The 144,179-nt window shown below is 43.9% G+C and overlaps 1 protein-coding gene across 1 annotated transcript; it reads right to left on the bottom strand.

Moving 5' to 3' along the window:
• Nucleotides 1–51,279: 51,279 nt before the first annotated feature.
• Nucleotides 51,280–119,146, bottom strand: MSN (moesin). Its single transcript, XM_082680734.1, has 13 exons — nt 118,970–119,146; nt 76,470–76,553; nt 67,316–67,411; nt 65,897–66,171; nt 64,470–64,553; nt 63,643–63,789; nt 62,241–62,337; nt 60,338–60,501; nt 57,745–57,875; nt 57,324–57,484; nt 55,996–56,088; nt 54,264–54,488; nt 51,280–53,440 (listed from the first exon to the last, which is right to left on the bottom strand). Exons 1-13 carry the CDS (start codon nt 118,979–118,981, stop codon nt 53,276–53,278), a joined length of 1,734 nt encoding a protein of 577 aa, XP_082536860.1. The 5' UTR covers nt 118,982–119,146; the 3' UTR covers nt 51,280–53,275.
• Between the last annotated feature and the right edge of the window lie 25,033 nt (nt 119,147–144,179).

The raw sequence follows: 144,179 nt of genomic DNA, 5'->3' as shown, positions 1-144,179 counted from the left end.
CTTCCTAGTGTGTGGAAACCTTTCCTCCTTCACAGCTCCCTCCCACTGGTGCAGGTCCCGTCCCTATCATTTTGTCTTTGTTTATTCTTTTTTCTTTTGCCCTACTGAGGTACGTGGGGATTTTCTTGCCTTTTGGGAGGTCTGAGGTCTTCTGCCTGCATTCAGTAGGTGTTCTGTAGGAGTTGTTCCACGTGTAGATGCATTTCTGGTGTACCTGTCGCGAGGAAGGTGATCTCCGTGTCTTACTCTTCCACCACCTTCTCCTCGTCCCCCGAGCAAGATCCTTTTTGACCCACCTCCTAAAGAAATGAAAAAAACCAAAAAGAAAAATAAACAAATGGGACCTAATGAAACTCAAAAGCTTTTCCACAGCAAAGGAAACCATAAACAAGACGAACAGACAACACTCAGAATGGGAGAAAATATTTGCAAATGAAGCAACTGACAAAGGATCAATCACCAAAATTTACAAGCAGCTCATGCAACTCGATATCAAAAAAAAAAATAAAATCCAAAAATCGGCAGAAGACCTAAATAGACATTTCTCTAAAGAAGGTACACAGGTTGCGAACAAACACATGAAAGGATGCTCAGCATCCCTAATCATTAGAGAAATGAAAATCAAAACTACAATGAGGTATCAGCTCACACCAGTCAGAATGGCCGTCATCCAAAAATCTACAAACAATAAATGCTGAAGTGAGTGTGGAGAAGTGGAACCCTCTTGCACTGTTGGTGGGAATGTAAATTGATACAGCCACTATGGAGAACAGTATGGAGGTTCCTTAAAAAACTAAAAATAGAACTACCATACGACCCAGCAAACCGACTACTGGCATATACCCTGAGAAAACCGTAATTCAAAAATAGTCATGTACCAAAATGTTCATTGCAGCTCTATGTGCAATACCCAGGACATGGAAGCAACCTAAGTGTTCATCGACAAATGAATGGATAAAGAAGATGTGGCACATATATACCATGGAATATTACTCAGCCATAAAGGGTAACGAAATTGAGTTATTTGTAGTGAGGTGGATGGACCTAGAGTCTGTCATATGGAGTGAAGTAAGTCAGAAAGAGAAAAACAAATACCGTATGCTAGCACATATATATGGAATCTAAAAAAAAAAAAAAAGTCTTGAAGAACTTAGGGGCAATTGGTTCAAGACGGCGTTGTAGAAGAACATGTTCTCACTCCCTGTTGTGAGAACACTGGAATCACAACTAACTGCTGAACAATCATCGACAGGAAGACATTGGAACTCAACAGAAAAGATACCCCACATCCAATGACAAAGGAGAAGCCACAATGAGATGGTAGGAGGGTCACAATCATGATAAAATCAAACCCCATAACTGTTGGGTGGGAAACCCACAAACTGGAGAATATTTATACCACGGTAGTCCACCCACTGCAGTGAAGGTTCTGAGCCCCACGTCAGGCTTCCAAACCTAGGGGTCCAGCAATGGGAGTAGGAATTCCTAGAGAATCAGACTTTGAAGAGTAGTGGGATTTGATTGCAGGACTTTGACAGGACTGGGGGAAACGGAGACTCCACTCTTGGAGGGCACACAAAAGCTAGTGTGGGCATCGGGACACAGGGAAAGAGCAGAGACCCCATAGAGACTGAACCAGACCTACATCCTAGTGTTGGGGGTCTCCTTCAGAGGTGGGGGGTGGCTCTGTCTTACGGTGAGGACAAGGACAGTGGCAGCAGAAGTTCTGGGAAGTACTCCTTGGCATGAGCCCTCCCAGAGTCCACCATTAGCCCCACCAAAGAGCCTGGGTAGGCTCCAGTGCTGGGTGACCTCAGGCCAAACAACCAACAGGGAAGGGACCTAGCACCACCCATCAGCAGGCAAGCAGATAAAAGTTTTACTGAGCTCTGCCCACCAGAGCAACAGCCAACTCTACCCACCACCAGTCCCTCCCATCAGTAAACTTGCACAAGCCTCTTAGATAGCCTCATACACCAGAGGGCAGACAGCAGAAGCAAGAGGAACTACAATCCTGCAACCTGTGGAACAGAAACCACATTCATAGAAACATAGGCAAGATGAAAAGGCAGAGGGCTGTGTATCAGATGAAGGAACAAGATAAAACCCCAGAAAAGCAACTAAATGAAGTGGATATAGGCAACCTTCCAGAAAAAAAGAATTCAGAATAATGATAGTGAAGATGATCCAGGACCTCTTAAAAAGAATGGAGGCAAAGGTGGAGAAGATGCAAGGAATGTTTAACAAAGATCTAGGAGCATTAAAGAACAAACAAACAAAGATGAACAACACAATAATTGAAATGAAAATTACACTAGAAGTAATCAATAGCAGAATAACAGAGGCAGAAGAATGGATAAGTGACCTGGAAGACAGAATGGTGGAATTCACTGTTGCAGAACAGAATAAAGAAAAAAGAATGAAAAGAAATGCAGACAGCCTAAGAGACCTCTGGGACAACATTAAACACAACATTTGCATTATAGGGGTCCCAGAAGGTGAAGAGAGAGAGAAAGGACTCGAGAAAATATTTCAAGAGATTATAGTTGAAAACTTCCCTAACATGGGAAAGGAAATAGCAACCCAAGTCCAGGAAGCGCAGAAAGTCCCATACAGGATAAACCCAAGGAGAAACAGGCCGAGACACATAGTAATCAAATTGGCAAATATTAAAGGCCAAGAAAAATTATTGAAAGCAGCAAGGGGAACACGACAAATAATGTACAAGGGAACTCCCATAAGGTTAACAGCTGATTTCTCAGCAGAAACTCTACAAGCCAGAAGGGATCGGCATGATATGCTTGAAGTGATGAAGGAGAAAAACCAACAACCAAAATTACTCTTCTCAGCAAGGATCTCATTCAGATTTGATGGAGAAATCAAAAGCTTTACAGACAAGCAAAAGCTAAGAGAATTCAGCACCACCAAACCAGCTCTACAAAAAATGCTAAAGGAACTTCTCTAAGTGGGAAACACAAGAGAAGAAAATGACCTACAAAAACAAACCCAAAACAATTAAGAAAATGGTCATAGGAACATACATATCGATAATTACCTTAAATGTGGATGGATTAAATGTTCCAACCAAAAGGCACAGGCTTGTTGAATGGATACAAAAACAAGAACCATATATGTGCTGTCTACAAGAGACCCACTTCAGACCTAGGGACACATACAGACTGAACGTGTGGGGATGGAAAAAGATATTCCATGCAAACGGAAATCGAAAGAAAGCTGGAGTAGCAATACTCATATCAGATAAAATAGACTTTAAAATAAAGAATGCTAAAAGAAACAAGGAAGGACTCTACATAATGATCAAGGGATCAATCCAAGAAGAAGATAAAACAACTATATATATACATATATATATATATATATAAAACAACTATATATATATATGGACCCAACGTAGGAGCACCTCAATACATAAGAAAACTGCTAACAGCTCTAAAAGAGGAAATCGACAGTAACACAATAATAGTGGGGGACTTTAGCACCTCACCTACACCAAGGGACAGATCATCCAAAATGAAAATAAATAAGGAAACAGAAGCTTTAAATGACACAATAGACCAGATAGATTTAATTGATATTTATAGGATATTCCATCCAAAACCACAGTTTACACTTTCTTCTCAAGTGCGCATGGAACATTCTCCAGGATAGATCACATCTTGGGTCACAAATCAAGCCTCAGTAAATTTAAAAATTGAAATAATATCAAGCATCTTTTCTGACCACAATGCTATGAGATTAGAAATGAATTACAGGGAAAAAAACGTAAAAAACAAAAACACATGGAGACTAAACAATACGTTACTAAATAACCAAGAGATCGCCAAAGAAATCAAAGAGGAAATCAAAAAATATGTAGAGATAGATGGCAATGAAAACACGACAACCCAAAACCTATGGGATGCAGCAAAAGCAGTTCTAAGAGGGAAGTTTACAGCTATGGAAGCCTACCTCAAGAAAAAAGAAAAATCTCAAATAAACAATGTAACTTTACACCTAAAGGAACTAGAGAAAGAAGAGCAAACAAAACACAAAGTTAGCAGAAGGAAAGAAATTATAATGATCAGAGCAGAAATAAATGAAATAGAAACAAGGAAAACAATAACAAAGATCAATAAAACTAAAAGCTGGATCTTTAAGAAGATAAACAAAATTGATAAAACATTAGCCAGACTCATCAAGAAAAAGAGGGAGAGGACTGAAATCAATAAAATTACAAATGAAAAAAGGAGAAGTTACAACAGACACCAAAGAAATACAAAGCATCCTAAGAGACTACTACAATGAACTCTATGCCAATAAAATGGAGAACCTGGAAGAAATGGACAAATTCTTAGAAAGGTATAACCTCCCAAGGCTAAACCAGGAAGAAATAGAAAATATGAACAGACAAATCACAAGGAATGAAATTGAAACTGTGATTTAAAATCTTCCAACAAACAAAATCCAGGACCAGATGGCTTCATAGGTGAATTCTACCCAAAATTTAGAGAAGAGCTAACACCCATCCTTCGCAAACTCTTCCAAAAAATTGCAGGGGAAGGAACACTCTCAAACTCATTCTATGAGGCCACCATCACCCTGATACCAAAGCCAGAGAAAGATACTACAAAAAAAGAAAATTACAGAACAATATCACTGATGAATATAGATGCAAAAATCCTCAACAGAATACTAGCAAACAGAATCCAACAACACATTAAAAGGATCATACACAATAATCAAGTAGGATTTATCACAAAGATGCAAGGATTCTTCAATATATGCAAATCAATCAATGTGATACACCATATTAACAAATTGAAGAGGAAAAACCATATGATCAGAGGGATTGAGGAAGATGGCAGAAGAGTAAGACGCAGAGATCACCTTCCTCCCAACAGATACATCAGAAATACATCTACATGTGGAACTGCTCCTATAGAACACCCACTGAATTCTGGCGGAAGACCTCAGACATCCCAAAAGGAAGAAACGCCCCCACGTACCTGGGTAGGGCAAAAGAAAAAAGAATAAACAGAGACAAAAAATAGGGACAGGACCTGCACCAGTGGGAGGGAGCTGTGAAGGAGGAAAGGTTTCCACACACTAGGAAGCCCCTTCGCAGGCAGAGACTGTGGGTGGCAGAGGAGGGAAGCTTTGGAGCCGCGGAGGAGAACACAGCAACAGGGGTGCGGAGGGCAAAGCGGAGAGATTCCCGCATGGAAGATCCGTGACATCAGCACTCACCAGCCCGAGAGGCTTGTCTGCTCACCCGCCGGGGAGGGCAGGGGCTGGGAGATGAGGCTCGGGCTTCGGGTCAGATCGCAGGGAGAGAATTGGGCTTGGCAGTGTGAACAAAGCCTGAAGGGGTTAGTGCACCACGGCTAGCCGGGAGAGAGTCCAGGAAAATGTCTGGACCTGCCGAAGAGGCAAAAGACTTCTTCTTCCCTCTTTGTTTCCTGGTGTGTGAGGAGAGAGGATTAAGAGCGCTGCTGAAACGAGCTCCAGAGACAGACGCAAGCCACGGCTGTTAGCACGGACCCCAGAGAAGGGCATGAGACGCTAAAGCTGCTGCTGCCTCCACCAAGAAGCCTGTGTGCAAGCACAGGTCACTATCCACACCTACCCTCCTGGGAGCCTGTGCAGCCCGCCACTGCCAGGATCCCGTGAGCCAGGGACAACATCCCGGGGAAAACGCACGGCACACCTCAGGCTGCTGCAACAACGTCACGCCAGCCTCTGCCACCCCAGGCTCGCCCCACATCCGTACCTCTCCCTCCCCCCAGCCTGAGTGAGCCAGAGCCCCCAATCAGCTGCTCCTTTAACCCTGGCCTGTCTGAGCAAAGAACAGATGCCCTCAGTCGACCTACACGCAGAGGTGGGGCCAAATCAAAAGCTGAACCCCGGGAGCTGTGCGAACAAAGAAGAGAAAGGGAAATCCCTCCCAGCAGCCTCAGGATCAGCAGATTAAATCTCCACAATCAACTTGATGTACCCGGCATCTGTGGAATACCTAAATAGACAACGAATCATCCCAAACTGAGGAGGTGGACTTTGGGAGCAAGATATATTATATTTTACACTTTTCCTCTTTTTGTGACTGTGTATGTGTATGCTTCTGTGTGAGATTTTGTCTGTATAGTTTTCCTTTCACATTTGTCCTGGGGTTCTGTCCGTCCGTTTTTTGTGTGTTGTTTTTGTTGTATTTTGTATTTTTGTGGGGTTTTTTACTGTAAATTTTTTTTCTTTAATAACTCTATTTTTTTAATCTCACTTTCTCTTATTTTATTTTACCTTCTTTCTTTCTTTCTTTCCTTCTTTCTTTCTTTCTTTCTTTCTTTCTTTCTTTCTTTCTTTCTTTCTTTCTTTCTTTCTTTCTTTCTATTTTTTCTCCCATTTATTGTGAGTGGTGTGGAGGAAAGGCTCTTCGTGCTCCAGCCAGGAGTCAGTGTTGTGCCTCTGAGGTTGGAGAGCCAACTTCAGGACACTGGTCCACAAGAGCCCTCCCAGCTCAACATAATATCAAATGGTGAAAATCTCACAGAGATCTCCATCTGAACACCAAGACCCAGCTTCACTGAACGACCAGCAAGCTACAGTACTGGACATCCTATGCCAAACAACTAGCAAGACAGGAACACACCCCCACCCATTAGCAGAGAGGCTGCCTAAAATCATAATAAGGCCACAGACACCCCAAAACACACCACCAGACGTGGACCTGCCAACCAGAAAGGCAAGATCCAGTCTCATCCACCAGAACGCAGGCACTAGTCCCTTCAATCAGGAAGCCCACACAAGCCACTGAGCCAAACTTAGCCACAGGAGACAGACACCAAAAACAGTGGGAACTACAAACCTGCAGCCTACAAAAAGGACACCGCAAACACAGTAAGATAAGCAAACTGAAAAGACAGAAAAACACACAGCAGATGAAGGAGCAAGGTAAAAACACAACAGACCTAACAAATGAAGAGGAAATAGGCAGTCTACCTGAAAAAGAATTCAGAATAATGAAAGTAAGGATAATCCAAAATCTTGGAAATAGAATACAGAGAATGCAAGAAACATTTAACAAGGACCTAGAAGAACTAAACAGGAAACAAGCAATGATGAACAACACAATAAATGAAATTAAAACTACTCTAGAAAGGATCAAGAGAAGAATAACTGAGGCAGAAGAATGAATAAATGACCTGGAAGATAAAATAGTGGAAATAACTACTGCAGAGCAGAATAAGGAAAAAACAATGAAAAGAACTGAGGACAGTCTCAGAGACCTCTGGGACAACATGAAACTCACCAACATTCGAATTATAGAGGTCCCAGAAGAAGAAGAAAAAGAGAAAGGGACTGAGAAAACATTTGAAGAGATTATAGTTGAAAACTTCCATAATTTGTGAAAGGAAATTATTAATCAAGTCCAGGAAGCACAGAGAGTCCCATACAGGATAAATCCAAGGAGAAACACGCCAAGACACATATTAATCAAACTATCAAAAATTAAATACAAAGAAAACACATTAAAAGCAACAAGGGAAAAACAACAAATAACACAAAAGGGAATCCCCATAAGGTTAACAGCTGATCTTTCAGCAGAAACTGCAAGCCAGAAGGGACTGGCAGGACATATTTAAAGTGATGAAGGAGAAAAAACCACAATCAAGATTACACTACCCAGCAAGGATCTCATTCAGACTTGATGGAGAAATTAAAACCTTTACAGACAAGCAAAAGCTGAGAGAGTTCAGCACCACCAAACCAGCTTTACAACAAATGCTACAGGAACTTCCTGAGGCAAGACACAGAAGAGAGGGAAAAGACATACAATAACAAACCCAAAGCAATTAAAAAATGAGAATAGGAACATACATGTCTATAATTACCTCAAATGAAAATGGATTAAATGCTCCCACCAAAAGACACAGACTGGTTGAATGGATACAAAAACCAGACCCATATATATGCTGTCCACAAGAGACCCACTTCAGACCTAGGGAAACATACAGAATGAAAGTGAGGGGATGGAAAAAGATATTCCATGCAAATGGAAATCAAAAGCAAGCTGGAGTAGCAATTCTCATATCAGACAGAATAGACTTTAAAATAAAGACTATTAGAAGAGACAAAGAAGGACACTACATAATGATCAAGGGATCGATCCAAAAAGAAGATATAACAACTGTAAATATTTATGCACCCAACGTAGGAGCATCTCAGTACATAAGGCAAATGCTAACAGCCATATAAGGGGAAATCGACAGTAACACTATCATACTGGGGACTTTAACACCCCACTTTCACCAATGGACAGACCATCCAAAATGAAAATAAATAAGGAAACACAAGCTTTAAATGATACATTAAACAAGATGGACTTAAGTGATATTTATAGGACATTCCATCCAGAAACAACAGAATGCACATTTTTCTGAAGTGCTCATGGAACATTCTCCAGGATAGATCATATCTTGGGTCACAAATCAAGCCTTTATAAATTAAAGAAAATTGAAATCGTATCAAGTATCTTTTCCGACCACAACGCTATGAGACTAGATATCAATTACAGGAAAAGATGTGTAAAAAATACAAACCCTTGGAGGCTGAACAATACACTACTTAATAACGAAGTGATCACTGAAGAAATCAAAGAGGAAATCAAAAAATACCTAGAAACAAATGAAAATGGAGACACGATGACCCAAAACCTATGGGATGCAGCAAAATCAGTACTAAGAGGGAAGTTTATAGCAATACAATTCTACCTTAAGAAACAGGAATCATCTCAAATAAACAACTTAACCTTGCACCTGAAGCAATTAGAGAAAGAAGAACAAAAAAAAACACAAATTTAGCAGAAGGAAAGAAATCATAAAGATCAGATCAGAAATAAATGAAAAAGAAATGAAGGAAACAATAGCAAAGATCAATAAAACTAAAAGCTGGTTCTTTGAGAAGATAAACAAAATTGACAAACCATTGGCCAGACTCATCAAGAAAAAAAGGGAGAAGAGTCAAATCAATAGAAATAGAAATGAAAAAAGAGAAGTAACAACTGACACTGCAGAAATACAAAGGATCATGAGAGATTACTACAAGCAACTCTATGCCAATAAAATGGACAACCTGGATGAAATAGACAAATTCTTAGAAATGCACAACCTGCCAAGACTGAATCAGGAAGAAATAGAAAATATGAACAGACCAATCACAAGCACTGAAATTGAAACCGTGATTTAAAATCTTCCAACAAACAAAAGCCCAGGACCAGATGGATTCACAGGCAAATTCTACCAAACATTTAAAGGAGATCTAACACCTATCCTTCTCAAACTCTTCCAAAATATAGCAGAGGGAGGAACACTCCCAAACTCATTCTATGGGACCACCATCAACCTGATACAAAAACCAGAAAAAGATGTCACAAAGAAAGAAAACTACAGGCCAATATCACTGATGAACAAAGATGCAAAAATCCTCAACAAAGTACCAGCAAACAGAATCGAACAGCACATTAAAAGGATCACACACCATAATCAAGTGGGGTTTATTCCAGGAAAGCACGGATTGTTCAATATACGCAAATCAATCAACGTGATACACCATATTAAAAAACTGAAGGAGAAAAACCATATGATCATCTCATTAGATGCAGAGAAAGTTTTCGACAAAATTCAACACCACTTATGATAAAAACCCTCCAGAAAGTAGGCATAGAGGAAACTTTCCTCAACATACTAAAGTCCATATATGACAAACCCACAGCCAACATCGTCTTCAATGGTGAAAAAATGAAACCGTTTCCACAAAGATCAGGAAAAAGACAAGGTTGCCCACTCTTACCAATATTATTCAACATAGCTTTGGAAGTTTTAGCCACAGCAATCAGAGAAGAAAAGGAAATAAAAGGAATCCAAATAGGAAAAGAAGAAGTAAAGCTGTCACTATTTGCAGCTGACATGATACTATACATAGAGAATCCTAAAGATGCTACCAGAAATCTACTAGAGCTAATCAATGAATTTGGTAAAGTAGCAGGCTACAAAATCAATGCACAGAAATCTCTGGCATTCCTATACACTAATGTTGAAAAAATCAGAAAATGAAATCAAGAAAACACCCCCATTTACCACTGAAAAGAAAAGAAAAAAAACATCTAGGAATAAACCTACCTAAGGAGACAAAAGACCTGCATGCAGAAAATTATGACACTGATGAAAGAAGTTAAAGATGATACAGATAGATAGAGAGATATACCATGTTCTTGTATTGGAAGAATAAACATTGTGAAATTGACTCTACTACCGAAAGCAATCTACAGATTCAATGCAATCCCTATCAAACTACCACTGGCATTTTTCACAGAACTAGAACAAAAAAATTCACAATTTGTATGGAAACACGAAAGACCCCGAATAGTCAAAGCAATCTTCAGAAGGAAAAATGGAGCCAGAGATATCATGTGCCCTGACTTCAGACTACACAACAAAGCTACAGTAATCAAGATAGTATGGTACTGGCTCAAAAACAGAAGTTTAGATCAATGGAACTGGATAGAAATCCCAGAGATAAACCCAACACATATGGTCACTTTATCTTTGATAAAGGAAGCAGAAATATACAATGGAGTAAAAGACAGCCTCTTCAATAAGTAGTGCTGGGAAAACTGGACAGGTACATGTAAAAGTATGAAATTAGAACACTCCCTAACACCATACACAAAAATAAACTCAAAATGGATTAAAGACCTAAATGTAAGGTCAGACACTATCAGACTCTTAGAGGAAAACATAGGCAGAACACTCTATGACATAAATCACAGCAATATCCGTTTTGACCCACCTCCTAGAGTAATGGAAATAAAAACAAAAATAAATAAATGGGACCTAATGAAACTTAAAAGCTTTTTCACAGCAAAGGATACCATAAACAAGACCAAAAGACAACCCTTAGAATGGGAGAAAATATTTGCAAATGAAGCAACTGACAAAGGATTAATCTCCAAAATTTACAAGCAGCTCATGCAGCTCAATAACAAAAAAACAAACAACCCAATCCAAAAATGGGCAGAAGACCTAAATAGACATTACTCCAAAGAAGATATACAGACTGCCAACAAACACATGAAAGAATGCTCAACATCATTAATCATTAGAGAAATGCAAATCAAAACTACAATGAGATATCACCTCACACCAGTCAGAACGGCTGTCATCAAAAAATCTACAAACAATAAATGCTGCATTGTATATATGTGCCACATCTTCTTTATCCATTCATCCGATGACGGGCACTTAGGTTGTTTCCATCTCCGGGCTATTGTAAATAGAGCTGCAATGAACATTTTGGTACATGACTCTTTTTGAATTTTGGTTTTCTCAGGGTATATGCCCAGTAGTGGGATTGCTGGGTCATATGGTAGTTCTATTTGTAGTTTTTTAAGGAACCTCCATACTGTTCTCCATAGTGGCTGAACCAATTCACATTCCCACCAGCAGTGCAAGAGTGTTCCCTTTTCTCCACACCCTCTCCAGCATTTATTGTTTCTAGATTTTTTGATGATGGCCATTCTGACTGGTGTGAGATGATATCTCATTGTAGTTTTGATTTGCATTTCTCTAATATTACTCAGCCATAAAAAGAAACGAAATTGAGCTATTTGTAATGAGGTGGATAGACCTAGAGTCTGTCATACAGAGTGAAGTAAGTCAGAAAGAAAAAGACAAATACCGTATGCTAACACATATATATGGAATTTAAGAAAAAAATGTCATGAAGAACCTAGGGGTAAAGCAGGAATAAAGACGCAGACCTCTTAGAGAACGGACTTGAGGTTATGGGGAGGGGGAAGGGTGAGCTGTGACAGGGCGAGAGAGAGTCATGGGCATATACACACTAACAAACGCAGTAAGGTAGATAGCTAGTGGGAAGCAGCCGCATGGCACAGGGATATTGGCTCGGTGCTTTGTGACAGCCTGGAGGGGTGGGATGGGGAGGGTGGGAGGGAGGGAGACGCAACAGGGAAGACATATGGGAACATATGTTTATGTATGACTGATTCACTTTGTTATAAAGCAGAAACTAACACACCATTGTAAAGCAATTATACCCCAATAAAGATGTTAAAAATAAATAAATAAATGCTGCAGAGAGTGTGGAGAAAAGGGAACCCTCTTGCACTGTTGGTGGGAATGTAAATTCATACAGTCACTATGGAGAACAGTATGGAGGTTCCTTAAAAATCTAAAAATAGAACTATCATACGACCCAGCAATCCCACTACTGGGCATATACCCTGAGAAAACCATAATTCAAAAAGAGTCATGTACCAAAATGTTCATTGCAGCTCTATTTACAATAGCCAGGAGATAGAAGCAAACCTAAGTTTCCATCAAAAGATGAATGGATAAAGAAGATGTGGTGCATATATACAATGGAATATTACTCAGCCATAAAAAGAAACGAAATTGAACTATTTGTAGTGAGGTGGATGGACCTAGAGTCTGTCATACAGAGTGAAGTATGTCAGAAAGAGAAAAACAAATACCGTATGCTAACACATATATATGGAATCTAAGAAAAAAAAAGGTCATGAGGAATCTAGGGGTAAGCTGGGACTAAAGACACAGACCTGCTAGAGCATGGACTTGAGAATATGGGAAGGGGGAAGGGTAAGCTGTGACAAAGTGAGAGATTGGCATGGACATATATACCTTGCCAAACATAAAATAGATAGCTAGTGGGAAGCAGCCGCATAGCACAGGGAGATCAGCTTGGTGGTTTGTTACCACCTAGAGGCGTGGGATAGGGAGAATTGGAGGAATGGAGACGCCAGAGTGAAGAGATATGGGAACATATGTATATGTATAACTGATTCACTTTGTTATAAAGCAGAAACTAACACACCATTGTAGAGCAATTATACTCCAATAAAGATGTTAAATAAAAGCAAAGATATTACAAATAAATGGAGAGATATACCATGTTCTTGTTTTGGAAGAATCAATATTGTGAAAATGACTATACTACCCAAAGCAATCCAGAGATTCAATGCAATCTCTATCAAATTACCAGTGACATTTTTTACGGAACTAGAACAAAAAATATTAAAATTTGTATGAAGACACAAAAGACCCCGAATAGGCAAATAGTCTTGAGGGAACAGAACGGAGCTGGAGGAATCAGACTCCCTGACTTCAGTCTACACTACAAAGCTACAGTAATCAAGATAATATAGTACTGGCACAAAAACAAAAACATAGATCAATGGAACAAGATAGAAAGCCCAGAGATAAACCCATGCACCTATGGTCAACTAATCTATGACAATGGTGGCAAGGATATACAATGGAGAAAAGACAGTCTCTTCAATAAGTGGTGCTGGTAAAACTGGACATCTACATGTAAAAGAATGAAATTAGAACACTCCCTACCACCATACACAAAAATAAACTCAAAATGGATTAGAGACCTAAATGTAAAACCAGACACTATATAACTCTTAGAGGAAAACATAGGAAGAACCCTCTTCAACATAAATCACGCAAGATCTTTTTTGATCCACCTCCTAGAGTAATGGAAAGAAAAACAAAAATAAACAAATGGGACATAATGAAACTTCAAAGCTTTTGCACAGCAAAGGAAGCCCTAAACAAGACAAAAAGACAGCCCTCAAAATGGGAGAAAGTATTTTCAAATGAATCAATGGGCAAAGGATTAATCTCCAATATATATAAACAGCTCATACAGCTCAATATTAAATAAATAACCCAATCCAAAAATGGGCAGAAGACCTAAATAGACATTTCTCCAAAGAAGGCATACAGATGGCTAAGAAGCACAAGAAAAGCTGCTCAACATCACTAATTATTAGAGAAATGCAAATCAAAACTACAATGAGGTATCTCCTCACACCAGTTAGAATGGGCATCATCAAAAAATCTACAAACAACAAATGCTGGAGAGGGTGTGGAGAAAAGGGAACCCTGTTTCACTGTTGGTGGGAATGTAAATTGATACAGCCACTATGGAGAACATTATGGAGGTTCCTTAAAAAACTAAAAATAGAACTACCATATGACCCAGCCATCCCACTGCTGGGCATATACCCAGAGAAAACTATAATTCAAAAAGACACATGCACCTCAATGTTCATTGCAGCACTATTTACGATAGGCAGGTCATGGAAGCAACCTAAATGCCCATTGACAGATAAATGGATAAAGAAGGTGTGGTACATATATACAATGGAATATTACTCAGCCATATAAAGGAATGAAATTGGGTCGTTTGTCACACAGTGCCAGTGTCAGAGCTGCCATAATTTCTATTTCAGTGCTCTTTTTACCATACTATTCTCTTTCAGATCCTGCAGAAGATGAATAATGGCTAAAATTTATGGAGCAGTTATTCTTTACCAATCTCTGAGCCAAGCAATTTATGTTTATTAGTTGAATTGAGAAGATGGTTGGTGGTATACACAGAATGAATTGAAGAAAGATTGAGGGTGGAGGGCATCAGATGGAAGGCTATTGAAATTGATTAGTTGGAATAAAATTCATACTAGGAAACTGGTGGTGAGAATGGAAAGGAAAGGGGAAGTGGGAGATACTTCCATTGGATTAGCTGGAAACAGAAGGATCCCTAGGACACTGGACACATGAGTTTTGATGTAGGAAAAGATAAACAAATGTGTGCTCTAAAGAAAGGTGCTATCCAGATTGCTATCCAGCATCTGTGAAGCTAGCTAGTTTCTAGAAGAATCCCAGCCTATATATATATCCCATATTCCTGTCTACTCCTCCCTCAATATGGAACTTCTCTCAAATGTGGGTATTCATTGGTAGCGTAGCTCCAAATGTATCCATGTGCTTGCCATAAATCCTGCTCCACAGCCCCTCAAAATTCCATTAGCTTTCATTTCTGCAATGGGTACATCTGGGCAAAAGAGGAATTGGCAGGATCTCCTGCAGAATTTTGGTTCTGCATAATCTAAGTGAGGATGCTCCCTAGCATGTCCAGCTCCATCCTATCTTCTAAATACACACTTATACCCACATCTCAAATTTAGCATGTTTAAAACCTGCCCTTGATTCAACCTCCTTGATTTTCTAGGTTCTATAGACAGCCTCTCCATTCTCCCATCCTTGCAAGTTAAGTCCTGGAATATCCCAGACTTCTTCCTCTCTCTGACCTCCCACATCAAATCAATCACAGAGCCCTATCAATTCACCCACTGCAGCAGAGCTGACATCAGTGTGGGCCTTTTCTTCTGCACTGCCCAAATTAAAGCTCTCATTACCACTGATACAGGTTATTGTAATATGTGTTATTCCTGCCTCCTCTTTCTTACTCCTGTGATATATACTGCACCAAACACCCACCTATTTACTGAGGCCTTATGATGGCCTCTACACTGAACTAGTTGTGGAGATACAGATAATAACAACATTGCCCTTAAGAACCTCACCATCTGGTTAAGGAATACAGGTGAAAAATCAATACAAAAATATTTTTGCAAGTATTACATTGGAAGCGTGAATGAAAATGCTATAGAAACTTTGTGCTGATTGGGCGAAATTATTTGAAAGGACAGCTTCACAGAGGGGGTGACACTTGAGTATGATCTTAAAGGTTAACTAGTTGACCTGGTGGAAAAGCAGGAGAAAAGCACTGTAAGCAGAGGAAGAACATGCATGATGATATAAGGTGGTTACACCAGGACTGTTGAACAGTCTGAATGGTTAATACACAGAAGAAAACCAGTAAGGCAGGGGATAGGGCTCAGCCAAACCAGGCAGAAACCCATGCCCCTTTTGTAGGAAGTGGGGGTGGGGAGAGGACTGTACAGCCGTCTCAGACAGGATTCAGACTGGTCAGTGGAGCTGTCCAAATGCGGGCTTGTTTCTTGGCAACAGTATGATAGCCCAATAACTGTGTCCAGGGGACTGTCAGAGCAAGACTGTCATTCAGGAGCCACCTCCTTCTGGCCCCACTTGAGCAGTCAGCCTAGCTCATGCGCCTTGCACTTTTCCCTAGGGCTACAGTCAGGGTTGTCTCCAGTCCTCGTCCCACCGAGCTCTACCATCAGCTAGTTCTGCCTACCTCCCCATCAGCATCTCCAGAACCTCCTCATCTCCACCTTGTGCTTCCCTGAAATTGCTTGTGCTTTTCCCAAGGAAACATCTGGTCTACACATTCTTTTCCAGGCCGCATCAACATTTGGCACCGTACATATCCAGAGCACCCCCAAATTCTTTGCTTTTACTCTCTCATCCCCAAATACTCTCTCTTGCATGAAGCCCCTCAGTCTTGCTGGCTCATACTCTGTGTGTGTGTGTGTGTGTGTGTGTATGGTGTGCTACTTCCACTAGCTCCCTCATAACAAGGGAGGGAAGCACTCACCACAAGGTCTTGAAGATTGGAAAGATCCAATGAGAGCAGGATTGAGCTCTAAACCCAAATCATTTCTTCTTGCCCTTTCCTATGTCCTTGGGGTATAATTTCTGTCACTACAAATTAGCCAGACATTCTTCCAAACATTCTCCTATGCCTTCATCCCTCAGTGCCCCCCTCCTTTCATTCCCCACTCCCTTCAGAATCACTCAGCTAGAGGTCTTTTCTTGCCTTGTACTTTCCTCTCTGCTCAGGATCCCCAACCCCTGTCTTCCCTGGGGCACCCTAGCCCCAGCATCTCTCTACAGTGGCCCCAATCCTGCCCTCTCTTTCCTGGCCTCCCGAAGCATAAGGGAGACATGGTCCGCTATACCCCCAGCCCCTTACTCTGAAGCCCTATTCTTATGGAGTCTTCTGCAGCCCCCGCCCCAAACACTGCGCTGTCAGATCTGCACCAGATTCCCTCCCCTCCCCTTCGCAGCTCTCCAGTAGCCCCTCCCCAGGGCGGTCTTAAGGTCAGAGGCTCTTTCCAGCTCAATTCCGTCCAATCCGTCCCAGTCCAATCCAAACCGCCCTCAGCCCCCGCCAGATGACTCACGTACGTATTTAACACGCGAGGGGGGTGATCGGCGGCTGGCAGGCTACAGGGAGGTTCTGAAACCCTCCAGTGGGAACCAGGAATTTCTGGTCAAAGACTGTTCCGCGCTTTCAGGGTCAGTTCTCGCTGCATCCCTGTTCACCTTCTTCTCTATCGGTCTCCAGGCACTTAGGGCAGCCTCACTCGCTAGCCCGCTGGGCGCCGCCACGGGCCTGGGGCCCCAGGGCGGGGACAGGGAGAATACAGCCGATTGTTGAAGAGAGCTTTATTCCTGCGGCAACCCGCCACCATCCCGGCTACTGCTGCTGGCCCATGACAGCGCTGAGGGCTTCTGACAGGCTACCACTGCGACCTCGCGGACCATGTCTCCCCTATCCTTTGGGCGAAACGCTGGACAAGCCCCGCCGATCGCTCTCCACTAGCCAGATCTGGCCAACTTTAGTGCCTGGGCCCCCGTAAAGAAGATCAGAGCAAGGTATGTAGTTGGGGCAGCGGGGATGGAACAGGAGGCAGTTGAGCTCTACAACGTGGCCAGGCTCCGCACGAGAAGGTGCACGTGGGAATAGCAGCGAGGGGAATCAGGGCTGAGGGAGGGTGCTCCAACACCGACTCCACCTCCCATAGCTTCAAAGCCCTGTCAACACCCTGATCTCCCACCCCAAACTTGAAAGTATATATATGACCTCACTTCCGAGGTGCGAAAATCACTTCCTTCTTCCCTGACATTCCTGGAGTGCGAGCTGGAGAGTCAAATCCTAGAGTGCCAGGGACTCTGCAGGGCTGGGTTCTTCCCAGTCAGAGAAATGTAGTACAGGCAGAGGCAAGCCCCCTCCCCAGACTGGGCATGATGATTCCCCACTCCCACTCAGCATTCAGAGGGGGTGGGGGTTCCACTTTGCTCCATACAGCCCCAGAAGCTTTTCTCCACTAAGCCACAGTTTATTCATCTGTTAAATGAGGCTACCAAAGTCCACTCAGAGGGCTGCTGTGAAGATTACTGGAGGTAATGTATGTGCATAGCTCTTGACACACAGGGGTCACTCAGGTTTTTTTTTTTTTCCCATACGCGGGCCCCTCACTGCTGTGGCCTCTCCCGCTGCAGAGCACAGGCTCCAGACATGCAGGCTCAGTGGCCATGGCTCACGGGCCCAGCCGCTCCGCGGCATGTGGTGTCCTCCCGGACCAGGGCACGAACCCGCGTCCCTCGCATTGGCAGGCAGACTCTCAACCACTGCGCCACCAGGGAAGCCCAGGTCACTCACCTTTACTTTTCTTTGCTCTTGCCCCTACAACGTTTGAATGATAGAAACCTGGCACATTTCCTATGGGGTGATATTCTTGACCTCGCAGGCACAGATCATGCTGAATTAGCTACCTCAGGGACAGAGGCTCAAGAGACAAGTAGGAGTGGGCAGGAAAAGTCCAGAAGAAACGAGGAACTTGCTAATGAAAGGAGAAACTTTGGTGACTAAAGAATCCCAAGGAGAGGAAGAGCCCTGCAAAGTAGGAGGAGATGCCAGCAGGGAAGTAGAATCTGAGAAAGAGGTAGAGTCCAAGGGATTTGAACAGGGTAGCCCCAGGAGAAAAATTAAACCCCCAAAATAAAAAAGATTGAAGCCTCAGATTTAGAAAGGATACTGAAGAAGAAAAGGTGGTGCCACAGAGACATGGGGGACAATGAATCCCATGAGACCTAGAAACCCAGGCGAAGAAGAAGATTGCAGAAAAGTGGTGGAATCCCAAGGATGCCCAAAGGAAATAACTGGATAGAGATGAGACTGCAGAAAATGAGTGGGGTCCCAGTGGTACAAGGAAGAGTCTCTAAAAAACAGTACTCCGGAAAAGGGGTGGAATCAGGAGGAGGGAGAGAAGGTTTCCTGAGAGAGATAAAAACTGCCCTGCCGGGCTTCCCTGGTGGCACAGTGGTTGGGAGTCCACCTGCCAATGCAGGGGACATGGGTTCGAGCCCCGGTTGGGGAGGGTTCCACGTGCCGCGGAGCAACTAGGCCCATGCGCTACGGCCGCTGAGCCTGCGGGCCACAACTGCTGAGCCTGAGTGCCACAACTACTGAGCCCGCGTGCCACAACTACTGAAGCCCACGCTCCTAGAGCCGGTGCTCTGCAATGGGAGAGGCTGCCACGGTGAGAAGTCCGCACACCGCAGCAAAGAGTGGCCCCCACTCACCACAACTAGAGAAGGCCCGGGCAAGGCAGTGGGGACCCAAGGCAGCCAAAAATAAAAATAAATTAAAAAAAAAACCTCCCTGTAGTGCCAGGGATTTAGGGAGAAGAAAACATAAAAAAAGATAAGATATGCAAGCATAGGGGTTCCCCAGGAAAGGTAAGATTCCAGAAAAAAAGGTGAAGCCCCAGGGAAAGATGGAATGGGGGCCTAAATAAAATTTGGACCCAAAGAGGGGTAGGACTCTATATCTAAAGGGAGGGTATTTTAGAAATGAAATAGAACCTTTCAAAAGACTGGCCTGTATATTGGAGGGACATCAGAAAAGGGAAATAGGTCCAGGGATTTGGGGTAGTGATACCAGAAGAAAGAATGAAGAAAAAGGGTAGAATTGCAGAGATACAGGAAGGGCACACCAGAAAAGTGGTATAGCCCTAAGATGTGGGGAGACCCTGAGAAATAAAAGGCCCCTAAAGGGTGTACAGCTTCAGAGATGTAAGGATGAGTCCCCAGGAGAGACATAAGACACCCCCTCATAAAAGGCAAGGCCCAGAGACATAGAGAGTAAACCAAAGGAGAAAGTTAGGACTCTATTAAAAAGAAAGATGACTGCTAACAAATATGGGGTTTATTTTGGGGATGATGAGAATGTTCTCCAACTAATTATTATGGTGATGGTTACACAATCCTGTGACTGTAATAAAAAGTATTGGAGTGTACACTTTAAATGGTTGAATTATATGGTACCTGAATATCTATCTAAATATATCTAGATAGATAGATAGATAGAGGGAGAGAGAGAGAGAGAAGGAAGGAAGGAGGAAAGGAAAGAAAGTACAGGGAGGGAAGGAGAAAGGAAAGCTGACTTGCCGATATAGGAAGGAGAGCCCCAAAGAGAATTTGGACTCCCAAATGGATTGCCCTAGATATAGAGTGAGGAGACACCAGGAGCAATAGAGGACCCCAGAAAAAAAGTGCCCTGCAAAATTGGTGGCATGCAAAAAAGGGGTAACTCCAGTAATTTGGGGCAAGTAAGTTGAAGAAGAGACTTCAGAAAAGGGGTAAAGTCACAAAGATGTAAGGAGGGGCTTCTAGGCACGAAATAAAACTGCCTAAGGTGGGGAAGTCCCAGGGCTGCAAGGAGGGGACCCTAAGAGAGAGGGAATTGGCAATCAAAGTTGAAACCCCAGTGATTTGGGAATGGAACTCCAGGGGAGAGGCTGAACCCCAGAGGCTTGAAGACCATGATTCTAAGATAGTTATAGAACTTCAGAAAATGGCCACAGCATTAGAGATTGGTTAAATGTATTGTTAAAAAGGTGGGGGTGGTAAGACAAATAAAAGAGACTCAGGACAAGAAGGAGTACCTCATAAAATTTTAGACTATCAGGGATTTCAGGGAGTTGGGGAAGAAAAATTTCAAGAAAGAGATCGATACCCAGAAAAAAGGAGAATCCCTGGGAGAGAAGAGCAATTCAGCAAGCCAGGTAAACACCCAGAATTTAAGGATGAAGACCCCAGGAGAACAGTGTGATCAATGAAGAAGGGGCTTTGGGGAAAGAGTTTTATCCCAGGAGAGGGCTGAAATCCCAGCCCGGCCACTATCTTTTACTTTTTTGTCCCCCCAGCCAGCTGGGCTGAGATGACTAGTTTAAAACTGTGTATCATAGGTTAAGAAGATCCTCAAGGAGGGGATTGGGCTAGGCCACAACCCCCAGCTTCAGGGTCTTAATTAAAACATTCCCTACCCCTTTCTTTCTTCTTTCTTTCTTCTTCCCTCCTTTCTTTCCTTACCTCTGGCACCCACCCTGGCCTTAATCTTAAAGGGCTTATTGACCATTATATTTTAAGTGATATTTGAACAGAGGGGCCTTCTTGTCTTTTTCAGATTTCAGCTGCTTACTTATTTGCCTGAGGTTTCACCCTCCCTTCTCATTTAATGCTAATTTTATTTCTGTTTTAGTTATTTCATTAATATATCATTATTATTATCATTACAATCACTGTTGTCAGAATAAAGCTAAAATATAAGCCTACTAAGGAGAAGTGACATCATGTAATAAGACAAAGTCAAAAACACTGTATTACCTAGTTCTGTATTGAACTTGGGAGTGCTGAGCCAATTTTCCCAGCTGAGCCTCAGTTTCTTCATCTGAAATTCTCTATGTGATTCTGTGATTCTATAAACCAATTTCTGGATGACACATTTACTCATCAACTTCAGGGTAATCAGTTAAGGGAGTTGAGGTAATGGCTGGCTCTCAGGGCAGCCTATTCCCCCTAGTAGAGTCTCAAGAGCTCTCCAGGTAGTCTCACTGCCAAATTATTCTAGTGGTCCTGGCTGGGCTACCAGGGGATCCTGGGAATCCAATTTTTGGTGCAGGTGCAGGTGCAGGAAGATTCTGCTTCCATATCCGGCTTGGTGGTCTGACAATCACTGATGCTTCTACCCTGTCAGTGAGTGAGACAAGAGACTGATTGCTTATGCCTGCTGATCACCACTCAGAAGAAAGATTATTAGACTCTAAGGGGGCTTGGGCACCCTGTTATCTCCAATCCTGAGCTCATACCCAAGTGCCTTTAGGTGAGGCACCAGGAGAATCCCAAATGTCTTCAATCAACATACCAATAAAAGATATCTGAAGGATTATACTGCTCCCACAGAGTGCAATGCCCTCTCAGTTGCTCCGATCCCACAGGAATCCTAATTTATTAAATCGGTCAGCTCAGTCTGAATTGTTTCCAGAGAATGCTGGTTAAGTTCCTTTTCTCCTTGTTCTCTCTCTGCCCTACCCAGAACCTCTGCATTTGTTGGTAGCTGCCAAAGAGTAAGAACCTCTGTGGGGTACTGCATTGCTGCTGCTGCCACAAACCCAAGGAGAAAGACCCAGAAAGACCAAGGTTTGTTGATGGATTTTATTGGGGACCTAAAAGTCTAGGAATTATGTGGGTAATATTTTAAAACTAGCACTACTATTTAGCTTATGATAAGTACCCTGTGTCAATTATGAATATACCGAGCTTGACTGGTCCCTGGTCATACTCTTTAGCCACTAAAAACCAAGTACGCACACCCTGTCCCATGAACATATCCTCTATGTCTTCTCAGCTCTAACCAGGGTCAAACACAAACGCCCTGGGTCCCAGGTATCTTTCTCCTTCCCATCCCCTCAGCTGAAATGAAGGGTGCCTGCTCTACCCAAAGATCCATGGGAGGGGAAAAAGTAAACCATTCCTCTGCCCACCTTTCCCTCCCAAGGAAAACACTCCTAGGATAGAGCATACCCAGCCTTCCTGACAGGAAAGAATAATTAATATTTAGTCTTAAATCTCCCCTTACCTAATCCCCCTACCCACCCTACATTTAGCTAAAGTGAGTCCAAATACAACACTTTCATGTCTGTCAAAACTGGAAGGGAACCAGACTGTCCTCTTCACTTTACAGGTGGTAAACTGAGACCCAGAAAGAAAAGATTTTCTCAGTAACACTGTTAGTGGCAGAATAGGATATAAAACCTGCATTACCATTTCCCTCTCAGCACCACCCCTCCCACCCACTCTCACACACAACTCTGAGGCTTCTTCAGGACTGGACCTATTCATTTACAATGAAATGCTAGCCATCTATTGTATTTCCCTTCCCAGGTGGATTACCCCTGAAAAGAGGACCTCAGGGCAGATTTACCCTTAACCAAATGAATGTCCTACCAGATACCTTCTAAAGTATCTGGTATCTGGTATCAATAATAAACTGGGAGAGATTGGAGTGGAACAGGCTATGAAGGGACCCAAGGAGAAGGAATGTAGACAATGTCTTCATTTTGACTTAGATTTATAAAGCCCACTCAGCTCATGCATGACCCTTCTCCATCACAGGCAGTTAACTCTGCACCCCGTACCCCACTCCCTTGCTAAACTGTCCTCCTGAAGCCAGCCCTAAGACAGGTATCTCAGACAGGAGTGAAAAGATAAAAGGCCAAGGTAAACACTCATACTGTTTTATTCCTTACCTACCACTCAGTGGTCCTAGACCAACCTTGGTTATCTGAAGTTTTGTTATGGAAAGTGGAGTTTTCAAGAAGCCCCCATATTATTACTTACCTTGGGCTCTGGACTGCATTTTTTATCGCTGAAAACCAATTCCTTTGCCTCTGGTATTATGATACCATGGGCTGCCCACATAGACTTCTTCACCAGATAAGGCTTAGTAGCTAGACAAAGAAATGAGCAATGAAGCTTTGAAATTTCTGGGTTTTTTTTTTAAGGGAAGAGAGGTGGTATGTGTGGAGGGGATCTATTTATAGATATTGGTTTTTCAAAGACTCCTCTAGGCCCAGAATTCTGGTCCATTTTACACATCATCTTGGCAATCATCTACCCTGAGAACAGGAATAAGGGGGTGAATACTTACTTTTCTTACTATAGTGTGACTTCTATGTAAATTATGTAAGTGAGTGGTGTTGTGTGTGTTCATGATTATATTTGTGAGTATGGTCGGTTGCACAGGTCAGTTTTACAAGTTTGTGTGTTCATATTTCAGCTAAAATTAATGCAGTTAATATTGCTGGTTAACTTTGGCATGAATGAAAACAAACTTCCAAGCACTAAAATTATATGGAACAAAATCCATATATTCTAATTTCCCTAAATACTACAGAAGAGGCCTGTGTGCACATCAGTCTTGGCCATCCCCTGTCCAGCTTCTTCCCTGGATGGGGGTCAACTCCTTGGCTTCAGGGAAGCACTTCTCAAAGTGATCAGGGTGAATGGTAGGTAAGTAGACTGCTTAGTAAAATCATTTTGAGCCCAGAAAGCCCTATCTCCACCAAGTTTAGAGCAGGAAGTACTGGCATCAGCCCATTTGCGCTTGGACCTCTGCCCAAGCGCAATGGAGTGGTGTTATTCCTTTCTGCTTGCTTCCTTATGGTGGTGAGGGCCCTTCTTCAGGACTATCCCTCCAGAACTTCTATTCCCTCCACCTTCTTCCAACCCTACCCATTCACCTGCTCACAGATTTTTTTCTTTTTTTTTGGAGGCGTTGCAGCATCATGTGAGATCTTAGTTCCCCGACCAGGGATCAAACCCACGCCCCCTGCATTGGACGTGCGGAGTCTTAACCACTGGACCACCAGGGAAGTCCCTCATAGATTTTTTTAAGTCACTTCACTGGATCTACAAAAGGGCCAATAGTAAACCCTCCATGGGAGTGAAGTTGTCACTGCCTCTTTTCAATTTCAGGGTTGCCAAGTAAGGTACTGTGATCTCAAAAATTATCCTCCTGGATACTGTTGCTATCTTAATCTTATGAGTCCTAGACACTTCAGTGGAAATGACCTTGCTATGGGAGAAAAGAGCATGGCTATGCCCTTAGGCAGATTGCTTCTCCTCTCCCTTACTTTATTCATCTGCAAAATGGGGCTGATCAGTCCCACCTTGATCGTCTTACAAGGTCTTACAAGGATCCAACAAGACAAAGCATGGTCTTTGTGAACCAAAAAACACAGGCCAAATAATGTGGATACCAAAAAATACCAACCAACCAACCAAACAAACACCAGGCCAAATATCCATCAAATATTTATTCTCAAGTCTAAGAAATAAAAATAAATTAATACAAATGAGAGGCAGGGTTACGGACAAGGGCATAATTCAAATATAAATTTAGCCCAAGTACCATTTCTGTTGCCACTAAGAATAGCAAGAGGAGAGATGGAACAGAGGGATGGAAGTATGGATAGCAGTAGAAGATGTCTAACTTTCTCCCCTTAGTTTGATCACCACCTGAAATTCAGCCACCTGACCTGTTCTGCATATTTTGAATTTTCATTTTTGGTTTTCTTTTCTTTTCAGGTGATTTCTGCATGGGAGATATGGGGACTAAGACAGTAGGGTAAGAGGTAAGGGTAGCTAGGGCAAGGCCCTAACAGATAGTGGGCAGTTCCTTTTTTTCAGCCCCAGTGTAAGGGCTGGCCCCCTTACATTTCTGGAGGAGACTTCTCTTGTGGTACAAGTGGTTTGAGGGCCTGCAACGTTGCTAGCCCGGAATCATTCTGGCCTCTGACTCTGTGCCCATGGACAAGAGACTCAAAAATCACCCTCTTTGTCCAGGCCACAAAGCTGGAAGCTGGCCACACAGGCTGCTTGGCTGCTGTCTGTTTTGGCAAAAGCCATCCTACCTCCAGCAAGAAAGAACTAGATCCAGGTGACTCCTCAGGGGCCATGAGGCATTTGAGGGTGGTGAGGTAAGGGTACAGGTTGGAGAGATCCAGCATTCTTTCTAGAGACATAGAACAGCTGGGGCTGGTTGTGAACCAGTTTGCCTCTAAGCCTGTCTAAACTTTTCCCCATTCCTTTTAGGAGAAGCACTGTCTCCTCCTTAGGGATAGATCTGAGAGCCAGCCAATGAGACTGAAATGATCCATGAGATGCAAGTCCAATCCTCTCTGAGATGCTGCTCACAAGCCAAGTGACCAGGGCCCAGAGTCCACAGCTGGGTCCTGGGCCCCTTCAAACTACCTCACAGGGTTGTTGTGAGGATGTCATGAGATCATGACAGTAAAGAGCTCAATAAATGTCTCTTGAACAGATCCATACATGTGATGGTGCTTTGCAAACTATAAAGCTCCATACCAAATGGTAGAGAGAGTCAGGACACTGTTTTGCAGTCACATAAAGGAAGTGATTTTTGCCACTCATTCTCACCCCTCACTTAAGACTGGGGCATGGGAAGGAAACGGAGAGGAGAAGAGAAGTTTGAAATAGGAAATAAAGGAATAAGAGAACAACAAATAAAAGAAGAATCTAAGGTAGATGATTCTCCAGTGACCAACTTGTATTTGAGAGTGGCAATGAAGATACAGACAGGAGGGACTTAGAGCTCTTTCTAGGGACAGAAGAACAGAGGTCAAATGGATCTTAGATATTTACTTCAAGACTCCGGCTCCTGTTTGAAACACCTCCAATGATGGGTAACTGTTTTCTCCCTGAGGCAGCTTGTTCTAATTATAACCAGTTCTAATGGTTAGAAAGTATTTTCTTGTATTAAGCTGTTTCCTGCAGCTTTAAATTCTATCCCTTGGTGCCATATAGAAAAAAGCTAATGCCTTGACATCATGTGAGCATTCAATAAGTGTCTGTTGACTGACACATGGGCAGGTACTAGGGAGGAGTAGACTATCTCCTTTTGTGTCTTCAGGAGCCAGTCAGCACAGCCTTATATTTTACTGAAGGTTCAATAAATATGTGTTGAATAAATGAATGAATGAACATCCCAGGGTAGGCATGACTGCTACAATCTCTTGAGTTGAAATGGTCCATTAAAAGTCATCCAAATCTATCAACCTACCTCTCAAAGAACTCTAAGCCATCCCATAAGATTCTGAGTCTTCAAAATAAACACCTGGCTGTTCAGTGACTTTGGGCCAAACTGCAGTCTTACAGTGAGAAAACTAATCTCTTATTGATTTACCCTCATCCTCTTCCACATCCCAAGGCTGATGGAAGGCAACATCTTAAGTGGAAAATGACTCTCAAATCCAATGTGTGACAAATGCTCAAATAGAGGGTGCTATGGGAGCACAGGTGCAGGAGTACTTGAGTCTACCTGGCTAGGAGGGGCTGTATGAGGACATTCTAGAGCTGAGTCCTGAAAGATAAAGAAGCTGCATGTATAAATGAGGTGGGAGGAGGGGGCAGGTAGCTCAGATAGAGGGAACTTCATGGAGTCCTGATCATGCATTCATGGGAAATAGCAGGAGTTTGCAAAATGGCTAAGGCTTCCTAAATGGGGTCCTGAAATTTGGATGGGGGGCGTGGTGAGAGAGCAAATAAACACTTCTAATTCAATTTGATTCTGGAGGTGGCCCAGAGTTTGGCAAAAAGCTGGGCCATGATTAAGTAATCACCATAGCTACTATGATCAGCACTGTTCATCTTCACTGCTCTCATCTCATGTGTCACCACTGGCATCATCACCATTGTCAGGACTGTCATCGCTGCTACCCAAAGTGTCAACATAATTGCTACCATTCCAGCCCACTAGCATTCCAACTATTACTTCACCCATGCTTTTCACCACTGACATCCACCATCACTCTTGTCATGGCCCTCTGAGCCAGTGTTTCTCATATACTCCAGGAAGTTGGGGGGAATATTCTATCTTTCTGGGGTGTGCTAGGGATGCAACCCAAAACAGCTAACTACAAGCCAAATTTTCTTTGAAATGTTATGTATCAAATATTTATGCAAGTTTTGTTTTCTTTGATATAGCCATGTTTGTTTTAAGATAAAAGCAACACTATTTAAATTGTTTACTCCCCCCAGGCCAAATCTGTAAGTAAAACTGATGTTGCATGAAGGTGTTTTGTGTTTACCCTGCCACTTCCTGTATCCTTCTGTGCCTGAACTATTTCCTTGCTTCCATCCCATCATTTTCTGTCCCTGATTTTCAGAGGCAACAGAGCATAACAGTTAAGAGTATGCATCCTGATGTCAAATAGCCTGGATTTGAATCATATTATACTGTGGTATGTCCTTGGAAAAATTACTTAGCCTCTGTCATTCTGTTTTCACATCTCTAAAGCAGAACTAATAATAGTACTTACCCGTAGGAATATTGTGTTTTCGCAATGAGTTAGTGCATGTAAAGTGCTTAACACAGTGCCTGGCACATAATCTGTGTCCAATAAATTTATTAAACCATGGTTGAATCAATTCAGTCTTTACAGAGCACATACTCTATGGCAGACATAGTGATAGGCTATGCTGTTGGGGGAGAAAGAGTGGAGTCAGATATGGGACTAATCTTTAAGTTGCTCACACTTGGTGGGGTAGGACATGAAGTGAGGAAGGCTCATTACAGAGTATGAAATAAAATGTATTTAATCAATACCATAAGAAAGAAAAAATCAAGTTGTGCCATGGAAAATTTAGCATTTAATAAGGATTTTGAAAGATAGGTAGAATAAAGACACACAGAAATGTAACAGATTGAAGGAATCCCACGGGTGAAAGGGTAGAAATGGGAAAATAGAAGACACAGTGAAGAAATGAGTGTTGCAGTTTGATTGGAGCATGGGATTTTTTGAATAGGGAAATATAAGATTGACCTGTGAAACAAAGACCTATATGTAGAAAAGAAATTACTGGAAAGAGAATCCAGCAATGTATTTACCGCGATTGTGTTTGAGAGCTGGTATACTAAGTAATTTTCTTCTTTTTTGTATTTTTCAAAATAAGCATGCATCATTTTTATACCAAAGAAACAAAAAAGGTATATTTTATTTTTTCTTGAGGGAAGATGAATTGTGTCAGGTTATCGAGGTGGACTTGAAAGGACCTATAAGTTAGTATAGTGGAGGCCTGGGGTCTCCTAACCACCAACCCGCCAATTCTGCCACTGTGTGACTTTGGATAAATCTGTTTCAGTTGCCGTATCTGTAAATTCATTAATTGATTTTAAAAATGCTTACTGAGCACCTACTATGAGCCAAGTTCTAGGTGCTGGGGATATAGCAGCAAACAAAACAGAGAAAAATTCCTGCTCTGTTTATTCTAAGCTTTAAAATAAAAGTCTTCTTATTTTCATCATGTGAAATCTTCAAAAGTATCCCCTACTTCCTCAGACTACATAAGGCCTGTTGGCACGCTTTATTCTCCATAGGCCCTATTGAGGAACTTACGTGTTGGTTCCTATGCCTGTCTGAAGACACCTAAACATTCCTATTAACATTTCCTCAGCTGCTCACCCCTTCAATGATACCACCTGTTTGTTCAGTGACCTTGGACCACATCTTCAATGATTCTTTCTTCCCTCTAAGGTCACTTTCTAAACCAACCAACTAATATACCTTCATTTCCACAACTCCCAAGGGATCAGGCCATGGGAAAGAGGGTCCGAGATCTACCTTCATCTACCATGGGCAAATGCCCCATTGCCCTTGGTGCCCTGTTCCAAATTCAGCTTGGTACTATTCAGCAGACTTAGGTGAACACCTGTGCCAGGCATGGTGCTGGACTGCCTGGTAAAATCTTTGCAAAGAGATAGAGTTTTAGATGGGTAGCTCTGCATTCTCTAGAGATCTCCAAGTTTCAGAGAAACAGGCTAATAAAAAAGTATGTCTCTCTGTTCTTAAGGAGCCTCTGAAAGAAAGGCCTTGGTCCTAGTGTTAATTCTGTCACTGTTTCCTTACTTCAGAATGGGAAGTGCTGATGAGGGGCAGTATCTCATTTAAGGATAGGTTTCCTGGAAATATTCCAGGGTGCAAAGACTGAAGGTGGCCACTTAGAGAGAACTCTAAGTCTACAGGGAGCATTCCTAGACTGGTATCCCCAAACCTAGAGCAGAGCTCAGTAGCCTTAAAACCCTATGATAATCTCAGATTCACTGTTATAGGGATGGTGGATGATAGGGAGGGGTGTGGTCAGAGAAAGAACTATAGATGTAGCCCAATGTAAGGTTCTCCCTGCTATCAATGAACACAATGCCCTAAGCCTAAGTGGCTTGCTGAGAGCAAGGAACTAATCATATCAACATTCAGCCAAGGTTTGCTTCCTTTTTCCCACATCTTGCCCTTTCTTAGCCCTTTCTATAAGAATCTAAGACCAAGGCCAGTCCTACTGCCCTACACTCCACTCCAGCTACTTGACCTTTCTGTGACTCAGTGTCCTTAGCTGTAAAATGGAAATAATAATGATACGACTTCACAGGGCTGAGGAGAGGGTGACATGAGTTAATCTAAGTAAGTGCCTAGTGCATTTACTAGTGCATTATTACCATCATCAATATTATAACAAGTGGTATTTAATGAGTCCAAGGTAAGTTTTGAGACTCAAGGCGTATCTGAGGATGGAATGTTACTTTAAGGAAGGTATACCCCTCAACCCAGGAGAAAGAGAAATTTTTCCAAGCCTTAGGAGTGACAAAATATCATCCCACAAGAAAAAATTCAATAGCCTCTTTTTGGAGCATCTACCACCTTTCCTCAGGAGCAAATGACCCATACCTGCCTAGAGAGGGAAGGAGAGCAAAACGAAAATATCAAAACAAAACACAAAACAAAACAAACAAAAAACGCCAGACTTGACCCTGATGCCACACCAGATAAGGTGGGACCCTAATCTCTTTGGGCTTCAGTTTCCTCAGCTACCATATAGAATAATGGTATTAACTTTATTGGGTTGTGGAGACTATCATGGATATAACAGAGGTGAAAACAGTTTTCAACTATAATACATGCTCCAAACATAAGGTCTTAATGGGGACAGAAACTAACTGCTCCTGCCACAAGAAGAATTTAAACTGTACTTAAGGAAGAACTTCCTGGTAACTCAGGGTTTTCTATTATTGCAATGGGTTAGGGAGAGGGAAGAAGAAAGAGACAGTGACATCCTTGATAATCAGAAGCCATGTACTCTGCCTGGCTTGGCGCTAGTATAATCTTTTCTCCCAACAGGAGAAAGGTCTAATTTCTGATGATCCCTTCCTCACTGAAGAGCCCAGCTTTCTTTGGTTGCTGGACAGCCTAACACTGTGAGTATCATACCCAGCTTCTGTTTGCATTCAGTTTCCCCCTTTCCTTCCTTCCTATCTTCCATCTTCCTTCTTTCTTTCCTTCCTTCCATCTTCCTTCCTTTCTCCTTCCCTCTCTCCCTTCCTTTCTTTGTAAAAATTATTCCCTGACATACATCAACTACTGCAGTCCCGTGTGGGGAACTGTAATTGCCAATCACCTGTTCTCTTCCTTAGCCCCTCCTTCTTGCCCTGTCCCAACACTCCTTCCACATCCCTTCATCCCATTATCTAGATCCCTGTCTTGGGAAGATGAATTAAACTGTGGTGGTAGTATCAGATTTGAAGTTTTACTGAATCTACTCAGGGGATAGGCGAACATCACTCTCAGCCCTCTAGCTCCGAACAGCTTGCTTGGACTTCAGTAAGGCTGAAATTCTCAAATTTCAAAGGGCAAAAGGAGGAAAGTTGGGAATTTGAGTGTGAGAGGGACTAGGAAGGTGTGAGCCTTTAATGGCCATCACCATTAATGGTCTTTAATGGACATTCACCATCCTGTGTGTTTTAGGGAAGGGAAAGGGGACCAAAAAGAGTAATAATAATGCTTCTAAAGCACCTACTATATACTGGGTAGTTCGTGTGGTTAGGATTATTATTGGTCCTCCATCTTACGGAGGAAGAAATGGAGGATCTGAGAGATGAAATAACCTCTCCAAGAGTACACAGTTAGTACGTACAAGTGCTGGAACTGACACCTAGAACTGCCTGATTTTTCCAGCCCAAACAGGCAATGGTCAATTAGAAACTGGCATAAAAAGTGGACACTCTGACCACTAGATGCAAGTATTTTTTTTGAAGTATAGTTGATTTACAATGCTGTGTTAGTTTCTGGTGTAATTAAAGTGATTTAGTTACATATATATGTATACATATATATCTGTATACATATGTGTATATATAATATTCTTTTTCATATTCATTTCCATTATAGTTTATTACAAGATATTTAATATAGTTCCCTGTGCTATACAGTAGGACCTTGTTGTTTATCTATTTTATATATAGTAGTTTTTATCTGCTAATCTCAAACTCCCAATTTATCCCTCCCCCACACTCTTTCCCCCTTGGTAACCAGAAATTTGTTTTCTGTGTCTGTGAGTCTGTTTCTATTTTGCAAATAAGTTCATTTGTATCACATTTTAGATTCCACATATAAGTGATATCACATGGTATTTGTCTTTCTCTGTCTGACTTACTTCACCAGCATGATGATCTCTAGGTCCTTTCATGTTGCAGCAAATGGCATTATTTAATTTTTGTTTATGGCTGAGTAGTATTCCATTGTGTGTGTGTGTGTGTGTGTGTGTGTATTTTATATATATATATATATATATATATATATATATATATATATATATATATATATATATATATAGCATCTTCTTTATCCATTCATCTGTTGATGGACATTTATGTTGCTTCCATGTCTTGGTTTTTGTAAATTGTGCTGCTATGAATATTGGGGTACATGTATCTTTTTGAATTAGAGTTTTCTCTGAATATATGCCCAGGAGTGGGATTGCTGGATCAAGGCAACTTTTCAGTTTTTTAAGGAACCTCCATACTGTTTTCCATAGTGGATGCACCAATTTACATTCCCACCAACAGTGTAGGAGGGCTCCCTTTTCTCCACACCCTCTCCAGCATTTATTATTTGTAGACATTTTAATGGTGGCCATTCTGACTGGTGTGAGGTGATACCTCATTGTAGTTTTGATTTTCATTTCTCTAATAATTAGCGATGTTGAGTAGAAGCAAGTAATTTAGGATGTGACTTTGGTCAAATCACTTCTCCTCTCAGCTTCCTCTTCCTCATCTGTATAATGGGGTTTGAGTTGGGTTGGTTTGGGGAAAGTGGAAGCAAAGGTGTTGGGCCACATGATATTAAAGATCTTGTAGACCACTGACATTTTCTATGTCTCAGGTGTTATGAATATGTTCCTCATGGTCATGCTCCTTTGGGATGCTTGGTATTGAATGAGATGGGTAATAAAAAAGGTCATTTGCCAGGAAGACAGATGATTTCTTTCCCTCCAGACATACAGGTTGAGAGCAGGGCATCAGTCAGACCAGAGAGTGGATACGGGGCTCTGGGCTAGGTGCTGACTGGGGAACTGCACAATTAGGGACGTAGATCATGGGGCAGACAACTTGTGTACATTTTCCCTCTCAAAATATCTTCTTTTAGGCATAAATTCCAAAACTTATCTAATATTTGCAATCACTTGGAGTGGGAGTTCTTTCACTTACAGATTGCCAGACATTTCCCTTGAATATTCTGAACCAACATATTTGGGGTGGGATTGATTCCTCCAAAGTTGGATGGTCCCTCACACGTGGCACAGACCTTGTTCCAAAGGGTCCTCAGCTGAGACTAACATCCATCAAAAGTGATAGTAACAAATCCTAAAGAATAGAAAGGAAATAAGTACAGAAATCATGAATAGGAAAAGAACAGCCAAGTTTCTTAAGTATAGTATACATTGATTGATTTGCCCATATTAAAGAATCCTTGCATCCCTCAGATAATTCCCAGCTGATCATGGTGTATAATCCTTTTAATATGTTGTTGGATTTGGTTTACTAGGATTTTTGCATCAATGTTCATCAGTGATATTGGCATGTAATTTTCTTTTTTTGTGATATCTTTGTCTGGTTTTGGTATCAGGGTGATGGTGGCCTTGTATAATGAGCTTGGAAGTGTTCCTTACTCTGAAATTTTTTAGAAGACTTTCAGAAGGTTACGGGTTAACCCTACTCTAAATGTTTGGTAGAATTCAACTGTGAAGCCATCTGGTCCTGGACTTTTGTTTGTTGGAAGAATTTTAATCACAGTTTCAATTTCAGTATACATGATTGGTGTGTTCATATATTCAATTTCTTCCTAGTTCAGCCTTGGAAGGTAGGACCTTTCTAAGAATTTGTCCTTTCTTCTATGTTGTCCATTTTATTATCATACAGTTTCTTGTAGTAGTCTCTCACGATCCTTTGTATTTCTGTGGTGACAGTTGTAACTTATTTTTCATTTCTAATTTTATTCATTTGAGTCCTCTCTCTTTTTTTCTTCATGAGTCTAGCTAAGGCTTATCAATTTTATTTATCATCACAAAAAAAACACCTTTTAGTCATTTATCTTTGCTACTGTTTTCTTCATCTCTGTTTTGTTTATTTCTGCTCTGATCTTGATGATGTTTTTCTTCTACTAACTTTAGGTTTTGCTTGTTCTTCTTTCTCCAGTTGCTCTAGGTGTAAGGTTAACTTGTTTATTTGAGATTTTACTTATTTCCTCAGGTAAGACTGTACTGCTATAAACTTCCCTCTTAGAACTGCTTTTGCAGTTTCCCATACATTTTCGTTCGTTGTGTTTTGGTTGTCACTTGTCTCTTGGTATTGTTTTTATTTCCTCTTTGATTTCTTCAGTGACCCAGTAGTTGTTCAGTAACATATTATTTAGCCTCCATGTGTTTGTGTTCTTTACAATGTTTTTCCCTGTAATTGATTTCTAATCTCATAATATTGTGGTCAGAAAAGATGCTTGATATGATTTCAATATTTTTTAATTTACCGAGGCTTGATTTGTTACCCAATATGTGATCTATCCTGAAGAATGTTCTGTGTGCGCTTGAGATGAAAGTATATTCTGTGCTTTTGATGGAATGTGCTATAAATATCAATTAAGTCTATCTGGTCTAATATGTCATTTAAGGCTTGTGTTTCCTCTTTAATTTTCAGTCTGGATGATCTGTCCATTTGTTTCAGTGGGGTGTTAAACTCCCCCACTATTATTGTGTTACTTTTGATTTCCCCTTTTATGGCTGTTAGCATTTGCCTTATATATTGAGGTGTTCCCATGTTGTGTACATATATATTTACAATTGTTATATCTTCTTCTTGGATTGACCCCTTGATCATTATGTAGTGTCCTTCCTTGTCTCTTGTATCAGTCTTTATTTTAAAGTTTATTTTGTCTAATGTGAGTATTGCTACTCCAGCTTTCTTTTGACTTCTATTTGCATGGAATATCTTTTTCCATCTACTCACTTTCAGTCTGGATGTGTCCCTAGGTCTGATGCGGTCTCTTGTAGACAGCATATATATGGGTCTTGTTTTTGTATCCATTCAACTAGTCTGTGTCTTTTGTTTGAAGCATTTAATCCATTTACATTTAAGGTAACTATCAATATGTAAGTTCCTATTTCCATTTTCTAATTGTTTTGGCTTTAGTTTTGTAGGTCTTTTTTCTTCCCTTCCTCTTTTGTTCTCTTCTCTTGTGGTTTGAGGATCATCTTTTTGTATTTGGGTTGCTTTTATTTTTGTGTGTGTATTTATTGTAGTTTTTGGGTTGCTTTTCCTATGAAGTTTTGATATAGCAGTCTATACATGTACAAGGTTGTTTTAAGTTGCTGGTCTCTTAATTTCAAATGCAATTCCCATATTCTGCCTTTGTACTCTCCACTTCTCATGCTTGCTCGTTTTGATATCATATTTGTGTATGGATGGTTTCCTGCATTTCCTGTATGTTTGCTTTTACCAGTGAGCTTTCCCACTTGTGGTTTTCTAGTTTACTGTTGTGGCCTCTTTTTTTCCCCTTGCTAGAGAGGTTCCTTTAGCATTTGTTGTAAAGCTGGACTGGATGTGCAGAATTCTCTTAGCTTTTTTTTTGTCTGTAAAGCTTTTGACTTCTCCATCGAATCTGAATGAGAGCCTTGCTGGGTAGAGTACTCTTGGTTGTACATTTTTCTCTTTCATCACTTTTTTTTTTTTACATCTTTATCAGAGTATAATTGCTTTACAATGGTGTGTTAGTTTCTGCTTTATAACAAAGTGAATCAGTTATACATATGCATATGTTCCCATATCTCCTCCCTCTTGCAACTCCCTCCCTCCCACCCTCCCTATCCAACCTATCCAGGTGGTCAAAAGGCACCGAGCTGATCTCCCTGTGCTATGCGGCTGCTTCCCATTGGCTATCTATTTTACGTTTCATAGTGTATATATGCCCATGTCACTCTCTCACTTTGTCACAGCTTACCCTTCTCCCTCCCCATATCCTCAAGTCTATTCTCTAGTAGGTCTGTGTCTTTATTCCTGTCTTACCCCTAGGTTCTTCATGACATTTTTTTTCTTAAATTCCATATATATGTGTTAGCATACGGTATTTGTCTCTCTCTTTCTGACTTACTTCACTCTGTATGACAGACTCTAGGTCTATCCACCTCATTACAAATAGCTCAATTTCGTTTCTTTTTATGGCTGAGTAATATTCCATTGTATATAAGTGCCACATCTTCTTTATCCATTCATCCGATGATGGACACTTAGGTTGTTTCCATCTCCTGGCTATTGTAAATACAGCTGCAATGAATATTTTGGTACATGACTCTTTTGGGATTATGGTTTTCTCAGGGTGTATACCCAGTAGTGGGATTGCTGGGTCACATGGTAGTTCTAATTGTAGTTTTTTAAGGAACATCCATACTGTTCTCCATAGCGGCTGTACCAATTCACATTGCCACCAGCAGTGCAAGAGTGTTCCCTTTTCTCCACACCCTCTCTAGCATTTATTGTTTCTAGATATTTTGATCATGGCCATTCTGACTGGTGTGAGATGATATCTCATTGTAGTTTTCATTTGCATTTGTCTAATGATTAATGATGTTGAGCATTCTTTCATGTGTTTGTTGGCAGTCTGTATTATCTTCTTTGGAGAAATGTCTATTTAGGTCTTCTGCTCATTTTTGGACTGGGTTGTTTATTTTTTTATTATTGAGCTGCAATGAGCTGCTTATAAATTTTGGAGATTACTCCTTTTTCAGTTGCTTCATTTGTAAATATTTTCTCCCATTCTGAGGGTTGTCTTTTTTTTTTTTTTTTTTTTTTTTTTGCGGTACGCGGGCCTCTCACTGTTGTGGCCTCTCCCGTTGCGGAGCACAGGCTCCGGACACGCAGGCTCAGCGGCCATGGCTCACGGGCCCAGCCGCTCCGCAGCATGTGGGATCTTCCCGGACTGGGGCACAAACCCGTGTCCCCTGCATCGGCAGGCGGACTCTCAACCACTGCGCCACCAGGGAAGCCCCTGAGGGTTGTCTTTTAATCTTGTTTATGGTTTCCTTTGCTGGCCAAAAGCTTTGAAGTTTCATTAGGTCCCATTTGTTTATTTTTAGTTTTATTTCCATTTCTCTAGGAGGTGGGTCAAAAATGATCTTGCTGTGACTTATGTCATAGAGTGTGCTGCCTATATTTTCTTCCAAGAGTTTGATAGTTTCTGGCCTAACATTTAGGTCTTTAATCCATTTTCAGCTTATTTTTGTGTATGGTGTTAGGGAGCATTCTAATCTCATACTTTTACATGTATCTGTCCAGTTTTCCCAGCACCACTTATTGAAGAGGCTGTCCTTTCTCCACTGTACATTCCTGCCTCCTTTATCAAAGATAAGGTGACCATATGTGCGGGGCTTTATCTCTGGGCTTTCTATCCTTTTCCATTGATCTATCTTTCTGTTTTTGTGCCAGGACCATACTGTCTTGATTACTGTGAATTTGCAGTATAGTCTGAAGTCAGGGAGCCTGATTCCTCCAGCACTGTTTTTCGTTCTCAAGGTTGCCTTGGCTATTCAGGGTCACTTGTGTTTCCATAGAAACTGTGAAATTTTTTGTTCTACTTCTGTGAAAAATGCCAGTGGTAGTCTGATAGGGATTGCATTGAATCTGTAGATTGCTTTGGGTAGTAGAGTCATTTTCACAATGTTGATTCTTCCAATCCAAGAACGTGGTATATCTCTCCATCTATTTGTATCATCTTTAATTTCTTTCATCAGTGTCTTATAATTTTCTGCTACAGGTCTTTTGTCTCCTTAGGTAGGTTTATTCCTAGATATTTTATTCTTTTTGTTGCATTGGTAAATGGGGGTGTTTTCTTGATTTCACTTTCCAATTTTTTCATCATTACTGTATAGGAATGCCAGAGATTTCTGTGCATTAATTTTGTAGCCTGCTATTTTACCAAATGCACTAATTAGCTCTAGTAGTTTTCTGGTAGCATCTTTAGGATTCTCTATGTATAGTATCATGTCATCTGCAAACAATGACAGCCTTGCATCTTCTTTTCCAATATGGATTCCTTTATTTCCTTTTCTTCTCTTGTTGCTGTGGCTAAAACTTCCAAAACTATGTTGAATACAAGTGGTGAGAGTGGAAAACCTTGTCTTGGTCCTTATCTTAGTGGAAATGTTTTCAGTTGTTCATCGTTGAGGACGATGTTGGCTGTGGGTTTGTCATATATGGCCTTTAGTATGTTGAGGAAAGTTCCCTCTATGCCTACTTCTGCAGGGCTTTTATCATAAATTGGTGTTGAATTTTGTTGAAAGCTTTCTCTGCATCTGTTGAGAGGATCATATGGTCTTTCTCCTTTAATTTGTTAATATGGTGTTAATATGGTTGATTGATTTGCATATATTGAAGAATCCTTGCATTCCTGGAATAAACCCCATTTGATCATGGTGTATGATCCTTTCAATGTGCTGTTGGATTCTGTTTGCAACTATTTTTTTTTAAGATTTTTGCATCTATGTTCATCAGTGATATTGGCCTGTAGTTTTCGCTCTTTGTGACATCCTTGCTTTGTTTTGGTATCAGGGTGATGGTGGCCTCATAGAATGAGTTTGGGAGTGTTCCTCCCTCTGCTATATTTTGGAAGAGTTTGGGAAGGATAGGTGTTAGCTCTTCTCTAAATGTTTGATAGATTTCTCCTGTGAATCTCTATGATCCTGGGCTTTTGTTTGTTGGAAGATTTCTAATCACATTCTCAAGTTCAGTGCTTGTGATTGGTCTGTTCATATTTTCTATTTCTTCATGATTCAGTCCTGGCAGTTTGTGCATTTCTAAAAATTTGTTCATTTCTTCCAGGTTGTCCATTTTATTGGCATAGAGTTGCTTGTAGTAATCTCTCATGATCTTTTGTATTTCTGCAGTGTCAGTTCTTACTGCTCCTTTTTCATTTCTAATTCTATTGATTTGAGTCTTCTCCCTTTTTCTCTTGGTGATTCTGGCTAATGGTTTATCAATTTTGTTTATTTTCTCAAAGAACCAGCTTTTAGTTTTATTGATCTTTGCTATTGTTTCCTTCAATTCTTTTTCATTTATTTCTTATCTTTATGATTTCTTTCCTTTTGCTAAGTTTGGGGCGTTTTTTTCTTCTTTCTCTAATTGCTTGAGGTGCAAGATTATGTTGTTTATTCGAGATACCTGTTTCTTAAGGTACGATTGTATTGCTATAAACTCCCCTCTTAAAACTGCTTTTCCTGCATCCCATAGGTTTTGGGTCGTCGTGTCTCCATTGTCATTTGTTTCTAGGTATTTTTTTATTTCCTCTTTGATTTCTTCAGTGATCACTTCGTTATTAAGTAGTGTATGGTTTAGCCTCCATGTGTTTGTATTTTTACAGATCCTTTCCTCTAATTGATATCTAGTCTCAGAGCGTTGTGGTCAGAAAAGATACTTCATACAATTTCAATTTTCTTATATTTACCAAGGCTTGATTTATGACCCAAGATATGATCTATCCTGGAGAATGTTCCATGAGCACTTGAGAAAAATGTGTATTCTGTTGTTTTTGGGTGGAATGTCCTATAAATATCAATTAAGTCCATCTCATTTAATGTATATTTAAAGCTTGTGTTTCCTTATTTATTTTCATTTTGGATGATCTGTCAATTGGTGAAAGTGAGGTGTTAAAGTCCCCTACTATGAATGTGTTACTGTTGATTTCCCCTTTTATGGCTGTTAGTATTTGCCTGATGTATTATGGTGCTCCTATGTTTGGTGCATAAATATTTACAACTTTTATGTCTTCTTCTTGGATCGATCCCTTTATCATTATGTAGTGTCCTTCTTTGTCTCTTCTAATAGTCTTTATTTTAAAGTCTATTTTGTCTGATATGAGAATTGCTATTCCAGCTTTCTTGTGGTTTCCATTTGCATGGAATATCTTTTTCCATCCCCTTACTTTCAGTCTGTATGTGTCTCTAAGTCTTAAGTTGGTCTCTTGTAGACAGCATATATATGAATCTTCTTTTTGTATCCATTCAGCCAGTCTGTGTCTTTTGGTGGGAGCATTTAAGCCATTTACAGTTAAGGTAATTATCGATATGTATGTTCCTATTTCCATTTTCCTAATTGTTTTGGATTTGTTATTGAAGGTCTTTTCCTTCTCTTGTGTTTCTTGCCTAGAGAAGTTCCTTTAGCATTTGTTGTAAAGCTGGTTGGGTGGTGCTGAACTCTCTCAGCTTTTGCTTGTCTGTAAAGGTTTTAATTTCTCCATCAAATCTGAATGAGATTCTTGCTGAGTAGAGTAATCTTGGTTGTAGTTTTCTCTCCTTCATCACTTTAAATATGTCCTGCCAGTCCCTTCTGGTTGGCAGAGTTTCTGCTGAAAGATCAGTTGTTAACCTTATGGGGATTCCTTTGTGTGTTATTTGTTGTTTTTCCCTTGCTGCTTTTAATATGTTTTCTTTGTATTTAATTTTTGACAGTTTGATTAGTATGTGTCTTGGCATGTTTCTCCTTTGATTTATCCTGTATGGAACTCTCTGTGCTTCCTGGACTTAGTTAACTATTTCCTTTCCCATATTAGGGAAATTTTCAACTATAATCTCTTCAAATATTTTCTCAGTCCCTTTATTTTTCTCTTCTTCTTCTGGAACCCTTATAATTCGAATGTTGGTGCGTTTAATGTTGTCCCAGATGTCTCTGAGACTGTCCTCGGTTCTTTTCATTCTTTTTTCTTTATTCTGCTCTGCAGTAGTTATTTCCACTATTTTATCTTCCAGGTCACTTAACCGTTTTTCTGCCTCAGTTATTCTACTATTGATCCCATCTAGAGTATTTTTCATTTCATTTATTGTGCTGTTCATCATTGCTTGTTTCATCTTTAGTTCTTCTAGGTGCTTGTAAAATGTTTCTTGCATTTTGTCTATTCTATTTCCAAGATTTTGGATCATCTTTACTATCATTTTTCTGAATTCTTTTTCAGGTAGACTGCCTATTTCCTCTTCATTTGTTAGGTTTTGTGGGTTTTTATCTTGCTCCTTCATCTGCTGTGTGTTTTTCTGTCTTCTCATGTTGCTTATCGTACTGTGTTTGAGGTCTCCTTTCTGCAGGCTGCAGGTTCGTAGTTCCCGTTGTTTTTGGTGTCTGTCCCCAGTGGCTCAGGTTGGTTCAGTGGGTTGTGTAGGCTTCCTGGTGGAGGGGACTACTGCCTGTGTTCTGATGGATGAGACTGGATCTTGTCTTTCTGGTGGGCAGATCCACGTCTGGTGGTATGTTTAGGGGTATCTGTGGACTTATTATGATTTTAGGCAGCCTCTCTGCTAATGGGTGGGGTTGTGTTCCTGTCTTTCTAGTTGTTTGGCATAGGGTGTCCAGCACTGTAGCTTGCTGGTCGTTGAGTGAAGCTGTGTGCTGGTTTTGTGATGGAGATCTCTGGGAGATTTTCACTGTTTGATATTATGTGGAGCTGGGAGGTCTCTTGTGGACCAGTGTCCTGAAGTTGGCTCTCGACCTCAGAGGCACAGCACTGACTCCTGGCTGGAGCACCAAGAGACTTTCATCCACACCACTCACAATAAAAGGGAGAAAAATGAGAAAGAAAGAAAGAAAGAAAGAAAGAAAGAAAGAAAGAACGAAAGAACGAAAGAAAGAGGATAAAATAAAGTTATTAAAATAAAAAATAATTATTAAGAAAAAAATTTTTTAAAAGAAAAATAAAAACCACAAAAATGGATGGATAGAACCCTAGGACAAATGGTGAAAGCAAAGCTATACAGACAAAATCTCACACAGAAGCATACACGTACACTCTCACAGAAAGAGGAAAAGGGGAAAAGATCATAAATCTTGCTCTCAAAGTCCACCTACTCAATTTGGTATGATTCGTTGTCTATTCAGGTATTCCACAGATGCAGGGTACATCAAGTTGATTGTGGAGATTTAATCTGCTGCTCCTGAGGCTACTGGGAGGGATTTCTCTTTCTCTTCTTTGTTCAGACAGTTCCCAGAGCTCACCTTTGGATTTGACCCCGCTTCTGCGTGTAGGTCGTCAGAGGGCGTCTGTTCTTCGCTCAGACAGGAAGGGGTTAAAGAAGCAGCTGATTCGGGGGCTCTGGCTCACTCAGTCTGGGGGGAGGGAGGGGTGCAGATGCAGGTTGAGCCTGCGGCGGCAGAGGCCGGTGGGATGTTGCACCAGCCTGAGACGAGCCGTGCGTTCTCCCAAGGAAGTTGTCCCTGGATACCGGGACCCTGGCAGTGGCGGGCTGCACAGGCTCCGCAGAAGAGGGGTGTGGAGAGTGACCTGTGCTCGCACAGAGGCTTCTTGGTGGCGGCAGCAGCAGCCTTAGCGTCTCATGGTCGTCTCTGTGGTCCGTGCTGTTAGCCACGACTCACACCCGTCTCTGGAGCTCCTTTAAGCAGCGCTCTTAATCCCCTGTCCTCACCCACCAGGAAACAAAGAGGGAAGAAAAAGTCTCTTGCCTCTTCGGCAGGTCCAGACTTTTCCCGAACTCCCTCCCGGCTAGCCGTGGTGCACTAACCCCTTCAGGTTATGTTCACGCTGCCAACCCCAGTCCTCTCCCTGCACTCTGACCAAAGCCCGAGCCTCAGCTCCCAGCCCCAGCCTGTTCCGGTGGGTGAGCAGACAAGCCTCTCGGGCTGGTAGTGCTGGTCCACTGATCCTCTGTGCGGGAATCTCTCCACTTTGCCCTCCACATCCTGGTGGCTGCACTCTCCTCCACGGCTCCGTAGCTTCCCCCCTCTGCCACCCGCAGTCTCCGCCCATGAAGGGGCTTCCTAGTGTGTGGAAACCTTTCCTCCTTCACGGCTCCCTCCCACTGGTGCAGGTCCCATCCCTATTCTTTTGTCTGTGTTTATTCTTTGTTCTTTTGTCCTACCCAGGTACGTGGGGGCTTTCTTGCCTTTTGGGAGTTCTGAGGACTTCTGTCAGCGTTCAGTCGGTGTTCTGTAGGAGTTGTTCCACTTGTAGATGTATTTCTGATGTATCTGAGTAGCGTTGGAGGGCAAGAGGACCGGGGAGCCCTCAGGAAGAGAAGGAGGCGGCAGAGAATGGGCTTCCCAGGCCTCCGTCTGCCACAGCTCCAACCCCTCCGGAAGGAAACCCTTGTGTGAGGAGACTCTTTCGTCACTTTAAACATATCATGCCACTCCCTTCTGGTCTTCAGGGTTTCTGCTGAAAAATCAGCTGATAGCCTTATGGAGATTCCCTTATATTGTGTCTGTTGCTTTTCCCTTATTGCTTTTAATATTTTTTCTTTGTATTTAATTTTTGTTCGTTTGATTATGTGTCTCAGCATGTTCCTCCTTGGGTTTATCCTGTATGGGACACTCTGGGTTTCCTGGATCTCGGTGACTATTTCCATATTAGGGAAGTTTTAGACTACAGTCTGTTCAAATATTTTCTGAGACACTTTCTCTTTCTCTTCTTCTGGGATCTCTATAATTCGAATGTTGGTGCATTAAAAGTTGTCTCAGAGGTCTCTGAGACTGTGCTCATTTCTTTTCATTCTTTTTTTTTTAATTCTCTTCTGTGGCAGTGATTTCCACCATTCCATCTTCCAGCTCACGTATCCGTTCTGCCTCAGTTATTCTGCTATTGATTCCTTCTAGTTTATTTTTCATTTTAGTTATTTTATTGTTCATCTCTGTTTGTTTGTTCTTCTAGGTCTTTGTTAAACATTTCTTGTATTATCTTCTCAATCTGTGCCTCCATTCTTTTTCTGAGATCTTGGATCATCTTTACTATCATTACTCTGAATTATTTTTCAGGTAGTTTGCCTATCTCCTCTTCATTTAGTTGTTCTTATAGGTTTTTATCTTGCTTGTTCATCTGCAACATATTTCTCTGTCTTCTCATTTTGTCTAGCTTACTGTGTTTGTGGTCTCCTTTCCACAGGCTGCAGAATCGTAGATCCTCTTTCCTCTGTTGTCTGCCCCCGGTGGGTGAGATTTGTCTAGGGGCTTGTGCAGGCTTCCTGGTGGGAGGGTCTGGTGCCTCCCCTCCTGTGAGTGGAGCTAGGTCTTGTCCCTGTGGTTGGCAGGGCAATGTCAAGGGTTGTGTTTTGGGGTGTCTGTGAGCTTAATACAACTTTAGGCAGCCTGTCTGCTGATGGGTGGGGCTGTGTTCCTGTCTTGCTGGTTGTTTGGCCTGAGATGTTCCAGCACTGGAGCCTGCTGTCTGTTGGGTGGGGCCAGCTCTTGGTGTAGAGGTGGGTACCTCTGGGAGAGCTCACAGTGATTAATATTCCCTGGGGCCTCCACTACCTATCCCCTTGCCGCCACAGTGAGCTACATACAGCTAGCCCTGCCTCTCTAGGAGATGCTCCAAGACCCCTAGGTAGGTCTAGACCTGTGTTCCTATGGAAGTACTGCTTTTTGCTGGGTTCCACTGTACATGAGGCCTTGTGTGTGCTCTCCAAGAGGAAATGTCCCTGTGTAGCCTGCATCTGCATGGGGTTAATTTTTTTTTTTTTTTTTTTTGGTCAAGGGCTCTTTTTAGTATGGATGACTGCCACCTCTTTCCTCAGTGTGTGCTGGTCATTTTTCCCTTGATAGGGTGTTTGATTGGTGTCTTGGTGACCAGAGCCTACCCTGGATATTGAGTGGGGCCTCCCCTTTGCTGTGTGGTTGTCACTGCCCTGTCAGGGACAGTGTCTTCTCCTTAGTTTTTGGAGTAGTGCCCCCAGTTCTGTTTCTTTACTGTGTTTCTGATCTGCGTTGCAAGGTAGGTGGGATTGGAGCACTCCCACTGGGAGAGAAGGCACTGAGAATTCTTCCTCTGGAGCTGTTCAACTGTGTGTGTGCTCTGTTGTGTCTCCTTTCACCCATTGTGCTGGCTCACAAAGTACACTGTTGTTGGGACTGGTCTCAGTCCTTTCACCATGGGTATGCTGGCAATTGGCTCTGGTGTCTCTCAGGCACTCTTTCACCAGGCCACCAGTGCAGAATCACTGTGGTCAGGTCCCAGGACTGCAGTAATCATGTACCTGGACCTGCTATGGGAGCTATTGAAGTAGCTCAAATTCTGGCCTGACCCAACCCCCATGTGTACATGCCCACAAATCCCACATCTGCTAAAGCCAGACCCATCTCAGCTGCAGGAGCACTTGTCTGTTCGGATGTTGTGCAGGTGCTGAATTTAGGAAGCCTTTAGCAGAGTTATAACTCTACCATTCACACTGGTGGGAGGAGAGATTTCAGCTCTCCTTCCTTAGTCACACCACCTCTGGGACTCAGCTGTGGTTTCAGTCTCACCTCTGCATGTGGGCCACCCACTGGCATCTGCTCCAAAGTCTACCAGAGCACACAAGCTTGTCAAGTGGGAGGGAGCTGCAAAGGCGATGGGGCAAGCGGGCTGCCCAGGAAGGAGGGAGCAGAGGCAGAAATCGGAGCTAGCATGTTGCCCAGGTGGGGAGGGGCAGAGGAGGCGTCGGTCGTGTAAGCCTACTCCTGCGGGGCCCCTCCCTAGTGCCCATGGAGGCAGGGGTCAGCACCTGAGGGCAGAAGCTGCAATGGTGGCCCCACCCTTTGCACCTCACACAACAATGGTGCTTTGCTTCTCTGGTGGTCCGGGCTTCTTCCATGAGCACTCCTGTTTGCAGATTTCCTTACTCCCGTCCCCTCAGGCTGTCTCTTCACAGCCAACAGCAGTCCCCTCCCCATGTCTGCTCTCCAAACCCCACGTTCCAGCACCCATTCCCCTTGTGCACTGGCAGACACCCATCTCAGCCTAGGGTGTGCAGAGCTAGATGGCACAGACCATCTGTGTAGGTCTTACTCTGTCTTGCCTGCCACATACCGGTTGCTGTGCTCTCCTCCAAGCCCCCGAAGCTCCCCTTCTGTCCCAGCTGATCTCCTCACCAGTGAGGGGCCTTCCCCAGATGCAGAAACTTCTCCTCTTCTTTAGTTCTCCCCCAACCAGGGGTGCAGGTCCCATCCCACTTCCTTTCCTCTTCCTTTTCCCTTCTTTCTTTTGGCCTACCTGGTTATGTGGGGATATTTCTTGACCTTTTAGGTGTCTGAGGTCCTCTGCTAGTGTTCAGCATGTGCTCTGTGAGAATAGTTCCATATGTAGATGTATTCTCGCTGCATTTGTGGGGAGAGATGAACTCCATATCCTCCTACTCCTCCACCATCTTGACCTCCCTCTTTGCCATTTTAATGTGTCTTGGTGGTGTCCTCTTTGGGTTGAGCCTGTTTGGGACTCTGTGCTTTCTAGACCTGGGTGCCTGTTTCCTTTCCCAAGTTAAGTAAGTTTTCAGCTATGATGTCTCCAATATGTTCCCTGTACATTCGTCTCTCTCTCTCTCTCTCTCTCTCTCTCTCTCTCTCTCTCTCCCCTCCTTCTGTGACCCCTATAATGCAAAAATTAGTATGCTTTATTTTGTCCCTGAGGTGTCTTAAACTATCCTAATTTTTTAAAATTCACTTTTCTTTTTTCTGTTCAACTTCGGTAATTTCAACTACTTTGCCTTCCAGCTTGCTGATTCATTCTTCTGTATCCTATAATCTACTGTTCATTCATTCTAGTGTATTTTTATTTCAATTATTGTATTCTTCAGCTATGTTTGGTTCTTTCTCTATCTATATTTTCTATTTGTTAAAATTCTCTGTCTGTTCATTCATTCTTCTCCCAAGTTCATTAAGCATTTATGATTGTTATCTTGAACTCCTTTTTGGGTAGGTTACTTATCTCCATTTATTTTCTTTTTCTGAGGTTATATCTTGTTTTTTTTTTTGTGGTACACGGGCCTCTCACTGTTGTGGCCTCTCCCGTTGTGGAGCACAGGCTCTGGACGCACAGGCTCAGCAGCTACGGCTCACGGGCCCAGCTGCTCCGCGGCGTGTGGGATCCTCCCGGACCGGGGCACGAACCCATGTCCCCTGCATCGGCAGGCGGACTCTCAACCACTGCGCCACCAGGGAAGCCCTCTTGTTCTTTCATTTGGAAGATAGTACTCTGTCTCTTCATTTTGCCTCATTTTCTCTGTTTATTTCTATGTATTATGTAGGTCTGTTACATTTTCTGACTTGGAGAAGTGGCCTTATGTAGGAGACATCCTATGAGGCCCAGAAGCATACTCTTCTCTGGTGACCAGAGCTATATTCTCTAGTGGTAACTTCCATGTTGGTTGCATGGGCCCTACTCTGTGGCAAGGCCTACTACTGTGGTTGTGCTGGTAGGTGAAGATGGCCACCAGCCCAGTTGACTGCCAGGCCCTGCCTTATGTGATGGTCACTGGCCCACTGCCTCACTGGCAGGCAGGGCTGGTCCTGGTGCAGCTGGCTGCAGGGCCCAGGGGACTCAGGGTTAGTGCTGGCCCACTGGTGGTGAGTAAGCCTCCGGCATTTGTTAAATTAAAGGGAGAACTCCAAAATAGTGCTTGCCAGCATGAGTGTCCTCACAGTAAAATGAGTTCCCCAAAATGGCTACTGCCAGCATCTCCATCCCCAGGGAGATTCTCAATTGCTCTCTCTCTCTCTCTCTCTCTCTCTCTGGGAGGCTCTCTAAGATCATCAGTGTGTCTGACTCAGGCTCCTTTCAAATTACTGCCTCTGCACTGGGACTTGGAGCATGTAAAATTGTTAATAGCAGAGTCTCTGTTTCCTCTGGCTCTCCGATATGCAAGCCCTGCTGGTGTCAAAGCCAGATGTTCTGAAGGTTTGCTTTCCTGGGGCAAGACTCCTGGGCTGGGAAGCCTGATGTGGGGTTCAGACCCCTTGCTCCTTGGGGAGAACCTATGCAATTGTCATTATCTTCCCATTTGTGGGTTGCACACCTGGAGGTGTGGGCCTTGACTATACCATGTCCCTGCCCCTCCCAATCATCTTGTTTTGGTTCCTTTTAAAAATCTTTAGTTGTAGAAAATATTTTCTGCTAGTCTTCAGATAATTCTCTTAGATAGTTGCTCTGTAAATAGTTTTGATTTTGGTGTGTCCATTGGAGGAGGTGAGCTCAGGGTCTTTCTACTCCACCATCTTGGCCACACCTTCTATAGCTGTTTAATTTCTCTGTGCCTTAGTTTCCTTCCTCATCTATAATGAGGTAATAAAAGTATTTACCTCATGGATGCATAATGAGTATGATTTAATATATATAAAGAGCTTAGAACAGTATCTGTCATATAAGAAGTCATATGTTTTATTTATTGTAGGTGTGTATGTGTTGGGAGTTGGGGACTAATTTAGATAGGGTAGGAAAGGAAGGACTCCATGAATTGGGACCTGAACAATTAGGAGCCAGCCATTGGAAGAGCATTGCAGATAGCGGGACAGTTAAAGGCCTTGATACTGGAATGAGCTTAGAATATTAAAGGAACAAAAATAAGGACCAGGACCAACCTGGTAGGAGAATCTGAGCAAAGAAGATGAGAAGGGTATAGGGGTTTCTAGCAGGTGGCTGGCAGCAGAGGGTAGAAAGGTATACAGGAGATCTAGTGAGGAAGCCATGGCAATCATCCCAGCACCAGAGGAGGAGTAAGGAGATGTGGCATTAAAAAGTTATTTAGGGAACAGTATTAAAGGCAGGAGGACTGGGAACAGGGACATGGTAAGACGAGAGGGAATTGTCAAGGAAAATATCCAGGTTCTTATTTTGGAAAAATGAGTAGATAGTGGTGCCACCAAGTGAGAGGGGAACAGATGAGGATAAGCAGAGTAGGGTGACAATATAGAGAATATATTTGCTTATTAGACATTCTGAATTTGAGGCTCCAAGAAATATTTAAATCTTGTCTCTGTCACTCCATGCTGTGTGACCTTTGACAATTTATCCTCTCTGTGCCTTAGTTTCCTCATCTGTAATAACTGGCCTTGACTCAGAGATGTGAAAATAACATGAAGAACTATGAAGCACATTGAAGAGTGTCCAACATACAGTAAGCACTTAGTAAACATTAATTATAATTACAATTATTATTACAAAGCCATGAGCAAATCTGAGATGTTGAGGGGCTGGGAAGGATCTATGTCTAGAATGTAAAGTGCTGGGGGGAGACAGACGATGATGAATAGTGGAAGAAAAGACAAGTCAAATTCTGAAGAGTCATGAATGCTCCCTAAGCTAAGCAAGGTAATGGATGTTCTCAAAGAGCAACAGGCTTGGAGCCCTCCATTTCAGCTCTAGAAAAATGATCTAGAAGTAGTGTGGCCTATTTCCTTAAGATCTTGACTAAAGGCTTCAAGAAACATCACCTATGCACAGATATGTAAATGTGGGATGGGGGGATATCTTTAGGAAGAAGATTGGAAACAAAGCAGCTAAGGCAGTAAGGGTGCCCCATGGTAGACTGTGTACAGGTCTGGGGCAGATACAGGAGATAGTTCAAGGCTAAGTCCTGCCATTGTGACTGTGGACAAGTACCTTGGATCCTTGAGCTTCAGTTTCCCACTGTACAGAATGGGGAGAAAGGATTAGATCCAGAAATCTCTCTGGTCCCTTCCTGATCAGATATTATAATTAAGGGATATAGTAAAGCAAGCAATGGAGCACTACTCCTGGATGGCAGAGAAGGCCTGACCTAGGCCTTGAAGGCCTACCGAAGAGTCAGGAAGCAAGTTCTAGGCCCCTATCTGCCTGACTGCTTGTGTGACCTTAGACAAGTCTCTTATCTCTCCTCAGGAAAGTATTTGTCTAGTCTGGACTCCAGTGGCTCTCAAAGTGTGGCCCCTGGAACAGCAGCATCAATGCAAATTCTCAGGTTCCACTTTAGACCCACTGAATCAGAGACTCTGGAGGTGGAGTCTAGTAATCTGTTTTAAGCAGCCCACAGAGATTCCAATAGACAGTAAAATTTGAGAACCATTATTCTAGATATTTTCAAACTTTTGCAGTGAGGGAGCCCCCCCTTTATCTTTTCTTTTTTATGGATTTGTAATTTATATACATCTTGATGAATTTTTACATGTTTGTACCCTGTAACCACCACCCAAACCAATTGTATTTCCATGACCTCAGGTTTCCTTGTGCCACTTTCCAGTCAATCCCTCGCATCCCAGCTCCAGACAACCACGCCTGCTCTAGAACTTGACATAAATGGAATTATATGTTCTCTTTTGTGTCTACTTTTTTTTTCTGTACAAGATATTACCTGTGAGATTCATTCATACTGTAGTGTCAGTAGTTGTTTTTTCTTTAATTTCTACTGCTGAGCAATATACCATTATATGAATATACTATTGTTTTGTCCATTCTCTAGTTGATGAATATTTGTGTTGTTTTCAGATTTGGAGCTATTGCAAATAGTACTGCTACGTCTTTTGGTGGACAGAAGCACTCATTACTCTTGGATATGTACCCAGGAGTACCACCACCCCTTTTAAAAATTAAATCTTTTTCTTTTGAGATCACTGTAGATTCACATGCAGTTATAAGACAAATAATACAAAGAGATCTCATGTATACTTTATTCACTTTCCACCAATGGTAATACCTTGTAAACTATGGTATAATATCACAACCAAGATATTAATATTGACACAGTCAAGACAGAGTATCACTGCAAGGATCTCTCATGTTGCTCTCTTATATATCCAGATCTACTTCTCAGATGGCTTCCCCCCACTTCCTTAACTGCTGGAAACCTACACTTTGGAATCATTAAATACATTGATACCTGTGTCCCACTACTAGAGATTGTAATTTGATCTGAGTATGTGGTCTAGGCTTTGGAATCTTTAAGATTCTAATATGCAGACAAGTTTGAGAGCCACTGCCTCAAAGGGTTGTCGTAAGGATTTAAAGCTCACAGAATACATACTTACTTTTCCTTGCAAGTATTGGCTCACCAAGAAGGGAGGTGGTAAGTGAGAGTATGCCAGGTCCAAAATGGCCCGGAAGGCTGATCTGGGTCTCAGTTTCCTCGCCTGTAAAACTGGGATAACCACATCTAGGCTACAAAATTGCCATGTTTTATAAACCATAAAGTACAACATCTTTTGTACATACATATACTACTCTCCATTCTTACTTCATACTCCACTCCCTATTACCTTTTGCAACAGTGCTCAAGGTAATTTCTCTGACCTTCACTGGCACTGCAATAAGTGAGGACAGTAGGTGAGCAAGCCTGGAGGCCTTCCTGAAAAGAGGCAGGATAGGGCCTGACCACCCCAGGGGGAGTCCGGAGATATAAACCACCCCCCACAAGCAGCCCCAAAGCTCCAATGCCAAACAAGCCCAGGAGCATCATATGGTCAATGCAGGGCCCATCTACACCAGAAAAAATTGGCCTAGGGCTACGGAAAGGACACAGGCTATTAAGTCATACAGTCCTGTGCCCTTGGGCAGTTATTCTACTTTTTCAAATCCATTCCCTCCTCTATAAAACGAGGATAGTCATATCCACTCTCCATAGGACTGAAGTGAGAATGAAATGAGACCAGGGATAGGAAAGTGGTCCACAGAGTGCAAATTACAGTGAAGTATCTTACAGCCACCCACTCATGCCACAAAGAAAGATCAAGTCACAGTGAAGTCTTCCTAGATTTTATTGGCACTGAAATAGAACATTGGTTAAGCATAAACCCCTCCAAAAACAAATTTTAAAAACCCCAAAAATACACACACAAAAAAACTGAATATAAAATCTAACCTTTTTCCCCAGCTTCCCTGGGGTGGGGGGGTACTACCTTTAAGGCAGCTAGATTGCCCCACAATTCCAGGTTTGAATTTAGCCAATATAGGGCGTATCACCAAGAGAGTGTCAATATAATTCACAGCAATGCACATAAGACTCCGCAAGGTCAAGCAGGAGGCAAGGGGAGGGAGGGATCAAAGCCATGGGCTCTGGGCTAGGGGCACTGCATGGAAGGACAGTAGGGCCCCTTGGGGAATGAACTCTGAGGAGAAGGCAAAAAAAGGAACAATAAAACCAAATACCAAGAACCTTAAAAAAGGATTGTATGACCTATAGTGACAGGTGATATCACTAATACTGAAAGCTTCCTACATTAATTTTTCTGGCAAAATATTCTTTTACAATATAGTATATGCTTCCTAGGTGTAGGGGGTGGTAAGGGAATGAGGCCAAAATGATCCTGTCCCAACACTAATATCTTCTAAGGGTGCATTAGCAAGAAACACAGAAATCAATATTTAGTTAGATGCCACTAAAATATATAATACTGGTGGAAAGAAAAAGAACACACATGAGACAGAGAGGAGGAGGAGGCTGCTCCTGGGTTGAAAGAAAGAGGTGGGAGTGTGAAAAGGACCAGGCCAGAGCCCCTAACAGCTCTCTGGTTTACAGCTCCAAGGGATAGCACAGTTGGTGGCAAGACCTGGGTTAGAGATTTATTAAACAGAGGCAGGACCAAATCACCACCTTGGAGAGGTGTAAACTGTAGGATCTAGGCCACAAGCTTCTCTCACCATACTCAGCTTCTTCCACCAATTGAGCCAACTGACATCAAGATCTAGGGCTCACCAAACCAAGGCCTTAATGGCCCTGAAGCAGGAGCTGTGGTCCAACTCTGAAGGGAGAAGTAGTCTGGGACCCCTGGCAGGTAAAATACTGAAGCCACGTGTGAATATTTCCTCCCTTTAGCAAAAGTCCTGGATGGGGCTGGCTGGGTTTGGGGGTAACCATCCCTACTGTTCTACTTGGAGGGGGTTTGGGGATTGGAGTGGGGAGGGGCAGATCCCAAGAGGGGAAGAGGAACACAGAATAATAAGGGATATCTCTGCCCATAGAGCTCACTTGAAACAAGTCTAGGCTCCCATAAGGCATAGGGGCAGATCCTCTACCCAATCTTGTCTGAACAGAATGGCCAACGGCCTTCCAGGATGTTGGTGAAGCCTCTTGCAGGCACTGTCTCCCCCATATCACCCTGAAGAGAAACTAAGTCCCTGAACTCAGGGACAAGGTTTACTGGGACCAAGTTTGTAACAGGTCCAATCTGGGAGGTAGAGAGAAGAATGAGTGAACATCTTTTTAGCCTCCAATCATTACAAAGCCTAAATAACTCTAGAAGGGATGGACACTGGGAGGCCTAATCCTAGGGCAGTTGACATCCTAGAGCATATAGCCAGGGCTCCGCCTCCTTCTCTAAACCCTATGTTGTTCCAATTCTGCAAATCACAGGACCATGAAGAGGAAGGCAGTGGTGGGGGCTAGTTTTCAACCTACTACACTTGACTCCTGCAAAGCAACAGTAAATGTGGGGGTATTTCCCAAATCAAGTGGGAAGTGCCTCTGAGCTGAGAAAGTGATCTCTTCTAGAAAGCTAGATCACCTGGGATAGAAGAAAAAGAGGGTCCCATCATCACCATAGTGGGCCATCTCTCTGCCTAGGGAAGTGAGTGAGGGCTGAGGGGCTAGGTTTGGTCCCATGGCTGTACTGAATGCTTGGCATGACTCCTGGGCTGCTCTAGTTAGTGGCTCCAGCACAGTGTGAGTTAGGCAAGAGTGTAGGAGTGTGAGGGCAAGGAAGAAGGGAGGAGGGGTCCCTAGAGGCTGGGTGCCCATTACATGGACTCAAACTCATCAATGCGCTGCTTAGTATTGCCCTGCCGGATTTGGCGCAGGGTCTTGTACTTGTCTCGACCCAGTCGCATGTTCTCAGCATGGATCATGTCATTAGCAGTCTTCTTGGACTCATCACGGGCATTGGCCAGCTCTGAAGTGAGGGCCTATGAGGGTGCAAGGGGATAAGGGGTTAATGGCTTCCTCTCATTTTACCTCCCCTCGTTAACCAGATGTACTTCCTGATTTATTTCCTTCTTACCTTCCTCCCACCCTCTCCACCACCTTTCTCTCTCACTCCCCCACCCCTGCCCCCTCTTTATACACACAAACACAGACACACACATTTTTTGAGAGCCATTTCCAGCTCTGTTAGAACTGCAGTGGGGCAAGAATAATAAAAAAAAAAACAAAACCAGAACACCAACTTAGCAGATCAACTGATGACAGAATCCTGAGAGTAGAACAATACACCAAAGAGATTCAAGTAGGAATTGTGACAACTAAGTATTTTCTGAATATGAGGTAAATGGAATATGGGTGGAGGATGGAGCAAAAAAACAAAAAAAAAGGAAGAGGCGGTCCAGGCTCTGATTAATAAGTGAGAGCTGGGACTTCCCTGGTGGCGCAGTGGTTAAGAATCCACCTGACAATGCAGGGGACACGGGTTCAAGCCCTGGTCCGGGAAGATCCCACATGCCGCAGAGCAACTAAGCCCGCGTGCCACAGCTAGAGAAAGCCCACGTGCAGCAATGAAGACCCGACACAGCCAAAGATAAAATAAATAAATTTATAAAAATAAAAATTAAAAATTAAAAAAATAAGTGAGAGGTGCTCTCCCTTAAAGCTCTCATTGAGAAATGCTTAAGCTCCCACAGAGCACTGAGACAGGCTCCTCTACTGCTCCCGTGCCCCGATGATCTAGGGAAGGCCATGGGCTACTAAGTCAATACACATGGTCTCCATGACCCTTTGGGTCAGCCTTGATACCTTCAGGTGCTTCTGCACACGCTCATTCTTCTCTGCCTCAGTGGTACGTTCCTCCTCGCTGCGATCCTTGGCCATGGCATCAGCCCGCAGTTCAGCGCTGGCCTCTGCACCGTTCTCATCCTGCTCATCCTGCTCATTCTCGGCAGGCTCTGCCACATGAGGCGTGCTCATGGCAGTCTTCAGCTCTGCACGGGTCTTCTCCAAGTCTTCTTGTACCATCTGAGCCTGCCCAGTAACAGAGGAAGAGAAGGGCTGGCAGTCAGACCAGGCTAACTTGCGGCATCCCTATGTGTGCCTAGAATGGCCCAGCAGAAAGCAGGCACCAGGTAGGCCAAGTCACTTTGCCTGACTGATCCTGAGTTCCTTCAGCTGTATAATAGGAGTAATTCCTATTACTAGTACCAAATTCCCTGGGGGTACTGGAGAATTCTGGGAAGTATCTGAGAAAGGCTTGAGCTCCTTCTCCCATGATACCCACTGTCAAGGAAGGATAGAAGCGTGAAGAAACCCAAATCCTCACATCGGTCAGAATGGCCATCATCAAAAAATCTGCAAACAATAAATGTTGAAGAGGGTGTGGAGAAAAGGGAACCCCCTTGCACTGTTGGTGGGAATGTAAGTTGATACAGCCACTATGGAGAACAGTATGGAAGTTCCTTAAAAAACTAAATAGAACTACCATATGACCCAGCAATCCCACCACTGGGCAAACCATATACCCTGAGAAAACCATAATTCAAAGAGAGTCATGTACCACAATGTTCACTGCAGCACTATTTACAATAGCCTGGACATGGAAGCAACCTAAGTGTCCATCGACCAATGAATGGATAAAGAAGATGCGACACATATATACAATGGAATATTACTCAGCCATAAAAGGAAATGAAATTGAGTTATTTGCAGTGAGGTGGATGGACCTAGAGTCTGTCATACAGAGTGAAGTAAGTCAGAAAGAGAAAAACAAATACTGTATGATAACACATATATATGGAATAAAAAGAAATGGTTCTGAAGAACCTAGGGGCAGAATAGGAATAAAGACACAGACGTAGAGAATGGACTTGAGGACACGGGGAGAGGGAACGGTAAGCTGAGAAGAAGTGAGAGAGTGGCGTGAACATATGTACACTACCAAATGTAAAATAGATAGCTAGTGGGAAGCAGCCGCATAGCACAGGGAGATCAGCTCGGTGCTTTGTGACCACCTAGAGGGGTGGGATAGGGATGGTGGGAGGGAGATGCAATAGGAGGAGATATGGGGATATATGTATATATACAGCTGATTCACTTTGTTGTACAGCAGAAACTAACACACCATTGTAAAGCAATTATACGCCAATGAAGATGTTAAAAAAAATAAAATAATTTTTTAAATAAAATATAAAATAATGGGGCTTCCCTGGTGGCACAGTGGTTGAGAGTCTGCCTGCCGATGCAGGGGACATGGGTTCGTGCCCCGGTCTGGGAAGATCCCACATGCCACGGAGCAGCTGGGCCCGTGAGCCATGGCCGCTGAGCCTGCACATCCGGAGCCTGTGTTCCACAACGGGAGAGGCCACAACAGTGAGAGGCCCACGTACCGGAAAAAATAAATAAAAAAAAAAAAATAAAAGATACTTCCAGGTATTATCTTTAAAAATAAATAAATAAATAAAAGAATCTAAGGAACTGGAGCCTATGCATATGATACCCCATCCCACACTGCTTTGTCCTGGGCACGGTATCTTACCTTCTGCTGCCATTCCACAGCCTCACTCTCCTTTTTCTGTCGGGCCATCTCCAGCTGGGAGATCCGAGATGTCAGCTCTGCCATTTCCAAGGCCTGTGGATCAATTGGAAGCTTATGAGAGGTGGGCCTTCTGGTCCTCAGGCCCCAGGTGTCTTCAACCCCAGATCCCCTGAGAATTAACAGGGAACTTGCTGCTCCACTTGCTTGCTGCTCTTGGAGGCTCTTTTTACCACACTTCCTCCAGGAAGCCCAGAGGAACACTCATTCTCAGATCTACTATAGCACCCTATTAACTCCAAACTATTTCCTTATAAGTCAGAGCTCCCTGCCTAGACTATAGACCTGAGGACAAACAACGTGTCATCTCTGGCTCTTCCTCATCTCTCTCTCCCTCTCTCCCTCTTGGTATTGCCAATTGCACAGTTAGGGCCTCAGTAAAGCTTTGGAGATCACTGTGTCACTGCCTGAAGTGGCAGACCCTTTCCTGTTATCCTACAATGCTCAGGGCTCCACTAAGACTCTTCCCAGGACAAGTATAGGAATGACACTCAAGTGTCACAAAGTGATCTGAAGAAGGGAATAAGCTTATGCACGCCCTCACACTTCGGGCAAATCTCCCAGAGGACATTTCCCCCTGAGAATTAGGTTTTAGGTTCTTGCACTCTCACTCCAAACAGTACAGGGGAAGAGCATACGTCAAGGAATTTGGGACACAGGTTCTTAATTTCTGAGTCACAGAACCCTTGGAAATTGTGATGAAAGAATAGATGCTCACCCTTCTCCCCTAAAAAATGTATAGACACACAGTTTTACGTGTGCTTTTAGGGAGCAAACCTTTAAAAGAGAGGCAGAAATGACTTCTCATTCTTACTCAGTCACAACAGTGTGACCTCTGATGAGTCTCTTCAACCTCTCTGAGTCCTAATTTCCTTTTCTGGGCATATTATCCCACAAGGATTAATCTCATAGGGTTATTAGGAAGAGGAAATAAGGAAGTAAGGAAAAGGGAAAAGTTGCTAGTATAGCTTGTAACACACGTAGCTAGTCAATCAAGTGTGAATCCCTTTACTACTTTCCTCCCTCTCTCCTTTGTCAGGTCATCAGCTCAAATCCCCAATTGCTAAGAAAGAGAATAAAAGTAAGGGTTAGGGAAGAGTATTTGCAAAATGACTTCTCAGCTTGCTTCTGAAGGAGCTATCTGCTGGAAGCCTGCTGAGAGTTACCCTGCTGGAAAGAACCAGTCCTGCAAGCAGAGGTAGCTGTGAATAGGTAGGCAGACAGAAGAGAAAACTAAGGTCCCATAATCCCAGCCCATTTTGTAGCTTTACCAGTTGTTCCTGGGTCTTCTTCTGGTCCCGGGAGGCCTGCAACAGGGCCTCCTTGGCCTCTTCAGCTTCTTGACGCTCTTTGGCCAGTTTCTCAGCCTCGCTCTGGGCACGCTTCCGCTCCTGTTCAAGTTCCAGAGCCCTGCGGGTCTGTTCTTCCAGTTCTGGGAAGAGAAGGTAGGGGAAAGGTGGTGAAAAGTGCAGAGATCAAGAAGGGACACCTAACTTCCTTCCTGGAAATGCTTCACCCCAGGACACAGCTGGCAGAAAGTTCTAGGCACTCTTCCTCTTGCTCCATCACTCCTCTATTCTTTAGTCATATCTGGAATATATGGCCTGAGTCTGCAGCTCAGACAGAAGGGTTTCCAGTTCATAGAGTCAGACTGTGGGAAAACCCAGTCTCCAAGGTGACTCCAAGCCTCACCTTGTTGAGCCTTCTTAGTCTGTTCCTCGATCTGCTTCAGCCTCTCCATCAGTTCCTCCTTTTCCCGTTCAATCTTCTCCTTCTCCTTTTCTGCCATCTCACGTTTCTTCTTCTCATTTTCCAGCAGAGCACTAGGAAAGGAGAAAGAAGGGAGGGAACAGGATAGCAAGGCCACATGGAAGCCTTGGAATTCCCAAGGCTCCCTGGCCCTGGCCCCTCAGTCCCCACCCATCCAACACACTCAGGGCTTGTGAGACAAGACCACTCTCCCTTCTCTCTACATTCTTGTCCTTACATCACAGCCCTACGTGGGCCGGTATGCTCAGGGCCCTGTCAGTTTGTCCCAGAATCAGGAGATCCAACCTGGACTCTCAGCTTGTCCACTACCCAGTGGGTAATCAGTAGGTGACCTTAGCTACATCATTTCTTTGCTCTTGCTCTCAGTAACCTTATCTGTAAAATGGCCAAATAAGTCCTGCCCTATCTACCTTATAAAGTTACAGGGAGAAAAGTTTTGGATCTGTGCTGATATACTGTGCTTCAAGTCTGGTGATCCCTATGGCTGGGGCATCAGTCCTCTGCCTGCCCTCTGAAGCTCAGCTCTAGGCTCCTTTTCTCCAGAATTTGTTGTAAATCTAAAATAAGTATTTGCTTTTTCTTGCCCCAGTGCCTCTTCCAGGAGGCCTTCTTTTCTCCCTTGGCTAGATGTCTTTTCTCTTTCTGACCCCTCAGAATACTTGGCCTACCCTTCTCCATATCCCTCCTCCCTGTTATTTTTCTCCATAGTACTTCTTATCATGTCACATACCATATAATATGTTTATTTGATCTGTCTGTCTCTTCCCACTAGAATGACAGCTTCATGGGAGCAGAGCAGAGATTTTTGTCTCTTTATTTTTCACTGCTCAATAAATATATATTGAGTGAATGAATGACACAGCATTTGTGCCTTGAACCGTTATATATATACTATTTTTTCCCTTTCTTCTACTATACTGTGAGGTCCTTGAGGGCAGGTTCCTGCCAGATCCAGTTCTGTAAACTGCCCCTAATTTCATTTTTCCAGAATAAATGTGAACTTTGGTGTCTAACCTCCCATACACGGAGTCATTTTCCAGCCTACTAGATTAGAAGCCTCCTGAGGTTCCAAACTCTTTATGACAGAGTATCTACTAAAACAGTGCTCTCAAACATTAACATGCACAGGAATCACCAGGGATCTTATTTTTCAAATAACTTACTGAGGTGAAATTCACATAATATAAAATTAACCATTTTAAAGTGAATAATTCAGTGGCATTTAATACATTCACAATGTTGTATGACCACTACCTCTATTAGTTCCAAGACATTTCATCACTCCAAAGGAAAACCTCATACCTGGTATTAAGCAGTTTCTCCACATCTCCCCTCTCTCCAGCCCCTGACAACCACCAATCTGCCTTCTGTTTATCTATTCTGGATATTTCATATAAATGGAATAATACAATATGTGACCTTTTGTGTCTGGTTTCTTTCACTTAGCATAATGCTTTAGAGATTCATCTACATTGTAGTATGCATCAATACTTTGTTCTAAAATTTTTAATGGCTGAATAATATTTCATTGGATGGCTGTACAATTTGTTTATCCATTCATTCACTGATGGACATTTGGGCTGTTTCCAATTTTTGGTTATTGTGAATTGCACAGCTATGAACAGGTATGTGCATGTACCTGTTTGAACACCTGTTTTCAATTTTTTTCAGTATATACCTAGGAGTGGAATTGTGGAATTGTATGGTAATTCTACATTTAATTTTTTGAGGAACCATCAAATTGTTTTCTACAGCAGCTGAACCATTTTACATTCCCACTAGCAATGAGCATGAGTTCCAATTTCTCCATACCCTTGCCAACAACTGTTATTTTCTGTTTTCATTTATTATATCCATATTAGTGAGTATGAGGTGGTACCTCACTGTGGTTTTGACTTGCATTTCCCTAATGACTAAGGGTGTTTTCATGTGCCTGCTGGCCATTTGCATATCTTCTTTGAAGAAATGTTCAACTAGGATCTTAAGTTGCAGATTTTGAATCAGCAGCTTTGAGGTAGGTCTCAGAATACTGCCTTTCTAAAAAGTTCCAAAGTTGATGCTGATGCTGCTGAGCTTTGATGCACTTTGAGTAGCAAGGGTCCTCAGTGCAAAAGGGCTTGGTAGGGAAAATTCTGGTGGCTCTGCCCAATTCCACTCAAAAAACCCTAGAGTCCAGGTTTAAATGTGCATGAAGCCTTCTGCTACTGCTGCTATACTGGTCAGATAGCCCAGAGCAACCCAGAGTCCACCTAGAAAAGCAATGGCATGAGGGTCATAGATAATGGGGAACTATGAAATGTCCCTCCCTCCTATCAGCCTCTGAAATCCTAGGGTTCTAAATGCCTGCCTCCTGGGGATGGGGATGCCTGAGACTTAATGGAAGGGGTGTATCCCTGTACATCTCTCTCTCCCCCAGTACCAGGATGGCTTCATGCCTTGCCTTTAGCAGGCTTGGCACCTCTGAGAAGCTTCCTTGCCACAGCCCTGGCCCCCACTTCAGTTCCACGTCACCTACCGCTCCATCTGTTTCTGGTGCTTCTCCTCCCGGGCCTGTGCCTTCATCTGCTGCACCTCGATTGTGTCGGGCTTGCGGCGGCGCATGTATAGCTCATGGTTCCCCATACACAGAGCCAAGATCCGCTTGTTAATCCGCAGCCGAGGAGCATAGAAGACGAAGTCCTGGTGGAAAACCAGCAGTCAGAAAGAGTTTAGAGGGACAGATGAAGGTGGGCTTCTGCCTTCTGAAAAGCTAAGTCCAAAAGCACTGGAAAGATCATGTTACAGATGGGAAGACCAATTATCAGAGTGGTGAAGTGACTTGCCCAGGGTCAGATGGCAGGTTAGTGGCAGACCCAGGACTGGAACCCAGGCTTCTTGACTCCGAAACCAGTGCTCTTTCCACCGAGCCACAATTTCTTTCAACCTTTGCTTATGAAAAGCATCCTAAAATACCCTCAATGCAGTTGAAAGATAGAAACTGACTTTATCTGCTAATTAGATATCCTGCTGGGTCTCAGGGGCCTCTCTTAGAGGCCAAATAATCCCTGCATAATACCGTGGTGAGTGTAGTATGGGTGGGCTGGACTGGTTCTATAATCTCCTAAAAGCATATCCTAGACCCAGTCCCTTCAATCCTGTTTGGAATAAGGCAGTTTGTAAATACATACATGAATATATAAATCTGAACATCGATTATCCTGGTTGTTGTTTTTTAAATATGCCTTTGATCTCAGCTGACTTTGTTACTTACCTTTTTCTGATGAAAGTTGAGCACAGCAGCAGTATTAAAAAAACAAAACAAAACAAAGAAAAACAAAAAAAACAAAAAAAACACACACACACAAGAAAATCCAGTGAGTTTGAGTTTGTTACTACAAATACCACTGGACCAAGGTCACCAGCTGATGGACTAACCACCAGCTCCTCTGCCACTGAACCCAAACTGCTACCATCTCGCATTGCTTGGGGTGCAGTAGAAGAAGCACAAGAACCAGAGGTCAAACAACCTAGGTGTAAATCCCAGCTCTATCATTTTTAGCTATGTGATCTTGGGCAAATCACTCCATCCCTCTGAAACTCAGTTTCATCACTTATAAAACAGGTATGCTACTACCTACCTGACAATGTCGTTGAGGGTTTAAAGAGACAACATATATAAAGTTCCTAGCAGGGCAAGTTCAGAGACCTCAGAGCTGGAGAGGAATGGTTGAGGCCTCATGAGAAAGGTCTGGTTCAGCATGGCCATTGGCCCTTGTTGGACATGAGGTACATCAAAAGAGGAGAGTCTCCTCTCAGTTTTCTATCCTATTCCCAAGCACCAGCTTTCCAGTCTTGTCAGCCACAGGCAACTGAGTAGGTGACAGGAATGGCAAGCATGTTAGAGGAATGACTGGACTGAAAGCACTTTCTTGGTTTTGGATTGCTCTGGAAAGAAGTCTTGAGAGGACAGCAGCAAAGTTATAACAGAAAGAACACCTGGAGAATCATCTTTGGATCTGGACTTCTCCTGGCTCTGTCCTTTCTCCAGAATTAAAGATAAATCGAGTACATGAACAGTTTCCACTTTCTAGGGCCTAGAGGCTTTAAAAGATAAGATGTACTCTCTGTTTCCACCCCAGAGCCTCAGGGAAGTAAAAGACAGTGGCTAAGAGGCAGTAATTAGACTGCCTGTGGCTCTCCATAATCCATGCTTCTCCTGAGACACAGGTAGCAGTGTGGTACCAGTTATAGGATGCCTCCTGACCATTTCTTGGCATCAGCATCCCCTTTCATTGCCAATCGCCTTTTGTGCCTCCTATTCCCACCCACATACACAAAAAAGCCAAAAAAGGGAGAGAAATATAGAATGACACAATTGCTTTTAGCATTATCCAGGCCTTGGCAAGTACCTGTGTTGGCCAGTGGGAGGAGTCACTTACCGGGGCTTTTTTGTCAATGGGCTTGATGACAAATTTCTTGTCATTAAAAGAGATGTTCCTGATTTCACTCCAGGGGAAGCCTATCTTAGGAGTCAGTCTGTAAAAATGGATGCCAAGAACATTAGGATAAAGGCAAGACAAGAAGGACTTAGAGGGTTGGTGCCTTGCCCTCCCCACCACCAACTTCTCCCTTAAGGAGGTAGATTCATTGCCAGCTCAGCCAGTGTCATCACATGCCACCAGGTCAGTTGCCAGCATTGAGGGTGCACAAAGGACCTCCTGATACCACAATCAACATATCCCTTGTCCCAATATCTGAGGTTTGTTTTATTTTATTTTTTGTTGAGGCATGGACCTTGTAACAATCTCTCACAAGAATCCCCAGCCCTACTTAACTGGAACTCTTCTATTCTACCAAGGTTGTAAAAGTTGGGGAGAAGGTAAATAATAAGTTCCAAGACTCAGAAGTTACACAAAACAATAATATACTGATCTCCATCCTCATCAAGAGCAAGCCAAGAAGGGACTTCCCTGGTGGTCCAGTTGAGAACCCACCTTCCAATGCAGGGGACATAGGTTCGATCCCTGGTGGGGGAACTAAGATCCCACATGCTGCGGGGCAACTGAGCCCACATGCCGCAACTACTGAGCCCACGTGCTCTGGAGCCCACGCGCCACAACTAGAGAGAAGCCCATGCACCGCAACGAAGAGCCCATGTGCTGCAACTAAGTGCCAACATGGCAATAAATAAATAAATATTTTTTTTTAAAAAAAAGAGCAATCCAAGGAAAAAAAATAAGCTAGTGCGATAAGACTGTAGCAAGAGGGATTATAGGCCAAAAGGCACTTAATCATCATATGCAAAGGAGATTAATTACAAATCGTGACAAGGTAGGTTTTAGACCAGTGTTGTCCAACAGAAATATAATGAGAACCACACATGTAATTTTAAATTTTCTAGCAGCCACATGAAAATAAATAAAAAGAAATAGGTGGAATTAACTGTAACAGCAGTTCATTTAACCCAGTATATGTAAAATACTATCATTTGTACATGTAAATCAATATTTTTAAAAATATTAGTGAGATATTTTGTATTCTGTTATTCACACCAAGTCTTCAAAGTCCAGTATGGAGTTTACACTTATAGCACATCTCAATTCAGAGCAGCCACATTTCAAGTGCTCAACAGCTATATGTGGCCAAAAGCTACCATAGCAGACAGTGCAAGTCTAGTCAATGCAAGATTTAGAGACCTGAGGGAGGTTGTACAATCATCTGGACTGGTCTAAACTAGGTAGAAGAAGAATGATATAGGTGGGACCCAGGAAGTATAATCCTACTCTGTCAAATCCTAGGTGTCAAAGTGGCCCAAAAAACTAAGTAAGCTCTGAACTATACCTGTCATTCTGCTCATAGATGTTGAGACCCAGGGCATCTACTCCCAGCCACAGCTCTGAGCCTTTCTTGTTCTTGATGCTGAAGTAGTTCACACCATACATCTCCAGATCCTGGGCAATCTTCAGATACTCCAGGACAGCATCCTCCCTAAACAAGAGAGCAGGGTGGGGCGGGGGCGGGGAATATAGGGGACCCTGTGAATCAGACCCGGGGAGACAGAAAGCCTACTTGTTCTGCAATTCTGACAAGAATCTTGCTATAAGGGGTGGGAAAGAGGATGGAAGGTGAACAGATGATGGCGAACAGAGCACAACATGACTTTTGCCAAAACATGCTCACAGGAGCCTCAGGTCTGAGGTTCCCAAAGGGGAATAAAGGCGGGATGACCCTTGCTGGCCTCTGGCATGTTTGCTATCACAGAAGCCTCGTACGCAGGCACATTATTAGCAGAGCCCAGATGAGGTGGTGATGGCAAAATGGTAAAATTTGTTCTTCAACTAGACAATTCCCAAATGGTATGCCACGTTTATAGAGCTCCTTCTTCATTTCATTCTTGGGGAGGAGACCCTGGTGGCGCAGAAGCTCCCTAGGGATCCTGAGATCCCCTCCATTTCTTTATGGTCAAAATTGTCTGGGCTATCAGTTGCCATCATTCACAAAAAGTACAGCTTTATGATGGCCCTGATTTGCCTTCCATTTCTAATTTCCTGTTTCTCTCTCTCCAATGTCCTCCAGTGTTCCTTGCCCTCTGCCTCTTCTCTCTCCAGAATCAACTCTCATTCTCCCTGCAGGGGCAATAGAGCCCACAGTTGCTAGGGCCGGCTTACCTGAGCATGCCCCGGTGCTCCTCATGCCACACCTGGATACGTTCCTCCCACTGGTCCTTGTTAAGTTTGTGCTGTTCCAGGACCCTGGAAAGACAATGCATGGTGAGTAGTTTAAAGCACAAAGTCCAAAAGCAGGGGTAAAGGGAAGTCTACTTAGCTCCCCAAGGGGTTGATGCAAAAAGTATGTGGGGTCATTACACCAGAAGCAGACTGAAATTACAGCAGGAGGTATTAATTAGACATAGGGAACTGCCTGAGGAGTATGAGAGATACAGAATGGGTGACCAAGAAAGACAATAGGAACACCTTCCTTTGTACCTTTAACCAGAAAATCCAATAATGTGCTGTGATCTCTAAGCAGAGCAATAACATATCAACAGTCTGTGCTGGCTTGTGGGGCTAAGAGTAGGAACGGGCCTCATGGAGGCATGCACGCGCTCTCCTAGATCTTTGTGGTACCAACAGTTTGCATTTGTGAGACTATTGCTCAGGGATAAGATTACAGCCTGTGGCTACAGAACAAAGAACTGAGCCCAAATGGCTCTGGGAGAAACTATTGATAATGGGCTCAACCTCCCAGATCTACTAGATCATAAACAAGGCTTGCTTTAAATATGCTATCTCAGACATTATGGCAGTGACTTAGGTAGAGTCCCAGGGCACAACCACTATCCCTAATACCTTCAGGTGAGTTGTACATTTGCCACAGCTCCACTGGGACTGAGGCTACCAGAATGAAACAGAACTTTCCTTCCAATCCAAAAGCCTATGAAAATAGCAAATGGATGCAGTGGGGTTAAAAAAATCAAGAGACTAGGGTTCTAGGTCACCTTAAATGAGCTGTGGGAGATTGAGCAGGTCAGAGTGAGCACCTCTGCACATCTATTTCCTGAGCTAATAAGGATTGTGCTGCCTTATTCATTTTCTATGTTGTTGTGATGCTAAAACAAGAATGAGTGTTTGAGAATGTTCAATTTTGAAGTTTAAAAAAGCAGAAATCTCTGTACACTGGTTATCAATATTAAAAGACTGTTTGAGCTCCCCACATCCCTGGCTTAAGTATTTCTCACTCCTATGAACCTCTGATATAAGAGGTCTAAATCAGTGAAAAGGATTGAGAAAATGGAACTGGGGCAAGGAGAATTAATCCATCTCTGGTTCTCTATATAAGCACCTGTTTCCAGGGGAATGAAGTCCTGTAATTAGGCAAACAGAGGAGGAAAAATAGCTTTTTATTTTGAGAACCAGAGAAATAACAACAGGGTATAGTGCCATATGCAAATATGTCTGTCTGAGCAGCATAACACGGTCTTCAGACAGACCCTAGTGGAGAGGGACAGATCTGGCAACCTCTGTATAATAGGGATCAGTCAGCTTTGGGCTGCAGCCCACTCTGAACAGGGCAGATGGCCAGTACATCACCTCACCTCTGTGGCAGCAACTTGTCCCCGGCCAAGTAGCCAGACTTGTGGACTTCCTTATTGAAGTCACCATACTTGGACTGGACAGCATAGGAGGCCAGCAACACAGCAGTCTCAGGTGGGCAGTAAATATCATCATTGAGAATGCCCTCCTTCACTTGCAGGAAGAATAGTCGCTGTGTGATGTCCTGGATCAATTCCTCGGATACATCCTCAGGGTAGAACTTAGCCCGGAACTTGAAAAGCAGGGGGCTTTCCTTCCGCACATCCTGGGCAGTCACCTGGGAGCAGCAAGGGGTTATGGGCTCTCAAAAAATAGACTTTAGGGATGGGGGAGTGGCTGTAGGGTGGGGAGAAGACACTGAAAAGTCATCAATTTGGATAATCCCAAAGAGTTGGGTGGCAATTCTCCTGATAATTCAGAAAAGAGACACATTACTTTCATTGGGGACCCAATCCCATATCCATAATTGCTTCCTGTAGGGAATTTCTTCCTGAAAAAACCTAACACCCACTGATAGTCATAAGCCCTTAAGCCATCATCATCTGACAATATATCCAGCTGCCCCCACGTTCTGAAAGTAGGCTTAAGAAACTTCTCTCTTAAGGCCCCCCCAACTCCATAAATCAGCAAAATAAAGACTAGGATGTATGACTGAGGTCTGGGAATTGACTATAGGCAAAAGCACAAATCACATTGTCTTTTAAAGCCTGAAATTGGCTATTAGCGGCTCCACATTTTTCCAGCAGAAGTCTCCACTCTTTGTGAAAAGAAGACTCTGCCAGCAGAAGGTGGGGCACCCATCCCCTAGACACTGTCAGGAAAATAAGCCATAGGACAGTAATGGAGACCTCCAAGGACAAAGTCAGCCAGTTTGAGGATAATGAGATGGAGAACTGCCATGTTCCTGCAGAGATGCTGCTTGGAGGTGGAGAGTTTGAATGGACATATACTTAAACCATCGCACTTGGAGTTCAACTAAGAGAGAAAATCAAGAAAGGACACATCTGTATGGGGCTCAGGCAACAGTTGACAGGCAAGAAAAGGGACAAGATAAAGATTATGAGACTTTCAAGATTCTTTCCAGTTTAATAGTCTATGACTCTCTGTTTAACAAATTTCCTAAAGCCCTTCAGTTTGGAAAGGAAAAAAGGATACCAATTCCGTCCTGAAGAACTACTAATGGCTATGGTCCATAAGTGGGTCCCATCCTCCTTGGACACTGGCCATTCTCGCTGTTAGGAGTCCAAGTGGAGACAGCAAGAGGTCTGCCCTTATTCTGATCTAGTGGTCGATCAGAATTTTTCACTCATGAAAAACTGAGCCCTAGATGCCCTGCATTTGCCAGCGAACACATTTTACACCCCTGAGAAAGATCTGGCAGAGGAGTGAATTCCAAACCTGACGATGGGATAAGCAATTACCTTCTTATTGAGTTTTAGCCAAGTAGAGAAACCCTTAGTGTCCTGGTACTGCAGACCAAAAAACCAAACTTCCCTCAGGCCGATAGTTTTCACCACCTGAAAGAAAAAACACAAAACAACCACTAGTTGAATGCCTACCTTGTGCCAGGCACAGAGGACAGAAATGTGGAGCTCACATGGTCCCAGGGTCTGGCAAGAAAATATACTTGGGCAGGAGCTAAGAAACGATGTCAACATCTCTCTGAACAAAGTACTTTCGCTGAGGTAGGGACTGGATCGATTACTTATGAGCACGACCACACACCAATAACTTGATATCCATTATTTCCTTGAATGTTCACAATAGCCCTATGATATAATTACAATTGGGCCAATTTTATAGATAATAAAAGTAAGGTTCAGAAGTGAAGGTTCAGTTAGTAAGTAGCAGAGTCAGGTCTGTTTGACTCCAAACCCATTCAAATCCAGTGCTTTCTGCCACCACCACCAGCCCCCTCAATTATGCCATGCAGCTTCACACACCCAGGATGGATTAAAAGCTGAAGGTAAAAACTGTTGGTTTAAATCCTGAATCTTGTTCTCCTGGATTACTTCTTTATGTTTAGCAACTAGGAATAATGCCCACACCCTTCAGACTGAGTCCTATTTACAATGTCCAAATAAAGAATGTTTGAGGAGACAGAGCAGGGACTGTGGTATCTATACACCCCAAAGCTGTGCTGTGCCTAGGGGCTGAGATGCTTCTTTCCAATCCTGATTAGAGTTCAGTCATGATTCCCCTTTACCACTCACACAGGTTGAGAGTGGGAATGAGGGTGGAAACAGGGTGAGCACCTCCATGTGGTAGCTGAGGGGCCCCATGGTGTTCTGGGCATCTTGGCTGAGCAGTGGGCAGGAAAGGGAGGCCAGCCAGGAGAAGACAGATGGGGTCTGTTTTCCAGTCCCCGACATTAGCATGTAAATAGTTCTGGCCGGTGGCTCAAACCCAGCATGCCCACCACTGAGGATAGAGGCAATAAAGCTGAGCCACATCCTAATGAGGTCACACTGGCATCAGAGTCTTCTTTATATTTTCTTCTATTGTGGGGGGGTGCCGGGGGGGGGGTTGAGGTGAAGAAATTTACCTGGACTTAGAAACAGGTAACAAGGACCCAGTGTTGCTTATGTCCTCCCTGTGAATAAATCAGTATCTCCCCTCAAAACGCACACACGCACGCTCATTCACACACACACACACACACACACACACACACACACACACACACACACACACACACACTGCACTGTATCCAAAGTCTGCACTACACATCCAAGGCCAGGCCCCATAGTCACTCCCAGAGCTTACGATCTAGAGCTTCAGAGGTCCCAGGGAAAAAGTAGATCATGTTTATTAAAGTACCTGTTATGTGCCAGGTATCAAACACTGAACAACCATGAGATAGTTATTATCTCCATTTTATAAATGAGGAAAATAAGGCTTAGAGAGGCAACCTGTCTAAAACTGTAGAGCCTAGACTAGAATCCTAACTGTATGACTCCAAAACCTATACCCTTTTCTCTTGCATGCTATCTCCTAATGCCAAGGGCTCAAAGGATCTTAGAAGCCCTGGGGTTCCCAAGTGACTAACTCCCTTGTCTCTCTTTTGGCCCAGATATCCCAGCCAGACAATGAACTTTGACTACCTCTGCATCTAGATATAGTTCCTGGCTTTCCCACTAGACTCAGTCAACAACAGCTTTGGAGAGAAGCCATATCCCGAGGTCATTAACCTTCGTGAGCTCACCAGGGTATGCATGGTGATCACCCCTCCCTTTCTAGCTTGAATCAGGTATCAGAAAACCTCAGTGGAAGTCTGAATTCTGTCTCCAATTTGCTGTATGATCTTAAGGTAGCATATTTCCCTCTGTGGGCCTCAGCTTCCTCATCTATCCAGCTTCCCCATCTACTACAAATGGTGTGGCTTAAATGACCTCTTTCTGCTCTCAAGTTCTACCATTCTACTAATTAGGTTATTTGTAAATGACCAAGAAATACAACCCCATTTCCCACCTACCTCTTGCCAACTTGGGTAACTAGGAACATGCTTAGAAAAAATAAATGAAGGAAGGTGCAGGGTATGAGGAAAGATCAAAAGACTTCCAGGATTCAATGGCAAGGTGAGTCCTTGAGTCTAAGTCAATAGGCAGTAGGAATTACCAGGTTTTAGATGACAACAAAGTAGTCATGTTGAAATGTGATTTTGGCTTTTTTGCAGAGGACAGAGGGAGAGGATGTGGACAGGAAAGATTTTTTTAAAGCACCTCTTATCCTATATCTAAGATAGGGCCTAATTAACAATTCTAATGGTTTTTCACAAGGCTGCAAAATAATAATATACCAAGGTACAGTTGGTGGAAAGAAATAAGTTCCAAGAAACGATTCAGCCCCAAGAGAGAAAGGGACCCACTGAAGATGTTGAAGATGGACCACTAGGGCCAGGATGCTAGGTCACGGCAGGGCAGACTGGGAACAGAACTAGTAGGGCAGCAACTGGTTTTTGTCTGTACCAATGGCACAGCTGTAGAGGCTCAGAGACCCCAGAACTAAAAGGAAATGAGGAAGGCACGGACTACACAGCCAGTCCCACAGGTCCCAGGAGTAAGTTCCTTAGCCTCTTCTTGCACCATGTTGTCTGTTTCACTAGTGGGATGGGTAGGGGTGTGATGAGAAGAGGATCATGGGAGCCAAAACAGTTCCAGGATCTAGAGTATCTCTGAGGATAAAGTAATAGCTAAAGCGATATCTAAAGAAAGATTTCAGGATCAGCAAGGCATTTTAATCTCTCTGAGCACTGCCTCTTCCCTTATGAATACAGAGAAATCAGATGCATATAAATTTTCCACTTCCTTAGGCTGTAGGGCTTGGAGAGATGAGCAATGTCTCTTAGCCTCCACTGAAGTCCTAAAGTGAGGAAGTGAGGGTGTTGGGGGAAGGAAATATGGTCTGAAGTCAGAATCAAGACTGAAAAAGAACAAAGGATAAAACAGATGACCCCCGGACCCCAGGCTATAAGGAAAACTCCAATTAAGGTCCACAGGGTGCTGGGAATCATTTGATCAGGCAACTCTTGGCCCCATTTCAAAGTCCTGAAATATGGAAATGAGGTCAAGCTTAGCTTGCTTCCAGCTTTGCCTCCAGCTGAGACCTTACTCCAGAGGAAACAGAAACCTCGTTTTCTAGTGGGAAAGAGTATCTAGGTCCCAGTTCCAGGAACAACATCTGTGGCTCCAGTGACGGGTCCTTACCATTCCACTCTGAGAAATGGCTGCATCCCTGAGAAAAAATGTCTTTCTTTGCTCCCTTTGATTCCAGAGAGCCAGCTCATCTGGCCTGAGCTAGTATTTCTCAAAGCTGCTATGGAAGAAATCCTTAAGCAGCAGAAGATAATGAATGCATATACCCCGGGGACGGGGGTGGGGTGGGGTGGGGGTGGCAGCGTGAGATACAAGAAGATGGCTGCAAGCCACAATTTTTTTGAAGCCTGAAGGTTTAACCTTAATCATTTGTGCAAATTTTACTTTCTACTCCTTAAATATCCATATTTTAATAATGAAATAGATATTATCTACAAGTAAAACTGATGCGCCAAGATACTAAATCACATCCATCCCACGGCTCTGTGTACCTCCTGGAACCTGCCACATTCACTTAGAGGGACTAGGACTTCAGTTTGTAAGACACTGGCTGTGGATTCTATTCAGCCACACAATAGAAACCCCCCAAACAGACTGGAGCATTGCAGGATCCAAGCAGCATAGACTAGAAAACTGGGGTCCAGTGAGGGAAAGAGACTTGCCTCTGAGAAAATCCTCACTAATTACCAGGAGCATCTGGATGTAAGCAAGAACTCCCTTTTGCCTCTCTTTTGCATGTGAAGGCTACTTACGTCTGAGGTCTGGGGAGGGGAGAGGAGATTAGGTCAATTCTGGAAAGCAAAGCCCCCCTCCTCATATCCCTTATGCATCTATCTGAGTAAATAAACTAGTGACATAAGCAGTCACTTCAGAAGTCCAGAGCAGGATTGGGAAGCAAGGCTTGGGCCTCAAGAGGAAAACTGCATGAGAAATTATGTGCAAAACTGCACCAATGCCCAAACACCTGAGGCCCACTGAGATCCCATTACAGGCTTGGCAGCAGCTGCATCAGCCACCCACCTGAAAGCAAATCAGTGCACAACTGGAAAATTCCAGGAGGGCTGCCACCATCGCTGCTTCTGCTACCCCACACTGCCTGTGCCCAAGTGGCCACCTGCTCTGTAACACAGAACCCGTTCAGCTAGGGTTCTAAGTTTAGGGACCAAACTTTGTTCTTAGAATGGAAACAGGCAAATAAAGAGGAGGTCACAGAGGACACAGCTGACAAAAGATTGCAATTGCTATGCTTTGCTATAAGCTTTGGTTCAAGCCACTATACTACTTCCTAGCTATCGGACCTTAAACAGGTATTTTCCCCTCTCCAAGCCTCAGTTCATCATCTATAAGATGGGGATACTATTATTATAATAATAGATATTAGTTATTTTATAAAACAAAAATGGTAAAAAAGAGAAGAAGGGATTGCTGCCTTCAATGCAGAGTCGACAAATCCTAAGGCTTTCACTAAGCCAGAAAAGCATCCTGATTTCATGGCTCCCTTATCTGAACTCCCAGGGGAAATTCCACCCACTTATTTAGCCCTTAACAAGAATAAGCAACATTAGAATGCCTGCTATGCACCAGGCACTTTACTTACTCGAGGATTAAATAAGACTACAAAATCTCTAAGATTAGTGTGATTACTATTTTACTGAGGAAAGTAAAGTCCTAAGAGGCTAAACAAGCCGTCCAAGGTCACACGGCTGAATAGCAGGACAGAATTTGAACCCAAGGCTGACACCAAATCCCATGCTCTATATACCACCTCTATATACAACCTGAGCCTCAAGGGTGTTTGTTTCATTCAATGTGAGAGGAGAGTTGCATGTACTTTTCTCTGTTTCCATAGGTGAGTAACTCCAAGTTCCTTAAGGACAGAGATGGTGTTTGATAGGTCTAGAGATTCTCCTAGAGACACAGTAGACCTTCAGTCAATACTGAATCAGTCAATGAACAGATGAATGAATGGATGGATGCTCTGAGATTTCACCTCTCTTCTAGAGCTCAAAACCTTAAGTGGAGGGGGCAGGTAGAGCTAGAATAGAGCTAGAGCTAGAGACCACGGCTGAGGAGGAGCCAGGCAGAGGGTTCTTAAAGTGGAACTTATTATGGCAGCACTGCCCCTTAGTGGCACCTAGGTAATCAAGAGCCCTCAGAAGAACCTCACGCTTTAGAAATGGGGCTAAGTAACAAAATCGCTGTAACAAAATGTGTTCTCTCTCCTCCCTAGCTGTGAACACACTCACAAGAAGGAACAAAAGCAAACGGGAAGAACTATGGGCCCCACTTCCCTTTCCCACCAGGCCTTGTAACTCCTCAAGCTATGGCTTCCCATTGTTGCCTGTTATTTATCGCTGGTGCCAAGGAGGGTGCTTCCTCTCCAGTCAGCTTCCTCTCTGGTCATCAGCCAGACAACTGCTGGATTCCAGGATGGCCCCAGAGCTTCTGTCAATTCCTCCCAAGGAGTCCAGCTCCTTCCTCCTAGGCCCCTGATCTCCCTGAATGATGGATCTCAAAGGTCAGACAGAATGGACTTCCCTCCTTATGCCTCATCAACTTAGAGAGAGGGAAGAAGGGAAGAGATCAAATGCCCCAGTGGCCTGTGAACACGCATCTCTGAGGATTTCCATCCAGACCGGCCTTGGTCCCGAGAGTGCCAGATGCTCAATTCTGTGCCAGAGTTGAAATTTTTTTTTTCCTGTAGCTTTCACCTATGGGATCCCAGCTCTGCTCCTTCTGACCTCACAGAACATGACTGCCCCCTCCTTCCTACAACAGCCCCTCAGTGATCTCAAGACAGAGAATACATCTTCTCTTGAGTCTTCTCCAAGCTAAACAGGCTCGTTCACCCCAAACAGAGTAGCACAGTAGGGAAAAGTATAGTTTTACAGTCAGAGCTATATTTGAAACTCTGTATCACAATTTACTAACTACATAACCTAGAGTGTGTTTTTTCACCTCTCATAGGCAGGGTCACTACAAGGATTCAAACAAGGTTAGTCCATAGTAGGTGCTCACTAAATCATATTTCTCAAAACAACACTTATCTTCCTGGTGGGAAATCATGAATTTCCGGGTTTCCTCCCTTTCCTCTCCCCAACCAGTATGAAAGATTCAAGTCTCTCAAGGGCTTTTTTGGGGAAGCAGTAGCTTTCAGAACTAGCACATCAATCTGGCCAGGGCTCCCTACCAACTGGGCTTCCCTCAGAACCACACCCACAGTACGCAAACCAAACCAACACTAACAAAGAACTATCCGGCCCTGTGGCTTTGCAAAGTTAACAAACCCCTTTGTTCAAGTATTTTTCTGCTCTAGGCTCTAAATTATGCCTTCTTCACCCTCCACAGCAACGCCCTCCAATGCAAATGGACAAAGCCCCCAGTGTTGAAGGCAGGGAACAGTGTCATTTGTTTGAGAGAGGTGGGATATAGAACCAGGGCTCTGGGAAGGCGTCTGGGTAGAGGCCAAGGGAGTCTCTGGTACCCAGCTGGACTATAAAATCCACATTGGCTGATACTCTCCTCTCTACAGATGCTGCCCAGAATGATACTGCTGTCTGAAGCAAAGGGCCCAACAGCCTACCTATGGTATGGACACCTTCTCCCTTTTGTCCCAGAGACAGTAGAAGCCTATCTAGGAAGAGTTGTCCCCTCACCAGGTATCCTTCCCCTCCCCACCCCCTGGCATATGCCAATTACAGATCACACTCAAGTGAAGCATTTCCCTCCTTTTTACAGAAAGGGGTCATCTGAAATCCAAATAGTGGGGTTAGAAATGGGAAAGAAAAGATATGGAATACAGAAATAAATGCCACAGATAAATTTCTGAGAGATAACCAGATTTGAGATATCAGTTAGACAGTGTACAGATGGGGAAACTGAGGCCCAAAGAGGGGAAAGTTTTGTGTAAGGTATCAGGAGAGTTAGTGGTAGAGCCAGGCCTAAGGCTCCAAATTTCCAACTTTCTATCCAGTGCCCTTTCGACTTCACCAGGCTGTCCCTTGAATAGCTTTCCAGTATAAAACCTGCATGCAAAGGGAGAATGCAAAACCTTAATGTAATCAAAATGCATTCAGTCATTCCAGACTAGCACTGTAATCACTTGTGAACTATGTGAATGTCAGCACATTAATTGTAGTAAATGTGTGTTTAAATGTTCCTCTGACTAATTTGTCTTTTGTAAATTAAATATCAATGACTACCTTTCACCATTCGATACAAAACAAACTCCAGAGAAGAAGCAAGTTCTAGCTAGATCCAAAGTTAGATATGCTGAGGATCTTCAAGCCCATCTCCCAACTCTAGCTGATTAATGAGACAAGAAGTGTCACAGCATTTGGAAGCTATCATTTATTACATCTCTACTACATGCCAGATGCTTCACATAACACTCACTTCTCTATTTATATTTTCTTATTGCCTTTCTCTCCTATTTCTAATTTATCCTTTTGTATAATTATAAACCACCGTAACAAGTTTTCTGAGTAGCAAGTGAGATACAAATAACATACTCTTTCATAACCTCACAAAAAGCCTTTGAGGTAGGTATTAGACCCACTTTTGGGGGGCAGGGCCAGGAGAGGAATGAGACTACCAACCCAGAAAGGTTCAATAATTTTCCCAAGGCCTAGCTACGAATATGAAGATTTTGTTTCCCCATCTGTAAAATGGGGCCAGTACTAATTCCTGCATTCATTGGACCTTGTGATAGTCAAATGATACGGTACACAAAATGTCTGTCACAGTACCTGACATACTGTAAGCCCTGGACAAATGTTAACTTTCATCTGTAATAGCCATAGACAACAATTTTCCCACTCTACCACATGACATCAGGGACTCAGGAGACATGCCCAAGCTGTCCTCACATTTCTAGGCATATTTTCCTTCCTTTTACATAGAGATCTGAATGGAAAACAGCCTTGCACCATCCCCATCTCCATCCTCTCCCCTCACCAGTCAGGAGTATTCATAGTAACAGAATGATCTCATTTGAATATAATCTCCTTCTTCCTTTCCTTTCCCAACTCTGGGTAAGCTCTCAGACAGCAGAGGTACTCAGAGAGCAAAGGAAGGGAAGCAAGAGGGCCTGGAAAATCCATTAAGGGGACATGCGGTCCCAACATCCAGGACAATGTTAGTCTCCCACCTCACCAGAGGCGGGTGTGGAAGTAGGATAATGGCCCACCTGGAGGGATTCCAATCTCTGGAAATGGGAACCCATTTTTACTCCTAGAAGTCTGGTCACAGATGGCACACTCCTTTGGCCCCTGGAGGGTCTTTGAATGCTAACAGATTCTGTGGCCCCCACCTGCCTATTATATAGCACATCCCTTTTGACAATGATGATTCACAGCAAAGGAACACCCCTTGGATTGGAGATGGGAATGACCACTTCAGCATTATCTCCATGGCATGATTACAGGAGCTGAGGTATCCTCTTATTGCATTCATCACCCCCAGTGGTATCCTAAGTCCCAATATTCCTTGAGGGAAATGTACATAGAGCACACTACTTCAGAGAGAATATGTTGGTTTCCTTCTACTAGGAAGAAAAAACAATGTGACAGAGGCCATGTTGTAGTGACAAGAACATGGGGTTCAAATACCAGCCAGATACCAGCTGAGTGCAATTAAGTTATTTAATTTCTGAGCGTCATCATCAAAATAGAGATCACTTACATCTTTCAGAGTTGAGAGAAAGGCTTTGCATGCTGACATTTTAAAAGCATCTAGCACAGTCATATCCTACTCACTTCTCTTTTCTCCCATGTTCAGCACCAAGGATAGGATTAATCGGGGCCATCAAGGTGTAGGCTGCCAAAGTTAAACTTTGCCTCCTTTGTTATTAAGGCTGAGGCCAGCCTTTGTTTTGACCTATCCTGGAGGACTGAGTAGAAGAGATTCCCCAAAAGTGGGTATTATGGTGGAAGCTATTGGGAGAAGTGGGGGGCTAAGGAGCAACAAGTCCCTCCCTTACCTGGTCAAACAGCTGCTTGCCAGTGGTGTTGGGCTGAATGGCAAATTCCAGCTCTGCGTCCATGGTGGTCACACGCACATTGATCTAGGATGAGATCAAAGGAGGCAAGTTAGTTTTCTGGCTCTATGCTCAGCAGAGCCTGGGACAAGTCTCTGTTCAACCACAGGAGAGGGAACTAAGATGCAAGAACCTAAGACACTTAGATACTGGTGTGAAGGAAGGGAGACTATTTTAACAAACAATAACCTAGCCCCTGCTCCCAACCAGTTTACTGAAGACAAAAAACCCCAGAGCTACAGGGCAATGCTTACCAAGGGGCAAACAAATGAATGCAAATCAACCTACTATCAAGAGGAAACAAGTGTTGACTGTACTTCTTCCACCTACACCAGCCAGCTGCAAGCCCACAGCGTTCTCTCCCCACCTCTGATCTATAGCCTGGATTATCTACAGCACTGATCTTTGCAGAGGCAAGTTAAGGGCAGGATAAAGAACACTGCATTCTAAGCCTAGCATCATAACTGGTTCACTCCACAACCTTGGATAAGTCTTATCCCCTTCCTGGGCCTTAGTTTCCCTCATCTGTGCAAGGGCAGGAGTGCAGGGGGTGGAGGTTGTCAGTTACACTAGGCAATCTCCAACAACCATTTCAGTGCTGACGTCTATGGTTCTATATACTGACTTACATTGTTAACACTTCCTGTATTTATGTCTCACTGCTCTCCCTAGGCTCAAGATAGGAAAGGGGCCTCAACAGAGATAGGTGTGGGCAGCACAGAGGTGCTTGACTTCCCAAAGCCAAGTCAGCAGAGAGAAAAGGAATAGGGACAGGCCCAGATGGAAACACACAGTATTTCACAGGCACTAGAAAAAGTACCCTCTACCTTTAAGAAGAGATCCCCTAGCCAAAGTCAATGATAGCTGAAATTTCATCAATAGAGATATGTTCCTTTGGCTGAAAGCTTGGTGGTGGTGGTAATAGTATTAATAGCAATAATAAGCAGCAGCTTTCATGTATGCAGACTTATTACTCACTAGGCACTTTATATGCACTACCCCATTTAATATCAACAATCACCCTGTGAAGTAGAGAGTATTATCTCCACAGTGGGGATGAAGACTTAGATATTTGCCTAAAGTCACATCACTAGTAAGTGGGGAAGACAGGGTTTGAATTCAGATCTAAGTCCAAGCCTCACAATTTAAACCAATACGCCAAACTCCTCTTACACCGAAGTGTAAAAGTCTCCATTAAAAGAAATCAAAGATTAAGTGTTCTTTGTTGTTGTTGGACATTTTGCTTAAGTAACCTATATGGTATAGCCACAAGATGGCTTGTTACATGGTCATATAAAATATTCATAAAGACTATTTCATGCCCAAGGCAAATACTTCAGTAATATTAAGTAAGGAAGACTAAGCAACAAGATTTCATGAGCTCAACTTTGTAAAAAGTATGCATACAGAGGTTATTGGAACCATACCCAAGTGTTAGTCAGTCTTGGTTTTTGGGTAGTGATCTTATGAGAGCATTCTCCCTTCTTTAAATTAAAAAAAAACTAATCTACATTTTCTAAGATGCTCACATATTACTTATACTATTGGGAGGGAACTAAAAATAGAATTGTCAAAGATGCAAATCCCCACGGAGTGGGTAAGACATAAGGCCTTATCAGTCTTTGACACCTATGGGCCCTTCCTGAGCACAGGGGTCAGCTAGCAGGGAAGAGAGGGCCAGACAGCAATTTTGCCAGCTAAACAATTCTGATGAGGACTAGGCCTGGGGAACAATTTTGTAAATAAATCTCACCAGGGAGCCAAGGAGGAAATCTATTTCAGGATTGACAATGGGACAGGAAAGGCCATGAAGGCAGGAACAAGTAAGGCAAGTACCCCAGTGGGAGACAACGGGCAGGGTTAGCCACTTTGACTCAGTGTTACCTAGGCTTCCTGCCAATACAGTGACCTCCATAGAATAGGCCCTCATAAGGTAGGGAGAATGAGGCCCAAAGGGCTGGAATTTGGCCTCAACATCTAGCCTTAAATCACCCTTGAGCTGAGTCAGGTGAGCCCTCAAAACACCAATGACTTGATAGGGATAGGGAAGAGTAGAAAAGGGACAGTGGCCCTTTTAGTGCACTGAGAAATTTCATTCTCACCTCAAGGTTTCTGTCTTAATTAGAGTTACCTCTCTAGTATCCAAGACTCAGTGGGTACTCACAAGATACTGGCTAAATGAACAGTACTAAGCAAGGGGATATAAGAGATAGATATAACATAGTATACAGAATCAGAGGTGGGAACATTTTACATCTTGACATTTTTGTGCCATGGACCTTGCCAAGCAGTTTAGTGTGGTCTATGGACTTCCTTCTCAGAATATTTGTAAATGCATGAAATAAAGTAGATACAAAGAGACCAATTATACTGAAATAGTTATCAAAGTTTAATATGTACTTCTTTATTATATTATATATTTACCTAACACTGGGTCTTATTAATTATTACTACTGTAATTTCAACTTTGTCTTCGGCATAAATGATATTTTGAGAAATCTATAATAAGTAAATCGTGATACAAAAGTATCTTAGATTTCCACTGGTGACAAAGTCATAGGTACTAACTTTTTTTTTTGGCCTACATTCATAATTGAAAGAGGGGCTAAATTTCAGTGAGAGGTTAGTGAAAACAAATATGTAATTTTCCTCCATCCAACTTCATAGATCCTTCCCACTTCAAATTATACCCATGGACTTCACGGAGGCTCAAGGACTCCAGGTTAAGGAGCTTCCTATAAATTTATTTCAGTTTACCCAATATTAATGGAATAGTATGTTTAAAGAACTATGGTTGCAGTAGAGCTACAGGACCAGTCCCTGACCCCAAGGTACTTACTGAATTAACAGCAAAATTATAATATACAAGGGAAACCCTGAGAAGTGCCATACCAGAACAGAAGAAACATTTTGTGGAAATACGGAACCATAGTTCAAAGTGGTATTTGCACTGGTCTCTAAGGATAACCTGGATTTTGAAAAAGGGAGAGTGTGGGAATTGGGGGGAAGAGCATACAAATGCCCTAGGTAGAGAAAGAAACACGTGCAATGGCCCAAAAGGAGACAGAGATAAAAGCATGCAGGTCTATACTGCTGAACTGAATGAATAAGCATTTTCAGAACTCTAATGGAAAACTGATTAATTCATAAAAGTACTAACAAAAGATCAAGATGAAAAAAAAATTAATTACATGGGACTGAGTGAACTGATGAGGATGATTATAATTTTTGTGACTTTCTGTTTGAATAAAAAAAACACATTTGTAATTTAAAAAAAAAAGCATGCAGGTCTCCTCCAGGGTAAATGAGGCCTGCAAGGTGAAGAGTGGGCAGAGAGGCCAGGAAGGTAGGTGGAAGGCCTTGAAGAATATGCTAGAAAGCTGGGCCTTAATCCTGTTGAGAGTGGCCAGCCACCCTGAAGGTTCTGAGCAGGGTGGGGCAGAATCAGAACAGGGCTTTTTAGAAGAAAGCACCCAGGGAGGACACCGAGGAAAGGGGTGGGGCTCTAGGGAACATTCCACAGCTAGGAGTTCTCTTTATTTTTTTTTTAAGATTTATTATTTATTTATTTATTTTATTTATTTTTGGCTGTGTTGGGTCTTAGTTGCAGCACGCGGGATCTTCGTTGGGGCATGCAGGATCTTTCATTGCGGTGCACGGGCTTTTCTCTAGTTGTGGCGTGTGAATTTTCTATCTCTAGTTGTGGCGTGCAGGCTCCAGGGTGCGTGGGCTCTGTAGTTGTGGCGTGTGGGTTCCAGAGTGCATGAGCTCTGTAGTTTGCGGCACACAGGCTCTCTAGTTGAGGTGAGGGGGCTCAGTAGTTGTGGCACATGGGCTCAGTTGCCCCGCGGCATGTGGGATCTTAGTTCCCTGACCAGGGATCAAACCCGTGTCCCCTGCATTGGAAGGCGGATTCTTTACCACTGGACCACCAAGGAAGTCCCAAGAGTTCCCTTTAATTCACACTACTGGGAAGAATTTTCAAAGGAAATTCAGTGTCTCTTGCAGATCATGTCAATCACAGGTCATACCAATCTATCATCTTCAAGGGCTGGCCCACAAGTCCAAATATTTAACTTAAATATTTGGTAAATAAATGTTTCTTAAATAAATCAACTGGTAGAAAAGAACTCAGCCTGGGTTAGGAATAAGCATGTCAGAGAGGCTAGTACTGTACAGCTTCCTCCCTCCTAATAGAGCATCGCCCCAGAACAAGGGCTCTCCTCAAATCTGAAGCTGTCCAGCTGAAACCAAACTGGAACCTACTTCTCTAGAATCTCTGCTCAGAGTTTCTGTCATTCCACTGTGGCTGCTTCTCGAGGGAAAGCAGCCTGTGGTTCCCTGAACTTCACTGTGGAGACAAATAATCTTAGGTTTAAAAAAACTGGAAAGAAAAGCAAACACAAAGGGACTTCTCTTCTTGCCATCACTTAACTCAGAAGAAAATGTGAGTCATGAAGACAGGGTCATGGGTCTGTGTTCTCCTTTTTTTCTGTGTGTCAGAGGTAGGGGGTAGTAAGGGTAATAGCATGACTGGGGTTGAAGGTGATAGGTATAGGGCAGGAGTGTTGATCAAAGAATATCCCTTGTTTTCCATAAGAGTAATCTGAGACTCAAATGTGTACAAGGAGCTGCAGGCCCAGACCCACTGCCACACAGGGCCCACTGGATGCTCACCCTAGTGGGCACCCACTGCCTTCCTTTTGGGCCTGGCCTTTTCAATCTCAATGAGGAGAAGAGGGCAGTCTAGTTTGAGAGGCAAGAACTTGAAAATAAAGCCTCCAAAGTCAGCAGAAAGTTCCCAGGCAGGCCCTCAGCTCAGCAGGAGTAGAGGAGCTGGCCTGGGTGGAGTAGCATTTCAAGATGTGGTCCCCAACAGAGAACTAACGCCCTGTCTAAGCCTGTCCTTGAAAACTGTGTCTCTGGAGAACATTTAGAGTTTAAGGAACAAAAAAAGTCTGGGTGTGGTGGGGGGGTGACACCCTCTCATACACCCTAGCCCTCCCACCCCTAGTGCAAGAACAATAAATCCAGTTATTTATTGAACAATTGAACACAGACACTTCCCACACCAAGCCTTTCATTGGACACTAACAAGCCCATGTCAGTGGTCTGTCATCCAAAGCCCTCAACAAACTGGGATCTCTCCTGTGTCCCCAGTTGGCTGGCCTAAGAAACAAAATAACCAGGCCACATGCTACCTCTGCCTTGGTTGCAACAGCTGGGGTACTTTGCTCTCTGGACCTGGCCAGCTTCAAATAAGGGAACCTCTCTTTCCCTAGGGCCAGGAGCACCCAGATGAGCAGTAGCTGGGCCACAGTGAGATCAGGGCAAAGTTTCCTCTTACTCACCCCTGTCACTGAACTACAAGATGGCTCTTTCCTGGAAAGGAATTTGGGGGAGATAGAGGACAAAGCAGAGAGAGTCAAATAATCACAAGTGGCTTGTCTGAAGCATGGACCTGTAAACAGAAGGCAAATGGCATTACCAGCCTCACACCATGGATAAGGAAACTGACGAGCATAAAGGCAGGTAACAGAAGGATGGAAATGAACACTTACTGTATAGCAACTATGTGCCAAGCCCCTTCACTCACAGTCTCACTCAACATCACTGAAACCACATTTACTCAGCCAGCAAGTGGTGAAGACAAGTCTTCTGGACATTCCCAGAGCACCATCCTTGACTCCACCTACCTCTCCAGTAACGCTGATTTCACTGCTGACTTCAGACACCGCCTTGGCAGCTATTTTGGCTAAGGCCCAAACACTTTAGCATAGGAAGCCTGGGCACATCTGGGAAGCACTGCTTGGGAAGGCCCCCTTGCCAGGGCAGAGCTTATGAGTCAGCCCAGTCGGGGCTGAGCTCAATGACATCACCCCTCACCTGCCACCCCACCATTCTCTTCAAAGGCCCAACTCCTCTGGGCTTTCAGTGGCACTGCTGCTATGGAGAAGGCAAAGGTAAGTGTAGGAGGGTGGCCAGAGGCAGGACAAGCCCTACCAGGGTAACCCCAGAACTTCAGTCTCTTCCCTGGGCAGAGAGCAGTCACCACAGTGTCACTCAAACTGCCTATCCCCATTATTTAGGCTCTAGCACCCACCACTTCCTGCTTCCAGAACTGGGGCCAGGGCAGGGCAGGGCAGGGCAGGGCCTGGTCTGTCTTGCCTCTTGGGATGACAGCACTGCCTCAAGCAGCTGTTTTCCATAAGGGGTAAAACAAGGGTTGCTTTGAATCTCTAGCCTAGGAGGCATTCTCCCCCTCCCCCTTCCCCTCCTCCTCCTCCACTGACTCACTTCCCGGCAACTCAGTCTCTTCCCTGTGGACTTGGAAGTGGTACCTGGTACAGTTATCTGTTCTGACCTCTTCCTGCCCATTTCCAGACCCTTAATACAGCTGGCAAGACCTGCCTAGGGTTAACCCTTCCTATGCCTGTGCTTTTTCCCAGTAGGTTCTAGAAAGGAGACCACACCCAACCCCATGCACACCCATACCTTTAATGGGTCAGCAGTAATTCTTTAATCACTCCAACTGCTGCAAAGGGCATGGGAGACAACGGTCCCCTTTCACTTGCTTTGTCCCAGTCCTGCCTTCCAAAAGCTCCCTGAGAAGCATTTCAACTGGGAGACAAGGGCATATTGGATACTGGGTGTTACTCCTCCAGTTATCATATACTTAGAGGAGTAACCCCAAACAAAACTAACCCCTCTTAGCAATGAGAATATAACTACATTGTCACTATAGGAGGAGAGCTCAGGACAGAGAACAAAGCTGAAAAGGTCAAAGGTCAGAAACAGTGAGGTTACCTTAGTAAGCTACAGCTTCCCCATTAATTCAGCCTTAATTGCACAGTCTTTTGCTCAAACTCAGACTAAGGTAGATTCCCCCTCTTCTTCTCAACACATGAAGGTCAGGAAGGAAACTAGTTCCTCACCATTTATACCTAACTCCAGGACTTATTTTCAAAATCAGCTCATACAAACCATATCCCAGGAGCAAACACCACCCACTCCCCTATCCCCCACCCCAGCACATCTCTCTTTCCAAGGCACAGGGGACTGCCCCACAAGCTCCTTAGCATAGCCATTCCTCTTTAAATTTCCTCAAGATTTCAATCCACTCATCCTAGAATCTCATCTGGCACCTCCAGAATAAACCCTTCTGAACTTCTCATCCCTATTCTCCAAAAGAATAAATAATCCAGAATCCCCAACTATCAGACCTGAAAGGAACCTTAGAGATCACTTGATTCAAACTCTGCAATATACAGCTCGGGAAACTGAGGTCCAAGGAAGGGGAAGCACTGGCCCAGGGTCACACAGCTGCTGGACAGTGTGAGAGCAAGGATTAAAAATCTGGCTCTTGAACCACTGGCCATAATAAGCAATAGAAACATCCTAGCACTTCGAAAACAGGAGACATGTCAGGCTGTTGAGCTGGAAAGACTATGTGGAGGAGGCAGGACCAGCTTGCTTCCATGAAAAACTCCAAGCTGACACCGAATGGAAGTCTAGTTTATGACAGAGGGCAAGCCTAACTTTCAGCCTAACTTTCAGGCTTGAAAGTTCACCATCACCCATTCTAGGGAGACTAAACCTTTTATAACAGCATGGAAGGAAACTCAAAGATCCCTTGTTTCTAGGATATTTTCTTTTGCAAAAACTTGGATAGCAACTGATTGGGAAGGTCCCTGGCAGCAGTCACAGCCAAGCTGGAGGTTGGGACAGGGCGGGGAGGTACAGAGAGGGTGGAGACGACACAGCAAGGAAAGAGGCAGGGAATTTGAGGAACGGATTTATATCTAGATAGCCAAGAACAACAGATTCTTCAATTCTCATAAAACTTTGAAGCTGCCGAAATAAAAGGAAAGAGGGCCCATCATTAATAAAATAAGTCTCTCAAATGGGTTAAGCCCCTCTCTGGGGCCCCACCCAGCTGGGCTTCAGTCTCTAGCATCAGTTTCCTGCTTGACCCAGCTTCCTGCCTACAAGTTTCACAGGAAGTATTTATAGACTGGAAACACAGACCATTTGCAGCTGCCTGGAGACACCAGTTCTGCCCAGAGCACCAGAAGAGGGCTCTACTTTCTGTGCTCAAGAACACATCACAGCGACCTCTAGCATCCCAGCTCTGAAAGGCACTGGAGATGATCTAAGCCTCAGCTTGGGTTCCATCCATTACTCATGGGATTTCTGCCCTGTCCTGTGCTCCTCGGTATTAAAATTGCTGAAGCCAGGATCAGTCAACTATGCAGGAGAAAGGGGAGGCTTCCAGGGTAAATCAAAAAGCTGTTTTCTAAACTTATGGTTACCAGCGGGGAAAGGGAGGAAGGGATAAATTGGGAGATTGGGATTGGCATATATACACTACTACATATAAAATAGATAACGAATAAGGACCTACTGTATAGCACAGGGAACTCTACTGAATACTCTGTAGTGACCTATATGGGAAAAGAATCTAAAAAAGAGTGGATATATGTATATGTATGACTGATTCACTTTGCTGTACACCTGAAACTAACATAACATTGTAAATCAACTATACTCCAATAAAAATTGAAAAAAAAAAAGCAGCTCTGTTTTCAACCCCAGAGCTAAGCTAAGGTCAGCTTCCTGCCAATGTTGCTGGTAAGCCAACAGCCAAACCTGGTATCTGGGGAACTCACAAAATTGCAGCCCTCGTCCCAGAAATAATGGTCTCAGTTCTTTGAGGAACAAATCATGGTATAGCAGAAAGAGATTCTGGAGTCTCTCTGACCTTCCTCTTTCTGAAACTCAGTTTTCTAATATATAAAATGGGTCTAATAACATCAACCTCACAACAGGGTTACTGGGAGATTTAAGTTAAAATAACAGACATGAAAGTACTTGGTATATCGTAAGTAGAATGTGATGATTACTAACCCCTCCTTTTTAAGCCATATTATTACAAATATTCTACCTCTCTGAAATGATTTAAAACAAAAACCTGTTCAACTGCACCTAAGGGCTATGGATTGCCCAAGAAGACCTCCAGAGAACCCTCCTAGCATAAAGGACTCTTTGACTGTAGGAGCAAACTCTAAAAATGTGATTAGATTTCTACTTGGTTACACAGTTTGAAGCCATGCACATCAGGTAGACACACACACATCCTTGCATTATTTTAAATGTTTTCTCTCTTGGGAGGGATGGGGATTTCCCCCAAGAAGCAGAGCCCTGAGGGGAGGCAGAATACAACAGAGCACCTATGCTACCTTGTCCTTTTAAAGGCTGCCTGATTTTCTTTCCTCGTTCTAGGCTCTGCCTTGCCATTTTCTCCAAACATGTCCCATCAATACATACAAGTTCCCAACCCTTCAACACAACACACTAAGACGTCCAAAGTCCTTCAGCTGTTATCCAGAAAAATCACAAACTTTTTAAAATACAGATTCCCTGGCTTCATCCACAGAGATCATGATTTATTATTATGTAAGAAGCAGGGCCTGGGCACCAGAAGTTAAGAGCTTCAGATGATTCCAAGGCCCAGCCAGGTTTGGGAACCTCTGGAATGGAATACAGCCTCTCATGTGCTGGTGTTAATATGGCCAGAGGGATGCTTGATGGAAGGGAAACAAAGCCAAGTAGAGAGCAGTAACTACAGGGACATCTAGGCCGGTTAGCCTAGTGAATGGCTCTCCAGAGTTGAATGCAGTTCACCTCCACAAAAGATCAGGAATGCAGTCAGTCCTGCTACTGCCTCCAAAGCCCTCTGCAACCTGGTCTCTTTATTTGTAAAGTAGGGCAGGAATTATCCTTGCCCCTCCCTACCTAGTATCATCACTTCCCACCACCACAGACACTATTATATACTAAAGCAATTTCTCTCTTGTAGCAGGAACATAAATTTGTAGTCTAAAAACCTGAGGGCAGCATCCATCTCTGCCAATAACAAGTCATGATCTCTCAATCATCCTATCTGTAAAATGGGCATAATGACATCCACCTGGCAGACAGTTGTGCAGTGGTAATGTGGTGTTTCCCAAACTTAACTGTTGGGAATCATTTGGGGCACTAGTTTAAAAACCCAGATACCTGGACTCCACTCCAAGCTTACTGAAACAGACTCTCCAGAGGAGGAGCTTGGGAAGCAGTAGCTTGTCCCAAGTGATTCTTACCCTCTGGGAAGTTTAAAGAAACATCACCTGGCACAGATGCTGTTGAGATGAAATGAGAGGTCAGACCAGAGCTCTGGTCCTCCAAAATGCTTCCTGGCCCAGAGATCCTCATGGCAGGAACCTTTAGGTTAGAACCCAGCAGAGGATGCTCTGGAGGCAGAAGAGGGAGGAGAAAGCTTTGGAATTCCAATCAGAAAGCTAAGTGCAGGACTTCCCTGGTGGCCCAGTGGTTAAGAATCTGCCTTCCAATGCAGGGGACATGGGGTTCCATTCCTGGTCGGGGAACTAAGATCCCACATGCCCCCGGGCAACTAAACCTGCAGGCTGCAGCTACAGAAAAGCCCGCTTCGGAAGACCCAGCTCAGCCAAAAAAAAGGAAGACAGCTAAGTGCTTTCTGATATGACCATACCCTCAGGCCACTGTCCAGAGCCTTCCATTATCTTCCCATCTAGTTAAGAATTAGACAGTGGGAGGAAACAACTGGTGCAAATACCTCAGCAGCCAAAACACATTGATCAAAATACTCTAATTAGGGGCTTCCCTGGTGGCACAGTGGTTGAGAGTCCGCCTGCCGATGCAGGGGATACGGTTTGTGCCCCGGTCCGGGAAGATCCCACATGCCGCGGAGCGACTGGGCCTGTGAGCCATGGCCGCTGAGCCTGCGCGTCCGGAGCGCAACGGGAGAGACCACAACAGTGAGAGGCCCGCGTACCGCGCAAAATAATAATAATAATAATACTCTAATTAGGGCCCCAATCAAAATCTTGTCAAGTTCTCTGCCCCTTAAACACTTTCTCTTGGGAGAACTTTCAGGCAAGAAGCAGACCTTAAATGATACTCTCTCTTTCCTGGATGCTCTGGGAACTTGGGGAACAGAAAAAACATGGTGAGAGGGTCTTGCATTTGCATATAGATGTGAACAGATTGAGGGTGGGAGTGAGCCTGGGACTCTAAAATAGGTGTGATTAATAACAGTGCACTGGAACCAGCTCGTACTAGAGCTGATCATGTGCCACTCCGTACAACTCCTCCTTCAAAGCCCTTGTATTGGTAGTTTGAAATTGGCCATGGTGAGAGTATTTACACCACAGGGATTAGTAAACAGTTCAAATCATGGCTTCACCAGAGAGTTTGTTGTGAAACATTTACCAGCACATGAAACACACATGAAGTAAGCCACCTTTAGGCCCATTTTACAAATGAGGAAACTGATCTCAATGAACGGAAGCAACTGCCATCCTTTAGTTGCATGATCTTGGCCAAGAACCAGGTCTGTCCAACTAGCAACAAATCCCAGGCTCTTGCTACCAGCACCCCAGGGCAGTAGGAAGCCCTCATCAACAAAAAGGGAGCTGACCCAAAGGGCTCCTCCATCAACTAACACCCAAAGGGCACCTAAGTGCACCTGGTGTACCACCAAGGAAAGCAAGAGGTAAAGAGCCCAGGACTAAGACATGAAGGCAACAAGAGACAGTTTCATCCCCACCAGAGGAGAGAGGCTGGAGTGGAGCAGGGAATGGGGTTGGAAAGCCCCAAAGGAAACCACAGCACTTTCTTAAGGTCTCTTTACAAATACATGATGGAGAGTGTGGGTCCTGGAAGGAAGCCCTGGGGGCACTGCAAGTCCCTAGATCTCTTGAAGCATCAGTTTTCCTGAAAGTAAAATGGGAGTAACAATGCCTACCTCACAGATTGTTGTGAGGACAGCATTATCTCCTTTACTCATAAGAAAGGACCTGGCTTGGCACCTAGCATGTATTAGATGTTTGATACATTTTAGTTCCTTTCTCCTGCAACCTCATTATCCAATCCAGGACCTCTGGCTCACCCTTATACAATAAAAATCCTAACCCCATGTGCACAGTGCTTTACACTTTAAAAGACACTGTCCACATGCATTCTCTCACTGAACTCAACTCTGTATGAAAGGCAGAGCAGAGATGAGCACCATTTTATAGACAGGAAAAATGGAAGCTCAGTGAGGTAAATGGCAATTTGCTCAAGTGTGAAGGAGACAGGACTAGAACCCAGGTCTCCTCGACTACTAGCAAGTACACTGTTCTTTGCCCTTCCAAGTTTCTCTTATTTAAGGTTGCAAGAGAGTCCTTCCAAAGGCTTACTTGCTATCATTTATTTCATCCAAGAAACCTAGTGGCCTCTGGCCTCTAGTTCTGTCTCAGGGTGCTACAAGAGGGGCTCTCCTTGGGATGGGAGAAGACCAAGACAGCACAGGGTGGGAACAGTCTTTCTTCTAGTGGAGGGAGCCACACCATTAGTTGGACGCAACCAGCCAAAAACAGTGGACCAGTAACCTTGAGATAGTCCCTTCCCCCTCTAGGTTGGAGTGTCCCTAACTGTACTGGGTAGGTCTTGATCAGTGGTTTTCAGTTTTATTACTTTTTTAAGCAGCTTCCTGCCTCTTCATTCTCCCAAACAGAAAATCTCATGAAATTTCAGGATATAAAGTACATAAAAGTAGAATTGTTCTGGTCGAAGGATGGCTACAGCTCCCCAGGCAGCTTGGCCAAATACAGTTTGCAAACCACTGGACTAGCAGCTTGGGGGAAGGGAGGGAGCTCCAGTTCTAACCCTGTAAAAATCTACTCATCTTAACTCTGCTGATTCCTTAGAGGACTTAAAGACTCCCTGGGGCTCAGTTTACCCATCTATGGTATGAGGTGATTGGACCAGTTAGTCTCTAAAAGCCCTTTTTTGCCTTGTGATTCTAGGAAAAGGGAGCCCAGCAATCCTCGTGGTGGAGAACTGTGATGAGAGACCAACAAGAGCAAAGCCTCATCCCTATGCCCAGAAAGCCCCTTTGCCTCTGATGACTCTGAACTTAACTCTACAGTCAGTTCCTCAAGCGCTGTCAGCTGGTCGGGTGGGCAGACAGGCAGGAAGGCGGGCGCCCCACCCTCCCTTGCACAGGAAGCTAGCTACATCCTCTTTTCCCCACCCCAGGCAGCACATCTCCAAAGGTCCCCAGAAGAAGTAGTGGGGGCGGGGAAAAGAAGAGGATGGGGCCTGAAAGGAAACTGAACATGCAAATCACCTTAGTGTTCTAGGCAGCCATCTGTTCAGAGGGGAGTGACTGGGGCCTGGGGATAAGCAACAAAACAACCCCATTCTCTACTGGGGTACAGCTCCCCGGACAAAACCTTGCCAAAATGGCCTATGGCTGCAGGAGTCACAAGGCATGGGCTGATACAGTGGGCAGCCTGGGCCCACCCACTTCTTGCCACTGAGTTTCTCCAACCTGAAGAGCTGGGCCTCATTCACAGGTGTTTACAGTTCTTTCTTAGAGTAAGAACACAGACATTCCATGGGTGGGTGGGTGTACACGAGTTAACACTCGAGAATAGAGGGGCTCTTCATGCCTCTCAAAGCCAAGGAGGCAGGCACCAACCCACATGGCCACACTACCAGCCCACTTTCCCGTGCCCGCCCCCATACCCTGTGACTGGGCCCCAGCCCTCCCCACATCCTGTTCTCAGAGAACACGTGGCTGCCTGGGGAAAGATAATGTCATTACCACACTTCCCCTCCCTGGAAGAGGCGTTCCTTGACTGGGGAGAGAGCTAGAGTAACCTGCTTGATCAAGCTGAAAAATCTGCAGTAATCTCCCAGTTTCACAGACAGGGACAGGAAGGGTGACCAGCTAACCACTGGAGCACCTTCCACACTGGAGGACCCATGCCTAGAGAAAGATGGTGATGGTCCAAAGTACTTCTGGAAAAATGAATTTTCTGAGAAAACACAAATTGGCAACTTCTCCTATATTTGGAAACTGAAAGAAAACATGCCAATGCTCTTCCTTGATTAATGAACCAGGAGATGCAAAAATACAGTAAACGTATTTTTTAAAGGCTCCCAAACATCACTGAAGTCTCACTACACATGGGTTTTAGATGCCAGTATCAGCATTTCTGCTAAAGCAACATGATTTGCACAGGGTCTTAATGGGCCTAGAGTGGCTTTGGCCACTGGATAAAAGAAAATGACTTCAGTCCAATAGGAACAGCTCCCCCAACAAGATCAGAGGAAGGGATGGTGAGGGGGTACCACAGTCTGAGCCCACTCATTGTTCAATTTCCCTTCACTCCTCTCTGACCAGCTGACGCCCTGGATCCCCCCTTGTCTTCCCTTCCCAGACTATAAGTAGCAAAGAATGCAGTTGAACATTCCATCTGAATATTCAGGGAGGGCCTCCTCATTCATCCAGGGTGAGAAATCAGAAGGCAGATGCCATTCCACAGCACTGCCTCACTAAGTGCAGACCTTCAGTGCAGCATAATCCCAGGCTAGATTTATATGGGAGACCTTGACTGACTACCCCTAAACAAGTCGTCCCCAGTCCCAACCAGCCTGCTGCTCTCTGACACCTAATCTTGCAGCCCAATCTAACTCTTGCCCCCATCAAGGAACAAGGTTTGTCATATAGGCCTTAAGAAAATACCAACTCTTAGCACCTGCCTCCAGTGGATGTGCTGAAGGCTGAAGAGTGGCATCTGGCATCACACCTGCCCTAGGTATCTCTGTTTGTAGCCACAGTCTTCATTTTTGTCACGGTAACCTTCCTGGAAGCAGAGGTATAGAGAGCCCAAATAATGTCCTTGAGCTCTGTGGATCTATGATTGTTTTGGAAAAGTCCTAGGGCAGGGTGAGGGGGGCAGTCAGTAAGAGAACAGGGACATGACATCCAGCTTATTAATTTTGGTCCCTATGTAGATTAACATAACTTCTTTAAATGCTGGCTCTGTATTTTTTGAGCTGATAAAGCCACATCTTGCCCTCCAAACCACAAGCTCAGCTACTAATTTACTGAGACCAGTAAAAACTGTTTAACCTATCTAACCAACAATACCAGGGTTTTTAGCACCCCTACCACCAGAAACTTACAATCTTTGTATCCCCTAATGGTAAGGTTGAGCATGCATGAAACCACTCACTCCCAACACATACACACATCAGAGTTCTTCGGGTAGGGTAAGAAGCGCCCACACCCTAACTTTGGTTTAGTTTCTTTCCATAGCAGCAGGAAAGAGGCCCACCAGAATCTCTATAGAAATTACCTGGCAGCCTCTCTTATGGCCCAGGCAATAGATATTGTTCCACAATCCAAAGTGAGTCCTAAAATTGTACCTACAATTCTAATAAGACCTAGAAAAGCAAACAGGGCCACCTCTTACCTACCTCAGGTTTTTCAGAAAGGACCTCTACCCCTGACACAGTCACATATATATACATGCTTGCTTCACACACCACTATGGACCAGGCCTTGAGATGATTCTAATGCTTGCAAATGTGCATTGTGAAAGTGAGTGAGCAAGTGTGTGAGAGTGTTTTTGTTGGGGAGGGGTTGCAAGTTCATGGGGAATTACCGTGCTGTACAGCAAGAGCAGTGATAGAGGTAATCAGAGGAAACTGTGGAAACATAAAGGGGCACCCAGGCCATAATGGAGAAGGCAGGAGGGCAGGTTTCTAGAGAAAGAGCAGACCTGTCCTGAATGACAAATAATATTTTCACAGGAAAAAGATGTTAAAGGGAAAGGGAAGCTCATGGTATTCCAGGTAGACAAATAGCCTGTACAAGGACACAGAGTGTAGGCCCTTCAAATGCCATAGGAAAATATACAATATGTGAAATCCCTCCCAAAAGTACAAAGTTAAGTATCAAGTCCTCCTTTCCCAGCTCTCTGACCCTCTTGCCAGAAATCAGAAGAAAATACATTAGAGAGCTTTCCACCATCACAGTATTAAACACCAGCTCATCAGATGTGGGGGAGAGGCATGCCACAGGCAGAGACAGAAATCCCTGAAGACAAAGCCAGACAAGGTGGCCTAGTATACAAGATAGGGTAGGAAGCTGGTTCTATTCCACACAGCCACACTGAGGTACCAGCTTAGCTTAATGAGCACTCCCTATCCTAGCTTCCACAAACCTTGGGGGAACCACTCTCCAGATCTTGAGGGATCCTACTACAACCCACTTTCAGTCCATATGGAAAACCTGTCTACCCACAGATAGACCTGGAAGGGTGACCAGACTAACATCCCCCTGCACACTACCCTACCACACACACACACACACACACACACACACACACACACACACACACACACACACACACACACACACACACAGGAAGTGAAAGCTACCAGCACAGCAAGGGCTTGGGGTGGGCCTCAGCTATGGCTGCCTAGCTTCTGCAAAGGGGTGGGGACCCAATGATTTCACAAACTGTTTTGCTTTCTTGAGTAAGGGTTCCTCTAACCATTGTCTCCTCTGAACATTCTTCCCATTCCAAAACCATCCTGTCTAACCTGGGTCTCATAATACCCAACTCCCTCATCTTGGGACTTTCAAGACTCCCCAGAGCTGGGGTTCTTCTTCACAGAGCAACAGATTCACCCACACAAATTCTTGGACTGTTTCCCCTCAACGGGCTGCAGTGGAAGGTAGTGCAGTGCAGGGAGCCCATTTACAAATTAGAGGAAAAGCCTAACTAGGGTACTAAAATTCTTTGATCTCAAATACTTAAAGACGGCAAAATACAATGAAAGAAATTAAGAGAAAAGGGGCTTTTATCAAGCACCTTCAATATGCCAGGCACCCTTCTAGGTATACTTTCATGCTCATGCGCTCTTTTCTCTCTCATAAATTCCAAGGAAGTGGGGGTCATTTTTTATCTCCATTTTAAAGATGGAAAACTAAGATTCACAAGGTTAAATACCTTACCCAAGGTCATGCAGCTATAAATAATGGTTGAAAATAATTCTACAGGGGCTTCCCTGGTGGCACAGTGGTTAAGAATCTGCCTGCCAATACAGCAGACACAGGTTCAAGCCCTGGTCCAGGAAGATCCCACATGCCGGAGCAACTAAGCCCGTGCACCACAACTACTGAGCCTGCACTCTAGAGCCCACAAGCCACAACTACTGAGCCTGCATGCCACAACTACTGAGCCCACGTGCCACAACTACTGAAGCCCACGTGCCTAGAGCCTGTGCTCCACAACAAGAGAAGCCACCACAATGAGAAGCCCATGCACCACAACAAAGAGTAGCCCCCGCTCGCCACAACTAGAGAAAGCCCACGTGCAGCAACGAAGACCCAACGCAGCCAAAAATAAATAAATTTTTTTAAAAAAGAAAATAATTCTACATAATTGGCCCACTTAATTTATCTTATGGCTACCATCTTCCTTTCTCTCAAGTCACCTTGAACAATGCCGACCAGACACTGGCCCAAAGAAGTCAGGAGAAAAACCTGAGGCAACTCTACTTGCAATGCTCACCATTAATTGTCACCTTAAAACCATTTAAGCTAGCCTCACTCACTGACTATTCACAAACATGCTTCAGTCCCTAAGGGTAGAAACATCTTTACACATTCCACAAGTCTTCTATACTTTTGGGCGTAGAGGTATAGGGCTTTGGGGACAGAAAGGAAGGGGAGAGGAGTAACAGCCCTGGTCACCCCTCAGAAAGCTCAGTGGTTGAGTCTCCCAGGCCTAGTAGCCTAGAGTTGGGTGGGTATCTACAGTCCTAGGTGTGTTTGGGGAAGGGTGGGGACAGCAGAGGAGAAAAGAGAAAGCATTCCAAAGCAGATCTAGTACAACACCTCTTATAATCCTGGCTTTTCCAGGAGAATGACTCAGCCTTGGCACCATACTGTCTCCATTACAGGATTCCCAGGAACTCAGCAAGAATGGGCATGGGTGACCAAATAGGCATATACCCACAGAAACACACAACAGTTAACAAAATGCAAACCTCCAGAACACTGGATGTAAGGGCTCCAGATAGAGCTGAGAATGCCTCCCTGTCTGGGTAAAAGCTACGCTCTAATATCACCCCTAAAACAAACGGTCTCTGTATCTTATTCCAAAAGTACCCAGGATTCCTTCTGTTCAAGCACAGTCTGGAAAGAACACAAAAGAGGCACCTTCTCAAAAAGCCAGGATTGATTTTAGGAGGCTCAGCAAAGCCAGGGATGAAGTGTTCGGGGAGGAGCAGGAAGAATCAGCCCCTGCTCCAGAATCCCCTGTTGAACACAGCTTTGGACTTTTGTGATTTTGTTTTCAAATCTCCCTAATTACCATCAACAGGAGCTGCTTACTTATCAGATTTGGGGCCATCTGAGATGAAAAGCTAAGTCTTACACAGGAACAGTGAGCTGGAGGAGAGCATCATCTATCGGGTTCTTTCCCCTCCAAGAAGGATACAATTCTAATTCTAACCCCCAGTGACTATGACACCAAGTACACACCAGAAGGAGTCAATGTGGTTTGGTTAGTCAGTAACCAACACAGAAGGGACTAGCTACAAACATCCCAATCATAAATCAGGAGTCAAAGGCCTACCATGTGCCTGGCTCAGGGAAGAGGAATCATGAGTTTATAAGAAATTGGTACATAATAGGGACTTTCCTGGTGGTCCAGTGGTTAAGAATCCACCTTCCAATGTAGGGGACGCGGGTTCGATCCCTGGTCAGGGAACTAAGATCCCACATGCCGCAGGGCAACTAAGCCTGCGCGCTCAAGAGCCCATGTGCCACAACTAGAGAAGCCCACGTGCCGCAACGAAGAACCCGCATGCCACAATGAAAGATCTCGCATACATCAACTAAGACCCAACACAGCCAAATAAATAAATATTTTTTTAAAAAAGGATTTTGGAATCTTAAAAAGAAAAAGAAATTGGTATATGATAACTTGGTAGTGTAAAGCATAGATTACCAGGGGTTGGCAAACTGTTTCTATGGGCCACATACAGTCTCTGTTGCATATTCCTCTTTTTTCTTTTTAACAATGCTTTTAAAATATGAAACCTATTCTTACAATACATACAAAATCAGGCCTCACGGGCAAGTCTGCTAATTGCTAGACTAGGCTAGTAACTCCATTCACTATCTGCAAGGTCTCAAACCTGGACCAATAGCACTCTTCACATTCTACTTTCCATAGAAGATGGGCAGAAAGAGTCTTATCTGAAAGTTAACCAAAGAAAACTGGACCAGATCATCATACACAGTAACCTATTCCCTTTCTAAGTAAAGGCAGTGGGGGAAAAAAGGTAATAAGCTTAGACCACTAACCATCTATTCCCCAAAGGCTCATTCAGATACCAGAAAGGCCCTGGGCCAAGCTGACCCCCCTGCAATAGCAGGCCCCAGACCAAAGGCTGAATCAAGGATTGTGGGGCCCCTAGGCCTCTGGCTCAAACCCCTGGCCTTGAAGAGCAAGAGGCATGCATGAAGAAGAAAGAAGAAGGGCACCTTCCTAGCCAGCCTATTAAGGGCTAAAGAAACAAAGGGACATAATAAGTGGCTTGTTTCCCTCCCTATCCCCTTAGAAAATATTTGGAAAATAAAAGAAAATCAAGTTGGAGCTGCCAAACTCAGCGGGAGGGACAGCTAAGAATGAAACTAATGCCAACCACAAAGTTCCAAGGCTAAAGACCTCCATTAGTGGCCAACACTGCACACAAGCCTTTCTCCTCTGGACGAGGTCTAGGATCTTCAGGATCCAGTTAGCACTTCTCTCACAAGGAAGTGGTGAAAAGAAACAACCATTCAAGAGTGCCCACCTTCTAACCTCCCACTTCACGCCCTGGCTCCTCATACTTGCCCCTCCTGTAGAAAAAGAAAAAAAGAAAAAAAAAACATATGTGCGAAAGTATGTGTACTCTAAAAGTCAACTACTACTAAGAACTGTGGGCTTCTGGATACAAGGAATACACCAACAGCTAATGCTCAGATGCAGCCCTTTCCTCCTCCCTAGCTTCCAGATTCTTCCCCCAGGAGACAGAAGGCTTCTAGGGAATCTAGCCTGACTCAAGGGAGGGACCAGGAGAAGAGATGCCTTCCAATCAATTCAGCAGCTATTGAGCACCTGCAAAGTGTGGGGCAGGGTGCTGGGCACTGAGAATACAGAGATTATGACAAGCCCCTACTTCAAAGCGTTCCCCATCTAGTAGTGAAAAGATGTAATTATTGGATCCCAAAGAATGCAGTGTGTGCTATATCCACCCTGAAGCTCCCAGTCACCTTTCTCTTCAAATAAAAAGTTCCTTTGGAGGCTGGGAGGAGAAAAGAAACCAAGATACCCTCTTAGCACTGCCTGGTTCTCCACACTAAGCACCTTCTTGTGCTTCTGGGAAGACTGGGAGCAAAGCCCTCTTTCCAACCATAAAAGGAATTTATTCTCTAATTGGGGTGCCACATACAAAACAGTGGGAAATAATAAAAGACCATACTGTGATATGGTACCAGGGCTTACAAGAGAGCTTGGGGTACTCTGAAAGTACAGGAGCAGCAAGGGCTGGGACCTAGTCAGATGTAAAGGCCATCCAGCTGAAGCAGGAAGTGGAGAATCAGCAGTCTTCAGTTCCAAAGCACCTTGCCTTGGACACAAGGCAGGGTCCCAGCCCAGCATTTCTATATGGAACTGAGGAATGAAGTCACCAGGTCCTTGGGCTCTTACTCACCAACTCCCTGTAATGTTCCCACTAACTGAATGCCTTGGTGTCCACAGCATTACTCACTTTCCATCCTGTCCTACCCTTTCTCTCCCACCACCACTGGTATGCAGATGCCTAGCCAGTGAACTTGAGCTCTAAAGAGAGCTGCTTACCTCCCTGGGGTCCAGTTAGTTTCTGTGAACCTCACCCCTTCCTCTAGTACTTGAGGTGGGGAGTGGTGCATAACTCCCATCTCATCCAGGCCCAATAACCAAGTTTAGAGGATGCTCAATTGAGCTGTTTGGGCCACCTTTACTTCCAGCTACGAATGGAGTGGAAATAGCCCTAGACAAAATCTCAGCTCAGCTTAGCTATATTCATGCTGTGTTCATGGGCATAGGCCTCCGTTTCTTAGGCTCAGTTTTCTCAGATGTAACATGGAGAGGCTTCAGTTAGGGATGTAGTTATCAACCCTGGCCCAAAATTAGAATATCCTACGGGAGCTCTTAAAAAATACTGATGCCCAAAGCCCTAAGCCAAAACATGAATCAGAGTCTACAACATGCTTCCACAAGCTGGCCAAGACCAACTAACTGTATAGGCAAGCTGGACTTCCCCAATGGATCAGAAGGCTGTTCCCATGCAGAACTCAACACCCTACTATAAGAAGGGGAGCCCTAACAGTTAAACTCCACCTTCATTCTAGCCCTTAGGGCCACTAGGGTCATGAGTTCAAATTTCCCCCTTTTCCCAACCTTGCTTCAAATCCACAATAAAAGAATTCAAATGCATCAGCACTAGTAAATTCAACCTCACATGCTTTGACATTAAGCAAGCATTATGATTTTTCCTTCTTCTAAAAGACCAGGCTTATCTGCCATTACAAACTGGGTTTCTCCATTGCCACATCTGGTCTCCACGGCCCAACTTTAAGGACCTCACACTCTACACAACGGGAATGGTGACAAGGGAGAGCTGTTCCTCCTGCTTCCACAGCCTTTGACTGCTCTAGTGACACATTGCTTAGTGACAGTGTCACATTCCTGAGGGCTTACCAACTACTTGTGACCAGGAACTATCTGGCCAGAGACTACACTAAACTGTCTACACCTCATGATGCCATCCTATTGCCTGTTTCTGGGGGGCTGCCCAAGTACTACCTTTCCAGAGCACCTCTTCCTTCCTTACCCAGATCAGGCCAGGTCTGACTCTTGCCACCCTGGCCTGCCCAACCGTCTACCCAATTATGCTCCATAACATTTCCAAGGCCTTTCTATGAAGGGTTCGCCTCTAAGGCCAGGTGTAGCTGATCACTCCCAACCTCTCAGAGCTGGCAGGGTTGCCATTTGGCCCAGTATCCCACAGAATGAGAACATTTCTGAGATGTATGCCACAATCCCCCTACCCAAGGTGGGGCAGACCAGCCTCCATTGTTGAGGGAATACATCTCTGAATAAATCACAGACTTGAGGAGCAGGAATGGCACTCAGAGATTAGCCAAACCAACTCCTCGTAGAACAGACGGTGGTCCCAAAAGGGGCAAGGGCCTGGTAAAGATTGCCCTGGGAAGCTAGCAGCAGAGCTCAGACTAAACTCCAGCTCTCCAACTCCAGAAGAGTGCTCTTTCCACAATTCCCCAGTACCTCTTCCACTAACGCTCCCACCAAGGTCCAAACAAGACTCTACATTAGCTAGGCTGAAGCAATCCCCAAACAATTCTCACTTCCTAACAAGCAACATCTATGTGTCTAAGAGCAAGGTAAAGCCAAGTAAGTTATTGGCCCAACCAGGTGGAAAGCTCAACTAGCCTTGAAGGCAGTAGTCTGACATTAGCAAGAAGGGTAACATACAAAGCCAGATACAAAACAAGTGTCAGGCCAGGCCCCAAGCAGGCAGAACACAAACATGACAGGTGGACATCCACACACAGATCCCAACTACTACAATTCTCTCTGAACTTTATTCTTCACTCATGATCTTTTAGGAGAGACTAAAGGGATGTTGAGCAACTATTAGAACAGGGGAAGGACCTGATGTTTAAAGCTGAAACTTCCTTTCTAGTCTCAAAACTCTGGCCTAATCATGACTAGAGCTTAAGTCCAGGCCTTTATGAAACAACACTCATCTCCCCTTTCTACACCCCCTACCCCATGCAAAGTCTAAAACCAAAGTCTAATGTTTCCCACTGAACTCTTGTGCTCCTTATTCATTAGCTGAGTGATTTCTGCAGTCACTTAACCTCTCTGAGCCTCACTTTCCCCATATGAAAAAGCGGGGGTAATAATTCCTAACCTTAAATTCCATATATATGTGTTAGCATATGGTATTTGTCTCTCTCTTTCTGACTTACTTCACTCTGTATGACAGACTCTAGGTCTATCCACCTCATTATAAATAGCTCAATTTCGTTTCTTTTTATGGCTGAGTAAATATTCCATTGTATATATGTGCCACATCTTCTTTATCCATTCATCCGATGATGGGCACTTAGGTTGTTTCCATCTCCGGGCTATTGTAAATAGAGCTGCAATGAACATTTTGGTACATGACTCTTTTTGAATTATGGTTTTCTCAGGGTATATGCCCAGTAGTGGGATTGCTGGGTCATATGGTATTTCTATTTGTAGTTTTTTAAAGAACCTCCATACTGTTCTCTACAGTGGCTGTATCAATTTACATTCCCACCAACAGTGCAAGAGGGTTCCCTTTTCTCCACACCCTCTCCAGCATTTATTGTTTGTAGATTTTTGGATGATAGCCATTCTGACTGGTGTGAGATGATATCTCATTGTAGTTTTCATTTGCATTTCTCTAATGATTAATGAAGTTGAGCATTATTTCATGTGTTTGTTGGCAGTCTGTATATCTTCTTTGGAGAAATGTCTATTTAGGTCTTCTGCCCATTTTTGGATTGGGTTGTTTGTTTTTTTGTTACTGAGCTGCATGAGCTGCTTATAAATTTTGGAGGTATGCTAACACATATATATGGAATTTAAGGGGAAAAAATGTCATGAAGAACCTAGGGGTAAGACAGGAATAAAGACACAGACCTACTAGAGCATGGACTTGAGGATATGGGGAGGGGGAAGGGTAAGCTGTGACAAAGCGAGAGAGAGAGGCATGGACATATATACACTACCAAACGTAAGGTAGATAGCTAGTGGGTAGCAGCCGCATAGCACAGGGAGATCAGCTCAGTGCTTTGTGACTGCCTGGAGGGGTGGGATAGGGAGGGTGGGTGGGAGGGAAGGAGATGCAAGAGGGAAGAGATATGGGAACATATGTATATATATAACTGATTCATTTTGTTGTAAAGCAGAAACTAACACACCATTGTAAAGCAATTATACTCCAATAAAGATGTTAAAAAAATAATTCCTAACCTGCCAACTGGAGAGAGTTAATGAATATCAAATGACATAATAATAATAGTGGTAAAAAGGGTTTTGACAACTACAATGCATATCACAAATGTAAAGATTATCAGTATTTGTGTTGGGGACTTTTTTTTTGGTCCAGACATGGGGTGAGTACAGCTAGGAACACTGAAAAATAATTGCAGGGCAATGCCAGCCAACCTATAAAGGGATTCCTTCAATTCACATCTGACAGGGCCATTTTAAACAGGGAACTACTTGGACAACAGGCAGCTACCCTCTAAACTTATACCTCCCTCCCAGATTCCTAACCAAAAAATTCCCTTTTCTGGGCTGCTCAACAGCTAGAGGTTCCAGCGGAACTTGCCCAGAGAGGTCTCTAGTAGTTCTTTCAAGATTTCTTCAGTCTTGCCTCTTTCTGACAAAGGCTAGATCCCAGCAGGGGGGGCGGGATTGAGAACTGTTCCAATCCTCCCTGGAATAACAGTCCATATAGGGCAATCTCACACATGGTCTTTCCTAGCTCCATCCTTTGAATGGTTGCCTCTCTCCCAATCCCAGTCTTATAAATTTGTCACATCTACCTGAGTTCATAGGCTGGAGGGATGGTCACAGAGGGCATAAATGATCTGCGAAGTAGAAGCCCATCATTTTCCTTGCTCCAGAAGCCAAAGTTCACCATTATTCTTTTGGTTAAGGTCAGTTATCCACATCAATGTAAGAATAATACCCTGTGGATAACTCAGCAGTAGCAATCTAACCACTTCACTTCGAGTTTTTTTTGGAAATATTTATGTAACTAACTATGTCTTGTTTGGACTATCAGAAGAGCCAAGGGAGTTTGCATTCCCTGGGCTCATATGGCTTAGGACAGGCAGTCCACACATAGCTAGGAGAAGAATGTTTTGTTATGGATAGTTGAGAGCTGATTATATTTCAATGCATCATTCGTCCCAAATGGTCTATAAATGATCTGTTCCACAGAAGTGAACTTTTCCTGATAACTGAGGCTTACCCTTTTAAGGATCATAACCATTCTTAATGGTGAGGTGAAAGCCTTTCATCCACTGAACACATTTTACTGCTTTTGTCAACAGAAGGTGAGAAAATATGATTTACGCTTCTCTGAGCACCTGAATCCTATATGCTTGATTTTCTATAGAACTAACATTCGAGGGCTTTTTAATGTATTCTTATCCAAGTTTCCCACCAGCACTGAGGATTATCATCCCCACTTTACCGATGAAGAATGGGAGGTTAAGGAACTTCCAAAAGGTCACACAGCTAATATGTGTTGAAACACATATCTTCTTACAAGCCTGACCTACAATAAATTCCTGAAGATACTTTGGATCCAAGCCTTCTCAAGTAGTGCAAGGAATTCTTTAAAATGTCATTCCCTTGCCCTTTTTAGACTCTGACCTCAGAGCCTTGCTCTCCCTGCCCCACAAGGATTCAGAAAGCTCCAATCCCTCAATTTGCAGGCAGCTTCCTGTTTGTCTAAAGGGGAAGGAATAATGCCTGCAGTGGCCTGTAGTAGGCCTGGCCTAATCAAGGTCAACCTCTGGCGGCAGAGGCTCTAGGATTAAAGGCTGGGCGAGCATAAGCTCTGCTCCACCCACCGTGAAAGTCTGGGAACTAAGAAGACAAGAGAAGGGTGGGGCATGCCATGAATGAGCAGAAGAGAGCCTGCATTTCTGGTAATCCTGCTTCTCCTTGCCTGGCCTGGCTTCGGATCAGTACCCTCAATCTAACAAGCTTCGAAGAGTAGGAGTGGCCACTGGGCTAGATTTTTTTTAATATACTGTGTACAGCTGACCCTTGAACAACATGGCTTTCAACTGTGCTGGTCCACTTATAAGCGAGTATTTTTCAATAAAAACGTACCACAGTACCACACAATCTGCAGTTGGCTGAATCTGTGGTTGGTTGGTTGAATATGCGGATGTCGAACCAGGGATATGGAAGGCCAATTGTAAAGTTATATGCAGTTTCGACTGGCAGAACTCGGTGGTGGTGGGGAGCCTATGACCTCCCTATTGTTCAAGGGTCAACTGTATTTATTTGTATTTCAAAAAACACTATCTTTCTCAGCTCTTCAACAGGATGCCTCAGCTATAGCTGAGCACTCTGCAAAATTCCACTTTTCTGCCACTTGGACAAGATCCCTGGTAAGTACGGGGTGAGGGGATTCTAATCCAGCTTCACTGCTCTTCTCTGGAGAAGACTGGAAAGGCATGTGCACACCAACAAAAAACACAGCTTCTTTCCTCAACCTCAGATAGCTATAGCAGCCAGAGGTCTTCTGAGGAACAGGGTTCTCAGTCAGGTACTGTTTGGAATCAAACTACCCCAAACTGGCGAAACCACAGAAGAGGGAGAGGGCCACGTTAAGCACAGAAAAGTGGTTTACCCTACCACAAATCACTCCACTCAGATCACTTAGGCATGGGTGAAATCACAGCAATCTCTAAATGTGGGGCCTACTGAGCTTGAAAAGGGGAACAGCTTTCATCACCCTATCCTTCATCCCAACAGAAGGGTCCACAACTCCCTCCTTCTCCAGAAAGCCTTCTCTCTCAGGCAGGCAAGCCCTTACAATGTTCTCTTTATTTTCCATTCAATGAAGAATATGAGCCCTTTTCATTTGTGAAACACTTTTAAGTGCTTTTAAGTGTTCCACCCACTTGATAATTTGATTATTAATGAGCCCATATAGATGTTAAAATCTGATTTGATATGAAAAGATGGCCAACACATAGTAAGTTTAAAAAAACAAGTTGCAGAACAGTATGGATTTACATTATGTGTGTATTTAAAGTTATATGTATATAAATGCATTTAAAAAGGAGTCTAAGTTCATATAACTAACTAGGTCACATAAATGTTGGTTCTCTCTGGAGAATAGTCAGGGCAGAAAACAGGGGATTTTGTATTTTTCAGTGTTGTTTTATTTCTCACAGCAAATACGTACTAGTTTCACAATGAAAAAACACAAATCAAAAATTGTAAAATAAATAAAGTCTGGTTTTATTTAAGTCTGCCCTACCAAAAAGCACAGACTATGTCTGTTTCTATTCTTCGTACGGTGTCTAGCTCAGCACTATAAGAACAGATGGAAAAAGTCCTTTAAAGACCAGATAACCTTCAGAGGCTCTTGCTATTTTAGGCCACCCAACCCTATCTAGTAAGCCTAAACCTATACCTCCCAAATGCTGGCCATACCCCTCTCTCAACGGAATGTGTGGGAGGAAGAATACCTCCTACTGCTCCCCAAATTAGCCTACCTTGACTAAAACAGGCCGAATTCTGCAAAGATATGCAGTCTGGGACCTAAGGCAGCCTGGGTGATGGTGGTGGCAGTGGTGGTGACAACAGCAGCAACAGCAGAACACAGCTGCTGGGTGCCCCAACATGATGATCTACAGCATTTCCCTGCTGTCCTTCTCTGGCCCTACCCATCTCTAAGCAGAGGAGCCAACTCAATCCTTAAATCTTGGGAGTACAAACCTCTCAGGATTAGATTACACAATGCAGTCCTGCAATGCTGGCCATGCCACAATGAGCAGCACACATACAAAAAAAGTAAAAAATTTTAAAAGCTGGGTAATGCTTCAACTTTGTACTCTAGGGCCAAACTCTGGGTTGCTTCACAAACGCAGATAGAAATGCTTGCATGGCTACCTGTTAAAATCCACTAAGAACTTTGATTTGAATATTCTCCCTTGGTATGAACACTACTGCATTGTGTGAAGACATGGGAAAAGGGAATGGAAATTAGCTATGAACAAGCTGGTCACTCACACACAGGTAAACAGGTTCTTCAAGGCGCACAAGAGGGAAAACTCCTCCCCATTTCTTGGCACTACTTAGCTCCACTCTGCCAGGGCCCAGCTGGGTCCACATTAGGTAATTTTCAGTGGGTCCCTGAAATTGTTTGGCTTTCTAGTAGACCTAGCCAAAGGAGTCTGTGCAAGACAATTCCAACTTGACAATAGTAGCTATTAATGTATTTATTCAACAAATATTTGTCGAGCACCTCCTCTATGTCAAGCACTGTGCTAGGTACTGGGGATAAAATGGGAAACTGTCCCTGTTCTCAAGAAGCTTACATTCTCAGTGGGCTAAGCTGATAGAATGAAAACAACACACTCCTGAGAGTCTTGGCTTAAAGCCTTGCTTCTGCCCCTGACTCTCTACATGACCTTGAGCAAGTCTCTTCACCTTGTTGTGTTTTACAGTTGACAAAGATCTTCCATAGATTCAGGTAATTTGCTTCCTTTATAAAACATAAAATTCTGGGGTGGATTCGGGGTTTTCAAATGGCCAGGACAGCAGCAAGAAGCCATGGGTAGTATGTGGAGAAAATAAAAGTCACACTAGATGGAGGAGAATCTCTATCCAAAGACCTTGAATGTTCCCCATGAGCTATTTGCCCAAGACAGGTGGGATGGGCAGGCCTTTGAAGAGCATATAGTCAGTGACAGACACAGAGTCCTGTCCTTCTAACAGTACATGGCTGGTTTGAGGCCAGAAGGCCTGAAAGGTGCCCAGTTTCACTGAAGCTTCTATAAATACTTCCACCTCCAGATGAAGAGACATTAGGAAACCCTCTACTCTAGTACCACTCATTTGTTGCTAAAGAGCTGAAGAGAAGGTGGTACCTCCCTCCCCGGCCACTTGTGGCCATTTTTTAGTAGGGCTGTACTGGGGCCAGTTGGAGCCATGCTGCCCAGGTAAGTGGGGAGATAGGGACTTCCCTGCATACCTCCCACTAAAAGCATCAGGTTGTGGCACACCTATGGGAATGCTTGCTCGGGGAAACTCTAGCATCTGACGTTATGGGCTCAGAAGCTTGATGAGCAACACACATAGAGCAGAACTTTAAAAGGCCAACTGGAACAAAAATTATGGGGTGTCATGGACCTACCCTCCCTCCCCTGTGCCCCACACCTCACAGAGCACTTCCAGGTGCATTAGTGCCCGAATCTTCACCATAACCCTAAGAAGTAGGGTGCTATTACCCTTTCCATTTTACAGATGGGAAATCGAGATCTGGAATGGTTTGAGAAGTCTACTCTGGTGTGTCAAGGCCAGCAAGACTCTCTCTCAGGGCTCTCCACCCTATAGGTGCTAATGCATCTTCCCTTCTCCAACGTGTATTTTCTCTATTATCAGTACCTAGTATGTCCTACCAGGTGCTCATCCAACACTGTTGGATCCCTTGCATACAGTACTGCTGCTTCCCCTTCTCCATGTCTGTCACTGACTATGCACTCTTCAAAGGCCTGCCCATCCCTAACCATCTCCACAACAGCCCTTCTTGAAGCAGGAGGAGTTAGAAACTTTCAAATCCACAAGTTTACTAAAGGAGAAAGCATGGGAGCCCAGGTGGCTTCAATACCACATGGTAAGTATCATAACAGAAATTCTTACAAGGTACAGTGGGCACACAGAAGATAGTACAACTAATACTACCTGGGAGTATTAAAGAAAATATCCAGTGGAGGTGTCATGGAGTGAGGGGAGGGGAGGAAGAGACACTTGACATTTCAAGTTGAAAGAAGAAACATATGCTAAAGGTGAAAGATATAAGAGGTATGGCTTACTTGGGGAAACTTAATCCCACAAAGCTACAGCATAGCGTACATGTGGGGCCAAGTGGACCTGAGTCTGGAGAGAGAGCTAGGATGGAGCCTGGTATCAAAGGGCTCTCCATATATACCATGCTAAGGGGTTTAAATCTTCTCTTGTTCACATTCACTGCAGTGTTATAAATACTGGCAAATGCTGGGAGTAATCTAAATGACCGGCAAAAGGGGAATGGTTAGTAAATTATGACATAGTCATTGGATGGAATTTTGTAAAGGCATTAAAATGTTCATTTTTAAAAACTAAATAGCATTTACCTAAGTTTTTAGTGATATGTTAAATAGGGATAAAGAAGTAAGATTTTTTTATGTACAATACGATTATACCATGGAAAACTAAGGTACATATATGAGATGTGATGAGAAATACACATAAACAATAACTGCTATGTTAAAATGGTGGCCTTATGGAAGATGTCTCCCTCTATTTGCTAAACTCTGTCATATGCCACGTTGGGTTTTATAAAAAGGAGAAGTATAAAAATAACCACTCTTCTTCTATTTGACTCCTCTTTCCTTCTCCCCTTCTCTCTCCTCTACCGGTTTCCCTACTCTCCCTCACCAACAGCATTTCTAATCTACCAACTGTGACTGGAATCCTTAACAACACATGTGAGGCCCCTAGGAAGGAAAGGCTGCCAGCAAGGTGGCTACTCCAAGCAGCAAGTTCCTGCATGGTCCAGAGGCCGTTCCAGCTCAATGCTGGAGAAGAATCTTCCACCCAAAAGCATTGTCCAGCTTTACCCAACTAAGTCTTCTCTGATTAAACTGCCCTAAGAACTTATTCCCAAAGGAAAGAAGACAGACACCAAGAAGACTTCTATCTTGCCCTCACTCCAGGAGGCTCAGGGCAGGTGAAGATCATGTTCATGGCCAACTCCTAGGTGGTTGATATACAGCCCGGGATCCTTGTGCAAAATGTCAGTGAGGAGGAAGAAGAAGGGTGAAAACAGATCCAGCCAAGGGCACACCATCTCCAGGAACTAGCTTATGCCTCATCAGCCTATCACTCCCTCATGGGAAATTCAGAAATCCCTCCCCTTTCATCTACAGGTCTAACACCACAGGAAGCCATATTCACAAAATGCAAGATAAGTTGAAGGCTGAACACTAGGCCTATGGCAATCTCCCTCACTAGAAATTTCTCCCCTTCACTCCACCCAAGACCACATCACCTAGCTCTCCCGATCCAAGGGCAACAAAGGCACCGGTGACTCTGACAGAAGAAGGGGACGGGGAGCTTAGCAATTTAAGACTCAGCCAAAAGCAATTTCATAACCCTAAGGAGAGGGATGTTGTGGGGGAAGGGAGTAGAGGAAGTCAAATCTCATTTGCATTTCAGTTTTGGTTTGTTTCTTGGTCTTCTCCTTCCCTACTGGAACAATGACCAATTCAAGGGTCTTCTATTCTTCCTGGAGTCACCAATGACCCAAAATAGCCTGCAACTGTACTCTGCAGGCTGAACTCAAAGGCCCCACCCCCAAGGCACTCAGTTAACAGTTGTCTCTCCAAGCCAGGATACCTATGGCAAGCTCTGTGGTAGGTGGATCTAATACGCCTAAGGAAAACTCACTGAAATAGAGAGGGCTACTTACACTTTGATAGCTGGGGGGGAAATGACACTTCCAATACCATTCTAAAGAGGAAAGAGCAACTTCTCCAAATAGTCACTGTTCTCTGTTCTGTTACACTCTTTCCAAGAACCTCTTACTATCTTCTTAAAGACTAGGCACAAATAATCTGAATGTCAGAAAAAGCCAATGTTCTCATTTTACAGATATGAAAACTAAGGCCCATAAAAGTGACCTGCCCAAGGTCACACAGGCAGAGACTAAAAACCAAATATCCTGATTCGGTCTGTTATTCTTTTTGTTGTACCATTTCTACTCAAAAGCATTAAAAAAAAAAATTCCAGACAAGTGCTCCAAGCTGTGTCAAAAGCTAAGCTCTTCTAAGCTAGGGCTAGACAGCTCAGGACTGGAGATAAGAGGCAGAGGGACGCTGGACGCAGCCCGCTCAGGAAAGTCAATTGAGAAGCCTAAGCAAACGAAAGGCACACGTATAAAGAACTCAGCAACTGGAAGGCTTTACTTACTCCAAAGGAGTAATTTCAGATGCTGAGAGCCCAACCGCGCCCCACCCCACCCCCACACTCTGAGCCTTTCCAGGCTGAGCAAGACTACTCTTAGGCTATCAGAGATCTAAGTAAGAAGCTAGAGGGAGGTGACCAGGCAGAGTAAGGAGGGCAATGAGAGATAAGAAAGCAGGGTGGAGAAATCACAGTCATTCCAAAGCTCTCTCATCTTCCTCTCTCCTTTCTCACTGGCCCCCACCCTGGCCCCAACAAAGAGCCTCACCTCCTGCTCCAAACAAAACCCAAAGAAGGAGAAAATAAAAGTTTGCAGATGGCACTATATAAACATGAGGAAGGTGTTCCCTGTACCAAAGAAGAACAAGGCACTAGTTGAGGTGGCAAAGGCATTTGAGGGGGGAAAATATAGCCAAATAAGGCATACTTGACTGGTAAGGAATCATCAGGAAAGGTTCCAGAAGCTGACGTCGCAGGGGGGAAGCCTTTAGTCATTGGTTTCCTCTGGCAACTGGCCTAAGGCCAGGCGGCAAACTCCCAACCTTAGGAAAATGCCCAGGCTATGGTAGAAAGAAAGGCAACTAAGGCTAAAGTTTCCCCAGGCCCTCTTCAGGTCCTGCTGGAGCACCTCTCCAAGTACCAGCAGAGAGGTGTAGTATAACCCTGAAGCAAAGTGGCAGATGTCCTCACCAAGCATATGCTAGATTGGCCAAGGCCCAGGTGCCAAGAAGAGTAAGGAACCTGAGGAAAAGGGCTTTACTCCAGTTATATATTTCTGATATTGTTGGTATTTTCAAGTCAGAGAAAAGAAAAATTCAAACATAAAATGTTAAGTTACTTTTGCTCTCAACAAGGGAACTTCTATGGGTTAGTCAATCTCCCAGGAATATCTGCAAGGATAATTAGAGAGACGTTTGGCTCACTTAAAACCCTTGAAGATAGCAAAGATTTGTACACCTTAACTAAAGACAACCAAATTGGCTATTACCTTGACCCCCACCCTCCAACTGCATACCACAGTTTAGTCAACCCCAGTTAAAGATTACAACAGGTATACAACAGGTATATAGGAATACTCTTGGTATACTTCATCTAACCTTCAGGCTGAGATTTCTGAAAAAGGACAGGGGTGGGGGAGGGGGGAGGGGCAGATTAGACCAAAACAGTAAGATCAGGAACCTTATCTAAATATACTTCAGTGGAGAAAAACGAGCCTTGACCTTTCCCAGGTATTTAAGGGAGGCCAGGACTAAAGATAGGGAAGGAAATGCTGACCAAGCCCGATAGGTATGCCTTATTCCCCCTCCTATCTGCCAAATAAATATCCAGGAAAGGATTTCTCAGGGTTATACTTTGTTACGTATGACCAAATGCCCACATCTCAACTTTTCTCTCATTAGATCCGGATTGATACCCTGCCCACACAAAATATCTACCAAATTCCCACATAGAACGGTCCCCAGGGACAGGAAGAAACTTCAACCTTTGAAGTCACCTATCACAGGAGTTACCTGGCAAAGCATTACTACTAAGCAAACACAGTGGTAGGTCACCATACCAGTGGCCTAGGAGCTAACTCAACACTTACCTTATGCCACAACAAGCCCACTGAAAGGAGCATCAAATCTGGTTCTGTCATCAGGCACAGCCGAAGAGCTGTGCTTTGAAAGTTACCCAAAAGTTCTTTCTTCAAGTTTAAGGCCCAGATGCTCCAGCTGGGTCCTGGCCAGAAAATTCCACACTCTTCAACCTATCACAATCACACACGAAGAAATCCTCCCCTCATTTACATCCTTTCTCAAATACCTATGTCATAGCAAAGCCACTGAGAGAACTAAAAGCTGGTTTTAGGCTGCTGACCTAAAGAGAGTAATCACTAAGCTCTATTCCTTGGTTTAGCTCACATGGAAACATGAAGGAAGGAGCTGCTCACATACCCACTTGGGCAACAAAGACAACAAAATTTGTTTTAGTTAATTCACCGGATTCTGGAAAACCCAAGGTAGAGTCTCCCCCAACAGACCCCTTCAGAAGGGGTTTGCCAGTTGAGACAGGACTGTTGGCTCCAACTGACCCTATAAAAAGCAACTTGGTCTATGCTGACATGTACTCTGTGGCTTGTACAATCCACAATCCCTTCAAACAGTCAGCACATCAAGCCTTCCTTCATTTCAGACAAACTCATTTTCAAGAGAACACTGGCATAGGGCCACTTGGTTTACACCCACATACCAAAACTACATCACTGTCCCACCCAGAAAAGCCACTGCCCCCAAGTGTACACATCCTCTAAGGCCCTGTTCATGTCCCAATAAACTCCCTTCTTCTCAAAATCTATAGAAAATGTCATGTACACACTTTTGTCAAACTGTTTTTAAGTGAGTTAGCCCTAAATCTCCAGTTAAATAGGAGATCTATGAAGGCAGCAATTGTATCCTCCATTCATTTATTTGTATCCCTTATAGTAAATAGTACCTAGTAACCACTCAAATAACAGTGAGAATGCAGCTGCCTGCCTTCATTCTTACCATCCTACCTAGCACAGGGTTGGGCACATAGTAGTTCCATAAATAATAATAACTAACATTTGCATAGCACTGATTAGATAGATGCTAGGCACAGTTCTAAGCACTTTATAGGAATTGCTCTGTTTAATCCTTACAACAACCCTACGAGATAGGTACTACCATTATCTTCACTTTACAGTTGAGGAAAATGAAGCACATAAGTTAAGTAACCTGCCCAAGGCTACAAAACTAGTTGGTCACAGAGCTGGGATTTGAATCCAAGCAGTCTGGTTCTAGAGTTTGTGCTTTTCACCAGTACTCTATGTTCCCTTTCTATAAAGGCCTAAAAAGTCCTTTTTTTGGCTAGCTACCTTCATCAGCCTTGGCCTACAAAACCTAAAGGTGAGTAGTGAGGGTTGAGGCCAGGACACTCCAGTCTGTATTCAAATGGTTGCAAAGCAGAAAATAGCGTCACCAAAGTGGAAGAAAGTACCATAATATTCACCTAACTCAAGGAACAAGACAAGCTGGAGCACTGAGTCAGAATACAAAGAGGTCAGAGCTCAAAATTTTAAATGGCAAAGAGAAAGTGGGGAACTTGGGTGAGGGGCAGGCAGGAAGAGAAAAAGGTCATTTTGAGGCCCCAGAAGAAGTGAGTCACCCGCTGACTGAAACTTGCTACAGCAGAAGCTATTTAGGGGAACTCCACTGTGGCCATATTGTTAATGTAATCACCACAGAGCCAATTCTCTGGACGTCTGTGTCTCATGGATGAAAAGAATCATCCTTCCAAGTCAGGCAAGTCCAGTGAGAGATCACTAACTTGGGAATCAGGAAAGCCAAGTTCTCCTTTCAAAACTGTTACCGAGGGACTTCCCTGGTGGTGCAGTGGTTAAGAATCCACCTGCCAATGCAGGGCACACGGGTTCGAGCCCTGGTCCGGGAAGATCGCACATGCCGTGGAGCAACTAAGCCCGTGCACCACAACTACTGAGCCTGCACTCTAGAGCCCATGAGCCACAACTACTGAGCACGCATGCCACAACTAACGAAGCCCATGTGCCTAGAGCCCATGCTCCGCAACAAGAGAAGCCACCGCAATGAGAAGCCCGCGCACTGCAATGAAGAGTAGTCCCCGCTCGCCGCAACTAGAGAAAGCCCGCACGCAGCAACAAAGACCCAACACAGCCATAAATTAATTAATTAATTAATTAATTGGTAAGGATAATCATAGCTATCATAAAAAACAAAACCTGTTACCAACTTCATGTGATCCTGAACAAGCGGGCTAACCTTTCCAGGTATGAATATGGGAAAGAAATAACTCTACTCAATAAAGACTCTTACTGGGACGTCCCTGGTGGTCCAGTGGTTACAAATCCGCCTTCCAATGCAGGGAACGTGTGTTTGATCCCTGGTCGGGGAATTAAGATGCAACATGTTGCAGGGCAACTAAGCCCGCACACCACAACTACTGAGCCCGCACGCTCTGGAGCCCGTGTGCCACAACTAGAGAGAAGCCCACACTCTGGAACAAAGAGCTCATGTGCTGCAACAAAAGATCCCACATGCCGCAACTAAGACCCGACACAGCCAATAAATAAATAAAAATATATACATATATATATCTAAATAAAGACTCTTAAAACTGTGAAGTCTAGCCTCAAGCAGGAAAACATAGCTAGTCTCCTCTCCTTACCTCCCTTCAGTGCACATATCTACTTTCCACCACACTTTACAGCCAAAGCAAAACACTTACCTTCCTGGGAAGTGCTACAAAGAATCCCAAAAGCAAGGTCAGAGCCTGAACCATCTCAATTATCTCCATACAAAGTAACCTTTGAGATGAGCTCTACATACTCAGAACCACTGCTCTTCCCAGGACCATTTTAACACTATGGTCAAGTCACCCACAGCACAAAGGGCGAAAACACTGAGCACACTGCATCAAGTGCCATTTGAAAGGCAGACATTCAAAATTCCTCCCTTAATCTGGGACCAGGCAAGTTGGATTTTAGTCATAGCCTTATTACCAGTTCATTCAAATTACTTCTGTTTGTTGGACTTTGGTATCCCCATCTAAAATATAAACTAAACTTAAACTACAAAGTTTAAGGCCAGCTCCTTTGCTCTGTGATTCAACACTCCTGTGAGAAACCCAGACCACTCAGAACAATCAGCTAACAGGGAAGCTTAAGGCTAAGGAAGCTCTTCGTCATCGTAAATACAGATGCATTTGAAATGCTGCACCCCACAACAGCCAGCCTTCAGCTCATTGGTGATAGATACCTTAGGAGGTCGGTTTATGCCCACCAGCTCCTCACTGTCTACCAGTATATCTAACTACCACACAGGTTAAAAGTAAACTTGAAATATAACTCAGTAGCTTCCTGGCCTCTCAGCGACAGTCAAGGAGAAGAAATGGGGGGAAACCCAGGAGGTTTTCTGAGTGTTTGTCTGAGGCTCTTCAGTCAACCCACAGCCTTCACAATATAGTCTCAGTTGGTTTCTTTCTTGTTCCTCAGACATAGCCCATAGACATAGGCCGTAGTCTGTAGCCTCAAGAGGAAACGGCCAAGAACACTCATGCCAGTGTTCGTGTCAGAGCTACTAATGAGACAAACCAATTCCCAAGCTAGAAACTCTCTATTCTGAACCCAGTACCCAGGAAGAAACAGCACTCCAGAGGTGTAGGGAGACAAGAAGATACATTTTAGCAAGTGCTGTTGAACTTTGTATTCTCAGCATAGCCTAGCACACTGCCTGGTACAAAGAAGGCACTCAAATGTTAAGGAAAGGATGTCTGAAGGAATAGACGTACCAATGGGAGGCTTGAGGTTGTACCATCAAGGCTTTCAAGAACATCAGTACTGGAAGGGTCCCTAGAATGTATCTATTACTAGTACAGTTCTCTCATGACAAGCTGGAGAGACTGAGGGCCTGAAGAAAGACCTTGCCTAAAGGCCCACTTCATTTAGATCACTTTACTGAGGACAGGGAAGATGTTCTTCTTACATGGAAAGAGAAGAAGAAAAATTATCAGGTCAGCGTTACCTGCCGTTTCCCAACACCCACCTACCAAATCAATGGAGTCCTGAGCTAACCCTCCAAGTGACTGCTCCTGCACCACAAATCAGAACCTGGAACTGAAAAGTTTTTCAGCTCTATCAAGCATTAAATAGGAGGAGGGGGGCTTCCCTGGTGGCGCTGTGGTTGGGAGTCTGCCTGCCGATGCGGGGGACAAGGGTTCGTGCCCTGGTCCGGGAGGGTCCCACATGCCGCGGAGCAGCTGAGCCTGTGCGTCCAGAGCCTGTGTTCCGCAGCGGGAGAGGCCGCAGCAGTGAGAGGCCCGCGTACAGCAAAAAAAAATAGTCTTCCTTTAAAAAAAAAAAAAAAGGAGGAGGAATGAACAGCAAAACCAGTCAGTCACGACAAGACGACCTCCTTCACTTGACCAACAGACTTCCCCAAAAGGTATCACCTTTGTACTGTTTTCTTCGGGGGAAGAAAAGTAGAATGAGGTAGCAGGGAGAAAATATCATGAGTTAGGAAAGATATACATGATAAACTCAGTTCTATCTTTGAAAGATCAGAAACAGACTGTTCCCAACCTGTAATGATGCCAATTTTCAGCAACTCTAGCCGCTAAAGACCCAATCCTAGTAGTGTTGGTAGACAGATATTCTCCCTTCTGGGGACCTTGAGTTTTGAAATTCCAGTGACGGGGATTCCCAGGAAACTACAAAGGGACCTAGATATCCTGTTGCCAAGTAACACTTAGAAAAGATTTCAGAATAAATGTAGCTGTCAACTCATCTCATCCCTCTAGACAGAATTGAAATTGGAGTCAGAGAAATAGACCAGATGACCTCTGAATGTCCCTTCCAGCTCCACCATTCAGTAAAGCAATCTCCTGAGAGAAGGAAGAAAGAGAAAAGTAAGAAGAACACCCTCAAGGGCTTCCCTGGTGGCACAGTGGTTGGTAGTCTGCCTGCCAATGCAGGGGACACGGCTTCCATCCCTGGTCCGGGAAGATCCCACATGCCGCGGAGCAACTAAGCCCATGGGCCACAACTACTGAGCCTGCACTCTAGAGCCCGTGAGCCACAACTACTGGGCCCACGCACCACAACTACTAAAGCCCATGAGCCTAGAGCCTGTGCTCTGCAACAAGAGAAGACCCCACAATGAGAAGCCTGCACACGGCAACAAAGAATAGCCCCCACTCGCCATAACTAGAGAAAGCCTGCATGCAGCAACGAAGACCCAACGCAGCCAAAACTAAATAAATTTTTTTTTAAAGTTTAAAAAAAAGAACACCCTTAAAACAAGCTATTGTTACAGGCAGCTAGATAATAATGAAGAGTTAGCAGACTTGTGACCAATACCATCTCTGTCACCCACTCATAGAGCAACCTTCCCTTCTCCAAGCCTTACATAGAGTATAGATTAGTTGGTACCTTCGAGGGTCCCACAAAGGCTCTCTTGCCACACTAGCCCCTCTTCCCAGAGAGCTATTCAAGGAGAAGCCTAAAGGAAATCCCCAAGATGGTTCCTGCTCTATCATCTAAACTTCACAGAGGGCCAAGTGAACTGGAGAACCGAAGAAGTGGACAAATGCAGGATCCAAAGAGTAGTCTCTCTCACATAACCTCCATTCCTGATCCTTTGTCCACCCCTGAAGTCTACAGGCAGGGAAGGGTTAAGAGACTGATATTCTGCCTCCTATTCAGCAAGTACCACTTTAGTGCCACTCGAGTGGCTCAAGTAATGCTAGGAATGGCAGGAGAATAAACAGTCCACACAGCCCCTGTTAAAGTTTAGCTGAATGCAGACCCAGAAGCCTTCAGATACTTCAAGGAGCTGGACTCCTTACATCTGCTCACATGGATGGTCCCATCAATGACCATTTGATCACCTTTCCCCTGACCTGTCGAGCTAGAGCTAAAAACTCAGCAAACTGAAGAGGTGTTACGAAGACTGATCCTCTAACTAAGTCCCAGATTCAAATCCTAGCTTCACTACTGACTTGCTGCATCATTCTAGGTCAGTCCCTCCTATCTGTGGGTCTCAGTTTCGCCATCTATACAATGAGAACAATTGGACTTGACAATTGTGAAGAGCCTTTTCGACTCTAGTAAACCAAAAACTCAAGAACATCTTGAAAATTCAAAACAGTCACTTTTTAGGGAATCCAAGAGTCCCAAAGACTTTGTGATCTAAAAAAGTTAAAGAGGGTAGGGAGGGGAAAAAACTTTTTTTTTGTTGTTTTACAACTGTCTTATCATCATCACAAAGTATAGACAGTAGTTAATAAATTTCTTCATTCTGGCTACTAAAGCAGACTCAGGAAACTGGCAAGTAGAAGCACAGAATCCAAGAACTGGTTGTGGGGACGGGCGTGTAGAGGGGCATGTTTTAACAGATTTAAAGGTAGCTGGGTGACTAAGGGAGAAAATTGGCTGTAAAAGTGAAACTAACCCTAGACAGACTGTAGACATCGTTCATATGAATGAATGGATTTGATTTTTCCACTACCTTCCCTATCTGTCATACTCCAGAAATAGCCTAAAGCACACTAGTAAAGAAGGAATAGAGAATAAGGAATTTTTTCTCTTCATTAAAGTTACTAGCTGGTATGCAGTGAACTAGAGTGTGCCCCTGGATGCCTCAGCATTGGGATAAGGAATGAGAAAAGTAACATGAGGCACTTTGTGACACCTCAAACTCTCACCAGGAGACCACACAAATGCCAACCTTGGTTACTTTGCCCAAATCATCTACTTCCTTTTATCTGAGGACCAGAAGTCCTGAGAATAGGGGCCAATTTGCTTTGAGCAAGAGAGGGGGCTCAACTTCAAAAATCCTTCACTGAGTGAGAATAGAGGGTCAATGGAATGAGCATCAAAAAGCACAGACCCCGATCTTGGTTCTGTCACCATGTGCCCTTAGGTGGTAAGTCCTTTCCTGGTAGGCCTAAATATCCTCATTAGTTGAGAGAGAGAGAGATACTAGATAGTGTCTGAGATCTCTTTCAGGTTAAGATTCTATGGTCTTAACAGGCATGATATAGTTGTTTCTCCTAAAAGTTGACCATTCCTTACTTGGGACAGGTCCCATTGCCCAGGTGGGCGTCACCCAGGTGGGCTCAGGAATTTCGTAACCATCGCAACATGGTGGGGAGGGAGATTAAGAGTCAGGTAGGGGGTGTAACGCTGAAACTTTTTCAGGCAGGGTCGTCCTTTGTCCTTGAAGCACCATTGTCCTTGGAGTACCACAATTCCTTGAGCCAAACAGCATAGGAAATTCTCCAAATCTGCCAGTCTATCAAAATTCAGCCCTCTCCTTCCAACATGATTCAAGTTTCAGTCAATCTGTATAAAACTACTTTCAGTATTCAGGTACTTTCAGTACCCTAGGCCTGACCTCAAACAGCTCATACTCCAATCTCTCCACAGCAGGAAAAAGATCACCATGCTGTCGTCTTTGCCACTTTTGACTGAGACAGGATGGTTTAGATAACTTTGAGATAATTTCCAGGCCCATTAAGTTGCACATAAATGAGAGATATCTCAGGATTGAACAGGAGACATGTCACTAAAGAAAAGCGGTTGTGGGGCACAGTCTATTCCCAGAGATCCACCCACCTATTTAGGCAAAGCCACATCTGAAAAGGAGTCAAAGAGTCAACCACAGAGAGATAAAGCCAAAGAGAGGCTTCTGGAAGGATTTTTATAATCCTCTGTGATAGCAGAGACTGCCCTCCCCCCTTTTCAAAACCATTCTGTCTCACTTTGTGTGTATGTGGGGCGGTAGAAGGGGGTGTGTGGAAAAGCCCCATGTCATAAAACCATTAGCAACTGAAAAGAGAGAGAAGGTAGAAGTACACACTTGTTGAAAACTTGGTGTTTTTGAAGGACAGGTTCTGGAAAGGCAACAATGACTTTGCAGTAAGGCTGGAACACAGCAATGTGGCAACTAAAGCTCAGCACACACCAAAAGAACTGGGCCCCCCACTCCTCTCTTTCAGGGACCCTCAGTCCTTCTCAAGGCCACTAGTCACTATCTCAGCTCTACAAGGCTCAGGCAGTCCTAGGGAGAGGGGTCTGGGATAACTGCAGAGCCTAAGCCAGTGCAACAAGTTGCCTGGCCTAAGGGACTCAAGCTAGGGTGGTCACCCAGCTTTCCTGAGCAAGGGAAGAGCCTCAGCAGCCATTTGGCATGACTTGCACAAAAGCAAGCAGGGCTCATTATTCAGGCACACCCCTCCCCCCTCCCTCCTGGGCATCCGGCCCCCCCTAGGCCCCACTCCCAGGAGGCTTCTTCTCTTCTCAAAACAGCCAGTAGGGTGGAGACCAGATCCTTAGAAGCTACCACCACCCTAGAAAGGTGTGGCCCCACTGGAGAGTCCACACCTCACAGAATAGTACGGAGTGAATAGGAGGAAATAGAGAGCCAGTAAGTAATGGGAAAGGCAGGGATTTGGCGAGTGGAGAAGAGGAAGAAACCAGTCTTCTTCTCCCCGACCCGCCCCCCACCGCGCGCGTCCAGCCGCCCCCCAACCGCGCGCGTCCAGCCCGCCCCGCCTGCAAAGTCTTCTTGCCTCCCTTCAGACTGGTGCCTAGTGAAGTGTTAGCGCTCCCGGTTAAGAGCAAGCGGCCTCGATGAGTCCACAACTCTCTCCTCCCCTCCTAGTGGGAAACAGCTGAAGCCGCCTGGGGAGGCTGTGGGAAAGGTGAGTGGGGTTACGGGATCCGCCCTGAGCAGCTCCCACCCTCCTCCTTGCTTCTCGGTTCCCATGGCCCCTCCTGGTCAGTGGCAGCCTCGCCCCATAAAAGCGCCAATTCCTGGACTGGGGTAAGTGTCCTCTTCCGAACCAGAGTCCTCTCCCCTGCGCCCAGGGCCCGTCAGGGGTAAAAGGAGACCTTGGGCCCCCAAGGAAGCCTTCCCTACTGTGGCAATCCAAACACAAGGAACTAGAATCTTTGAAAGAAACCGGCCCGCCCGGCCCACACTTCTATCCCTGGACCCCTTTACCCGCGAGGGCGCGCCAGACCCGGACTACACTGCAGCCCCTCCCCACGCCTGGCCTCGGCGGAAGGCGCGGCATCGCGAGCGGACGCGCGGCTGCCCAAGTCCCCGGCCATCGGCGAGGGGCTATGAGGGTCCGCAAGAGCCCCCGGGGTCGGAAGCGCCCATCCCCGGCACTCACCGTCTTGGGCATGGTGGCGGAAAAGGCGGCGGAGTTGGTGAAGTTTGGCTGGGAGCTGTCGGACGGCGCTGAGAACGCAGTACACAGGGCTCGGACTCCGGGGACTGGGGGTTCGGACTGGGTCTCTCGCCAGCGTCGGGGCGACTGCTCCGCTTCCTGCTAACGGGCCACGACTTCACAAACCCCACCCAGGAAAGAGCCGCCCCCGTCGCACCGCCCGCTCCTTTATGTGGCCCGGCTTCCGCACCGCTCCCCGCCCTCGCGCCCGCCTTCTAGCCGGCCGCGGGCCTCGCCCCGCCCAGTCCAGCCCTGCCCTGCCCTGCCTGGCCACACCAGCTACTTGGGGGCCAGGCTGGGCCTGGGCGCCCCGGTGGGGGCTCTCACCCCTCACCTGGGCCTCCCTGCCCCTCTCCCACCCCCTTCACGGCCCCTGGCCCTCAGCATCCGGGCCATTCGGCCCCACCCCCAAGTAGGGCTGGGCCCTAGGCCGCACCCTGGAAAGAGGCTTACAGCTCTGACTGCAACTTTCCACTAATGGGGAGCTCACTACCTGTCAAAACTCTCCGTTCCTACTCAAGACGGCTCTGACTCTCAGAAAGTTCTTCCCGTGTGTATTTGAACTCCTCTGTGGCTCCGCCTATGGATCTCAGCTCTGCTCCCTGAGACAACACAAATCCCCTGCTGTCCCTAACTCCTCAGAAGTCTGAAGATCCCATATCCCCCTGAAACTTCTTTTCTCTTGGCTAAACTGCCTCAGCTTCTCCAACACTTCATCAATTCTCTTCTGTAGGATTCTATATCGCTTTTCCCATCATATTTCAACCCCATCCTTGCTCAATCCTCATTTTTATCAGAATCGGGCTCCTTTTTCCCATATCTGTCTCTATTCACTTTCCTTCCTACAAATCCCAGTCTCCACTTTCTTCAAATCCTGATCCTATAGCCCCCACAACACATTCACTGATACCTGATTCACTGTCTGATAATTCCCCCAGGTTAGATGCACCCCCAGTCCACTCCTTTGAGATATGTCTGCCAGCACCCTTTCTGCTTCTTGTCAAGGTCACAGAATCCCAGGATAGAGGTGTTCTAGACTGTAACAGTCATCTAGTTAAGTCTGAGCTTTAGTTTGAAAGTGACGGGCCATAGTTCTTTTTTCTACTATCCACTGGTAATTGTGCGGAGGCACGGTCTGAGTATTCTTTGTGAGGTAGGGTAACACATACCTCAGGGATGATGAGCCAGCTTGGGGCAGTGAAAAGGATATTTGAGAGGGATGGTCGGGACACCTGGATTTTAGTCATAACTTTGCCATTAACTCACTCTCTGATCACTGTGTAGCCTTGGGTAAGTCCCTTCCCCTCTCTGGGCTTGAGTTTCCCCTTCTGTAACAAGAAAGGGCTGAACTCCTGGGCTTCCAAGGTCCTTTCCCACTCTGACATTATAAAAGGATAACAAAGGAAGTAGACTTCCTAGGACAATAGATGAGTCTAGCAGGGTTGCATAAAGACTGGCCTTGCATTTGCTCTCAGGAATCAGCAGTCCTATTCACTATGCTTTCCCAGCTCAACAGGGTCCATGCATCAATGTACCTCAGCTTCTCTCAGTGCTGTCAAAATCCATTGATATGTGCTAGGGAAAACAGAGTTCCCTGCCCAGACCATTTTCTGGAGCTGAGCAGTTGACCCAAGGAAGAGCAGCACTCCCCAGAAAGCCTCAGCAGCATGGGTAGCAATGGCATCAATCACATTCCTTGACATTGTCATGGCCTTTTTCTCCCAGGAGTTCAAGGAACTCACTGATTCCCTCATTCATATTCTAGAGCTCACAGGGGCCTGGAACTAGGCTAAGTGCCTAAAGCGGGAGGAGAAATTGATTGGAAACTCCAACTTTCATTGTCCATCCTGGAAAGTGGAAACCCCCTGTGTGTCATTCCCCACATCCCATGCCAACACACCCCCTGCTCCAAACACAGACACATAAGAGACCTGATTAGGGAGTGTCAAGCATCTGAACACAGTATTAAAAGGGAAAAGAGACACAGGAGTTCAAGTGAGGGAAGGGAAGTCAAAAGGTAGGGAAGCAAGGAGGTTGATGGAAAGAGGGGCTGAGAGAGGAGGTGGTTAGCCCCCTGGGGAGAAGGGTGGGGAAATGGGAGGAGACTGTTTAGTCTAGCCCCCATTCAGGTCAAGGGAACTGAGGATCCAGAAGAGGAAAGAACTTACTCAAGATCAGGCAACTAGTGTGGAGAATGGATTCAGGGGTAATAAAGAAGACAAAGGGCTCAGTTAAGCTGTTTCTGTAATACAAGCAAGAATTTTTGAAGGCTAGAATCAGAGGAGTAGTGCTGCCGCCACTTCACCAGACAGAAGTTTGTTATGGTGATTATAGTCAAGCAGCTGGACATTGCTTGAAGGTTAGACTTGAAACCTCCTGGCTAGGAGGGACCCATATTTGATATTTCCATGTCTTCAAAGCAGAGCAGAGGCAGCTGAGGTGCCCTCTTGTTCTTCAAGATGGCCAGGGAAACACACCTTTGTTTTTACCTCTTTGTAAAATACTTCATGCCTATATGGCCAGAACTAATCTCCCTCACCCACCCCACACCCTACCATGATCCCATGTGAATTGAGTTAGCTCAATCTTCTTGGGGCCAGAGTAATCCCAATACTTAGCTTTAGACATGATGAGGTTTATGCCAGTGTTTGTAGAGAGAAGACATGGGAGTAAGGGCTAAACATCCCCACATATGTTGGCTGGGTGAGGGAAGTAAGAGGTATGAAGATACTTGGGGTTTTTTTGTTTGTTTGTTTTTTGTTTTTAATAGTGTGCTCGGGGCACACTATCACCTATTCTGCCTTTTATTAATTTTATTTATTTATTTTTGCTGTGTTGGGTCTTTGTTTCTGTGCGAGGGCTTTCTCTAGTTGTGGCAAGCGGGGGCCACTCTTGATCGCGGTGCGCGGGCCCCTCACTATCACGGCCTCTCTTGTTGTGGAGCACAGGCTCCAGACGCGCAGGCTCAGTAGTTGTGGCTCACGGGCCTAGTTGCTCCGCAGCACATGGGATCCTCCCAGACCAGGGCTCGAACCCGTGTCCCCTGCATTAGCAGGCAGATTCTCAACCACTGCATCACCAGTGAAGCCCAGACACTTGGGTTTTTAGAAGAGCTGAATTCAAAGTTCAAGGAGGAACAGGCAACTATTTTTCAAGCAGTAAAGCTAGGTGAGGGGCAGTGCAAGGACATTCTGAAGCTGGAGTCCAAAGAAGCGGGGGTGGAGGGGGGGATCTGAATCAGGGGGTAGGAGATACAAAAGGAGAAATCTGACCTGTGCTTTAGGGCCATACATGGGTTCAAGTGGAAAGGCTCAGGATTCCTCGGAGGCTGGGACTGTTCCAGAGCTGCCCCACATCTGGATGTCAGAGTCAAGGAAATGGCAAGCAGGAACTGAGTAAGGCTGATTTATGTGAAAGCCTATGCCAAGCTCAAGAGAGAAATGAGATTGGACTTGTAATCACTTCCCACTCAAGATATAAGCTCACTGCAGTAAAGAAGCTTCTGCATTCTAAATGGTATTCCTCTTTCAGAGGACACAGTAGTGCAGGAGAGGCAATATCAGAGAGGAACTGGGTAGGGTGCAGTCCTGAATCCCAAGAATACTTTGACTAAAGAAGCATTCCTCCCCAATCCATTGGATGGTAACAGTTAAAAGTTCCCCTTCACTCAGAACTTTCTGAGGACTGCTTTTCATTTTCATCATTGTTAGAAAGTCCTTCTTTACATCTAAATTAGATCTCTTCTGCTTCACTCCACACAATTGCTCTTGGCTGATGCTTGGGTAAGGAATTAACTAAGCCTCTAAGTTGCTCTTCTCCTTCATTCATAGAAGAGAAATTTAACAGAGAGGTGAGGACAAACATAAGCTTAAGGCTATGCACTCAGAGTCCTTCTCTCTCTCTCTCTTAATTCCCCTGGATCAGCAGCCCAAGCACTAGGCTAGCTGTGCTCTTTACACAAACAAGAAAATAAGCAGAAGGATATACTCTTGTCTCCCCAAAGGTAAGAGGTCCTCTTGTCATAATATGGCTGAGAGTAAAAACTGCAGCAGTAGAGAAGTCTTGCTTTTAACCATCCTCAATCTTCTACCTACTTCTTGGAAACAAAAGCTAGGGTTTGGTTTAAAGAAGAGAAGATATCATTAATGAGGCACTTATCGTGTGCTGAGCAGGGGGGAGGCCATTTCAATACCTAACAAGAACCTTTAAGGGTAGAAATGAGGAAATTTAGGGTCTAAGGAGTTATCTAAAAGTCACACAATTTGTTGTTGGTGGGACTGGGATTTGGGGCCCGGTCCTGTGAGTCCAAGGTCCACCTTCTTTCCACCAGTCTGACCTGTGACCTTCTCAGTCCCTAGCTGTGACCAGGCAAACCCGAGGAAGGAGATGGATTTTAAGATTCATATCACCCCTGCACCTCAGTGGTCAGACTAGACAGCTTGAGAGAGTGGGTGTGTAATAATAATAAACAGTGGTAATATGGCATCTTGCCAATATAAAGTGCCTGGGAATATTTATTATTAATCCTACAAATGGACCACAGTGAGAGGGAAGAGAGTTTCTCTCTGGCTTTTCCTCTTAGTAGTAAGGCTGGAAGCTTTTTGAGAGCTTCCCCCAGCCAGCCAATATCAAGTCAGTTTGAGCCAGTGCCATCTTGGAACGTGAAATTAGCCCTGCAGAGAGGGTCTCCCAGTGGAATCACTAGCTCCCAGCCCTACCCGCAGCAGCCAGTGACCAGCAACCACACCTGTGTCTGGTCTGCCTATGGGGCCCAGAGAGAAAACAGCCCGCTGAGCACATGGCCCTTCCTTCTGTGAACAACCCACAATTTAAACTCAATACACTTAGAAGGAAACTATCCATCTGTCCATCCTACCATGCCTCCAGCGGTGACCAGGTGCCTGCTGGGTGCCCAGTTCTATGTGAGGCTCTGCAAGGGGTACTCACCCTCTTCCTCCCCAGGAGCTCTCCTTCCCAACCGCTCTGTGTTTGTTGGTGGTTTTGCTGTTAGCGCCGTCCTTTGTATGCACGATGTCGTCATCTTTAACTCCCCTCTGCCTTCTCCTCTACCATCTGATCACCAAGCCCTGCTCTCTGTCTGTCTGTCCTTCATAGCTTCTCTCCCTCCCATCGCTGCTGCCAGTGCCCTAGGTCAGCCCTCACCGACTCTCCCTGGTCTCCCTGACTCCAGGCTGCCCCACCCAGGCCATCCTCCACATGGTCACCATGGTGATCTTCAGAAATGCAGCCTTCACCTGTGCTTGAGCACACGTCAGATGACCCCCTCCACCCAACACACACACACTTAACCTTTGCAGGCTTCTCTTGCTCCCACAGCTGCTCAGCACAGCCCTTCCGCTCGAGCCAGGCTACTCTCACCGCATGCACACAGCCCAGTGTGCTCCCTCTTGTCTCTGCACAAAGCCTTCCCTTGATCTCTCCTGCCCTCCTTGTGCTCTCTGCCTCCCCCCAGCTCCTGTAGTGCCCAGGTCTGCAGTGCTCATCTGGCCTCCCGCCCACATTCTGCTTTGTCTTGTCAGCTGCTGCTTTTTTTTTTCTTTTCCTCCATCCCAGGCTGGGCTGTAGTTGTCCCTCAAAAGGGATCACACTTTGTGTTCCATGCAGAAGGAGCACAGCACACTTCCAGGCATATCTTTAGAGCTCAGGATAGATTGCTCAGCTAAAGAGAGGGATCTACTATTCTCATGTCCAACCCTAGAAGCCTATCAACTGGTATTATGTGCAGATTCTCTGAAGGCCCAAGTTCCCCCTTACACTGCCTCAAATTCTCCTGTTAGGAGACAAGACCAATGAATAGAGCCTTCTATTCCTATCTCATTACTCCTCCCCCCATTCACAGCTCTATTTGTGGGGGTGGGCTGGGGGGGGTGTGTGTGCATGCGCCAACTCTACTACCAGTCTATCTTAGGGAAACACTCTATTGTTCACAAAGAGGCATCTATAAGGACATTTACTACAATACTATAATAATAAAAAGAAACAACCTAAATGTTCATCACTATGGGACTGACTATATACATGGTATAGCCATACAACAGGATGTTATTCAGCCTTTTAAAAGGATGAACTACTATGAAAAGACTTTTTTAAAAATCTACTCTGAAATCACAGAACAGTATGAATAGTATGATACCATTTATGAATTAAAATATCTATGTTTTTATAAATATGTTTGTAAGTCCCCAGAAAAGGGGAAAGATGCACATGAAATTGATACTAGTTGTTACCTCTGGAACGGGGACTGGGATTTTAGAGGAGAGTAAAGGGAGAATTTTTCCTTCTTAATATATATATTTTTATACTAGTTGAGTTTTTCAATGAGCCTGAAAGAAAGAAAGAAAGAAAGAAAGAAAGAAAGAAAAAGAAAGAAAGAAAGAAAGGTGAGTAGGAGGAGGAAGAAGAGAAGGAAGAAAAAAATCTGGGAGGGAATGTGGATAGGTTGGGCAACAGAGTCAGGATCCAAAAAGTTTATGACAAGCCCGAGTGATGGTAAAGCTTAAAAGGATAACAGATGTAAAGGTTGTGCTTGGGTCCAAATAATCACCTTGTGAGGAAAAGATGGGAAAGATGTGACTTAGCAGCAGTATGGCTAAAAAGACCTCTGAGGTTTTACTTGTTAATAAACTACGTGAACGTTAGCAGTGAGCTGTGGCTGCCAGGAGAGTTAATTCAAACTCAGAAGGCTAATTTTTAGGGGGAAGGGGACAGTCCTGCCTTTTGCTTCCCTGGTCTGAGCCCATCTGGTGACTGTATCCTTCTGTGCACCCCTCTTTAAGGGAGAGACACACACACTGGGGTATATGTCCATGTGAGCTAGCTGGGGAGAGAGCTGGGCCCAGGACACATGAATAGTTGGAGGATCTGAGGTTGTTTGACCTTGGGAAGATTCAAGGAGATGTTGTCTATGTCTTTGGACTGCTAAATGCCCACCTTAAGAAAGAAGGAACAGACGGGCTCCATATGACCCCAAAGGGCAGAGCTCAGAGAAAGCTATGATGGATGCAAGGAAGAAGGTCCTTATGGTCATATCTGTCTAAAACTGGAAATGGCCACTCAATGAATACTGAAGTCATAATTGGAAGTGTGTGAGCAAAGGTTGGATGACTACACACTGTGGGTGGTTGAAGAGGAGATTGCTATACTTTGAGAGTCTATGAAACCAGCATGTTAAAAGCTTCAAGTAAAAACAGGGCTATTTTCAAATCATTATTTCATTTACTCCTAAGAAAAACTTAGGTAGACTTAGGTAGACAAAGTAGGTATCAATCTTTATTTGACAGATAATGTAACTGAAATTCAAAAAAGTTAGGGCACTTGGCCATGATCACACTACAAGTAAGGACTTGAAATTAAGCCATTTGACTTTATTATTCATCCATCCATTTTTTAAATTCATTCAGAAAATGAGTGTGTGTGTGTGTGTGTGCTTATTATACACAAGGCACTGTACTAAGCCCCAGGGATATAGACATGAAAAGACGGAAGAAATCCCCACTCTCACAGAGCTCATTGCCTGGTGGGAGAGACAGAGAAGAAACATAGAAATAATGTGTTCTTTCCACTACTCCCCACATCCTAAGTGTTGAGGTATAGGGATCAAAGGTTTCATCTCAGCAGGGCCAATTGAAATCATTGGCCCGTCATGGAAAGCTCCTATGCTCTGTAAAAGGAGCCCATAGGTGAGTGGAAAAGGAACAGAAGGAAGGATAACTCGTGGGTTTGAACAGACTCTTCCCCTCATTACTGAGGCCTCCATAAAAGTGCTGCTCAGCACCTTCTGCTGGTGGCTTTGTGCATTTATATATGTATTAAGCCATTTGACGTTATTATTCATCCATCCATTTTATTCATTCAGAAAATGTGAATGCATATTTGTACCATATAGAGATAGGCATATATGCAGCAAGATAGCAGCATGAATTTTTGTATGTGTATGGGAGAGAGAAAGAAAGCACCACATAGAATGCAGCATGAGATAGTATAAAAGAGCACTGAATTTGAAGCCGAAAGACCGGGTTTTAGCCTCAGTTTTGCCATTTACTAGTTCGATAAATTTAGGCAAATCAATTGATTAACCCCAAGCCTCAGTTTCCTCATCTGTAAAAATTGAGGTAATAATAATTGATACCTTCCAGGATTGTTGTCAAGAAGATATATAAGGTTGAACATGAGAAGTATTTTGCAAACCATAAGGTACTTGCATGTGGAAAAAGGATGGTCATAGCTGTGTTTATTTGGGGTAGAAATGCATGTTCCAGGGTTTTCCTGGGTCCAGATGTGCCTCTATTTGGTCATATGTGTATTGTCTATATGCTCCCATACTTGTCTATTTATGCATTTGCATGTATGTGTGTGTATTTCCAAGTGAGTGACATGTAGGTTCATCCTCCTGAAATACTTTTTCTTTCCTTAATCCCTAGTCTCAGACCAGAAAACATTCTAACATTCTTTTACCTGAGAAATGTAGGTCTCAAACATCCCTAACTATATTTCAAGAGCTCTTCCCCTTCTTCCCACCGCCCCCCAATGCACTGGGTATGTTCAACCCAGCCATTTGTATACATGCAGATGAGAGCCCATATGTGGATGTTTCTCAATGGGGAAAATGCGGGGCCTTCCCCTGGGTTGGACATGCCTTTCAGAGCCAGACACATCATGTGCTCCTTAACCTCCCCAGTGGCTCTAGATGATGTGCTGCTGGTGGATGTAATGCCTCAGGGGAAAAAGAGGAGCTGTTCCCCACTTCCCCTCACACAAACACCACTCCCCAACCCTTTCAGCCTCCCCTTCTCAAAGGCTTTGGGATTGGGAGCTTGAGAAGTCTGGCTCTACTTTCCTCAGATCAACAAAGCCTCAAATGTACTGCCAGATGTCCCAAGACCTCTGGTCAATTATTCTGAATGTCAGAATGTTTGGGAGAAGAGAGAGAGCCCTGTGTTTAACTCATAGAAACACTGAATCTTAGAACTGGCATGGTCCTTCATCACTTCCTAATCCCACCTCTCTCACATCCTTGTGAAAGGATGAAAACAGAAATCAGAATCCTGAAATATCACACCTTTAACGTCATCTAGGGTACATGTCCCCATTTTATATGTGAGCACATAAAGACCAAGAGAAGCAAATGAACTTGCTCAGGGAAAAACTTAGCTTTCCTGACTCCCAGGCCAGTGTTCTTTCTGCTGGATCTCCGAACTCAAGAGCAATAAGGGTCAAGCAAGTTAGGAGAAAAGAGGAATGGTCCTACAGTCCTGTTGCTTTGGGGATATCTCCTGGAAATAGAAGCTGAGTGGTTCTTGGGGAGGGGAAGCATGCTGGTGAGTCTCTCTGCCGAGAACAAACCTGGACAAATTACCTACCATGGCTCAGCGGAGTATCTGACACCCAGGAAAAATGTGGGCTCTCTTGTCTAGCAGTTGATCTGGAAACTGAGTAGGTCTTATTCCTCCTGTGACATGAATTCCAGATCTCCAGCCAAAGCTCCTGACATCAAGGATTGTGGCTTGCATTCTCTCTTCATCTCCCAGAAACGCGCCCAACTCCAGGCCTCCTGATTGATGATGCTTGCCATTGAGATGAGATCATCCTGGCTTCCTGGGCAAAAGCCTCTGTCTGGATCTACCCACTGGCTGGATGTGTCCTTGAGCTGCAAGTACACCAGTCCTTTGGTGCTCCACATTCTGATTGTCCCCATCTTCTAGGGAGTTGAATCAGCACAGTACACTGCAGGGCTCATGGGGTTGCCTGCTGGTCTAGGGGGGCTGCTTCTCATCCTTATGCCTCTGACCTCATAGACTACATGGAGAATGGAGGTGGAGGCAATGAAACCCCTTCACCTTATCACATTTATTTGATTTACTTCTGTGAGGTATTCTGCTCCTACTTGAGCTCTCCCACTCTTTAGGAAAGGCTGGACTTGGGCTACTTCCACTTACCATTCAGTGTCATACTTTTTCAACTTTGGGGTCTTTGCAGATGCCTTTCCTTCTGCCTGATACACTCTTCCTGGAACACTCTTCCTCTAGCTATCTGCATAGCTGGCTCCTTCCTTTCCTTTAGGTCTCAGCTTAAATATAATTCCTTTCTTTGTCCATCCTTTCTAAAGTAGAATGCCTTCTGTCCCCACCTCCCCCCAAAAAACCCTTTATTCTCAGAGATTTGTTTCCCCAGCACTTACTATAGTTTGCAATAATGTATTTTATCTATGTATTTGCTTATTTAATGTCTACCTCTCTGCAGCAGGCAGAATAACAGAATAATGTCCCCCCCAAAATGTCCACCTCCTAATCACCAGAACCTGTGAATATGTTATATTTTATGACAAAGAGGAATTAAGGTTGCAGATAGAATTAAGGCTGCTAATCAGCTGACATTGAGATGGGGAGATTATCCTGGATTATCCAGGTGAGCCCAATGTCATCACAAGGGTCCTTATAAGTGGAAGAGCAGAAGAGGAAGGCACAAGAAGATGTCAGAGTGATGTGATGAGGATTCAACCTGCCATTGCTGACTTTGAAGATGGAGGAAGGGATCACAAGTCAAGGAATGCAGACAGTCTCAAGAAACTGGAAAAGACAAGAAAACGGATTCTCCTCCAGAGTTTCAGAAAGGAACGTAGCCCTGCTGACCCATTTTAGATTTCTGACCTCCAGACTGTAAGAGAATAAGCTAGTGTTGCTTTAAGTCTTTAAGTTTGTACTAATTTGTTATAGTAGCCATAGAAAACTATTACACTCCCCGTTAGACCATAATTTTGATGAGGGCAGGAACTAGGTTCTGCTTACCATCGTAGCCCCAGCATGCAATATAGTGCCTGGCACAGAGTAGGATCTCAATTAACACTGGTTGGTTTTGATAATGAATGGAGCCTGGGCATGCCTTATGCCCCACAAACCCTCCCTCCATAATGCCCCTCAGTGTGGGGTGGCCTTCTCTTCAAGGGGCTGAGCCCAAGAGAGGCCAGTAACTTCCCAGCCAGTGTTTGGTAGGAGAAAGAAACTAGAAGCCTGGAAACACATCTTTTATTTCTAAGAAAAGGAAGCCTGTGAACTCTATATCAACCACCTGTCTATCCACACAGGAATGTACAGATATTCTTTTTCACACTTTCTTATATACAGATGCTGATTTTCATCCAAGAACCTTTTCTGGAGCTCCTGCTATCTGACATGTGCAATGTTAACAATGATGCTCATATGTTATTTGTGGATGGTGGTGGTTATAGTCTGTTTTCCCACATGTTAATTTTATTATCTTATTTATTCCTTGTTTTGACAAGGTAGAGATTCCCAGCCCTACTATGAAAAGGCTCAGAGAAGGTATGAGCCCTGCCCAAAACCACACAGCCAGGGTATAAGAGCTGAAACTAGAGTCCAGCTCACCAGACACTAGACCCAGTAATAATTTTACTTTTTTTAACTACTGCCTACCTCCACCATTCCTTTTTACACAATATCCCATATGCTGGACCTACCTTATTTCTTCCCTTAGACTACATCCTGAACATTCCACCATCTCCCTGCTGAAGTGATACACCCTGCCTTTTAGCAAGCACTTTTTCTTCATTTTCCCTCTAGTGAACGAAAACAGTAAGTTGAGTAGAAGGGTCATAGGATTTGGCATCCTGGCCTAGGTGTGAGTGCTCCTTTGGTGACTTATGAGCAGTGTGATTTTTGGCACTTTCTCTCTGTCCACAGCCAGGCCCTATACCTTTCATTTCCAGACTCATCTCTCCCTTTAAATGCAGCTGGATTTCTCTATCAGGCTGGTATCTTCTTTGCCCATGCCCACCCCAACCCCCACTACACACACACACAAGCACACACACACACACACACACACACACACACACACAAATGCCCAACAATAAATACAATCTTAATTGAGTGTTTATTATGTATCGGACACCTTGCTAAGTACTAGATATGCATTATTATCTCATTTAATCCTCACAACCACCTCAAATCATTAGTATTATTATCTTTGTGTTATAGATGAGGAAGCTGAAGCTGAGAGAGGTTTAAGTAAGTTGCCCAAGGTCATTGGCATCTGAAGATGAGAGGATATAAGCCCAGATGCTCTGACGCAGGACACACACTTTTAACTACTGCACTCACTTGGTTATTCTATATTCACACACACATACACACCCTGTACATTCACACCTTAGAGACATTCTTCTAGCTACTCCTTCCTCCTGGAAAGTGGGGATGGGGTGGGGGGAGTAATGAAAGTAGTGCATCAGACAGAAGGAACAGGATCTATAAAGTGAAGAAAGCAAGAGAGATCACAGAAATTTAGAAACCTGCAAGCAGATTGATAAGGCTGGAGCACTAGGTCATGTGGCAAAGAGGCTCCACATTACAGATTCCTCTAACTCAACACTTCAAAAAGTCGGATTTCTCTTATCTTCCCTCTCAAACCTGTCCTCCTTCAGAAACCTAAGAGTCATTCTTAACATCTCTTTCTTCTTCACCCCTACCATTTCAGTCCATTGCCAAGTCCTATCAATGGGCCTCATAAATAGCTCTCAAATCTGTCCACTTCTCCCCATCTCTACTGTTACTACCCTGGTCCCAGCTGAGTCAAATGGACAACTGTAGCAGGTTCCTAACTGATCTCTCCACATCCTTTCTGGCTCTTCTCCAATCTATTCTCCACAAAGCAGTCAGAGGAAACTTTTCAATATGCAAATCGGATCCTGTCACTCTCTAGTTTAAAAACCTTCAGTGGCTTCTTCTCTTAGCTCTTATGATGAAGAACAGAATCTTTGTCATGGCCTTTGAAAGCCCTTTATGGTCTGGCTCCTGCCTGCCTCTACAGCCTCTCAACCAACTCTCTCTGTTGCTATTTGCATCCCAGTTACACTGGCGTTCTCTTTCTGTTTCTAAAATGTATCATGCTTCCTCCAATCTATCCCCTACAAAGACCTTTGCATACTATTTGTTCTGCAGGGGGCACATACTTCCCTACACCCACAATTTACCTAGTTAACACCAACCTATTCCTTCTTTTAGACCAAATACCACTTCTTGTGGAACTTTCTAAAACTTAGGCCCCCTGCCATATGTCCTCAGAGAACTAGCCACCCTTCATCCAGAGAACTGACCACAGTTTGTAAGTATACATTCATTTGAGTCTTGAGCTGATTAATGTCTGTCTCCCCAAATAGCCTGTAAGTTCCATGAGGGCAAGAACAGTACATATTTTTGATCACTATTGAATGCCAGTGCCTAGAACAGTATTTAGCACATAGTATAATTGGTACTCAATAAGTACAAATAAATGAAAGGTGGTAAGTTTCCAAAGGGTCTTGCAACTCATGCTAAGGGTCTTTAATGTTATCCTCAGGGCAATGAGGAACTGTTGATGGTTTTAAAGCAGAGGGATGACTTGATCAGGATTTGCTTTTAGAAAGAATAATGTTACAGGCCAGAGGAAGACAGATTGGAGGGGATGAGATAGGGGTGTGAGATATAGAACTCAGTTTGGAAGCCATTGTAATAGTTCAGGTGAAAATAATGAGGATCTGAAATATTTTATCTCCTGTGGGCCTACCATCTGTCAACTCATCCAGTTCTCAATTTGTTCCATAAATGATCTGAGGTAACTCACCACAGAAATGCAATAGAATTATAAAATAAATAAATACAATTTTTAAATCAGTATGACAGACATTAGAATCAGAAGACAAAATTGAGGAACCTTGTTGATGGTGAGAGAGGAGGATAAATTGGTAAGAATAGAGGACAGATATGGAAGCCACTAGGGCTGACACAGTTGAGCTGTGAATTTGGCTCTGAGCATCCTGTACTCCATATGAAAAGGGAGACATGATCAGTCACATAATTTTCTTTGTAGAATGGGAAAAGTCATATTCATTCTTCAGTACTGGGCTAGGATGGTAGTTTTAGGAACAGAGAGAAGAGGATACATTACAGAGAAATTAAAGAGGTAGAATTACTAGGACTCAGTGATTAGAAGCTCTAGAAGAGGACCAATTTGTGGGGCAAGAAGATGAAGTTTTTGGACACGGTGAGTTTGAGGTATCCATGAACCATCAAGTGGAGAGGCCCAGGAGGAAGCTGAGCAGTCTTATCTCAACGTTTCCTCCCGCATTCCCTGTCCTCCCTAACCCCACCATGCATTTCCTCTATGCTGGAACCGCACCTAATCATCCCTAGGTCAGTTCAAAGCTCTGTTCCTTCGAGCCTATTGTTCCCTCAGTTTTATAATCCTTCTCCCCCTGACCAACCCCTATCAACCTTTACATCTCAAGCCATATGTCATCTTCCCTGGGAAGCTGCCCACCCCCACCACAGGTACTGCCTTCCTTCTCTGTGTTACCACTATGCTTTGGACACCCAGCTCTCCTACTGTCCTATAATTACTTTTGTCTGCCTTCCTCATTAGACTGTCAGTGAATGAACATGCTTCAGGAAAACTCCATGGGGGAGAAAGGAAGAGAACCTTGTGCTATAGGGAACTGAATTGAAGGGATCATTACATGAAGCCCAGAATACAGATGGGGAACACTCCCCCAGTGCAGATTGGAACAAGAACCAGAGCAGAGATCTTGGGGGATGCATTTCCAGGGAACAGAACTGCCAGGGGTAGAGAGGCCCGGGGCCCCTGGGCCCCTTGTCCCGGAGCAACCTAGGAAGCACACTCTTTGAGCGACAGCCTGAAGGCCAGCCAGCTTGGGCCCAGAGTCTATCTGGCTCAGCCTAGACTCAGCCCAGACAGGGGAGGGTGAGACTGAACCTCCACACAGGAGCTGGGCCTCCTCCCAGTCCAGTATCCCAGGGATGAGTCAGGGCTAGGTGTCATTCCATTACTCAGCAACTTGGGCCAGGAAAGTGTGTGTCTTGTTCTGAGATTGAGGATAACGCTAACTCTCACATTGTTTTTGTTAATCCCTCTCTATTTGTCCTGGAGTTAAAAGTGGTTAAAGAGAGTTAAATATCTGACCCAAGCTTAAAACCCTTCAATGGTGTTCTGACATCTACAGGCTAAAGTTCAAACTCCTTAGTAGGAATTTATATGACCAGTCTCATCTGTCCAGCTACCAATCACCCTGCTTTCTAGTCACACCAACCACTGGACTGGACTGAAGAACCATGTTTTCTGACTCTTCTGGGCCATTGGGTCTGCTTTTCCCACTGCCTAAAATGCCCTTTCCCTGCTGGCTTCCCCCCGCCACACACACACCCCTGTTTACCTGAAGAACTATTACTTTTCTTCAAGTCTCAACTCATCTCATCTGAAAGGCCCTTCCTGACCATAGCCACTTCCCCAAGCTGAATTTGGTTCCCCTGCCTTGAACTCCCATAGTCCCTTGAGCTTCCTTTTCTCTTTGTGCTCAGACAATGTTTATGGGAAAAATTAAATACAGTGCCCTCATAAAGGACATATGGGCTTATGGGAGTCAGGGAGGTGGTTGGACAATGTTATGTAACTCTGGAATGAAGGGGCTGGGCATCAAGATGTGCTGAGTTTGAATCCCAGCTCTGGCATTAATGAGCTGTATGATCTTGATCAACAGTTACTTTACCTCCTAGGCCTCTGTCTCTCCATCTGTTTAATGGTGGGATAGGACCGAAAGGTGTCAGTGGTCCTTTCCAACATTTTTTAAATGTTGAAAGAAGAGGTAAAGAAAACCATGGGAGAGAAGAAAAGGATAAATGAGAGCCAGCCAATCACCACAATGGACATTACAGATTTGACTGGCAAGAATCCTATGACCTTTACAGCCTGGCAGGTAGTGCTTATTATTTATAACATTCCATCCAGTACTGTATGCAGTGCTTTACAGATCACTGAGCCCTTTCACTAATGTTATTCCATTTTATAGTAGCAAGTGAGAGAGTCAGCATAAACATTCAAAGGCTATTCCTGTTTCACAGAAGAGAAAACTGAGGGGGAAAAAGAAGTGGTTGTCCCAATCTGTGTTCAAATAAATGACTGAAGGTTTAAATACTTGCAGTCACACTGTGGTGGCCACCCTTTCTGATTTGCTGGGGATGTGGGAAATCAGAAAAGTTTTAAAATCAGAAAAATCCCAGGAAAACCGGAAAGTTTGGTCATCTACACAAGTAACTAGCCCTCCTGCCTTTAATCACCCTTGAGGCAAGGGGCTGTAGCTGGGGGGCAGAGGGGTAGTACTGTCCCTTCCACATGATTCTGCACTACTGAGAACCAGAAGGCTGATCTAGCCCTGTTTGTTCTCCCCCAAACTAGATTATATCTGACTGGGCTTCTCTTAACTTGGTTCACAGCCCTGGCTGCACATTTGAATCAGTTAGGAAGACTTGCAAAAACAACTATGCTTGAACCCCACCCTAGACCAATTAAATCAGAATCTTCTGGCTTGAGTGAAATCTGGGCATCAGTATTTTTAAAAACTGTCTGGGTGATTCTAATGCGCAGCCAGGCCTAGGAGCTACTGAGTCTAGCTGTTCTAAGCTTTAACTGCACTGTAGATTGGGCCCCTGGATAGAAAAATTCCTCCCCAAAGGCCTCCTCCCCTCTTCTGCCTTACTTAGCTTCCCAGCATACAAAACTTCTCTAGATACTCTCAGAAGAGGCTTTCTGCAGAATGCAGAAGCCCTTCCCTACCCCTCCCCTTTTCCTGGCAGCTTAAGGTGATCCCCTTCCCGGAATTATTGGCATTTTTGCAAAGAAACTTTGGAAAGCATTCAAGATTCAAAGGACAAAGCACTATGGTGAAAAATCAGACATTGGGGAGGTCTCTTAAAACAAGGGGATCCGCCTAGTGCCCTTGGAATCACACCACCTAGGTAACCGCCTACCTATTCAGCCTAACAATCAACCAATTTAAACTCTCTGACCCAGAAGGAGGGAAGGGCTGTAGGAGTTCCAGTCTCCTTGCTGGAAGCCCTGCAGTCCCAACAGGTCAGATGCTGTAGGAGAAGGAAAGGGCTAGTGGGGAAGAGAGGCCAGGAGAGGTAAGGGGAGATCTCTCCAAGGGACTGGGGGTGGGAAGCCAGGCTGACTGTGGTCTTTGCTCTAACTCAACACAGGTCCCACCAGGCTTTATTCCCAGGGGCTCCTGCCCTTGCCTTTCCCATCCGTCTCAGGCAGGCAATGCAGGTCCACATTTGTCAAGTGTGAGACTCAAAAACTAGAGGGGAACTGACTTGGAAGCCATCTAACTGACTCCCTGACCCTCTTCTTACTTACCTCCAGTGGTGAGAAGCTCACTTCCCATACCTAGCTAGACAGCCTACTCAATCACAAGAGAACTAGAGCATTTAAAGAGTTTCTTTTATTTAAGCCAGAACCAGTTTCCCTGGAATTTTTATCCTCTCTGGCTCCAGCACCTTCACCTATTTCCCTGAGTTGGGTCCCTTCTAGCCTACTTACTTCCCTCTGGATAGACCTCAATTTTTCATTTGTCATTTGTCTGTGTGCCTGTTAACACACCATGCCCAAAGCTGGACGCTGGAGGACTCTGCCCAAGGTGTAGCTGAACTTCTTCTAGAAATGATATTTCTCTTAATATAGTCCAGGATATATATATATATATATATATTTGTGTTGTCTTGCACAATGGTCAGAAGGCTCATGTGTTTCTGAAGAAGGAAATAAACTACTTTTTAAAGCTAATATATGTGTGTGTGTGTGTGTGTGTGTGTGTGTACACACACACACACACACACCAACCATAATTTACACTCTCTACATGATGATTTATAATTTGCTTTTTTTCACTCAAAAGTATTTCATGGGCATCCTTTTATATCAACTAATATAAATCTATTTCATCATTTTAAGTGGCTGCATAGTGTTTCATTGCATGGATGTACCATAGTTTATTTAAGCATTCTGCTATCTAAGGACACTTGGGTTATTTTTAATTTTGTATTATCAAACAACATTGTAATGAATAACCTTATGCATATATCTCTACACACTGTTCCACAATTATTTCTCAGTGAGTCAAAGGGTAAGCAAATTTTAAATTTTGATACGTGTTGCCAAATAATCTTCAGAGAGATTGTTCTTTCATTTCCATGAGCAGTGCATGCAAGTACTTTTATCCCCACATGCCCACCAACACTGGGTATCAATCATTTTAATCTTTGCCAATATGCTAGACAAAAAAAAAAAATTCCTTCATCTTTATCTTCATTTATATAATTACTAGTGAGGTTGAGCATCTTTTCATGTTAAGTTAGTCATATATTGCTTATTTTGTGAATTGACTCATATCCTTTGTTCAATTTTTCCTGAGGTGTTCTCTTTTTATCATTGATTTAGAAAATTTCCTTATAATTAAGGATATCACCCCCTTATATGTCAAATATCTTGCAAATATGTCATCAGTTTTTCCTTTGTCTTTTGACTTTAATTTTTCACAATGCAAATTTTTTTTCTGTTGTCAACCTTATCAATATTTGTTTTGTTATTTCTGTTTTGTCCTGCCAAGGTTATAAAAATATTAATCCATATTTACTTCCAATACATTTAAGCCCTCATTCTGGCTACTATATCATTCTTCTGCCTTCCATCAGAGCTCAGCATCTGGCACCTGCTTTCCTTTGCTTCCTGCTAGAGATTAAAGCTAGTAAACTGAGAAATGCTAATAGCCACCTATGTGTTCTCAGGCTCCCAGGTATACTGTCCTAACATGTTGGTAGGGAATTCTTGGAAGCAAGTGCTACCCCACAAGAGTACCATTCTAATGGAGTAATTTTGAGAACTAAGACAGGTAGGTGAAGGAAATGATTTGGAGGCAGTAGGTTCAGGGAGGTAGGTAGTGGAAATAGCGGAAATAGTACCAAGTTTAAAGTTAAACAAATCTGCATTTGGGATCTCAGCACTAGCTGTATGTTGTGGCCAAATCATATTCTCTCTCTGAGACCCAGTTTCCTCATCCATAAAATGAGAAGACTACCATGTGTTCTTTATGTTTATTGCCTATTTGCCCTCTGTGTCCTCCCCCTCTGGTCTCATTCACTGTACACTCCCAGCACCCAGCACAGTACCTGACAGATAGTAGATGCTCAATAAGCTGTTTTAATTTCTACCAGTAGGCATGTGTTAATGGGTTTTTTTTGGGGGGGACAGATGTTGGGAGAGGGGAAAGAGAGAATGTCAGGTTGTGAGAATATGGAGAGTGGCAGGGAGTTTGAACATTCCAAAGGGAAACATGGCAAGTAAGAGAATAATTTAGAAAGGTAAGTGGGAACTAACAAACAGGCTTAGGCTTACATGTCAAGCTAATGGATTTTGGATTTTATCCAATAGGTACTGGAGAGCTAGTGAAGGCTTTAAGCAGGTGTGACACACTCCTGCAATCCCACCCCAACCCCAAATTACGATAGGTTTCTCTGGCCAGTATGGAGGCTAGATTGCCCAGAGAGAGTCTAGAAGCCAAAAAAACAAGCTATTGAAACAATCCATGACAGATATAGTAAACTAGGACACAGGTGATGGAAATGGATCTAAGAGATTTTTTCTCCCTTCCTTTTTGAGAAATATAAATAGTGCCCTCTCCAGTCTTCCCCATGTATACATATTCAGGGAGCAAGACCAGCTGACTTCTAGGATGCCTTCCAGATAGGATACTTTGGCATCTTGGGGTTTGAGGTGCTTTATTCACCTCCATTGTGCTCCCTGAGTGTCTCATCATGTGTTGCGACTACTCCCCTCTCTCTCCAAGACACTCCACTCTGGGCCAGTGTTACTATTGTTTTCTCAGGCCTGGTGGGAGCTCAGGAAGGATAGACGGCAGGCCTTAGTTCTTCTATCATCAATGAATCCTCTGACAACCCAGGCTGAATGGAGGGGGTAGGAGTCTTCTGGGATATTTTGAAAGCTTCCAAAAATAGCCTCAAGGCCTCAGTTAGAGAGCACAGGGCCAGGACACTGACTGAACATTGGAGCTCACAGTTTTTGCCAAGTTCCCACCCCAGCCTCCATCCTATTACTGAGTAAGCCAGTTTTCCCTCCTGCTTTAGTTTTCTCTTTGGAGGGCCCCACCCAAGCCTGAAAAGTTCAAATTTAGCCTTAAGTCTCCATCCCTAACTCCTCTGGAGAAAAAGCCCAGGATACAGCAACTTAACTTCTTTAAAAGTCCCTGTGGGCTCTGTGATGGGAAAGAAAATAAGACAAAGAGAGGGAGATAATGAGACCAAGACACACATCCACAGAGGTCAAGAAGCAAAGGAAGAAACACTGAAATATGAGGAAAATAGAGAAAGAAAGACAGAATGACAAGGAGAGAAATAGAAAGGATAAAATAAAGGAGAAACTGAGTCTGAGAGACTAGGGCAAAGAAAGAGAAAGACTAAGAGATATAACTGAATAGAGAGGGCAAGAAAAAAGCAAAGAGAAAGAGGCAAAAATATATATATAGTCAGAGACAGGCAGAGAAAAAGGGAGAGTGGGAGCCAGAGAAAAGAGGGAGCCTCAGTTCCTTGTCCTGTCCTAAACTCCTTCATCAAGCCAACAACTTTTAGCTAGAGGCTTGAACTGAGCCCTTGAGGCAGTCCCTACGAAACCCAGTTCCTCAGGGGTGGGAGCTGAGAGGGCCCCCCAGAGACCATGACAGACAGAGCGACCAAGGCAAGTGTGGCCATCAGCCCAAGCAGCCCTCATTAGGCACTCACACCCACCATGTACTGCAGATAGGCCAATAAATAGTCACCCTCAAAGCCAGTGCACAAAAAAATGACCTCTAAAGTGAGAACACTTTCCTATTTGATATTTTAAAACACTTCAAATTAGTTATCATGAGATATCAGAATATTAATTAACTTCTTTACACTGATTTCAATGGCTTTTTGTTTTTATTTTGAATTACGTATTGGCAGGGCCACCACAATCTGTTCATCATCTGGGACCTTTAAAGGTTTTCACCTGATGTGCCACCGTGGTTCTGGGTGTTAGTTTACAGTGATGAAAGGACGTGCTTCCCTTCTAGACCTGTTTGGATGCCTCTCTGACTGCCCCTTCTCAGTCATTTTGTCAGAGTCCTTGGATAAGAAGTAGAAACTTTCAAGCCCAAACCTGTCCTTTGGGGGTTGTAAGGATCAGTGGGGAGAAAGCAAAGAGATTTGGCCAAGAAGGTGAAGAAGCGGTGTCTAATCTAGTAAGGCATTGGACCACATAGGTTTAAGGCCCAACTGCCTCAGAAACACTGAGTAAACTTGGGCATGTGACTTCATCCTTCTGAAATTCAGCTTCCTTTTTAACAAAACAGAATACCTATCTTGCCAGAGTTCTCATGAGGTTAACAAGAGAATAAGCTATTAGAAACTACAAGTGTGAGAAGAGTTCCTATTATTACAAATAGCTTTAAGGAATGTCAGACCATTAAAGCAAACACACTTCCTGGTAGAGATGAGGCAACCCAGGCTCTCTGAATTTCACTAGGTCAGGCACAGGAAGAGAAAGCAAGAAAGCCTGAAAGAGGCCTGGGGGAAAACAGGGGAAACAGGAGCAGGGGGTTAAAAAATGGAAATCGGAGTTTATTGTCTTAATAAGAACTGAGATGTGATTAATTACACATCTATGGCCATGTTTGGGCTTTGTTTGGTGATGGGTTAGGGAGGAATTATAAATATGTCTAATATGTAGAGAGCTTTTTATAACAAACCATTGAAAAGGGAGCATGGCCAACCCATCGGAGACCCAGAAAATAGCCAGCTCCTTGACATCAGGAGTCTGAGAAAGAAGCCTCAGGAGATAAGGGACACCATAAAAGTCTCCAACCTGGCTAAATGTCACTCCTGGAGATTCTATGGCTCCCCAGTACCTATGAGGTTAATTCTAAACTCCATTTTGTAGTAAGTCCCTGCTCGATCCCTCGCTGCCTCCTCCACAACCTTTTGGTTGGGGAGACTTTTCTCCACCCCAATCTCCCTGTCACACAGCCATATTAAACTTCTGGCCATCATCCCCTATGTGTACTCTCTGCCTGAAATGCATCCATGTCACTCCTCCCTTTACTTAGCTAAACTAACTTGTTCTTCAAAGCTTAGCTAAATATCACCTTTCCTAGGAAATCTTGCCCAACCATCTTCCATCCCCAGTCTGGGATCTCTTAATTTCTGGTTCATGCCTCCTCCATTTAGCAATCTGGGTTGACATTATTGTTTCCATGTCGTTTTCTTCCACAATATAATGACTATTTTGAAGGTGGGGACTATATCATTAACATTTTTGTAATAATTATTATAGCTAGCATTTACCTAGCTATGCCAGACACTTAACACACATGAACTCTCACATGAACCCCATTGAGGTGGACACCATAAAATAGCTCAGGTCATACAATGAGATATCACTATAAACCCATCAAAATGTCTAAAATAAAGAAACAGTGACAACACCAAATGCTGATAATGATATGAAGAAACTGATTCACTCATACATTGCTGCTGGGAATGCAAAATGGTGTAGCTCTGAAATACAGTTTGGCAGTTTCTTTTCTTTTTATAATTTATTTATTTATTTATTTATTTTTGGCTGCATTGGGTCTTCATTGCTGCACGCGGGCTTTCTGTAGTTGTGGTGAGTGGGGGCTACTCTTCATTGTGGTGCATGGGTTTCTCATTGTGGTGGCTTCTCTTTGTTGTGGAACATGGGCTCTAGGCATGTGGGCTTCAGTAGTGGTGGCACATGGGCTCAGTAGTTGTGGCTCGTGGGCTCTACAGCTCAGGGTCAGTAGTTGTGGCACACAGGCTTAGTTGCTCCATGGCATGTGGGATCTTCCTGGACCAGGGATCGAACCCATGTCCCCTGCATTGGCAGGCAGATTCTTAACCACTGCACCACTGGGGGAGTCCTGGCAGTTTCTTTTTCTTTTTTTTTTTGAATTTTATTTTTTTAATTTAACTTTATTTATTTTTTATACAGCATGTTCTTATTAGTTATCTATTTTCTACATATTAGTGTATATATGTCAATCCCAATCTCCCAATTCATCCCATCACCACTTTCCCCCCCTTGGTGTCCATATATTTATTCTCTACATCTGTGTCTCTATTTCTGCCTTGCAAACCAGTTCATCTGTACCATTTTTCTAGATTCCACATATATGCGTTAATACATGATATTTGTTTTTCTCTTCCTGACCTACTTCACTCTGTATGACAGTCTCTAGGTCCATCCACGTCTCTACAGATGACCCAATTTCTGGCAGTTTCTTATAAAACTAAAAATGTAACTACCATATGACCCAACAATTGCACTCTTGGGCATTTACCCCAGATAAGTGAGAATTTCTGTTCACACAAAAACCTGCACATGAAAGTTCATAACAGCTTTATTCATAATAGCTCCAAATCAGAAACTACCTAACTGTCCTTCAGTGGGTGAATGTTTGAACAAACTGTGGTACATCCATAACATGGAATACCACTCAGCAATAAAAAGGGAATAAACGATTAAAACATACAATATGTATGGACCTCAAAAGATTATGCTGAGTGAAAAAAGTCAATTCCCAAAGCTACATATTGTAAAATTATAGTCACTTAACATTCCTGAAATGACAAAAATTATATATATGGAAAACAGATAAGAGACTGCCAGGTATAAAGAAGAGGGTGGAGGTAGGAGAGTGGTGAATATGGCTATAATAGGAAAACATGAGGGATCCTTGTAGTAATGGAAATGTTCTGTATTTTGACTGTTTCAACGTCAACATCCTGGTTGTGATATTGTACTATAGTTGTCGGTAACTGGGAAAAAACTGCAGAGGACCCCCCTGTCTTATTTCCTACAACTGCATGTGAATCTACTACTATCTCAAAATTAAGAGTTAATTTTTTAAAAAGGAATAGAGTACTGATACATGTCATGACATGGATGAACTATGTAAAAATTATACTAAGTGAAAGAAGTCAGTAACAAAAGACCACATAATGCATCATTCTATTTATATGAAATATTAAGAAAAGACAAATCCCTAGAGACAGAAATTGGACTAATGGTTGCCTAGAGCTGGAGGAGGGGGAAAATGGGAAGTGACTGATAAAGTCACTTTTTATGGTGATGAAAATGTTCAAAATTAAGATAATAGTGATGTTTGCAAAACTCTGTGATTACTAAAGCCCACTGAATTGTACACTTTAAAAGGTAAAGTTTATGATATATGAATTATATCTCAATAAAGCTATTGTTTAAAAAATTATAGATCATGTAGCAAAATAGCAAAGTAGAAAATTCCAAGCTCTCATTTCTCCACAGAGACATCAAAAAATAAGCAGAAAGTGTTAGAACCAACTTTGTTAGAACTCTGAAAAGCAGTCAAATGTTTCTAGCAATCAAGTGAATGCTAAATCAAGAAAAAGGCAACTGGAAATGGTAGGAGAGCTTTGTGGTGCATACCCTTGCTCCCCCCTTCCTCGGTATGGTAGCAGTCTTGACGTGGTAAAAGCCCATGCTTCCAGTGTGGGACCCTGGTCCCTGGTTCCAGAGGGAGCAGAGAAGACCTTATTTGCAAAGTATTGTATATGTCTGTTCTAAGTTTTATGAGGTCTACTTGAAGGACTAATGCAAGGAACTTGTCTCTACTTTGCCTAACTTAGAATTCAGACCACACTAACTTTCACCCCAGCTCAGTGCAAACCTGACTAAGTGTTAGATTGCCCCAGCACAGAACCAGTCTGTAAAGACTGGGAGAGGTGTTTCAGGTTTTTCTGAGGGAGGGTGCTTTTCTTTTATTGTTGTTATTTGATTTTGTTTTTAGCTCCTGGCATTCAGGGAAATCTCTATCAAAACACTAGCCAAACATGAGCTAAAGGAATAGAGACTTCAGAGACCATTCATGACAAGGAATACAATCTTTTCAAAAATAGTTTGGAGTACTCACTAAACATACAGACTATTCCAGCCTTTCAACAATCAACAAAACAGCAAACCCTGGGAAAGGAGGAGAATCTGATTTCCAGAGTTATAACATTATAATATTCAAATGTCCAGTTTTCAACAAAAAAAAATCACAAGATATGCAAAGAAATTGGAAAGTATGGCCCATTCAAAAGGAATAAAATTAATAGAAACTATCCCTAATGAAGTTCAGACATAAGACTTACTAGACAAAGACTTCAAAACAACTGTATTAAATATGTTCAAAGTGCTAAAGGAAAACATGAAG

This window comes from Grampus griseus (assembly GCF_964374135.1).
Source record: "Grampus griseus genome assembly, chromosome: X".
NCBI classification, from domain to species: domain Eukaryota; kingdom Metazoa; phylum Chordata; class Mammalia; order Artiodactyla; family Delphinidae; genus Grampus; species Grampus griseus.
Note: the sequence above shows the minus strand (reverse complement) of the source record. Positions and strands in the feature narration are given on the sequence as shown.

Excerpts from the sequence above, each read along its gene's own strand:
- MSN (XM_082680734.1), bottom strand. Across the intron at positions 63,790-64,469 it reads GAGCACCGGGGCATGCTCAG|GGAGGATGCTGTCCTGGAGT; the intron begins GTAAGCCGGCCC and ends TCTCTTGTTTAG. Across the intron at positions 62,338-63,642 it reads ATCTATGAGCAGAATGACAG|ACTGACTCCTAAGATAGGCT; the intron begins GTATAGTTCAGA and ends CCATTTTTACAG.